At 41.8% G+C, this 121,084-nt stretch overlaps 1 protein-coding gene across 1 annotated transcript; it reads right to left on the bottom strand.

Annotated features, from left to right (window-relative positions):
* Positions 1-28,575: 28,575 nt before the first annotated feature.
* LOC126278515 (luciferin sulfotransferase-like) lies at positions 28,576-106,121 on the bottom strand. Its single transcript, XM_049978680.1, has 8 exons — positions 106,087-106,121; positions 95,100-95,278; positions 89,579-89,678; positions 83,005-83,146; positions 70,062-70,182; positions 48,882-48,976; positions 38,084-38,265; positions 28,576-28,946 (listed from the first exon to the last, which is right to left on the bottom strand). Exons 2-8 carry the CDS (start codon positions 95,269-95,271, stop codon positions 28,763-28,765), a joined length of 996 nt encoding a protein of 331 aa, XP_049834637.1. The 5' UTR covers positions 95,272-95,278; positions 106,087-106,121; the 3' UTR covers positions 28,576-28,762.
* Between the last annotated feature and the right edge of the window lie 14,963 nt (positions 106,122-121,084).

Raw genomic sequence — 121,084 nt, 5'->3', positions numbered from 1 at the left:
CGCAATTTGGGTGCATAGATCCTGATCAATCAGTACCCAGAACAACCAACTCTGGCCGTAATAACGGCCTTGATACGCCTGTTCACCGAGGGAGGTGGCGCAGTGGTTAGCACAATGGACTCGAATTCGTGAGGACGACGGTTCAATCCCGCCACCGGCCATCCTGATTTAGGTTTTCCGTGATTTCCCTAAATCGTTTCAGGCAAATGCCGGGATGGTTCCTTTGAAAGTGCACGGTCGATTTCCTTCCCAATACTTCCTAACCCGAGCTTGCGCTCCGTCTCTAATGACCTCGTTGTCGACAGGACGTTAAACACTAACCACCACCACCACCACGCCTGGGCATTGAGTCAAACAGAGCTTGGATGGCATGAACAGGTACAGCTGCCCATGCAGCTTCTACACGATACCACAGTTCATCAAGAGTAGTGACTGGCGTATTGTGACGCGCCAGTTGCTTGACCACCATTGACCAGAAGTTTTCAATTGGTGAGAGATCTGGAGAATGTGCTGGCCAGGGCAGCAGTCGAACATTTTCTGTACCCAGAAAGGCCCGTATAGGACCTGCAACATGCGGTCGTGCATTATCCTGCTGAAATGTAGGGTTTCACAGGGATAGAATGAAGGGTAGAGCCAAGGGTCGTAATATATCTGAAATGTAACATCCACTGTTCAAAGTGCCCTCAGTGCGAACAAGAGATGACCGAGACGTGTAACCAATGGCACCCCATACCATCACGCCGGGTGGTACGCCAGTATGGCGATGACGAATACACGCCTCCAATGTGCGTTCACCGCAATGTCGCCAAACACGGATGCGACCATCACGATGCTGTAAACAGAACCTAGATACATCCGAAAAATGACGTTTTGCCATTCGTGCACCCAGTTTCGTCGTTGAGAACACCATCGCAGCGCCAAGAGTAACCGCAGGCATGTTCTCCGAGCTGATACTCGACGCTGCTGTAAACGTCGTCGAACTGTTCGTGCAAATGGTTGTTGACTTGCAAACGTCCCCATCTATTGACTCAGGGATCGAGACGTGGCTGCACGATCCGTTAGAGCCATGCGGATAAGACGCCTGCCATGTAGACTGCTAGTGATACGAGGTCATTGGGATCCAGCATGGCGTTCCATATTACCCTCCTGAACCCACTGATTCCAAATTCTGCTAACAGTTATTCGATCTAGACCAACGCGAGTAGCAGTTTCGCGATACGATAAACCGCCATCGCTATAAGCTACAGTCCGACCTTTATCAAAGTCGGAAACGTGATGGTAAGCATTTCTCCTCCTTACACGAGGCATCACAACAACGTTTCACGAGGCGACGCCGGTCAACTGTTGTTTGTTTATGAGCAATCGGTTGGAAACTTTCCGCATGTAAGCACGTTGTAGGTGTCGCCACCGGAGCCAACCTTGTATGAATGCTCTGAAAAGCAAATAATTTGCATATCACAGCATCTTCTTCCTGTCTGTTAAATTTCGCACGTCGTCTTCGTGATGTAGCAATCTTAATGGCCAGTAGTGTATATAGTGTTGATTACCTGAGTGCCCACATTTCCTAGTTATGTATTAATAACAATCTTCTAGTTGTCCATATCCACCTCCCCTGACCCTATACATGTGCTCCTTCCCCCTCTGTCCATCTTCTCATCACGCTCTAAGTCCATCTCCTCCTCCTTCCTCTGTCTGTCCATCTCTTCCTCTTCCCTCTGTCTGTCCATGTCCTCCTCTTTCATTTCCCTGTCCATATCCTCCCATCTCTCTGTTCATCTCCTCTTTCCTTTCTGTCAATTTTCCCTTCCCCTCTCTCTGTTCATATCCTCCTAACCCCCGTTTGTGTCCATCTCCTCCTTCCCCCTCTGCAGTTATCCATCTCTTTCACCCCCCTTTTCTCTCCACGTTATCAATCCCACTCCAGTAGGAATTTGCTGGTTCTTACTCTTACAGCACTTCGTTTCGGATAGTAAAATGTGTACCCCTTTTGGCTGAAATCGACCCAGGTGTTTAGGAGGAAAACTATACACGTGGGTTAACCTGTGTACACACACGTTACGTGTACTTCATATACAGGGTCATTCAGGAAGATAGGCAAATATTTTAATACCTTATTCTACAAGTTAGCTAAAGGAAAAAGTTCATATAAACAAAGATCTGCAAATATTTAGTTAAGGTGTTACGTCTACTAAAAGATCTTGTTTGAAATTTAGCAAGTTCGCTAATATGAAACCATCGCAAAACCACACGTCGTTGAAGCAAAGCACGACTTCCATTTATTTTGTTGTTATTGATCTGGTGAATCTAATAAAACATGTCCCAGACGTGTATCTGGAGTAGTTTTCCAGAACATCCAAAGGAGCAAAGACATAATTTCGTAATTTTTTAAATTTATTAACTACTTGGCCCAATTTGTTTTTTTGGTTAAATTCCAAACAGTTGCACAAAGTTTTCAACAGAAGTTGTAGAGAATTTAATTTTGGAAAAATGATGGTAATAACGTTAACTGAAACTGTATGAACGTGTCAGATAATCTGCTTTTTTAAATTCTATAGCACATATGAATTCATGATAAACCGTAAAAAACAAACCTCGGTGTTAAGGAAGTTGCACTGTACGTACAGTTTTACAATTCATTCACAATAAATGTTCAAAAATGTCTCCAGCGAGTTCAATGCATTTAGCTTCACTTGTATGAACAAATTTTGTTGCCAGTTTCAGTTCCACAGTGTTGTTCTATATTTTGACAACTGTATTCATAATGCGAGCAAGTAATGCCTCACATACCTTTCATCAATCCCCATACACAAAAATCTATTGGTGTTAAATTGGGGGCCAAATTGGGCAAGGTAGTTAATAAGTTAAAAAATTTACGAAATTACGTTTTTGTTTCTCTGGATGTTCTGGAAAACCACTGCAGATACTCGTCTGGGGTATGCTTTATTAGATTGACCAAACCAATAAAAACAAAATAAATGGAAATCCTACTTTACTTTCACCTCGTACAGACTTACGATGGCTTCCTATTAGCGAAGTTGCTAAATTTCAGACAAAATATTTTATTAGCCTTATCCGTTACTAAACATTTGCAGACCAATGTTTAGATGAACTTGTTTCTTTAGTTTTACTTGTAGAAAAGCGTATTAAAATATTTGCATATCTCCGTGAATAACCCTGTATGTTAAACATACTTAACACATATTTGTACACAGATTTCACCTATGTCTCTAGCGAATTTCACCCAACAGTGTCGTTTTCACGCACCTCAATGTTTATGACGTAATATCTCCTGAATTATTTTTCGCACAATGACATAGTTTTCGGGAATATCGAGTGGCGTATGTGGATACTCTCTGTAAAATGTGTTGAGAATAGAGTTAGTACAAAGAAATAACAAAGCAGCAGCTTTTCGTACCTCTCAGTGTTTATGGCGTCATGTCTCCTGAACAATGCGTCGCACAATGATACAGTTTTGCAGGTACATTCAACGGTATATGTGACTACTGTCTGCAAAATTTGTTGCAAATAGAGACAGCAGTAAAGAAGTAATAAAACGTCATGCTTGATGCGGCAGTTTTACTGCGTGAAGGGCGAAAGTTTAGTAAGCGATAAACTTCCTTCCTTTCATTATTTTGCTTGTGTTTTCGTCACTAAGTTCTCTCACTCTCAAATACTGGATGGATATAGTCTGGCTATTAGCGCGGCGTGAGCTACACTTCTTTCTCACCCCTAACCAGGCCCCTGTGAGAGGTAAGGTAGTTCTTACCCCCCAGACAGCAAGTGATATGTGTACCAAGTTTGTCCGAGATCGATCCAATGGTTTAGAACGAGACGTAAAATATACATACATACTAACACTTCCATAATATGTATGTGACATCCATGACAATTGGATATTATTGTCTTGAGAGTGCTTCCAAAAAAGAGACGAGGTTTCTGACAGTGAAAACTATCTAGATTTTGCAATACCCGAACAGAGAAAAAAAAAGTGCACAAATAGGAAAATTAATTGACGAAACATTTTTCAACAAATAACCTTTTTTTTAACAGTCAGAGTCAACTCCAGCAAAGTAGAAAACAATACTTTCGTTTTTGACCTTATTTGGTGACTACAAGGAAATTGTACCAACTTTCCTTAACTATTTAATTCGTATTGACGGAGTACCTAAGGCCGACATATGCAAACAAGAAGATGCAACTCTCAACCGGTTTTGAGAAAATAACTTTGAAAATTTTAGGCTTTCTTATATGCTCTATAGAGTCGGAGAGAGACAGCGCTTAATTTCATTAGCGCTAGGTCTATGGATCGAATAGTATTGTCAGTACTACTTTCTTTTTTAACTGTCTGCACCAATATTCGGTGACATCCTTCGATATGCGTGGCACGCCGCGAAATTGTGAGTCGACCGAGAACAGTTTATGAATGCAAACAAAGTTTTCTTTGCAATAGACATAATGAAACAAATCATACACATGGAAAAAAATCGGCTTTAAGTACATGTGTTGTATGTCGCAATAATTTTTGTTTCTCATGTTTCTACGATCAGTATCATCCTGATCATTGCAGTACTTTGTAAGTTACGTATTATACTTGCCACACATGTACATACAATAATATAAATGAAGTGACTATACTTACATGACTGAAAGTTCTCGTGTATCTTTTTCTCATTTTCAAATCCCTTAAGAAAAATACATTCTCGTTTTTCAGTGTAAAGATTAGGAAAATAACAAATGAATCATTAAATATGGATAATCTTCACAGTCATAAAAAACCTGTTATTAGAATTATGTGGGGATAGAAGAAAGATACCGGCGGCGATATTCGATCAAGAGACCTCGATTTTAAGGAATTAAGTGCTAAAATTCTCCAACTTGATTTTCTGGTAAACGGTTGATAGTTGCGTCTTCCTGTTTGCATATATTGAGGTCCTATTCGTGCCCTACACACGCCGTCAATTTGAACCTAATTGGTGAGAGGAAGTTTCTACAGTCCATCTGTTAGAAAGAAAAAAATGGATAAGGTGAAAAGGCTCTATTATTGCATTATAAATATTAATGTATTTGTGTACGTATTTTCACTAGCCAATAAGTTTCGAAGTTTTGAGATATTTGGTGACACTTTTCCTCTTGTTCCACTTCTCAACATTTTACTATAGCCTACAGACCTCGCCAAACGTCGTTTATGAAGCTTACTTTGGCTACTAATCAACTTAATCATTGCTAGCTCCTTAATCCTGGTTTATATCCCGGTTATTGGTGTACGGATGATATCTCATAGCCTCAATTTCACCGTTTCGTATTGAGTTAATGGAAATTATTTAGCGTAGAGGATCAACCTAGTGCGAATACGCTATCACTTGACGGTGACGTCACCGGCTGTTCCACAGACCGCCTATAATCTCCCTCTTTCAGCAGTTTTGTTGTTCTTACTGTTGTTTTTGTTGTTGTCGTCGTCGCCTTGGTCCGACGGATTTGATGCAGTGCTCCATGCTAGTTCATCCTGTGCAAGTCCCTTCAACTCTGTACAACTACTTCAGCCTACACTCATTTGAACTCGCTTACTGCATTCAATCCTCGGTACCGCTGTAAAATTTTTACGCCTCACGCATTCCTTCGTTTACAAATTGAGAACTATAGGGATCGGCGGAAGTAATTAACTCTCAGTTTAGTGAGGATTAATTCGCTCACTTTATAAGTTGTACATCTACACCTATATGGTTACTGTGCAATTCACACTTAAGTGCCTGGCAGCGGGTTCATCGTACCATTTTCATACTACTTCTCTATCATTCCACTCTCGAATGGCGCTTGTGAAAAAGAAACTCCCAAATCTTTCCGTTCGAGCTCTGATTTCTCTTATTTTATTATGATTATCATTTCTCCCTGAGTAGGTGGGTGTCAACAAAATATTTTCACATTCGGAAGAGAAAGTTGGTGATTGAAATTTCGTAAATAGATCTCACAACAAAGAAAACCGCCTTAGTTTCAGTGACTGCCACTCCAACTCGCGTATCATATAAGTGACATTCTCACACCTATTGCGCGATAACACGAAACGAGCTGCCCATCTTTGCACTTTTTCGATGTCCTCCGTCAATCCCACCTGGTAAGGATCCCACACCCCGCAGCAATATTCTAGCAGAGGACGGACAAGTGTAATGTAGGCTGCCTCTTTAGTGGGTTTGTCCGTCCTCCAAGTGTTCTGCCAACAAAGAGCAGTCTTTGTTTCGCCCTCCTCACAATATTATCCATGTGGTCTTTCCATTTTAAGTTGCTCGTAATTGTAATTCCTAGGTATTTAGTCGAATGGACAGCCCTTAAATTTGTGCGACTTATCGTATACCCAAAATTTATCGGATTTCTTTTAGTACCCATGTGGATGACCTAGCACTTTTCTTTGTTTAGTGCCAAATGCAACTTTTCGCACCATACAGAAGTTCTCTCTAGATCATTTTGTAATTGGAACTGATCGCCTGATGATTTTACTAGACGGTAAATTACAGCGTCATCTGCAAACAATCTAAGGGGGCTACTCAGATTATCACCTCGGTCAAAAAAATGGCTCTGAGCACTATGGGACTTAACATCTATGGGCATCAGTCCCCTAGAACTTAGACCTACTTAAACCTAACTAACCTAAGGACAGCACACAACACCCAGTCATCACGAGGCAGAGAATATCCTTGACCCCGTCGGGAATCGAACCCGGGAACCCGGGAATGGGAAGCGAGAACGCTACCGCACGACCACGAGCTGCGGACTCACCTAGGTCATTTATGTAAATCAGGAACAGCAGAAGGCCTATGACAGTACCTTGCGGAACGCCAGATATCACTTCTATTCTACTCGATGGTTTACCGTCTGTCACTAAGAACTGTGACCTCTCTGAGAGGAAATCACGAATCCAGTCACACAACTGGATGCACGCAATTTGATTAATAGCCGCTTGTGAGGAACGGTATCAAAAACCTTCTGGAAATCTAGGAATATGGAACCGATTTGAGATCCTTTGTCGACAGCACTCATTACTTCATGGGAATAAAGAGCTAGCTGTATTTCACACCCTTGTAACAAGTGGTGCCACATGGACCATTATAAGATTCTGCCTACAACGTAAATTAGTTTTTGTTTTGCGTTTAGCCAAACATATAACACGCATTGCCACAAAATATTTGTGTATCAGCACATCCTTCTGCCGATGCCTTCAATCCCTTGCTGACTCGGGATGTGTTGTAACAACTCATTCCTTCTTTTATTATTTTAATCAGGTTGATCCACAAATACCATTTTTCCCCATTGATTGAGTCCTTTATCATTATTTTTGCGATGCACCCATGTAATGTTCAACATTGTTCCGTAGCATCACAATTCAAATGCCTCAAACCTCTTCTTTCAACACAAATTACTTAAACACTATAAGCACCTACATGGCGTAGCCTAGTTATTGACACTGTCAATGTTTTTGGTTATTTTTGCTTGTCACTTGACTTCCAGCCCTACTCATGCTCCAGTAGAAGAAATCTCATAGGCAGTATCTTTACAGAACTTGGCAATATTGTAAGCTATGTATTCGACACTGATATCAGTTTTCCATTGCATTTAGATGTCACTTATTTTGAACCCCCATCCACTCTGAAATAAGCCATGGTCTCCCATCCTAACCTAGAGTATCCACATGTGTATCAAATCTGGTAGAAATTGCAACAACATTCTCAGAGCAATGCTTTATGCTACAGACACTGTGGCCCAACAGTCGGCCATGATCATAGGCAGACGAGAACTTAAAGGCGCTCATTCACAGCCTGTCTAGACTACCGACCCCACTCTCCAACCACAGACATGAACTGTCCAACTGTGTGTGGAAACTGGCGACCGCTTGGTAAACCCTGCCTGGCTGTACTGATGGAGTGTGGGCTGCCAGGTAGGAGTTAGGCTTAGCAGATAGAGGCTCGCCAGTGGAACCGATGGTCCGAGACGACAGATCTGAGAGTTCATCACCCATACATAGTCGAGCAGGTCGGGGCTGACACCATCAATGAGCGGGTTAGCAGATCAATCTACCTCTGTATGTGGGCCTCAAGATGCCCATTCATAGTCAGTCAGGTTAGGTGTTTCGCTCGCAGACCCACTTGACAACCCATCCTACAGTGTGTGGGCACTGACCACAGCTTGGTGGACCATACCAACCTGCACTGACGGCGTGTAGCTGATGGACCCGGAACAAGGATACAAGCACGAGCCCATCGCCCACACACACTCAAGTGAGCTGGAGCAGACTTGCTCAGCAAGTGGGTGAGTGGACTGGTTCTTCTGTGAATGGGGGCCTTTGGATCACCCAAGAAATCAGACGTGGTGCAGGGAAACAAGCCCTACCTCTCTCTTCCAGGGCTGACAGTCTTGGTTTGTGTTCTGTGTTTCTCAGAATGCAGAACTAGCAACACCTGTAGGGGTCACCGGTCCCTTCTTGTTTTGTGAAAGTCATACTCGAATCCCCTGATGGACCGAATTAGTCTCTTCGCTCGTTTCAAAACAAGAAAATAAAAGAATGAGTACCTCGTAACATAAAACATTTGGTAATGGCTACATTACAATTCCTTTCTAAAGTTGGTGGTACCGTAAACGAAGTAATTCTGATCCGACCTCTACCGGTATCTTATACAAGCATAGTTAACAACGCACTGTCCCCTTCCCCATCTAAAACAGCCACACTGAAATCTTCAAATGATACAAGAAGCGATCAAAATGTTTCTGTTTGAGGGCGGTGCTGCAGCGTATATGCCACGTAGTGCGACTCAGATGCAGATAGATAAACAACGACATAGCAAGGGATTATTGTGACATTCGTGTCTTTCTGGCGTGAGTGCAGCAAATGCGGAAACGTGAACTATGGCGACGTTAATACCAAATGCGTCCAAACTCGACCAACATGCTGTTCTTTTCTTGAGTGCTAAAGGACAAACACCGTTAGACAATCATCGGAGAGTGAAGAATACATTTGGGGAAGCATGTCTGTCGAAAAGCATCATTCTGGAATGGTGCGTGACAATGGGTGCTGCTGCTTCATAGTAATGCACTTCCCCTATCGCAAACGGGGGCGCAGAAGTTACGTTGACTGAACTGGAAAACACTCGAGTACCCACCCTATAGTCCTGATTCCCCTATGAGAGTATCACACCTTTGGTTCCATAAAAAAAGGTCTTGAAATGTCGACGATTCCACTCGCATGATGATGTGCAGCTGGCAGTTACGGAAATATTCAGGCACCAGGCTCAAATGTTTTACCAAGTGAGTGTCTTCAACTCAGCGCGTCGGTGAGATGATTGCCCCAACGCTCGCGGAAATTTTATCTAGTTGGCATACCGATTCTGGCCTCTATGACCTTCGAACATAAATTTTTGATCGCCCTTATATACAAGAAGATGCACGAAGATATGCAAATATTTTAATACATTATTCTACAAGTAAAACTAAAGAAGCTTATTTGTAACTTGTATTGTGACCAGACCATTACTATAAGAGTCGAAGGAAATGATATGGAAGATGTACTTAAAAAATCTGGGTAAGTGCAAATAGGATCCGCACGTTGAGGATTCTGTAAAAACTTAATTATGTATATAAATAGTTCATTAATCGTAGGAATCGAGGAACTGGACAATTTTTGCTTTTTATCGATATCGATACTGGTCCTGGAAATTCCACGATTTACGAGAATGCTTCAATTTGAAGTGTTTAGTCGAAACTTTTTGTATAATCTCACTATGGATATTGTAATTTTTTGTTCGTTTTATTAATTTTAGAAACATATTAACATGCTGTGCTAACTGGCAGCTGTATATGGCTTGACTTCGTCTGCTGTCGTTCTTGTTGCAATTACTAGTAAGATTTGACAGAAGTCTCCGGATATCACGTTACAGTCCGTCATAGGAACACTGTTGTTACGCAGATGTCGATTTTTTCTGTGGAACGCTTCAATGGTATCTTAATGGAACACCTTAACCTCATCACAAGCAATGGAAGTGCAATCCTGCATCAATTACCATGATTACTTCGCTCTGAAACGTCACAGATGCTGCATGTGTCGTAGGCATACACTTTTAGCGCTGTAGTCCGGCGGCCGAGCGCGCATCACCGGTAAATCACAAAGCATTGTTTTTACAGGCGCAACGGACTTCATTTCATCGTAACTCAGCCAATTAGTTCGAAAAATTTCTAAATTGTTCACACAAGCCTTCCTCGAGAATTACTCAACCTGTTACTGAAAACTCATCACAAAGTGAGTAAGATTATTGGCAGGTTACGAATGCAGTGTAAGTTTGTAACAGCAAGAGAATATGTTTTATGAGCTATAATTACAGTTTAACAATTTTCGGAGTTTTCCCTTTACTTTTACCGTAAAATCTTGCTTCTCGTCAATTTTCGTATTTCTACGTCAATGGAAAGTACTGTGTACGTTTTCATGAATGATTTTGCGAGTATCAAAATATGTCACATAAATGGCAGTATCTTTTGATTGAAATTTACGCAGAAGGTTCTGTTCTTTTCACCGCCAAAGGACGGTATACCTCAGTATGAAGCATTAATCTCAACTTGATATGTCCATTTGGTCCTGAGAAATGACGGACAGACATAGTCTGATAACAAATGAAAAAAAGGTTTTCGTGTGATATAATTACAGTTGAACAGTATTAGTATTTTTATTTTACTTGTACTGTGAAACCTTGCTTATTGCCAAATTTCATTATTCTAGATTATTGGGAAGTAACCTACACGTTCTGATGAGTGAGTTTGCAAATACAAACATTTGACTTAATAGGTTGTATCTTTTGATTTAATTAACGGGGCAGGCATGCAGCAAAAACATATTTTTTCGTGTGATGTAATTTTAAATGAACAACTTTGGGATTTCCCCTTTACTTATACTGTGAAACCTATCTTCTTACCAAATTTCATGCGCTATGTCAACGGGAAGCACACTATAGGATTCGATGAGTGAGTTTGCAAGTCTCAAAGTATGATGTATTTTGATTGCACTGACTTAAAAGCTTATATTTTTTACACCGCCAAGGAAAACTACATCTTATTGTATGACACAAGTTTCAACTTTACACATTTACCCGTTCCCAAGAAAAAGGGGTTTTAGCAGTCGGACAAACAACGAAGCGATGCTACACTGAAGCGTAAGGGAAACTGGTATAGGCATGCGTATTCAAATACAGAGACATGTAAACAGCCAGAAAACGGCGCTGCAGTTGGCAACGCCTGCATCAGACAATAAGTGGCTGGCGCAGTTGTTAGATCGGCTACTACTGCTACAGTCGCAGGTTATCAAGATGTAAGTGAGTTTGAACGTGGTGTTATAGTCGGCGCACCGAGGTATCGCTGACGTGAGGATTTTCCCGTACTATCATTTCACGAGTGTACCGTGAATATCAGGAAACCGACATCGCTGCGGCCGGGAAAAGATCCTGCAAGAACGGGACCAACGACTACTGAACACAATCGTTCAACTTGACACAAGTACAAACCTTCCGCAAATTACTGTAGATTTCAATGCTAAGGAGCAAGTGTCAGCTTGTGAACCATTCAACGAAACATCATCGATATGGGCTTTCGGAGCCCAAGGCCCACTCATGTAACCTTGATGATTGCACGACACAAAGCCTTACATCTCGCCTGGGGCCGTCAACACCGACAATGGGTTGTTGATGACTGGAAACATGTTGCCTGGTCGGACGAGTCTCGTTTCAAGTAGTATCGAACGGATGGATGTGTACGGATATGAAGACAATCTCATGGATCCATGCACCCTGCATGTCAAAAGGAGTCTGTTAAAGCTGATGGAAGCTGTGTAATGGTATGGGGCTTCTGTAGTTGGAGCGATATGGGACCTCAGAAACGTCTAAATACGACTGTGACAAGTGAGACGTACGTAAGCATCCTGTCTGATCACCGGCATCCATTCATGTCCATTGTGAAATTCCATCAGGACAATTCGACACCCCACATGTTTAGAATTGCTACAGAGTGGCTCCAGGAACAACTGATGAGCTTAAATACTTCCGCTGGCCACCAGACTCCCCAGACATAAACATCATTGAGCCTATCAACGTGCTGTTCAGAAGAGTTCTCTACCCCCTCGTACTCTTACTGATTTATGGACAGCCCTGCAGAATTCACAAAGTCAATTCCCTCCATAACTACTTCAGACATTAGTCGAGTCCATGATACGTCGCGTTGCGGCACTTCTGCGTGCTCGCGGACCCTACTCGATATTTTGCAGGCCTACCAGTTTTTTTGGCTCTTCAGTGTATAATTATTCAGCATTTACCGACTGATGTGAGGAATCATGAAATGGAGTGAGTCTGGGTTATATAGTATCTCTGTGTTATTAAAACTGTACATCGAGCAAGCACCAAAGGAAAACATGGAGAAATCAGAGGCCGGCCGGAGAGGCCATGCGGTTCTAGGCGCTACAGTCTGGAGCCGAGAGACGGCTACGGTCGCAGGTTCGAATCCTGCCTCGGGCATGAATGTGAGTGATGTCCTTAGGTTAGTTAGGTTTAATTACTTCTAAGTTCTAGGCGACTGATGAGCTCAGAAGTTAAGTCGCATAGTGCTTAGAGCCATTTGAACCATTTTGAGAAATCAGAAAGGAAATTTAAGTTGAAGGAGAGGAAATAAAATCTTCGCAGTTTGCCAGTGACATTATAATTCTGTCACACACGGCAAAGGGGACTTGGAAGAGTAATTGAACGAAGTGGATAGTGTCCTGAAAAGATGTTACAAGATGAATATCAACAAAATTGAGAAAAGAGTAATGGAATGCAGTTGACCTGGTAATGAAGGAATTAGATCGGCAAATGAGACACAAAAATTTGTAGATCGTTTCTGCTCCTTGGATAGCGGCATAACAGATGATGGCTGCAGGATATAAAAATCAGTCAGGCGACAGCAAGAAAAGCACTTTTGAAAAAAAGAAGTCTGTTAATATCGAAGTTAAATTTACGTGTTAGGAAGTCTTTCGGTATTTCTGCGTCTGGAGTTTAGATTTGTACGAAAGTCGGACATGGATGATAAACAGTTAAGATAAGAAGAGAAAAAACGGCTTTGGAAGTGTGGTGCTAAGGAAGAGTGCTGAAGATTGAGAAGAGTGCTGAAGATTGAATGGGTATAACTAATGACAGTTAAGGAGGTACTAAATAGAAACTGCAGAAAAAATAAGTTTATGGGACACATCATGAGGCATCAAGCAATTGTCAGATTGGTAACGAAGGAGGTGTGAGATGAAAAAATTGTAGGAGGAGATCTTGACATGGACGCAGTAAGCTGGTACAAATGGATGTAGGTAGTCCCAAGTCGTGTAGAGATGAAGAGGTTTGCACAGGACAGCGTGGAAAGTTGCGTCAAAGCAGTATTCGGACTGAACTTGACAACAACAAGACGTTAATTTTTTTTTCTTTAAAGGACACTATAAAAACGATACCTACCTTGCAAAAAGCGAAACCAGTTCAGTGAAAACAAAGTATACGCTAGAAACCGTCATACATTTCTCACAATTGTTACTCCAGCGGTTTTCAGATGAGGATAAATAAATCTATAAATTTATCATTATTGGTCTAGGGCGTTTTAGATCTCGTTCACTCGTCTCCACATGAACTACTTGCATTGCCTGTTGTTGAATATAGAACAGATATGCAAGAATAAGAACGGGTGCAACTGTTCCTCACAGCAGTGAAAGCTAGTCACTAGGGTTATTTCACAGGCTTCTAATAAAGGACATGAACAAATTTAGAAGATTTGAAGTAAAGTCATCGATCCTTATCGGTTCGAAAACTAGTGTGCGTAAAGTCAGGAACCGATGATACTGGAATCTTTTGATATGTGTACATTATTTTTACATACTGTTTATAAAGCATTTTTATTTTTTGTTGTGGAATGGTGAAAATCCTTATTTTGAGGGCCACGAACTTTCGCTTATACAATCTATTGATTCATAAGCATTACAGCACGGTAGGTGGAACACTAAACGCAGACACTGCCGTGTTAACCCTAGAACACTAAAGGGAGGAAAATGTTACTTTGGTACTAAACCACTATAAATTTTACTATTCCAGTTTTATTAAAAGGAAATAATAATTTATAGATTGTGATTTGTTTAATTCAATTATTAGATCCTCAACAGTATGATACATACCAAATTGAGAGTAGAAAGTCCTGTTTTATACCCTACTGCAACCTTTAATTTTACGAGGGTTCACTAATCTATGTCTAAGAGAGTCTGTGTGAAACGAAAGCATTCTGTTCTCGTGTGAGATACCGCTGAAGTAAACTGAGTTCAACAACTCTGTGTACTGAAGCGAAGTCATGTCAGCAGAAACAGAAACTGGCTTCGTAACAAGCGCTTGGACTGTGTCAGTTCGTGACGAGTAACGTAGTGATACGATTGAGCAACAGCTGTTGTGACTAACTTACCTGTGCTCACCAGTCGTCACCGAACCTTCAAAAAAACCAGTGCTATCACGCCATATAGATAGTCACTTATATCAATCAGATGACCTTGGCTAGAGATGCGATAGCGCATCTGCAAAGATAGCATATTAAATGTATCAGTGGTTTTAACCACCAATTTGGTCTACATTGTCCTTGAAGTGCAAATTTATCGATTAAACACTTTTCTTGACCTTTTCTCCGCTTGAGTGTGTTCGCAGACAGTGTTGCTTACCCGTAGTTAGTTTCTTGCTTCACGGATCTTTTGAGTAGTAAATCATAACGGTGTGGAACGGATCATTTTATTTACACACCATATGGTATTGCGTAAGCACACTTGTGTTTCAGAGGAACGCTGGGGTAGTCACATCACATGAAAGCTGCTCGCAATTTTCATGGTTCTATTTGTTTATATTCGATGACTTTGTCTGACTTTTTACTTCGAAGGTCGTTTCTACGCTGCAAAATACGCTACCTTCTGGAGCGCTTTTGCGTAAGTTTCAGCTTTACATTTGAGCTTTCTTTATGACCAAGATTAAATCTGTCGTTCCAAGCGAGAGACGTTAATCCATGTTCAGGGATCAATACTGGTGTCTCACTAGCTTATTCGTTACTATCTCACTTATTTAATGTAAGGGACTAGAGGGTATTATAGACTACATGGCGTTCTATTTTCTTCTATTTTTGATGATTTGTGGTAGTGTGTTCCACATGGTCCGATGGATGACATATGTAGTTTTATTACATAAATTTTCGTCTTTAGTAATCCATAATGATGTAGAATTTTCTTCAGTTATTTTTCATCCAGACCCTCCCTCATAATTTATCACGTTTCCATGGGCATCCCCTTGTCTAAATTCGTAACTGAGGCAAGAAGACTTAACTGAATACGTACTACTCTCAGTGAAATCATTATTTAGGGAAAGGCACCATCAGTATATGATATAAATATACTTATAAATTTTGCATGCATATTTCCGCAAGTACTCGTATAAGGCCAGTCTGAGCTGCTGAGAACTTCGCGGCATGTGCTGATCTTGAATACATTGTGACTGACTTTTGTGATAAATGCTCGTATGTGCAACGTGAAGTATGTTATTAGGAGGATGCTTTATACTTTCAAATTGCATTAACAGGTTTGATTGTACTGGTCATAATCAAGTATTTCTTAAACATATGTTCACGATCGTCTATATTTATCGTTTCATTAAGAAAGTCTGATTCCAAATAGCTCATAAATAGAAGTTAGCTTGCATCACTATTCATTCTTAGATCAAAATTTTGTAAAGAAAGGGGAATATTTTTGGGGCATTATCTCCGAGGCCATACCAGTTACGAACTCAGATTAAGTTTAGAAAGGCAGAAGAAGGCTTACGTCTGGCGACTGTCTACGAGGATAAATTTATGGTCCTTCTGATTAGTTATTTGTGGCCATACTATTCAGTTTAATTCACGTTCTGTAATTAATTCGTGTTTATCTGATAATGAGAAAAAATATTTTGTATGACGTAATTACAAATTGACAATTTTCGTATTTTTCCCTTCAGTTGTACTGCGAAACCTAGCTTCCTGTCAATTTTTATGATTTCTCGTAAACAGGTGGTCCCACATAGGTTTTGATGAGTGAGTTTGCCAGTATCATAATATATGACTTAATGGCTGTGTCTTTGGCCTCATTGACTTACAAGCTTCAGTTTTTTTGCATCCACAGCAGATCGGACAGTAGACTTTAATATGTGACATGAATTTCAATGTGATATATCCACTAGTTTCTGACAAAAAGAGTTTTCAACATTCGGACAGACAGACAGTCGAACAGACAGCAAAGTGATCCTATACGGATTCCAAGCAATTGAGATACAGAACCCTAAAAGTAGTGAATACTAACTTTAAATTTCCTTTGGGTAATTACTGCGTTATTTCAATACCAGTATTGCGTTCCGTAGCTATTCTGTTGAGAAACTTTTCATATTTCTTTTTGTCTTGCTTTCATGAATTATAAATTAAGCATATGGATTTATTTCTGGTATGCTGTGTCCTGAATTATCAGTGGTCATGTCTTACATGTTTGAATTTTATGCCTAACTTAATTCACTTATTTTGTTGCTCTTGCACTTAATCATTTTCAGGCGACTTTGAGGTGTTTAGTTAATGTTTATTTGTGAGAATTCTGTATCTGTTTTAGTGTACAGGCATGATAGCAATAAATTTTAGAACAATTTTATAAATTTAGGCTCTCCTTATAATGTGGCTACAGTGAGATAAGCGTGTACTTATTCATTTCATGTTTTTAATAGTTGGATTTTTCAGAATTAGTAGTCTTACATGTTTTTTTGCTGCAGAGGGAACTCAGGAGTGGCACTGAGTTAATGGGCAGTCAAATGCAGGTAAGACATACTATAGATTTATGTTGAACTTACTTTGCAAGTTTACATAAACTTCAAAGTGTATACAGATGATTTTCCAAAGGAACAATGCTAGCATACTGAATATCGTGATGAATTTATTAAGATTTAGCATTAACAATGTTGTTTGAACATACAGAATCAAAATAGTGCATTTTGTTAGGCACATTGTTGTTTTTGACTCTTCTATTGATACTGTGTGATACTGAATACCCTTGTGGAGTGAATACTAGTTTAGTTTTGCACTGGAATGTTGTTTTGTTACCTATACTTGAAAAATGGTCTTTGAACTTGCTGTGAGGTATGTGAGGTAAGAATCCATACTGAATATTGGTGTCGATCTGAATTTTATTTTTTCTTTACTAGCAATTATGAATATTACTGTGAATCTAATGCATACCCTTATCTGGGGCCCCTGTATGAGAATTTCATTGGTAGTTAACTGAAACTGTGTCTGTACTATATAGATTATTCACGTGGATATGCAGTGTGTGTTACCAGCTGGTAAGCGGAGTACTTCTGATGAAGTTCACTTCTGAAACGCATGTACATTGTTGCAAAAAGTCGTAATGTAATTATAAGAGGACAGAGGAACCTTTAATTATCAGTTTCACAATTATGATTGGCAGTGGAGATAAACTGTGAAAGTTAGGAGTGTACGGAAAGTATTTCAACCCCTATTCCCATCCACCCTGCTTGTTGGTATTGAGTGAGAATCTTTTGTAGTGGAGTGTATATTTAATTTTGCACGACTTGAAACTGTTTAATCCATTGGAGTTTACTAGTTTTATCGTTTTTCCGCGCTTCATTTACTCACTGAAGGGCCTATTGGACTTTCAAAACTTTCGTGGTGTTGATGAGATGAGGTAATTCCGGATCTTTACTGTCAAGACTTGGCATGTATCCACTACTAGTGCTGATCATTTACTGTGTGTGTAATATACAGGTGTTCTGATAATTTGTTCTTCTATTGTTTTATGTATTTGAAGGAAAGTCTGATTTTTGAAGGTTTGTCTGTATTCAGTCTTGATCCCTAACATTTTAAGAACATTTTCGAGTAAGCTTACTGAGAAACAGTATTTGATATTGATGTTTTATTTTTCTGCATTTGTGGTGCTGTATAGAGATTTAGTTTGCACAGTTAAACATGATTTCTTTGTTATCAGTTGCGTGAGTCATGATTCTTCCATTTGTATGTGGTACAGTGAAGTGTTCTTAAAGCATTTTAATTGTTACTTTGTTTATGTGATCATTTGTTGGAAAATGGAAAGAACTTGGGCAAATTAAATAAAAAATAAGTGTAAATATTGGAAATAAGTCTGTATCTTTCGAATTCTGATTAGTCATCGAACCTAGTCACAGCTGTCAAGTATCCATGAGCTTCTCAAAAGATTTAAGACTCAACAAACAGACAAATCTAACCATGGTGAAGTCAGGTGCTGCTCTGCGGTTGTTAGAAGAGTGCTAATTAAACATAGCTTGTTCACGAATAAATTACAAAGGTGTAACAAAACTAATTCTTAAGCAACCATCCTTCCTCATTTACTAGCCGAACATTTTTTGTCTTGTAAATTGGAATAACTATTTGTTCAGGTTTGCAACTGAATTTTGTTTTCGTTTATAACAAAAATCTTTCACTAAGCGAATTCTAACCTAATTCCATGACTTGGACGTGTGACTGCGTTCGTAATTTCCTGTCAGTTTGGTCATAGTTCATAGTTCATAGTAATTTATGGGACATCTTCTTGTCTCTGGGCTCCTTACAGAGATGTTAGTTCCTTTGTTTCCAGAATGAGATTTTCACTCTGCAGCGGAGTGTGCGCTGATATGAAACTTCCTGGCAGATTAAAACTGTGTGCCCGACCGAGACTCGAACTCGGGACCTTTGCCTTTCGCGGGCAAGTGCTCTACCAACTGAGCTACCGAAGCACGACTCACGTCCGGTACTCACAGCTTTACTTCTACCAGTATCCGTCTCCTACCTTCCAAACTTTACAGAAGCTCTTCGGCGAACCTTGCAGAACTAGCACTCCTGAAAGAAAGGATACTGCGGAGACATGGCTTAGCCACAGCCTGGGGGATGTTTCCAGAATGAGATTTTCACTCTGCAGCGGAGTGTGCGCTGATATGAAACTTCCTGGCAGATTAAAACTGTGTGCCCGACCGAGACTCGAACTCGGGACCTTTGCCTTTCGCGGGCAAGTGCTCTACCAACTGAGCTACCGAAGCACGACTCACGTCCGGTACTCACAGCTTTACTTCTACCAGTATCCGTCTCCTACCTTCCAAACTTTACAGAAGCTCTTCGGCGAACCTTGCAGAACTAGCACTCCTGAAAGAAAGGATACTGCGGAGACATGGCTTAGCCACAGCCTGGGGGATGTTTCTAGAATGAGATTTTCACTCTGCAGCGGAGTGTGCGCTGATATGAAACTTCCTGGCAGATTAAAACTGTGTGCCCGACCGAGACTCGAACTCGGGACCTTTGCCTTTCGCGGGCAAGTGCTCTACCAACTGAGCTACCGAAGCACGACTCACGTCCGGTACTCACAGCTTTACTTCTACCAGTATCCGTCTCCTACCTTCCAAACTTTACAGAAGCTCTTCGGCGAACCTTGCAGAACTAGCACTCCTGAAAGAAAGGATACTGCGGAGACATGGCTTAGCCACAGCCTGGGGGATGTTTCCAGAATGAGATTTTCACTCTGCAGCGGAGTGTGCGCTGATATGAAACTTCCTGGCAGATTAAAACTGTGTGCCCGACCGAGACTCGAACTCGGGACCTTTGCCTTTCGCGGGCAAGTGCTCTACCAACTGAGCTACCGAAGCACGACTCACGTCCGGTACTCACAGCTTTACTTCTACCAGTATCCGTCTCCTACCTTCCAAACTTTACAGAAGCTCTTCGGCGAACCTTGCAGAACTAGCACTCCTGAAAGAAAGGATACTGCGGAGACATGGCTTAGCCACAGCCTGGGGGATGTTTCCAGAATGAGATTTTCACTCTGCAGCGGAGTGTGCGCTGATATGAAACTTCCTGGCAGATTAAAACTGTGTGCCCGACCGAGACTCGAACTCGGGACCTTTGCCTTTCGCGGGCAAGTGCTCTACCAACTGAGCTACCGAAGCACGACTCACGTCCGGTACTCACAGCTTTACTTCTACCAGTATCCGTCTCCTACCTTCCAAACTTTACAGAAGCTCTTCGGCGAACCTTGCAGAACTAGCACTCCTGAAAGAAAGGATACTGCGGAGACATGGCTTAGCCACAGCCTGGGGGATGTTTCCAGAATGAGATTTTCACTCTGCAGCGGAGTGTGCGCTGATATGAAACTTCCTGGCAGATTAAAACTGTGTGCCCGACCGAGACTCGAACTCGGGACCTTTGCCTTTCGCGGGCAAGTGCTCTACCAACTGAGCTACCGAAGCACGACTCACGTCCGGTACTCACAGCTTTACTTCTACCAGTATCCGTCTCCTACCTTCCAAACTTTACAGAAGCTCTTCGGCGAACCTTGCAGAACTAGCACTCCTGAAAGAAAGGATACTGCGGAGACATGGCTTAGCCACAGCCTGGGGGATGTTTCCAGAATGAGATTTTCACTCTGCAGCGGAGTGTGCGCTGATATGAAACTTCCTGGCAGATTAAAACTGTGTGCCCGACCGAGACTCGAACTCGGGACCTTTGCCTTTCGCGGGCAAGTGCTCTACCAACTGAGCTACCGAAGCACGACTCACGTCCGGTACTCACAGCTTTACTTCTACCAGTATCCGTCTCCTACCTTCCAAACTTTACAGAAGCTCTTCGGCGAACCTTGCAGAACTAGCACTCCTGAAAGAAAGGATACTGCGGAGACATGGCTTAGCCACAGCCTGGGGGATGTTTCCAGAATGAGATTTTCACTCTGCAGCGGAGTGTGCGCTGATATGAAACTTCCTGGCAGATTAAAACTGTGTGCCCGACCGAGACTCGAACTCGGGACCTTTGCCTTTCGCGGGCAAGTGCTCTACCAACTGAGCTACCGAAGCACGACTCACGTCCGGTACTCACAGCTTTACTTCTACCAGTATCCGTCTCCTACCTTCCAAACTTTACAGAAGCTCTTCGGCGAACCTTGCAGAACTAGCACTCCTGAAAGAAAGGATACTGCGGAGACATGGCTTAGCCACAGCCTGGGGGATGTTTCCAGAATGAGATTTTCACTCTGCAGCGGAGTGTGCGCTGATATGAAACTTCCTGGCAGATTAAAACTGTGTGCCCGACCGAGACTCGAACTCGGGACCTTTGCCTTTCGCGGGCAAGTGCTCTACCAACTGAGCTACCGAAGCACGACTCACGTCCGGTACTCACAGCTTTACTTCTACCAGTATCCGTCTCCTACCTTCCAAACTTTACAGAAGCTCTTCGGCGAACCTTGCAGAACTAGCACTCCTGAAAGAAAGGATACTGCGGAGACATGGCTTAGCCACAGCCTGGGGGATGTTTCCAGAATGAGATTTTCACTCTGCAGCGGAGTGTGCGCTGATATGAAACTTCCTGGCAGATTAAAACTGTGTGCCCGACCGAGACTCGAACTCGGGACCTTTGCCTTTCGCGGGCAAGTGCTCTACCAACTGAGCTACCGAAGCACGACTCACGTCCGGTACTCACAGCTTTACTTCTACCAGTATTCGTCTCCTACCTTCCAAACTTTACAGAAGCTCTTCGGCGAACCTTGCAGAACTAGCACTCCTGAAAGAAAGGATACTGCGGAGACATGGCTTAGCCACAGCCTGGGGGATGTTTCCAGAATGAGATTTTCACTCTGCAGCGGAGTGTGCGCTGATATGAAACTTCCTGGCAGATTAAAACTGTGTGCCCGACCGAGACTCGAACTCGGGACCTTTGCCTTTCGCGGGCAAGTGCTCTACCAACTGAGCTACCGAAGCACGACTCACGTCCGGTACTCACAGCTTTACTTCTACCAGTATCCGTCTCCTACCTTCCAAACTTTACAGAAGCTCTTCGGCGAACCTTGCAGAACTAGCACTCCTGAAAGAAAGGATACTGCGGAGACATGGCTTAGCCACAGCCTGGGGGATGTTTCCAGAATGAGATTTTCACTCTGCAGCGGAGTGTGCGCTGATATGAAACTTCCTGGCAGATTAAAACTGTGTGCCCGACCGAGACTCGAACTCGGGACCTTTGCCTTTCGCGGGCAAGTGCTCTACCAACTGAGCTACCGAAGCACGACTCACGTCCGGTACTCACAGCTTTACTTCTACCAGTATCCGTCTCCTACCTTCCAAACTTTACAGAAGCTCTTCGGCGAACCTTGCAGAACTAGCACTCCTGAAAGAAAGGATACTGCGGAGACATGGCTTAGCCACAGCCTGGGGGATGTTTCCAGAATGAGATTTTCACTCTGCAGCGGAGTGTGCGCTGATATGAAACTTCCTGGCAGATTAAAACTGTGTGCCCGACCGAGACTCGAACTCGGGACCTTTGCCTTTCTTTCAGGAGTGCTAGTTCTGCAAGGTTCGCCGAAGAGCTTCTGTAAAGTTTGGAAGGTAGGAGACGGATACTGGTAGAAGTAAAGCTGTGAGTACCGGACGTGAGTCGTGCTTCGGTAGCTCAGTTGGTAGAGCACTTGCCCGCGAAAGGCAAAGGTCCCGAGTTCGAGTCTCGGTCGGGCACACAGTTTTAATCTGCCAGGAAGTTTCAGTTCCTTTGTTGTTCTTAATCTACATAATCTGTGATTGAGTCGCCCTCTTAGCTTTGTTTTCAAGTGATAACGTCGTTTATTATTTAGTAATCATAAGATAAAAACCAATTTAAAATTTGCATCTCAAATGAAGGAATATAAAACATCTGTATCAAATATTCTTTCTCGAGATCCAATAATACGATAAAGAACCAAGAATGAATCCAGGAAAATGTCCAAAAATCATTTCCTACAAATAGGACAATAGTATAATAAATCATCAGAAGACTTATATTAAACACAAGTAGGAAATGATCAGTACTAGTAGACTAGAGAAATGCACTTTAAGTCTCAAAATCATAAATCCGAAAATACCTTATCGCATCGGCACCACAAAAGTTTTCAAAGACCAATATGCCATTCCATAAGTAAACAAATGGCATAAAATCAATAACACAATTAATTCCAATGAATTTCTCAAACTTCCTAGCGAATACTGCTTTTGTTTCCATTGTGCTGTATTACATTTTATTTAATATAATATTAACTGCACCTTGACACCCACCCACCCACACACACACACACACACACACACACACACACACATATATATATATATATATATATATATATATAGAGGGTGATTCAGAAATGCATGTAAATATTTTAAGGGTGTATTTGTGAGGTAAATATAAGACAAAAATGTTCTATAAATGTTTTTCCATAAACGTTTAATTCTAGAGTTATCCTTAAAATACGAAAGTCATGTCCGTATCAAAACGGCGTCAGTGCAAGCAGCAGGATGCCATATTCTGGTACGTAATACGTATCTCCCAATAGTTGATTCGAAACTGCATGAATAGTGTTTGTTTGTGTTTGCAATTGCTGTTTACTCCTACTGTACAGAAGATGGCGCTGATGTTGTTGGTAACGGAAACGTACTTCCTGTCGTTCATTCATCGTCGGAAGGCTACAGGTTCCGTGCACATGATGTACTCAAACAGTGAGTATGCTGATATGCACCTTGTGTATGGTGCAGCAGATGGAAACGCACTTGCAGCAAGACGAAGGTACAGTGAGCTGTTTCGAAGACGACGGTTACCAAGTCATCAGACGTTTGTATCTGTGGACAGACGTATGCGGGAGTATGGCATTCGTCCTGGGCCACATTCAGGTCGACCACTTGAGCATGCAGTGAACATCGAGGAACATGTTTTGGACCTGGTAGACCAAGATCCAGCCATCAGTACGAGACAAATTAGTGCAGCTGTACGACTTCCACAATCTACTGTATGGCGGCTGCTTCGGAGACAACAGTTGCATCCATTTCACCTGCACAAAGTGCACGAATTGACACCTGCAGACTATCCTCGCCGTCAGCAGTTCTGCCAGTGGTTACAAGAGCGTCATTTGAATGATCCAATGTTCATTCGGCGGATATTATTCACAGATGAGGCCATGTTTACTCGTGCGGGTGTAATCAATTCGCATAATATGCACCAGTGGGCTGTCGAGAATCCTGGCGCGAGAATTGTGCGTGGATATCAACATCAATTTTCCATAAACATTTGGTGTGGTATTGTGGGGAATGACTTACTCGGACCTCGTGTTCTACCTCCAAGGCTGACTGGGCACGCTTACCGCGAATTTTTGGAGGGGGAATTGCCTGGATTGTTACAGGATGTCCCTCTTGCAACACGAGCCACCTTGTGGTTTATGCACGATGGTGCTCCTGCCCATTACAGCCGCAACGTAAGGGCGTACCTCAATGATGCGTATCCACATCGATGGATAGGTCGCGGAGGACCAATTGCTTGGCCAGCCAGATCACCTGACCTGAACCCTTTAGACTTTTATTTATGGGGCCGACTAAAGACATTGGTGTATTCTTCTGCAGTACCGAACAGAGAAGTGCTACAACAAAGAATTGAAGGTGGTTGTGAAATTATTCGTGGAGTGTTGAACGGACTGTGTAATGTGCAGAGATCATTGCGGCGACGAGCACGGGTCTGTCTGCAAGTTCAGGGACAGCATTTTGAACATGCTTTGCATTAAGATTTGTGCAAATACAGTACAGTACAGTCTGTAAATTCTTCACGTATTTTCCTTAGTTATTTTGCATCGATTTAGTTCAATCAACAGGAACTAAAGTAATACAGTATTCGCGAGGAATTGTTTCAGTTTGTTACGTCACGTTTATTTACCAGTTTGCGTTTTTAGTCCAAATGCACTGTAATTAAACTGTGAACTCTGGGAAGTAAATACTTTACGTTGTATTGAATGTATTATCTTGTTTTGTTCATAACTCTGTAATAAGCCAAGTACAGCAAAAATTGTATAGGACATTTTTGTCTTATATTTACCTCACAAATACACCCTTAAAATATTTACATGCATTTTTGAATCACCCTGTATATATATATATATATGATTGCTGTAGTTTTATACTACGATATGAGAAATTAGGGGAAAATTATCTTCATAATAAAATAATAGAAATTGTAGCTCTTATTTATTTCATCTTTGGCAATGTTTGTTGAAGCGATAGTGAGCTCCACTATGGTTTGGCATCCACGTTAAACTGCAGTTACGCCTATAGCTTGCAGCATAAATCAGTTTGAAGGTCGGAAGTATGCATTGGCATACCACCCTCCAATAGCCCCACAACAAGCAAAGCACCACTCTGTTTGAACTACCTTCCGTTTAGATAGTAAGTACTATGCTTATTATCATCACTCCATATTCGACTATGCTAGCTCGTAGCCGCCTTTGGATCAAACTTAAACTTGTAAGCGTTCAGCCTTTTCATTCTATACAAGATGTAGCCTCTATTATTAAATATAACTATATATATTTAAGAAGAGTTCCCATGCATCTCTGTCTGCTGCTCGCTGCTGTCTTCTGACAGTTGCAGACTGTAACTTTCCTGAGTTCCCGATCCCAGCGATCAGGTGATATCCCTGGTGGTCTTCGTTTTCCTCTGGGACTTAACTATGAAACCGATGTTGTCCATTTCCAGCCTCTGTTCGTTAATATGTCCTGCCCACAGCCATTTTAGTCTTAACCCGGTCTATAATATCGTTTACTCTTGTTATTGCTCATATGTCTTCACTTTTCTGTCGATCTTTCTTAGTGAGACCTAAAATTGACCCTTTCATAGCTCTCTGAGCAGTTCTGAGTTTCCTTTTGAAAAATTCATATATTGTATGTGTGTATGTCCATATGCAGGATCTCTTCCTAAATTTCTTGGTCGATTTCAACCAAATTTAGCACAGAAACTGTAGGCCTCACGAGTATAATCAGTGTGGTGTATATAGCCTACTAGTTCTAATAGTAACAGGGGTGTGGGCGTAATACTGTTTTCTCCAGGCCCTGGTTTATAGATTGCCCTTTATGACAGGCATGTGTGGGAAGAGTATTGGCCCACTAAATCAACCCACTTTTTGGGGGAACTTACATACCAGGGGCTCGAATGAAAACATTTTTTCCCCATTAGCTGTTGATAAGTATCCTACCATAATTAAATTTTGGTATTCGCATTCATCGACTTCACCAACTCACAATCAAGCTTTCAGCTTTCTAACAAACCTGTATCTTGGGTTGATAAAAAAATATGTTAAAAATATGGAAGTGAAATAAATATCTCCACAATTCCATTCAGTGTCACATTATCCACTATGATGTCACACACCTGAGAATAATCACGTCCTGGGTCAAAGCCAGCATCCAACATGACCTCTTGGCCACAAACAATCCAGAGCTGATAGAGAGCATCATGACTGATACAGGGATTAGTGATCACGAGGTCATTGTAGCTAGGCTCAATACCATTTCTTCCAAATCCATCAGAAACAAACGCAAAATAATTTTATTTAAAAAAGCGGATAAAGTGCCACTAGAAGCCTTCCTAAAAGACAATTTCCATTCCTTCCGAACTGACTATGCGAATGTAGACGAGATGTGGCTCAAATTCAAAGATATAGTAGCAACAGCAATTGAGATATTCATACCTCATAAATTGGTAAGAGATGGAACGGATCCCCCGTGGTACACAAAAAAGGTCCGAACGCTGTTGCAGAGGCAACGGAAAAAGCATGCGAAGTTCAGAAGAACGCGAAATCCTGAAGATGGGCTAAAATTTACAGACGCGCGAAATTTGGCACGTACTTCGATGCGAGATGCCTTTAATAGGTTCCACAACGAAACATTGTCTCGAAATTTGGTAGAAAATCGGAAGAAATTCTGGTCGTATGTAAAGTACACAAGCGGCAAGACGCAGTCAATATCTTCGCTGCGCAGTGCCGATGGTACTGTTATCGACGACTGTGCCGCTAAAGCGGAGTTATTGAACGCAGTTTTCCGAAATTCCTTCACCAGGGAAGACGAATGGAATATTCCAGAATTCGAAACACGAACATCTGCTAGCATGAGTTTCTTAGAAGTAGATACCTTAGGGGTTGCGAAGCAACTCAAATCGCTTGATACGGGCAAGTCTTCAGGTCCAGATTGTATACCGATTAGGTTCCTTTCAGATTACGCTGATACTATAGCTCCCTACTTAGCACTCATATACAACCGCTCGCTCACCGATAGATCTGTACCTACAGATTGGAAAATTGCGCAGGTCGCACCAGTGTTCAAGAAGGGTAGTAGGAGTAATCCATTTAACTACAGACCTATATCATTGACGTCGGTTTGCAGTAGGGTTTTGGAGCATATACTGTATTCAAACATTATGAATCGCCTCGAAGAGAACGATCTATTGACACGTAATCAGCATGGCTTCAGAAAACATCGCTCTTGTGCAACGCAGCTAGCTCTTTATTCGCACGAAGTAATGGCCGCTATCGACAGGGGATCTCAAGTTGATTCCGTATTTCTAGATTTCCGGAAAGCTTTTGACACCGTTCCTCACAAGCGACTTCTAATCAAGCTGCGGAGCTATGGGGTATCGTCTCAGTTGTGCGACTGGATTTGTAATTTCCTGTCAGGAAGGTCGCAGTTCGTAGTAATAGACGGCAAATCATCGAGTAAAACTGAAGTGATATCAGGTGTTCCCCAGGGAAGCGTCCTGGGACCTCTACTGTTCCTGATCTATATAAATGACCTGGGTGACAATCTGAGCAGTTCTCTTAGACTGTTCGCAGATGATGCTGTAATTTACCGTCTAGTAAGGTCATCCGAAGACCAGTATCAGCTGCAAAGCGATTTAAAAAAGATTGCTGTATGGTGTGTCAGGTGGCAGTTGACGCTAAATAACGAAAAGTGTGAGATGATCCACATGAGTTCCAAAAGAACTCCGTTGGAATTCGATTACTCGATAAATAGTACAATTCTCAAGGCTGTCAATTCAACTAAATACCTGGGTGTTAAAATTACGAACAACTTCAGTTGGAAGGACAACATAGATAATATTGTCGGGAAGGCGAGCCAAAGGTTGCGTTTCATTGGCAGGGCACTTAGAAGATGCGACAAGTCCACTAAAGAGACAGCTTACACTACACTCGTTCGTCCTCTGTTAGAATATTGCTGCGCGGTGTGGGATCCTTACCAGGTGGGATTGACGGAGGACATCGAGAGGGTGCAAAGAAGGGCAGCTCGTTTTGTATTATCGCGTTATAGAGGAGAGAGTGTGGCAGATATGATACACGAGTTGGGATGGAAGTCATTACAGCATAGACGTTTTTCGTCGCGGCGAGAGCTTTTTACGAAATTTCAGTCACCAACTTTCTCTTCCGAATGCGAAAATATTTTGTTGAGCCCAATCTACATAGGTAGGAATGATCATCAAAATAAAATAAGAGAAATCAGAGCTCGAACAGAAAGGTTTAGGTGTTCGTTTTTCCCGCTCGCTGTTCGGGAGTGGAATAGTAGAGAGATAGTATGATTGTGGTTCGATGAACCCTCTGCCAAGCACTTAAATGTGAATTGCAGAGTAGTCATGTAGATGTAGATACGGGCTTGACCCACCCAGGAAAAGTACAGTTTCAGGCAGATATTGTGGAAAAATAATTTATTGTTTGGAAAGTAAATGCACCAACATGTTTCAAACACAATTTAGAACATTGTGTATGTTTGCTTTGTTGGAAGTCCTCGTGTTCACATTGCAGAATGCTTCTATCTTCTCGGATTCAGCGTCGATGCCGCCTATGCAGAGGTTGTGAGGACGCAGAAGACGGCCCCTCAGAAGTCTTCGTGTCCTCCAGACACGCCCACCTGGTAGCCCGTGCCCTGGATATGCTTCTGCGTCCACTGGTCGTACTTTTCTATCCAGCTATCCGGCATCTCCGTGCGCCAGCCACCAGCCTCGCCGCGCCGCATAAACTTAGTGGGGTCTGCGCCAGTTTTCTCCACCTCAGCTGGCTCTCTGTGAACAACCAGTACAGTGTGGTAAGACTCAAATATTCTTATGCTTAAGCATACACAGCACAGCACGTATATTACGGCATACAAAGTGCACTGTCAATGTGGGTGTTCATAAATTTACAATGCTTTAAGGTCGGAATTATGCATGTTGTAGAGGTTCCTTAAGTGGGTACTTTATGATAAGAAACGATCAGTTAGAGATAAACCGCCACCTTCCTCCCCCCTCATCTACCCTTCACAAACAATATTTAAAAAATCGAATTTCCATGTACAAAACATCTAAAAATGAGTTGTTTCATGTGGTACCGGTGGGGCAGTCGGAAGGTGGCGATGGCCACAGAGGTGCGCAAGAGAGAGAATGATAGATAAACTGATGAGACAACAGGGAATGGCATGCATTTAATATTCATCATGTGGACTTGCTGGTCTTGCATTTTCCTTGTTTCGAGTTAAAATTGTTGGACATAATATCCTCCTGTTTTGCAAAATATGTTTCAGCACCTCTGTGGCATCATCAGTGGGTTTCCTTTATTTTTTTCCTTTCTCAAAAGTTACAGAAAAATACTACACACATTTTTCGTAATTTTTCTTTGTAAGAAACATTCCTCATGTCAACAAAACACATGGTGAACACCATTATTATGTGTTCCAATCAAGTCGGCTTTCGCTTCTTCTCCTGAGATTCCGAATGCCCGTTGAAGTGCTCATGCCCTCTGGGTAAAAAAATTATTAATTATTGAAGTGAGTTCGGTGCCGAATTTCGCCTCTGTTTACTTTCTGTCTTCCTTTGTGTGTCTGCATACGTGTGTGTGTGGGGTCGGCGGGGTGTGGATGCTTTTTAGCTGTTTGTGTTGTTGTATCTGTAAAATCCCTATAATGTACTAAATAGCGTGCCTTTACAGAGTTTAATGTGTTCAGTGATAACCTGTATTAAAAAAAAATAAAAACAAGAAAACGAAATAATCAGAACATTTCGAGCTCTAAAAAGTAACAGCACCGTAGTACAGTGGGTGAGCTCCTAATAGCCCACAATCACCAACACCTACAATAGAAATAAATTTAAAAATACTAAAACCCACCCACAGGCTACACCAATAGAGTAAAACTTCCACATACAGAAGGAAATGCTAGAAGGAAAACAGGATATAAATGAGTACACTACACTGTGCAAAAACACCTTATTTAACACACTAAAGGAACTTTCCAGAAAAGACAAAATACACACACACAAGAAAGAAAGATAAAAACAAAATATGAATTTGGCCCCAAACTCACTTGAGAGCAAGTGAACGTCTACTAGATTGGGACACACAATAACTGAGTTGTGATGAAGTGGAAAGCTTTCGTTACAAACAAAAATTCAGTAAAATATTTGTAAATAAGTATTTGCGTGGGGTTCTCAATAACTCATGAGAATGCAAAAGAGAAAGGACATTCCCACAGCAAAATATAAGTAATAGCAAATACAGGCTGTAATATGTATAAGTGCAGATATTTATAAATGTACTACCTTAATATGAACACACATCAGTGTGATGGCTGTTTTCTTGTCTGTGTCGAACAGTCTTACCACAAACGTGTTACAAACTTTACGACCTGGTGTTTTCTGCATGCCCATAACTACACAATTAAGTGGACTATGCCTGTCAGTACAGACTAAACGTTTTGCGTCCAGGCTTCCACACATCAACACTTGATCTGCTGCTCAGAGGAAAATAAACATTAATGGCTCGCTGTTGCAAATGTACGTGGAAGTACTAACCGACCTAAAAACATACAACTTATAATAGTTGTAGATTATTAGTCTGCAAAGTACGTAAATACTGATGTAATATTGTTCAGTACACCATCAACAGTCACGAACAGAAGTATCTGCACTTATACCTGCTACACCCTCTGTGTGTGTAATACATCTCGATACAACAAAATTAGTTTAAACATGACTTAATGTTTTAACTTGCCAATAACATCGTTTGATTGCAGATGACATGCGGCTAGTACAGGAAAAAGAAAAAATAGTGCTGCATTATTGTATAGTAAAAACAAATAAGGTAATGGTAGAAAAAAAACAACAGCACCTTTAGATCTAATTTTGTGGCTTAGCTATTGCTTAAAATATGTTCACATTTCACAGATTAGAATTAAGAAAACCCGCTGGTTATGGTACAGAGGTGGTGAAACATGCATGGCTTATACGAAGAAACCATGTTTAGCATAATATACAAACCTTGCGCTGATATGAGAAAAGTCATGAGCTACCTCCTAATATCGTGTAGGACTTCTTTTTCCCACCGTAGTGCAGCAGCTCGATGTGGCATCAAATCGATAAGCCATTGAACTTCCTTTTGAGATAATGAGCTGTGCTGCCTCTATAGACGTCCATGATAGCGTAAGTGTTGTCGGTGGAGGATTTTGGCACAAACTGACATCCCAATTATGTACCATAATTGTTCGATCGGATTCATGTTGATCTAGGTGGCCAAATCACTCACTCAAGTTGTCCAGAATGTTCTCCGAACCAATCGCGATCAACTATGGCTTGGTGAGATAGTTCATTGTCATAAATTCAAATCCCATCACTGTTTCGGAACATGAAGTCCTTGAATGGCTCCAAATCGTCTCCAAGTAGCCAAACATAACCATTGCCAGTCAATTATCTGTTCATTTAGACCAAGGACCCAGTCCATTCCATGTAAACACAGCACACACCATTATGGACCCACCACCGACTTGCTCAGTGCCCTGTTGACAGCTTCGGTGCATGCTTTCGTGCTCTTACAAACCGCAGTCGTGACTCATCTCACAAGGACACAGTTATCCAGTCGTCTACTGTCCAACCGATACGGTCGCGAGTCCAGGAGAAACACTACAGACGATGTCATCTGTTGCTATACCCCATTAACCCCAAATTTCGCCACACTGCTCTAAATGATACGCTCCCCGCACGTCCCACGTTATTTTCTGCAGTTATTTCATGCAGTGTTGCTTGTCTCTTGGCAGTGAAAACTCTACGCGAACGCCGTTGCTCTCGGTCGTTAAATGAAAGCCGTCGGCCACTTCATTGTCCATGGTGAGCGATAATGCCTGAAATTTGGTTTTCTCGACACACACGTGACCCTGTGGATCTCGGAATATTGAATTCTGTACCGATTTCCGAAATGGAATTTCCCATGCGTGTAGGTCCAACTACCATTTCGCCTTCAAAATCTGTTAATTCCCTTCGTGCGACCCTAATCACGTGTGAAACTTTTTCACACGAATTACCGAAGTCTAAATGGCAGCTCCGCCATCGCTCTGCCCGTTTATACCTTGCGGTACGCGATGCTACGGCCATTTGTACGTGTGCATATCGCTATCCCATGGCTTTTCTCACCTAATTGTACATCCAGTAATTGGAGCTGGCAAAATTTAACAATTGGAAGAATCACGCTACAAAGGCAGAAGTGGACAACAGGCCAAAGGCAATGTTCATTTCAATGCACGCACAAGTCTACAGCATGCTGAAGATGATTCAATCATGACTCGGTCTGTAAATTAACAGTTGGTGGGCAGAATCTAGGTTGTTGTTTTTGTGATCTTCAGTCCAGAGACTGATTTGGCGCAGCTCAAGCCTGTTCATCTCCGAATAACTACTGCAACCTACATCCTTCAGAATCTGTTACGCGTATTAATCTCTTTGTCTCCCGCTACGATTTTTACAGATCGCAGAAGGAACATGCAGTTTCTTACATCCTATTATACGACCTTGTTGACACTCTCTGAGGTGTTGACAATGACATCTTTGCCGCCTTAAAGGCATTATTAACTAACATCAACTCACTGTGTCCAATCTCAAAATAAACTAACGCTCACGATGGCTCCAGCATGTACAGTATTTAAAGCAAACCTGATTTGCATCCTCATAGCGGCGCTCCTAGCGCCCCTATTATGCTTTTGTTGTGAAATTTGAATACACAGCATCTTTCAGATGCAGAAGCACATCTACAAACTTTCATTTATGTCGTCCAACTACTTCTTGCTCTTGTGATATTTTTTCCGGCAGTGTACATTGGGAACACCAGTCAAAAATTCAATAAATTATTTGTTAGATTAAATGTGAAAAATAGCGGGTGGTTATGATTAAACTTTCCCTATTCAACATGTTATAACACGGAAACAAATTACCATGAGAGGATCAAACTAGGTATCATTAATGTCAAATTCGTGGGAAGGGAAATTATGCAGAGTCAATTCAGTCGAAACACTTTTAATCTGCTGCTACGGTACGTCATGTGATTACATACGGGTACGATTATTGCTGCCAGTGGGGCTCAATATGGAGCAGGATTACATTTTTCACGGCAGGACGAATAATGTCCGTAGGCATGCTGACTACCTCTCGTGATATGCCGTGCTTCGGACCAGCACATGAGCCAATGTTCCCCTGGTAAACCTTGCCCCTCAAGTAGCCCCGCAACCAGAAATCACAGGGAGTAAGGTGATAGTGCCGACCAGGTATTGGAAGCGATCGGTGTGATAAGTGGATCATTTACAAATGTGTTTCGGAGATGCAGATGAACACATGTGCGGTTGGGCCCCATCTTGCATGAAAACTGTTGAGTTCCGTGTGTCTCTTTCCTGTAAACCGGGTATGACACGCTGGCGAAGCACATCGCAGTAGCACTGGCCGGTCACACTGCACATCTTTGGTCCCTGAGCACCAACCTATTCAAAAAATAATGTGCCAATGATGAACGTAGACGTGAAGCCACACCATACGGTGACACGTTCACCATACAGAGTAACCTCATGCACAGTGACAGAAAGGTGAAGATCACCGCACTCGGCTATTCTGTGTGCTCACCTCACTCGTCAGAGAAAAATTAACATTTTTTGTCCATAGGATAGTCGAGAGGCAGTCCTCGTTAACTTCAATCCTTGCGAGAAAGTGGAGAGCTAATTCAACACTTTCTTGTGCGTCCTGTAGTGCATGCTACTGGACGATATGGGTCTTGTACGGATATCATTTGAGAATCGTTCGACGCACCTCCTGTACAGTGGGCCACGGGATGTTCAACTGTCGTAACACAGCACGCACACTGCCTGACGACCGAAAATTGTGCACAACGTTGTTTGCCATAGCACCAGAGATCTCACCAACCATCTGTTTTTTTTTAGCGATTTCACCAACCACCTGCGGTGCAAACGGGCGTCGACCACTTCCCGGAACGACGCCCAGTTCTCCAGTTGATTCGAACTTCATCAAGCTCCGGGCATCAGGCGGAGAAACAGGACTCTTCCGTAATCCTTTCAGCAGGCGATTTCTCGAAGTGGGCCTGCGGCATTACTGCTTTTTGGTAATAGAGCTTCACCAGTAATGCCCTTCCCTTTTTGTCCAAGCTCATGTTGACACGTCAACAAGTCCACTGCGACTGGTCAGGTGTGCGAGACTATGAATCACGACGACTGATCACGGTACCTGGTAGCTATTGTTGGAACTGGACTGTGGCGGTGTGACGCATGGCAGTCATGCACCCCCATACCATGGACATTAAAGCTACCAAGTTTGGTACGCGTACAGTAATTAGTTTCAACATTATAACGTGTTAAATGCAAAGAGTTTAACCGGTTCTTAGTTTTGTCAAGCATAGAAATATGTGGAGACACAACTGGGCCAATGCAGGTGAAAAAACATGGGTTAGCATCATGCAGAAGACAGAACAGATGGCTATTTTTTGTTTCTCTGGTTGGCTGGACTTAAAGCTCACTTACGGGACACGCCATGAGAAACATTGTATAATTTACATTAATTGTGTTGATAAATCTTGATGGTGCTTTGTCTATGTGATTTTTTATAGAGTTTTAAGGGAGCTCATGTCATGGCAGAATTTTCCATGCATAAGTAATGGAGGATTTATAAATTATGAGTTTGAGCCTATTGTTTTATTATGGCGCCTTTTACAAAATTTTTATAGCTTCCATTTTGTACTTCCTAAGCAAGTTATAATCTCAATGGTGATTGGTTGATAGTGTTGTTTTTCTTGTAATGATAGCTTTAGATATAATAAAACTGAACTCATTCAGAAGAAAAGTATCAAGCTCACCTTCACCTAGCCTTTTCTGTAACAAAAAATAGCATAGTGCATTGCTACCAGAGCGCCATCTGTGTCAGCCTTTAATAGGGAATGCTCGCAGCTAGAAGGCTCAGTGTGGTGCAAACGTGTGAATCAAGCAGTCCACCATGCCACGGGGACGCACTGGGGCTTCCTAGAGTCAAATGAGTGAGTCTTAAAGGGGTCGGATTGTCGCCTGCCTAGTGATGGTATGTTCCTTTCAGAGAATTGTCACACAAGTTGGAAGTACTGTGTCAGTTGTACAACGATGCTGGTATGAGTGGCCAAGTGAACATTCTCACATACGTAGACGAGACACTGGACGACAATGCAGCACAGACGCCTGCCAGGATCGTCTCATTGTAAGGCAGCATGGGAGATCACACAGCTACCACAGCACAGATAAGAGGATTTGTGAGCCTAGATGTGTCAACACGAACTGTTGCGAACTCGTTATTAGCAGTGGGACTACAGGTATGCATACCTCTAGCCTGACTTCAACTCATGCCACAGTACTGACGTGCAGGGTTCGACTGATGCCGTCAGAGGATCACTTAGAAGATAGAACTGGCGCGCCGTGGTCTTCAACGATGAATGCACATTATGCCTGCACAAAGGTGATGGTCGTTTGAGCATACAACGTAGACCTGTTGAGCACTGTGGCATAAATTATACTCGTCCAAGACACTATGGCGCCACCCCAGAGCTACAACTCTCGTTCACCTTTGGTGTTTCTGGAGAGGACACTAATCAGCGCACGGTACATGCAGAATGTTACCCTTACTGCAACAGGAAGGCGATGTGTTGTTCCAACAGGATGATGCTCGCCTACTCACTGACCATGAAACTCAGTACTCTCAGCAACTTCTCTGTCCACCACAATCTCCAGACTTGTCTCCAGTCGAGAATCTGTGGGGTATGATGGGACAACAAGTGAATCATGGGACTCGTCAACCAACAACTGTTACAGAGCTACGTGAACAGGTCGAGCAGGCATGGAATAACATATCCCAAGACAATATTTGCCATTTGTACGATCAACTAGATGTCAGAGTGAGTGTCTGCATTGCCACCCAAGGAGGCTACACGACGTTGTGATATGGATGTGACGGTGTGGGCCAATAGCTGGTTCCTTACAACCGCTTGTGCTGCTGATCTGTAAATGTAATCATTTCACTGTTACAGCAATAACTCTTGAGTGAACTGGAGAAGTGTAAAATATTTCATTTAGTGGACCTTATTCGCTACGTTTCAGCATGGCATGGCTAAAGGGGGGAGGGGAGGGGGGGGGGGGAGCGCCCGGAGTCATAAAAGTGAGGCGCTAATACGTGGGGCACTGCAGCCAACTGAGGGATGTTTTGCTGGCCCCGTGGCCCATCGGGCCGACAGGAAGTTCAGGTGAGTGACGCCGACTCTAGCATTAAGACTGCACTAGCAGAACTGGAATCTGTACTCTCCTTTTTATACGTTATGAACCATCTCGCTCGCAGGTTAATAGAATTAGAGCCCGCATTGTTCATTATATTAGAAGTGCACAGGATTTGTGTAGCACGAGTCCGTCCAGCTTTGTGTGCAAATTAGTGTCTGAACAACTCGATGATTTACTGGTACGAACCCAGGAAATGTTAGCTCAGATGGAGGAGATTGCCAAAAGTGAATTAAGCACACCCCTGAGTCAACAGATCGGACAGCAGCCCCCCTAAACAAAATGCCTTCCACCTACACATTTTCCTATACTCAACAATTATATCACCCACTCTCACGCCCGCCGTTACAGAAAACACTCCAGACCGTTCCTAACCATCATTCTCCAGTTCCACACTCAGTGAGCTGATAGTCAAATATAATTACATACATCGCCGAAATCCGCCAGTAGCATCATCACTCACACCACTGTTGATCAAAAATGGCAGTTAGTCCTACTGTACCTAAGTCAAATCATTTTATTCTTGATTGTAAACATCTAAGAGGTGAAGCAGCCAAAGAGGGAGATTTTACGACTGTGTGGCTACTATGGCGGTAGTTTACAGGTATGGGGCACTTGACCCTGGGCATGCAGACAGATGCCAGTTTCAATAGCCATGGAACGTTGATCAAGTGCACAACGTGAGTTTGTTGTAAAGGTATACAACAAAAACTCTGATAATTTTGTTTGAGCTCAACGCATTTTCCGTAGAGAGTTTAATGTACCCCTACAGGTTTCTATGCCACTTGGCGATGCTATCAAACTTTGGATGAGAAATTTTGAAGCCACTAGCAGCACTAAAAAGAAGAGACCATAGTGTAAAAACAAGCTGGACACAAAAGCATACTGAGTGTGCGTGTGTACGTTTACAAAGAAATGTGGGACAATCAGCTAGATATCACCGTGTAGAACTTAATCTCAGCATTAGATCATACTGCTGCAGTGTCAACAGATTTGCATAGACTTCCATTTCCTGGTAGTCGTATCAACATAAATGACGTAATTCCATAGCCTCCCGTTTCAGCAGATTTGTTGACTCCATACTTCTTTTGGGGGGGTAGCCTCAAGTACGAAGTTTTCCAGGAAAACCGTCCAATAACCAGACGTAATTTGAAGGAATTATTACTCTAAGAAGTAAACAACATTCCGTTGGAGACGGTACACAACAACATGAGCCGATTCATCGTCAGACTCGGAAAATTCAAAAAATCATAACTTTCGAGTTAAGCTATTACTTTCCAATCATGTACACGAGATGCATGTCCAAAAATTGTTTAAATCTTTAGTTTGTTCGAACTTTTTTTTTTGTTTTTCCGTTTGACTGCTTCATACTATAGCTAAAAATTTAGTTACTGTTCGCTCAAGAGCAGTAATCCGCTGCAGTCTCATTCATATGACGGACAATGGAGAGGCGCTGCGGGCTTGGGAGGAGACAGGGAAGGACGAGAATACGAATTTTTCAACAAAGATTTTAAAAAGTTACTCTAGAATCGTACCACGAAACAGACTTTCAGTAATGCTCGACCAGAAGCTCACCAAGTTTGAGCCAGAGTTTTACAGGACCTACATGTAAATACATACTTTTTCGGTAATTCGCCGAGCCCGTTCCGCTGCCGGATGTTGGCAATGTACTCTTGCTGGTTGACAGCGGGGTTGTTCTTCATGCTGGAGAAGCTAAGATGCTCACAGAGTTGTTCCATCTGTTCGTCAGTCACATTCTTTCCCAAGAACTTCGCAGTTCTCCTGATCACCCTCGGAAGATCCTGGAAACGAAACGTACTACTGTCAGTAGAATTTTCAAAATATTCCAAGCAAATGTAGAACCCCATTAACATACACATAAGGGTTTTTAGTTCGTAACGTTAAACTATGAACGCAAACCTGGGAGATCACGAAGTAAGTTTCGAATCACCAACGACTGTGACATATCCCCCTATACTTCAGTTAAGTTGAGTAACGAAGATGACATGTATTGTTGTGGTACGTTGACTGTCTATAGGGTAATGCCCCCGTGTCATTTCCTAGCAGTTTCTGTTGTAGAACACATAATAGCAACGCCAAACAGTTTTAGATGTATAAGTTGTGTTTATTTATTAATAAGTCTTCAGAATGGAATATACATATGAAATTTCTAAAGTGACTAGCTTAATTACTGTGAACATTTTTATGAACTGGGAAAACAGAAACTAATATTTGATGAAAGTCTGGCAGCCGTGCTGGCATACAAAATTAGCATTTAGTTGTACTGTATTACGAATTGCTGCATTCATGGCTAACAGCAGTTACCACTGAAGCAGCCGACAGGATGACAAAATTTCAAAACGACAGACATGGAGGTATAACGTAAAAATTGGAGAACACAATCGGTGCTAGGTACTGTTCTCACCTTAGCAAAATCAGATGCTTCTTTAAAGAGAGTAAATTGTTGATGTACCACGGAAGATTACGTAAGTAACTTTTAAACAAATTATTGACCATCTTGTGTACCATAAAGCGTAGATCTCCATCTTACGAGCCAGGTAGGTCACCTAGAGCTGGTTTTATCTGCCTACCGGTTTAATCTCTATTTGTCCTGCACAGCGTGCTTAAATACGGGCCAGCCTGACGTCGTCTTCGCACTGGAATAGAAAGCGGCTGAGGACGTGGATCTGAACAAGTTTTGTTACCCTAAAAAATTGAATTTCACGTTCCAAAAGACATTCCGAAGCATGAAATACTAAATAAGACATGTCATATTTGTGCGTCCGGTACAGGAACGTCGCCAGTGAGATAAAAGTTCGCCTTTTGCACCACAGTCGGAACTTATCATACGCTATATTGGATTCCATGCACTGCTTGATTCGATCGAAATTCAAAATGCATTTTATTTATTTGTAAAGAACGCTTGACTGATTGTGAAATACATAATTCCTTTGTAAATATTGTGTATGATTGTGTGTAGAAACAAGCACACACACAAAAAACACACACACCACAATGTGCAGTAAATTTAACATTGCTATTGTAGTAAATAAATGATTGCTTTGGATTTATCTAAACGAGAGTTTGCACTATTTGCAGTAGAAGATTTTCCCCTCTCTTGTCACAACTCTCGTAGTTTACCTATTCTAGAAATTCTGCTAATAAACTGAGGCAGTGACGTTGTACAAATGATAATTGGGGTTTTAGCTTACTGAAAAGACAGAAAGATAAAATAATTTTTAAATTGTGTTGAAGTTAATGCAAACTTGTATCAAACTTTTCGTAACGGAAGCTTAAAATCTGATTTCATTTCTCACTGAATATGGAACTTTAATGTTTGGTCAGCTCTTTGAGCAGAGTGAAAGTGGGATTTCCAATAAACTGCACGATTTTCATAACCAAACGTATCGTGGAAAATCGGTAAATGGGCTTTCAAATTTACCAGCCTGAAGTTTAGTTTTGCATAAAATATATAACTGGTTGAAAGTAATTAAGGTAATTAAGAAAAACTTTGTTGCGATTTGAGACAAAATTGAAATATTTCATGAACAGCTCCTGCTAGCTATGGGAATGAAGTGTAAATACGTTCGTGTCTTCAAGGTCTACCTACTTTAGGCATAAAAAGTTACATTAGTACGATATTTAACTGTCATAAAGGCTTGTTCCGAAAAAAGCACTAAATTTAGCAAATTCTGACATCAGAAGACACATAAAATCAAATGAAGTGTCAGTAACATCATGCTTTCTGAACAAGACTTGAAAATTAAAAATTCAAAATTGTCAAATAATTTGTGAAATGATTTTTCTAAAAGTGAGAAATAAAATAGATTAAAGAAACATTTGACACGCTTCTGAATGATGCTCAAACTTATGTACAGCAAATGAGGTACATCCTGAGCTAAATTAATAATTCAGATAATTACACTCCGGGAAATGGAAAAAAGAACACATTGACACCGGTGTGTCAGACCCACCATACTTGCTCCGGACACTGCGAGGGGGCTGTACAAGCAATGATCACACGCACGGCACAGCGGTCACACCAGGTACCGCGGTGTTGGCCGTCGAATGGCGCTAGCTGCGCAGCATTTGTGCACCGCCGCCGTCAGTGTCAGCCAGTTTGCCGTGGCATACGGAGCTCCATCGCAGTCTTTAACACTGGTAGCATGCCGCGACAGCGTGGACGTGAACCGTATGTGCAGTTGACGGACTTCGAGCGAGGGCCTTTAGTGGGCATGCGGGAGGCCGGGTGGACGTACCGCCGAATTGCTCAACACGTGGGGCGTGAGGTTTCCACAGTACATCGATGTTGTCGCCAGTGGTCGGCGGAAGGTGCACGTGCCCGTCGACCTGGGACCGGACCGCAGCGACGCACGGATGCACGCCAAGACCGTAGGATCCTACGCAGTGCCGTAGGGGACCGCACCGCCACTTCCCAGCAAATTAGGGACACTGTTGCTCCTGGGGTATCGGCGAGAACCACTCGCAACCGTCTCCATGAAGCTGGGCTACGGTCCCGCACACCGTTAGGCCGTCTTCCGCTCACGCCCCAACATCGTGCAGCCCGCCTCCAGTGGTGTCGCGACAGGCGTGAATGGAGGGACGAATGGAGACGTGAAGTCTTCAGCGATGAGAGTCGCTTCTGCCTTGGTGCCAATGATGGTCGTATGCGTGTTTGGCGCCGTGCAGGTGAGCTCCACAATCAGGACTGCATACGACCGAGGCACACAGGGCCAACACCCGGCATCATGGTGTGGGGAGCGATCTCCTACACTGGCCGTACACCTCTGGTGATCGTCGAGGGGACACTGAATAGTGCACGGTACATCCAAACCGTCATCGAACCCATCGTTCTACCATTCCTAGACCGGCAAGGGAACTTGCTGTTCCAACAGGACAATGCACGTCCGCATGTATCCCGTGCCACCCAACGTGCTCTAGGAGGTGTAAGTCAACTACCCTGGCCAGCAAGATCTCCGGATCTGTCCCCCATTAAGCATGTTTGTGGACTGGATGAAGCGTCGTCTCACGCGGTCTGCACGTCCAGCACGAACGCTGGTCCAACTGGGGCGCCAGGTGGAAATGGCATGACAAGCAGTTCCACAGGACTACATCCAGCATCTCTACGATCGTCTCCATGGGAGAATAGCAGCCTGCATTGCTATGAAAGGTGGATATACACTGTACTAGTGCCGACATTGTGCATGCTCTGTTGCCTGTGTCTATGTGCCTGTGGTTCTGTCAGTGTGATCATGTGATGTATCTGACCCCAGGAATGTGTCAATAAAGTTTCCCCTTCCTGGGGCAATGAATTCACGGTGTTCTTATTTCAATTTCCAGGAGAGTAGATTAAATCTGTTTGAGATACTGTAGGCGAAGAGACAGAACAGCCTGTCTATGTGCAACACTGCATAACAATTAAACTAAGTGAAAATGTTGGTACTGATAATTCATAAGTTGTGGGTACTTTTAACAATCTCTTTCTAAACGTACCAGCAAAAATAGTATGAAATTGTTCAGTTTAAGAAACAACAGAATGTATTAAATGTGCCATTCTGCAAAATGTTAAGCAACTATAAGTATCACCGACATCCTTTACTGGTGTTAATTGAATCATAAAGTCTAAAAAATAAAGTCTCATATAATGCTGATGGAATTTGAAACAAAATTCTGAAAAAAATGTTCTAATTCATTATGTAATGTCACTAGTAACATAAACAAAGGTATCACTGGCGCAGGGAATATTTCCAGGCAGGATAAAATATGCAACTGTTAAACATCTATACTAGAAAGGTGACTAGAAAGATTTAAATATTTATCTTCCAATTTTCTTACTGATATATCTTTTCCTAAATATTGGAAAAAGTAATGTACTCCAGAGTAGTCGCATTTTTAAGTAGAAACATTTTATTTAGTGTAACACAGTTTGGATCCCACAAGAGTTATTTAACTGAGGACGATATTTAGACATTCACCCACAAAATATTGCAAGCCTTAAATAATAAATTATGGCCATTTGGAAATTTTTGTTATCTTTCCAAGGTGTTAGATTGTGTAGATTAAAATCTTAGAAAAACTTAAGTTTTATACAATTACTGTCTTTATGTGTAGCTGGTTAGAATCATACTTAACAAACAAAATGCGAAAAGTTCTATCTTTTATTTCCTTTCAAAACACGTAAGGTATGTATCGCACATACACGATCTTAAGCTTAATTTTTAGATAATCGTACTCCACACTTCTCGGTTATTTGCTGTTCTTTTACACCCCCAGACTCCCATACTGGTGATATCCATTGTTACCTCGTCGATCCACCTTCTTCTAAGTCTCCCTTTTCGACTAACTGAATGGATCATACCATTCATCATTTTCTTTGGAATTCTATCCTCTGCCATTCTCCCTACGTGTCTTAGCCATCGCATTCGCTGCGATTTCATAAATTTTACTATGTCCCTGCCTTGTATTAACTCTTATAATTCGGCATTGTAGGGTATTCTCCAGACTTCTTCCTCCCTTATTGTCCCATAGATTTTGCGCAGTATTTTCCGCTCGATGGTTCATAGTGCATTTTTATCGTGTTCTGTAAAAGTCAATATCTCTGAGCTGTATGTGATAACTGGGCGGACTAGGGAATTACATATTAGCAGATTAGATTTTCTTGTGACAAGACTATTTTTGAAAAGTTGCAGATTTGCAGAGTAAGCTCTGTTTCCTGCTTGTATTCTTTCCATTATAGCCTTTCCAATACTGTTATCATTTGTTATTAGGGCTCAAAAGTAGTTAAACGACGACACTCCATTGAAGCATTTCCCATTGATGTTTAGGTTTTTAGGAGTTCTTCTGGCCTCAGATTTTGACATTACCACATATTTTGTTTTGTTTTCATTTACTATGAGCCCAATTTTTAAGGCTTCTGTTTCCATTGCCCGGTATGTTTCTAGAAGTTTATTGGTATTTCTTCCTACTATAACAATGTCATCAGCATATGCACATATCGTGCTAGTTTTCATAAATATGGTGCCTCTTTTGTTGATTTTATTTACTGCCCTATGCAGGGCTATATTGAATAGGACAGTGGAGAGACTATCCCCTTGCTTCAAACCTTTATTAATGTCAAAGCTTTCACTTGTTCTGCTAAGAACCTTTACTTTTGCTCTTGTCTCTGTCATTGTCATTCTGATTAGTCTTATTAATTTAGCACATATACCAACTTCTTTCAGTACTCTGTATAGTTCTTGCCAATCTATGCTGTCAAAAGCTTGTTAGAAGTCGATGAATAGGAAATGCAGATCTATATCATATTCATAGAACTTTTCCATCATTTGTCTTATCACAAATATTTGATTAGTTGTTCCTCTGTCTGGTCGAAAGCCACACTGATATTCCCCTAGTATGCTTTCTGCACTCTTTTGTATCCTTTCGATTAATGTACTTGTGAAGATCTTATAAGCTGTACTTAGGAGTGTTATACCTCTGTAGTTTTCACATACTGTTCTGTCCCCTTTCTTATAAATGGGTAGTATTATTCCAATTTTCCAATGATATGGCATGATTTCTGTTTCCCATTTATCTGATATTAATGTGTGCAGTTCCTGTACTACAGCGTCGCCACCAGTTTTTATTAATTCAGCAATTATGCCGTCTTCCCCAGGGGCTAGATTGTTTTTTGACTTGTGCACAGCCTGGAAAACATCTTGTAGTGTTGGTTTTCTCGCCTCATTGGTTTCATTGTCTACTTCCAGCTCCACTCTTCCCTCCTGTGTGGCTGTCTCTTCATCTTCTAGGCTGGTGCTTAGTGTATCTTTGAAATACTCTGCCTATCTTCCCATTATCTGTTCTTCCTTCCTTATCATTTTCCCATCCTTACAGGAACAGGCCATTGTTTTTGGTTGGAACCTATTCTTCACTTTGCCTATGGCATGATAGAACTTTGGTATTTCACTCTGTTCCTTTAGTTCTTCTAGTTCTCGAAATTTCTTCTTATTCCACGCTCTTTTCTTTCTCTTGCAGCCTGTTAGCTCTTCTCCTTAATTCTCTCTATTGTTCCACATTATTTCTGGTTTCTCTCTGTAGCACTTTTGTTCTTGCCCTGTTCTTTCCCTCTATGGCTGACCTGCAATCTTCATCAAACCATTCCTGGGTTCTTCGTTCTTATGCCTATTATTTCTTCTGCTACATCCTTAATGGCTTTTTCAAACCTGTTCCACCTTTCATCTACTCCTACTGTGGTCTCTTCATTGCTCAACTTTCTGCTTAGTGTTACTTGGTACTTTTTTACTTCAACAGGGATGTTCAGATTGTCTGTATTCCATTTCATCATCTTTCCCATTCTGTTGCCGTTTGTTAGTGACAGTTTCTTTCTCAAGACTGATTTTATCAGAAAGTGGTCTAAATCAGAGTTTGGTCCTCTGCAGCTCTGTACACCGTAATTGACGTGAAGTTGCGTGCAAGCACTGAAATATAGTCAATCTGATTGACTACTCCATTGGCTGCAGACTTCCAAGTGCCCAGATGATCCTTTTGTGTGGAAAGCAGGTACTTTTAATAATCATATTATTGCTTGCTGCGAATTGGCATAGTAAGTCTCCATTCACGTTGTTTTCTTCATGTAATGAATATTTTCCAGAAACTCCATATGGATGCTCATTCCTCCCTATTTTGCATTAAAATTTCCTATTACTAGCATCAGGTCATATTTTGGTACTGCACAGCATACTTTTTCCAAGTCTTAAACAACTGTTCATTAATTATATCCACTTTTGCCTCTGTTGGTGCATGTGCATTAACTATTGATATATTCCTAAATTTACCTCTTTGAGTCTGCACATCCTTTCATTTATGGGTTCAAATTCTAGAATGCTTTCCCTAACTTCCCTATTTATTATAAACCCTGTTCCAAGTTGGCCTGTTCTTTCTTCTGGTCCACTATATACCAATGAGTACTCAGGTTTTCTATCTGCCCATTCCCCTGCCATCTTATTTCCCGTAGCCCTACGATATCATATTTGAATTTTAGAATTTCATTGGCTATTTCTTCACAACATGTATATTCACTTATGAAATTTGTTATTAATAATTGATCCCAATTCAAAAATGACAATGATGTGCATATCTACATCACTGTAAGAAAGGATGATATTAACTGTTCTGGATCAAATCTCATTTTGTCACAGAAAGTGGTGAATTATGCTGCCACAAAAATCTGTGGTCATTTACCAAATTGCATTAAAAGTCTGACAGCTAGACAACCAACGTTTAAAAGCAAATTTAAAGAATTTCTGAATAACAACTCCTACACAATAGATGAATTTTTAGATATGAAGTAGTATCTGTAAAAAATACAATTATTTTGTGTAAAGAAAACTTATGTTATAGTGACACATTCCACATCATTATGAAATGTCGTGTTCGTGATCTATGGAACAAGGATTAATGTATGTATGGATGTTAGCTACTTTTGCACTTAGCATAGTTGTTTATCTCAGAATGAAACAAAACAACCTCCTGACATGTTTTGCATATTTCCTCACAGTAATGTCTTATGGAATAATTTTCTCAGTTAGCTCCTCACTTGTAAAGAAAGTATTGATTGAACAAAAGCGAGCAGTAAGGATAATGTATGGTGTGCACCTGCAGTTGCCATGCAGGCATCTCTTCAAAGAGCTGGGCGCTTTAACTGCATCATCATAATATATATTTGCTAATGAAATTTGTCAATTTCTGAAGAATAGTGACATTCTCACCTACAACACCAGAGAAAAAAATGAGGTTTACTACGATTCTTAAAGCTGTCAGTCACTCAGAAAGGAATTCGGTGAGGAACAAGAAACATTTTTGGTCATTTACTTAATACTGTATTATGTCTGCTAAGTAGCAATGCAAGTTTTAATTAACCTAAAATCATTTCTCCCTGACAACTCCTTCTCTTCAATGGACCAGTTTCTCTTTAATAACTGGTAAATTGAAAAACAACTAGTTTTTATGTGCAATTGCATGAGGAATATTAAAAAATTAATATTCACACTAATCATGTACGGTATACATAATCTAAAAACGGACTCATTCCACATCACTTTGATAAAATAATCGTTCATGTGATCTGTGGAACATGGAAACACTTAACTAACAAACTAAATGTTTGTTTAATCTATTTTTTCTTACCTCCAGATAAAAATTTTTAAAAGCTTTTGAACAGTTTCTTTTCATAAGTCTTTTTTGCCTTGTACCACAATAATGGATAGTGACGTTTTGGTTGGTGTGTTCTACAGACGGAACAACATGGCTGTCACTTAAACACGACAGCAAAAGTACTTTTTATTACGGGTAACGTAGAAATTTTATGTGCATCGCTTCTCGGAGAGGATTTTGAGAGCCCGATACAGCTGATAATTGCCACTGGAGAGCCCCGCAGTCACAAATGGTCGAAATGGCTCTGAGCACTAAGGGACTTAAAATCTGAGGTCATAAGTCCCCTGGAACTTAGAACTACTTAATCCTAACTAGCCTAAGGACATTACACACATCCATGCCAGAGGCAGGATTCAAACTTGCGACCGTATCGATCGCTCGGTACCAGACTGAAGCGTCCAGAACAGCTCGGCTACAACGGCCGGCCAGTCGCAAATCACGACGAGGAGAAGGTTCCGTACGCTGTATCCGTTCGTTTCGGAGCATGCACCAACCACGTGAAAACCACATTTGGCATGCCTCACCATGAGAAATGAGGCTTTGGGTGACGGCTTTGTACAGTTTTAGGCGACTCCTTACACTCTCTCAAGCAAATGCAGTGCTGATGTCGCTTCTTCAGCCCAGAAACACAAAGCCCAAACACCGAGACAACGACAGAACATAAGTAATATTGCTCGATTATCAGACATGTAGCATACGCCACCTTTCTTCAGAGCTTTGATTAATTCGATGATATGATGAAACAAATAGTAATAAACAATCCAAAATGGGAAAATATTATGCGGCAGTCCCAAGAAAACAATAACAGAGAAGTGGGAGGTTTCTATGCGATTTGTGCATATTTAATATATGAATATGATATACGAGTGGCAGTTACGAAGTTTTTATCATAACTACGAAGAAATGAAGTTATGCAAAAAAATGTGATATCTGCAGATACATTTCTGGCGGACATTGAAAATCTCTAACCATAATGCAATAGCCACCACTAGAGGACGAAAAAAAAACGCGCAGCACATGCGTTGCATTAAGAAACAGGTTATTTGCACATGACAGATTAGCTTGAAGAATTGCTTCAACCCACTCTTCAGAGGGACGATCATAACAATGAAAACTTGGACTCCCTCTTACACTACACCAAAGACCAAAACTGGAAACATTTCTAGACCAGATGCCTGAAAGGTTGAAGCACTAAGTAATGGTTAATTACCAGATATCTGGCATTCAACAATGTACATAATACTTGCTGAAAACAAGAGCTGTTCTAATTTTTTATCGCTATTACTAAAATAAAAGGTCAATTTACGTTTTATCTCCATTGGAATAACCCAAGTCTAAAGAAAACACTCCCAAAGATAATACTACCAAAGACACTATTCTTCAGCAAAGGAAAAACATTTGCTTTCGGAAATTCTACGACACTGTAACTGTGTTAAGGGCATATTGCATACAGAACTTATGAGTACATACTAAAAACTAATGGCTCCAAATTTCGTGTTCTGTTCTCAACATCGTCTGAGGTATTACATGACATGTGTATTACTCGTTCAGCTTTCGCATTTCTCTGACGCAAGTTGCGACTCTCTACCACTAGAGGGTTCCGAATTATAGCATATAACTTGGCCGTGTGTAGCGTAGATATGTCAGTACGTGCTGTAAACGAGTTTCGAAGTGAAGAAAATGTGCTTCCAATTGAAATCCTTCTCCCTTTGTATGACAGACCACACATAAGCAAAGCGAAATCTATAACAGTCTTACTCCTTGGGTTCATGGTCATTGGTTGTCCACCATACCTTTGCTGCTTGGCCCCTATCCGAGTTTTATGTTTCCAAAACTTAGAAACACCTTCGAGGGCTTCATTTTTTGAGTGATAAAAGGGTGCAATCGGAAGTGAAATTGTGGCTCCACCAACTATGTGAAATATTCTACAATGATGGTATCAACAAACCGGAAAAATGTGTATGTCGGCAGGAAGCTTTAATTTCGTAGGCATTACTTTTCATCCCGTACTCGTACATGAGAAACCGATGGTGGCCGTCAGGTTCTAATTATTAATAGCATATGCCACTATGATTAAATGGTACATATCACATGGTAATTTTCGGTTTCCTGCCTAGCTGATAACTGTCAACCCCAGTGGAATTCACACCCCCTTGCAGAATTTAAATGATGGTGCGTGGAATGCGCCCATACGCTAAAATTTGTTATTTAAGGTACTCGTAGTGCTTACCTTCTTCATTTCTTCATATGTGTTGAACAGTACATTCGGCTCATTTCTCATCTTCCAGAAATCGAGTACATGGTCCCAGAACGGAGTGAAAGGTACTGTAAAACAAGAAGAGGCCAGTTAAAACATATAGTGAACGAGGCAAAATAGAGTCTGCCTGACAAAAAAAAGTGAAGCACCCAGAAAGGAAGAAGGAAATGAAATGAAACTTCGTGGATTGAGAATCTAGATGAAGTTATTTCAATAGTTCCAAAATCGAGTGATACTAATAAGAACTTAGCTGTATGAGCACACTTGTAAGTATGACACTACACCTCGTCTTTCAGGATGTATGTATTGATTCGGTTGTATTCTCTCCTGAAGCAAGCTGGCCCATAACTGTTTAAATAGTCCTTGATATCTTGTTTACTGTCACTAGGGGTTGCAGATGGTCCCATCCATGATCTATTGGGAACAGATATGAGGTATGGATCTTGCTAGCTACATCTACAGGAGTCCCTCAACAGCAGACAGACAGTCCATGGATGTTTGCACGACGCGTGGCCGTGAACGGTCTTGTTAAAACCAGTACTTGAGTCCCCACAATGCTTACGATGCACTGTTCTGCCGCTAGAGTTCATTAAACCACCATCAGCCGTTACCCGTAGTCATACCGAATGGCTTGCCACACTGTGACATCACTGTGTCTCTACAGAACACTGGGAGAATGGGACCTTTCCCCAGATACCCAGTACACTCGCTGATGATGATCATACAGGGTAGTCCAAAACCGCGATTCGCCACTGAACACAATGAGAAAACATTTATCAGCTGTCCATGCTTTCTGGTCAAGTCACCATCACAAACGAAGCCATTTGTGTTGTGATGTTAATAACAGCCTATGGATAGAATGGTAAGTCCCCAGTCCTGCTTCTGTTAGTCTCCAACTAATGGTGTGGGATGACACAGAATGTTGCAGAGAGTCCATTACTGGTTCTAAGATTGCAGATACAGAAGTCAACAGGATATATTGTGCTTGGTGCACAATGTGGCAATTGTCCATTGTGGCTGAGAGGTATGGCCAGTCACTGACGAGAATGTCTACCACCCTGTTTCCATACGTTTCTACATCACGCCACTGCCACATACAAATGCCCCACAAATCTGTATATTGCATGAATCGATCAGCTGGTCAAATGGAGACTCACAATTGTCAGGCCTTTCTCACACGAGTACGTGGCATGTACGCGTAACTGACATGGATCACTCAACATACGACACTGTTCACTCGCCTTCCATAACCTGCCAGGCCTGACGACAACGTTAAACTTTGCTGTGGCAGGTGGTCCGTCTATCACAGAGGATTGCAACTCTGATCATTTACATACCCACCATTAGTGGGGCAATGATATATCAGCTCACTCTGCATTATTGACAGATCTCACAAAGGTGATGGGTCAAGATTGCAGTGTTGCCAGAACTACCCAAAGTTTTGGGGCAACGATGTATCAGCTCACTCTGCATTGTTAACAGATCTCACAAAGGTGAGAGGTCAAGATTACAATGTTGCCAGATCTCCCCAAAGATTCAATGTCCTGAGGCAGTTCTCCTCTTTCAAGGTCACAGTTCTGTCCCTTTTTCTGAGACAGTAGTCCTCCTTAAGAGTCTTGGGTCAATGTTCTCTTTTTGACAAAGAGCTTGTTCTCTACTATCCATCCACTTGGTGTAGCACCTTATCACACATAAAAACGTATTAATTACAATCTTTTGTTACCCATCAGTCTTATGACTATTATTTATAACACAATTACAATCATTTATTACCGAAAAAAAGCCCGACCATTCAACTATCAGACCGACTTCTCCTATAGCTACAAATCAGGGCACTAGGCTTTAAGTTACATAGTTTTGGGTACTTAACAGTGTCACCCAACTACCCACTTCCTTCATTCAAAGACATACATATAGATCGTCATAAATAGGAGATTTCTTAGGATTTCTGGCAGGGCAGTGAATATGAAACATATTCTTGTAAAATAATTTAGTTTGCACACATATACATTTGCATACAGAAAACAACTCCTTCTTTATATTTTCTAGTGAATTTTTAATAACATCCACATTAATTATTAACTTATAATTTCAATCTGCATCTGACTCTTCTGTTTCTTTCTCCAGCCAGTAGTTTGATAAATACAGACAAGGCATATTCTCAATCCTAATGTATATCTAATTTTCTTATGTAAAATACCTCTTTTACAGCTTTATGAATCAGGCCCCCACAGCTTTATCAATCAGATCTGTTTCTCCCTGCATTTCCTCTAGCCGACGCCATTCAGGGTTTTTAATTTTGTCTCCTATATTCTACATAAAAGTATTGCTAAGGCATTCAGCATCTTCCTAGTTGTATGTCAACAATTCTTTCTGATGTGGATTCTTTCAGAATTACTGTATAGAATTTAATTCACAACTTTGGTACATAAGTACCAATTAAAAGTAGTTATCCTGATGTGACCAATCTCCATTGCTATTTACAGTAAATTCCCATGTCTTATATTCTCCTGTTGTAGCCAAATTTCTTCATACATTGTGTTTTAGCTAACCTTGTTTGTTTATCTACAATGGCTTTTTTCAGTTACTCCTTCTATTCTTTCGTTACAGCAGTTGTTTTGTCTATATACTCCAATTTTAGTTTTTTGACATTGATGTCCTCCAGTTCAAGTTTTGTTTTGTGTACACATAAATTACCTGTTGATAACAGGTAAATAATCAGTATTCTAAGCAGACAGAACATAGTTTATACCATTTTCCTGGTCTTCATTCTCTGAAAGGTTTATTTCTACAACAATCAGTTTTTGAGTATTCTTATTGCCCCACATACAAACTGCATGACACTGTTAAACATCACATGGCAATACTGTTTTTGGAGTTATTCAGTGTCTGAAGCCACATATAACAGATTGGCACATAGTCAGTGCAGAATATTGCAAATACTTTTCTATGATGTGTAATTCACCAATGAAAACACAAAAAACTTTCTCATTGACGTGTGTCTGGATACTTAAAAAATCACCAATATGGTTACCAATAGCTTTGTTCATTTAGGGGCTTGTTATCTGAACAGTATATTCCAACTGTTTTATCGTTGTCCTCAGTAACATCGCTGTTTCCTCGGTAGTGCCGCTGCACACAGAAATCGTGGCTTGATATTAGGTGGTCTCAATTTTTTAATATTATATTAAAGTAGGAGAAATTTATTTTTCACAATCCGTGGTATTGTTGTCCACAATATCTTTTCATATAGATTTTACTGAATTAGGACCGGTTCCAGCGCATTAAGTTATGATGCATGTCTGAAGATAAAGGGCTAATATGTCACTTAGACTTAAAGTACTCAATATTAAAGATATTCAGTACAGCCAACGTGTTGTGTGTATACAAGAAACTGGAACTGGAGGAAGTAACTTTTGATACCCAAACATACACAATGTGGTGTATTAGTATATCACTGCATAATGCAGCGTTCAAACACAACTGAACATCGGCACAACACCTTTTGGATTTAATTGTCAGGCAAGGTATACCAAGTTACTAATGTATGTAAAAAGTAACATGTACGTTCATGTGCTCAAATCTTCCCTATTTTGTTGTCTACATTATGTACAGTTATATAAACTAATACAATTTGATGATGTCAATAGTTACACAGTATACGTGTGAGCCATGATAACGATCTTGTTCCAAGGTTGCTGTTAAGTACTTTTGGTATCAGATTACACTTGACTTTGAAAGGGGGTATCATGTTACAGCTGAGGTAATTGGAGAAGTTTCATTCAAGGTCACCCAGTAGAGTCCCCTTCCCATACAAGTACCTGAGGCTATTGTAGGAGATGTTTTCAAGGTCATTACATTACCTGATACGAGCGGTCGCTGGGCACTTGTGTGGGCTCTATCCAAGGTCAGTAAGTAAACTAATACCCCATATACATATCATGAGCAATAAATTTGGCAGGAAAATAGTCATCCTCTTCCCTCCCACTGTCTCTCTCAGCCACTGGAACAGACTAAAATGGTGGCGGGCCTGTGATCTTCTTGTTGGAAACCATAGTCTGCCAGCTGAGGCATCATAACATATGCAGGAATCTTTGTAATGTCTGGGCTAACCCAATGTGTTGAATACACCAAAGTTGTGCAGTCACTGTTCTCCCTTAATGCCAGTATTCAAAGTACAGCCAGAAGCATCAGTGGTCATAACTTGCAATATACACTCAATGTGTACTGTCACCCTGCGTTTAGCGTCAAAGATCATAATCTCGTTCACTTTGACAATAAGCTGCCAGTAGAGCCCAACATATTCATCTTTTATACCAAAAGCAAATATGAAATATAAACATATTTAAATGGCATCCTCTGCTACAAATAATACACATTGGCAGTGATCAACCCAATCATTAGAGAACCATCAAAGCATAAAGATGTTGAGGCTTGTAGCAACACTACTTGCTGCAAGACAGTGTAAGTATCAGCGATGGTAATGATGATTAATAGGAATATATATAATTAACTAATCGTATTTACTTTGTTTCCTTGCAGGTGAGGTGAAGTCACTAAAGTAGCAACACCACCTGATGCAGAAATTATGATGCTTAGCGTTCGTTACAGTTTAAACAACAGCAGCAGCAGACATTTCAGTTGAGTATAATATTGGACCAGGAGTTGTATCCGGTAGTTCTATTCGAATAGTCACGATTTAGTGATGCCAAAGTTATATTAGCCACAGATGAAGGGTTTCAAATATGTAATGCGTCAGTGCAGATATTTGCTTTGGAAATGTTGACCCACTATAAGTGATACTGGAAGAATTAGAGTGTTTAACAAAAGACAGCTCTTACATCACAGAAGAAGACATTTAAGAATTTAATTAGCATCAAGTATGTAACACTGTAATGTCGACTACAGTGGCAAACCCATGCCCACCGATTCCACTAGACATTCTGGAGTAATCTGATTGACATAGATCGCCACAGTCTCTCTTTGAAACGTTGAGCCACTGTCAGGAAGTATTAAACATTTCTCACACATGGAAGATGAAAGCGTAGGAAGAAGAAGAAGGAGAAGAAGAAAGGAGAAGGATATACAACCACTGATTTCATCAGCCATCACAATATTAGCCAACCAGAAAAAGACATTCGGGGTCTGCTGGGATTAATTGTATATGTTGCAAAAACATACAGTTCAAGAAGCACAAATACACATTGGAGAAAAGGTGTTGACTCCCATTTTAGTGGGTCAGGACTATTAGAGTCCTAAAAAAGTCGAACCACAAAAAATATTTGCCAGATGAAATATCATAATCTGAAACCTTGTGTACGACTAAAGAGTATAGGTGAGACAACGCCCTAATGGGCAGTTAAAAGCATAATCAGTAGAAAATTACATTTTTATTATTAGACCAGCGTTAACTAGTGCCCTTAGAAAAACTGAAGAAATTGACATTCACCATGAAAATACTGAATGCATTACCTCTGAAGTGCACGTGATGGTGTGCTGAAAAGTAATGATCCAAAGCTTTTAGTCTTTCTTCTATGTTGACAGAGATATTCTTGTCATACGTATTACTCAGTCGACTTTCCCATTTCGCTGATGCAAGTTGCAGTCCTTAGGTGCAAGAGGACTGTGGCACACAGTGGTGTGTAACATAACTATTTCAGTGTGTGAGAAACTGAATGCACAAATTCGAAGTGTATCTCTACACATTGAGCACCCTCTCCTTCAGTTTGACAATGCGCCCACATAAATGTTGTCAGCTGTAACAATCGGACACTTTGAGTTCACTGTCATCGATCATCCTCTGTAAAGTTCTGACTTAGCCCCATCCAGTTTTCACATGTTTACAAAACTTGAACACCTTCGAGGACTTAACTTCAATAGTGATGAAACTGTGCAGGCAGAGGTGAGGTTGTGGCTCTGTCACCAGTGTCAAACATACTGAACCGACGGTATCACGAAACTTATCTCTTGTCGGGAAAAATGTGTTCAGTGCCTGGGGATCTACGTTGAGAAAGAAATATATAGATGCGAAGACAAGAGATACTGAATGTTAATAAAATTTATTTTATTAAAAAGCTCTAAGAGCTTCCACATGAAAAATCCAGATGACCTGAATGAAATCATAGAATGACTTACACTACACACATCAGTTGCTGAAGGGAAAACAGCTCAAACGAATGAATATTTCGAAGTTTCAAGAAAGGCTAAGATGAATTAGTGTCATGACAAACTAAAACCGACCATAGGCACGAATTCAACAAGAGGCATTTCAAGTCGGTAACGGAACAGTGCGGAATAAACTACTACTCAATGTTATCCCACATGAAAAGGAGTATTGCGTAACATCAGAACAGAACGATAAAAATGGTGTGTAGATGCAATTTAATCTTAGAGTTTCATACAAAAGGCTAGACATTCTGCCACAATTTATTGGGGAGTGTAACTGAACTAAGCGTCGTAAGACTAAAATGAGATCTATTGACGTTCATGATAAAGGGCTTCAATAAATGGTTCAAATGGCTCTGAGCACCATGGGACTTAACTTCTGAGGTCATCAGTCCCCTATAATTTAGAACTGCTTAAACCTAACTAACCTAAGGACATCACACACATCCATGCCCGAGGCAGGATTCGAACCTGCGACCGCAGGGGTCGCGCGGTTCCAGACTGTAGCGCCTAGAACCACTCAGTCACTCCGGCCGGCAAAGGGCTTCAAAATACGCTATACAATCACACAGTCGTATTAAGGTGGTGGACCCACACAAGAAGAAACTGAGTGTATGTGTTGTGGTGCGTATGTCGAAGAATACAACTGTGCTTGAGAAGGCTAACCAACCGAACTGATTATGAGAGATACATTTACATTTTCCAAAGTACAGTGAACAAACCCCAAGAACTTCATCTTAAAGGACAGTGTGGATCAAAAACATGGCCCACATTGAATCAGAATCTGTGGAACTGCCTACAAAGGATAAAAGATTCTTTAAGAACACCCACACCATGAGTAATGTCCCTTCGTGATATATACAGACTCTGAGCGCCCCCTAACTCCTGTGGTGCATTATGAGGATGGCCCCAATACCTCTCATACTACCTTCATTAAGTGGTACATACCATATGTAGCAACATGTCAAGATACATGCTTCTATGACTCCAACCTCAACAGATTCAAACAACAAATTCAAATCGTACATTGGGGATAGTCATTTGAGATCGCTGCTCTCAGAGTTCGAAAAACATAAAGCAGAAACTCCACATAGAGACCACAAAACATACAGCTTGAAATATCAGTTACCACATCACATGCCCATCTTATTCCATGATTTAAGTGGGTATGATACTCAGTTTCTTGTTGAGCACTAGGGTGATTGCGACTTGAATGATAATAATGCCAGTGTAATCTCTAACACCGTTGAAACATAAATTTTATTTTGCCAGCGGATCAGGCCAAAAAAAGAAAAAAATACTCTGTTTCCTGCATTCACTACATTTCATGCACTTGTCTCTTCAGGGACCTTGGTGAGACGATGGGTCAGGATATGCATATCACCATAGCTTCATATACTGATGGTGCAAAGTTTCAGCTTTTGACAAAGAAAGGGGTCTTTCCATATGAATACCTGGATGTGAAGGAGTGACTCCACAGAACCATGTTAGCTGTCATAACCACGTTCTGCAGTAAACTCACATATACTGCCATGACAAATGCTGACTATGGGCATACAGTGTACGTCTGACAGGAGTTCTGATTTTGGGAGATATGTTAAATTGAACATGACAGGTGATATACAGTTGTCACAAACTACGCCAGGGAAAATACTCTCTGAATCCTGCCTTGTGTTACACTGTACCAGGGCTCTAATGGGACACAGTGTTAACACCATGTGTCTGTATTAAAGTGTTGGCTGATGTTGACGTGTGTACACAAATATCCAAAGGCGAATAACCCGTGAATAAGCAATGAGGAGAACAGGTCATCAGACAATTTGAGTTACATCCTTTGCCTGCATGTAAACAATCTCTACAGGCACGCCATATAACAATCTCTGCCGTTTGGAGAGTTCCAGTGAATGTCCAAAACGGAAAGCGAAAAATTCGAGAAAAGATCTATGATGTGGATGCTGATTCTGGTGTGTAATATGTCTTCGGTGCAGAACTGGCATTTCCCACAAATCTTCATGATGGGCACAGTGACTTGCCACTGCGTCCAGAGCGCCTAGTTCCATGCAATCATTTCATTCTCAAGTTAATGACAATGTTGGGGAATAAGCAGAAACATATTCAACGCTACAGAAATCTCTAGCTATGTCTCAGTTTGGAGATGGAACTTACTATAATCACCCATTGCACTCTGATGTAAACAGCAAACAGAGGGCTCTCACAGCATGTGACTTTGAATGGCATTGGTGCCGCTCTGCATATTGTATGCCAAGTAGTATTGCACGACAGGTGAAAGGTGAGTTGTCGCGAGATGGCAACGATTTATCTTTGTGGATAGGATTGGAACCCTCTCATAGCCACACTTCATTTGCGAGTGACTTAGTGCACAGATATGTGTGTATTTGTAAACAGTGGTTGTTTGATAAACAGTGGTCGTGTGTATGGGGGGGTGGGGGTGGTAGCGGGTTTTTTCATCTACTGCGTCTAGTCTCTACTTTCGATATATTGTATGTAGAAATGCTCAGAAAGAAAGAAATAAAAACTTAACTTTGTAGAAAGTAGTTTATTGCAAAAATTTGCTTTGCAGTTTATTATAACTAAAGCAAGTATTAGTAATTTATGTAAATCATTACAAACTGAATTATTGTACATTATATTTCTAAATAAATTCATGAGAAATGTATTGAAATATTAATTTGTTATATCATTGGCATTATTTCCTAATCCTTTCACAATTGAGTACAACAGAAATAAAGAGAAAAAATTGTCAATCATAATCTGTTTACAACAAACCTGATCCTCACCATATGGTGTACAGGACTAGAATGAAGAGACCCAAGCGTGTGCTCTAGTTATAAAGGATGAGGGGATGGGGGTTCCTACAATTTTAATGTGTTCCCGTTGGCTGAGAAGAGATAGGTGGTGGTTGGTGTTTAACGTCGCGTCGACAACGAGGTCACTAGAGACGGAGCGCAAGCTCGGGTTAGGGAAGGATTGGGAAGGAAATCGGCCGTGCCCTTTCAAAGGAACCATCCCGGCATTTGCCTGAAACGATTTAAGGAAATCACGGAAAACCTAAATCAGGATGGCTGAAGACGGGATTGAACCGTCGTCCTCCCGAATGCGAGTCCAGTGTGCTAACCACAGCGCCACCGCGCTCGGTAAGAGATAGGAGGATGGGAAAGGATGCCCTTCGTTTTCCCGTCAATTGTATTGCCCAAGTTGCTTGGGTGGTTATGAGGTTCCATACTGACCTTAAATGTAAGCCACACAAGTGCCCAGCGAGCATGTGATCAGTATAGAGTTACCTTTTGACCTTGAATATACCTCACACTACTGCCTCAGAAGTGTGAGACGGAAAACGGTGTCCCTGGATGACTTGAATAAAATTCGCCCAGTGGCCTCAGCTCTAACATGATATTCCCTGTCAAGGCCCAGTGTAACCAACACGAGAAGCCGTTATCAGCGTCCTTGAGATAAGATCGTTTCTGCGACTCGTACATAGACTGCGTAATTACTGATGTGTTGTAACAGTGTGATTTCTGGTGTGATATATCATATCTACAACCACATCCACATACAGGGTGTTTCAAAAATGACCGGTATATTTGAAACGGCAATACAAACTAAACGAGCAGCGATAGAAATACACCGTTTGTTGCAATATGCTTGGGACAACAGTACATTTTCAGGCAGACAAACTTTCGAAATTACAGTAGTTACAATTGTCAACAACAGAAGGCGCTGCGGTCTGGGAAACTCTGTAGTACGATATTTTCCACATATCCACCATGCGTAGCAATAATATGGCGTAGTCTCTGAATGAAATTACCCGAAACCTTTGACAACGTGTCTGGCGGAATGGCTTCACATGCAGATGAGATGTACTGCTTCAGCTGTTCAATTGTTTCTGGATTCTGGCGGTACACCTGGTCTTTCAAGTGTCCCCACAGAAAGAAGTCACAGGGGTTCATGTCTGGCGAATAGGGAGGCCAATCCACGCCGCCTCCTGTATGTTTTGGATAGCCCAAAGCAATCACACGATCATCGAAATATTCATTCAGGAAATTAAAGACGTCGGCCGTGCGATGTGGCCGGGCACCATCTTGCATAAACCACGAGGTGTTCGCACTGTCGTCTAAGGCAGTTTGTACCGCCACAAATTCACGAAGAATGTCCAGATAGCGTGATGCAGTAATCGTTTCGGATCTGAAAAATGGGCCAATGATTCCTTTGGAAGAAATGGCGGCCCAGACCAGTACTTTTTGAGGATGCAGGGACGATGGGACTGCAACATGGGGCTTTTCGGTTCCCCATATGCGCCAGTTCTGTTTATTGACGAAGCTGTCCAGGTAGAAATAAGCTTCGTCAGTAAACCAAATGCTGCCCACATGCATATCGCCGTCATCAATCCTGTGCACTATATCGTTATCGAATGTCTCTCGTGCAGCAATGGTAGCGGCACTGAGGGGTTGCCGCGTTTGAATTTTGTGCGGATAGAGGTGTAAACTCTGGCGCATGAGACGATACGTGGACGTTGGCGTCATTTGGACCGCAGTTGCAACACGGCGAACGGAAACCCGAGGCCGCTGTTGGATCACCTGCTGCACTAGCTGCGCGTTGCCCTCTGTGGTTGCTGTACGCGGTCGTCCTACCTTTCCAGCACGTTCATCCGTCACGTTCCCAGTCCGTTGAAATTTTTCAAACAGATCCTTTGTTGTATCGCTTTTCGGTCCTTTGGTTACATTAAACCTCCGTTGAAAACTTCGTCTTGTTGCAACAACACTGAGTTCTAGGCGGTGGAATTCCAACACCAGAAAAATTCTCTGTTCTAAGGAATAAACCATGTTGTCCACAGCACACTTGCACGTTGTGAACAGCACACGCTTACAGAAGAAAGACGACGTACAGAATGGCGCACCCACAGACTGCATTGTCTTCTAAATCTTTCACATCACTTGCAGCGCCATCTGTTGTTGAAAATTGTAACTACTGTAATTTCGAAAGTTTGTCCGCCTGAAAATGTACTGTTGTCCCAAGCATATTGCAACAGACAGTGTATTTCTATCGCTGCTCGTTTAGTTTTTATTGCCGTTTCCAATATACCGGTCATTTTTGAAACACCCTGTACATACTCCACAATGTATCAAATGGTGCGTGGTGGAGGGTACCTTATACCACTGCTAGCCATTTCCTTTGACGCTCCACTCACAAATACGAGCAACAAGGAAAGACGACTGTCTATATGCCTCTGTATAAGGGTTTATTTCTCTTATCTTATATTCGTGGTCCATACGCAAAATGAATGTTGGCAGCAGTAGAATTGTTGTGCCATCAGCTTCAGATGTGGGGGCTGTAAGTTTTGTCAATAGAGCTCCAGGAAAAGGATTCTGTCTTTGTTCCAGGGATTCCCGTTTGATATCATGAAGCATCTCCGTAATACTCGCATGACAATCGAATCTGCCAATAACAAATATAGTAGCATGCTTCTGAATTGCTTATATGTCTTCCTTTAACTTGACCTGGTGAGGATCCCAAATACTCGAGCAACGTTCAAGATTGAATCACGCCAGTGTCTACTTCACAGATGAACCACATATTCCTAAAATTCCCCCAATAACCCGAAGTCGATCATTCGCCTTCCCTACTCGTCCTTATGTGATTGTTACATTTCATACCGCTTTGCAAATTACGCCTAGATATTTCACTGGCATGGCTTTGTCAAGCATCACACTACTAATGGCGTATTCGAGCGTTATAGGATTTTCTTTTGCTACTTATCTGAATCAACACGCATGTTTTGACATTCAGACCAAGCTTCCTTTCATTGCGCAAACTAGATATTTAGTTATACCTTCCAATCTCCTACAATCACTTAACGACGACACCTTCCCATACACTACAGCGACATCAGCAAACAGCTGCAGATTGCTGCTCACCGTGTTCATCACGTAATTCAAATGTAGAGAGAGCAAGTGCAGAGCTGCCACACTTCCCTCGGGCCCTCATGACGATACCCTTGTCTCAGACGAACACACGCCGTCGAAGTCAACGCACTGGGTTCTGTTACTTAAGAAGTCTCGGAGCCAGTCACAAATTTGAGAACCTATTCTGTATGATCGTAATTTCGTTAACGGTCTGCAGTATTCGAAAATTCTACAGCAAATCGATGTGAAGGAAATTGGTCTGTAATTAGGCAAATCTGTTCGTTTACCATTCTTATAAACAGGATTCAACTGCGCTTTTTTCGAGTCACTTGGGACTTCGCACTGGGCAAGAGATTTGCGATAAATGTAAACTAATTAAGGCGCGAGTGTCATAGAGCACTCTCTGTACAACCGAACTGAGAAGTCATCCGACTCATTTATTTTCATCAGCTTCAGTTGCTTCTCCACGCCAGGGATGCCTGTTACTATGTCCTCCAAACGGAAGTCACTGCAACTGTCAAACGACGGTATATTTGTACGATGATCCTGCGGGGATCTCTTAAACGCCAGATTTAAAATTTCAGCTTCCTTTTGCTGTCTTCTATTGCCACACCAGACTGGTCAACGAGTTTATAAGCCATAATCCGCTTAGTAATTTCACATAGAGTCAGAGTTTTCTTGGGTTCTTGTCAAAATCATTTGCTAAGGTTGAAGTTTTAAATGCCAACATATTAGGTCAGGCTTTACCGTGCCGCGCGGTATTAGCCGAGCGGTCCAACGCGCTGCAGTCATGGACTGTGCGGCTGGTCCCGGCGGAGGTTCGAAACCTCCCTCGGGCATGGGTGAGTGTGTTTGTCCTTAAGATAATATACATTAAGTAGTGTGTTATCTTAGGGATTGATCACCTTAGAAGTTAAGTCCCATAAGATTTCACACACATTTGAACATTTTGATGCTTTACCGTGACTTATTGACATTAAATAAAACAACAAGTTTACTTTTACCAGTCACTCTTTATTTATCTCCACGACGCGTCTGACAGGTTTAAACCTCCATCATAAGGTGGATTTAGATTTGTTAGTATGACATTTGTGTGTGTGTTGTTAACGATTTTTTGGAAGAACTTGTGGCACTGTCTAGTGGAGATGCAAAACACTAATTCAGAACATGGTTTTGGGTTTCTTTTGATAAGAAACTAAAGGTATATCTAACGGCAAGAATAAAATAAGTGAAATAGAGTTATTAATTACAGCCTATATCACTAACGTCGATTTGCAGCAGGGTTTTGGAACATGTACTGTATTCGAACATTATGATGTACCTCGAAGAAAACGATTTATTGACACAAAGTCAGCACGGTTTCAGTAAATATTGTTCTTGTGAAACACAACTAGCGCTTTATACCCATGAAGTAATAAGTGCTATCGACAGGGGATGTGAAATTAATTACATATTTTTAGATTTCCAGAGGGCTTTCGACACCGTTCCTCACAAGCGTCTTCTAACCAAACTGCGTGCCTACGGAATATCGCCTCAGTTGTGCGACTGGATTCGTGATTTCCTGTCAGAAAGGTCACAGTCCGTAGTAATACACCGGAAAGTCATCGAGTAAAACAGAAATAATATCCGGCGTTCCAAAAGAAAGTGGTACAGGCCCTCTATTTTTCCTGATCTATATTAACGACAATCTGAGTAGCGGTCTTAGATTGTTTGCAGATGATTCTGTCATATACAATCTTGTAAGGTCATCAGGTGACCAAAACGAATGGAAAAATTATTTAGATAAGATATCTGTAGGGTGCGAAAAGTGGCAATTGACCCTGAATAAAGAAAAGTGTGAAGTTATTCAGATGAGTACTAAATGAAATCCGCTAAATTTTAATTACGTGATTAGTCACACAAATCTGAATGCTGTAAATTCAACTAAATACTTAGGGATTACAATTACAAAAACCCTAAATTGGAACGAACAGATAGATAATGTTGTGCGTAGAGCCAACCAAAGACTGCGATCCATTGGCAGAACACTTAGAAGGTGCAACAGGTCTACTAAAGAGACAGCTTACACCACGCTTGTCCACCCTTTTCTGGAGTATTGCTGTGCGGTGTGAGATCCGCATCAGGTGGGGCTCAGAGATGACATCGAAAAGGTACAAAGAAGGGCAGTTCGTTCCGTGTCATCGCGAAATAGGGAAGATAGAACCACAGACATGATACGTGAATTGGCATGACAATTATTAAAACAAAGGCGTTTTTCGTTGCGATGGGATCTTCTCGTGAAATTTCAATCACCAGTTTTCTCCTCCGATTGCAAAAACATTCTGTTAGCACCCACCTACATAGGGAGAAATGATCATCACGATAAAATAAGAGAAATTTAAGTGCTCGTTTTCCCGCGTGCCGTTCGAGAGTGGAACGGTAGAGATACAGCTTGAACGTGGTGCATTGAACCCTCTGCCAGGCACTGTATTGTGAATAGCAGAGTAATCACGTAGATGTAGGAGTAGATGTAGAGTACCTACAGTACTGTAGACACTCTATTTTATTTATTTTAGTTTTACGTTTCAGCCAGCTTTCGGTTCCGAGACTAAGTTGAGCACGACAGCTTTTCTGGAGGGCAGAAAATTCTGGAACTTTATTTTGTGCACAGTTTGCTTTCGCTCTCTGCGTGTCGACCGGCGAGCGTTCATCGCAGACCACCAACTACCGTCTACCCTCAAACAAAACCTTGTGCAGTGGGCAAATACTCTTCTACCATAGACCTGCTTCCTTTGCGTAGTGCGCCATTGGCGGTCTTATAATTCTCCACGCCATAACACAGGTCCGGGTATCTGCAAACAGTACCATCACAGAATCGGCAGACTCTTTTGTTGAGACCCTCCACTTGGCTCCAAACCAAAAGACCTCGATTAACTCTGTGAACCGTTCTGCAGACTGCGAGCTCTGCTTGCAGCCAGCGCGTGAGGCCACCAGTCTTCACCACTTCCCGCGAGCCGCCCCGAAGCTGTAGATGGCCTCGGAACCCACGCGGGAGGCGTCATTGCTGCCGACATGAGCCTTGACTAGCAGATGACTGCATCTTGCACGCTCGATAACAGCAAGTAAGGCCTCCTCTACATTTCGTATGAGGCCCCCGACATATATACCGAATGCACACTGGATTTCTTTCCGGGACTAAGCTATTTCACAACCTTCAACGTCGCAGCGCGGCAGAAATTGTTGGTTAATATATTAAAAAACTAAAACCCCGCCTCGATTGCGAAAAAAGCACCTAGTGTTAAGTGTTAACCCAGGTTTCGGAGTAGATAACTACACCTTCTTCAGAACAACAATAAAACCCACAAGTGCCTAAGAAGATTTTCGTCAATGATTAAAAGAACACCATAGCTATACATTTATAAACAAAAAAGAAAAGGAAAACACAAACAGTACATATTTACAAAGTTGAAACCGCTACTCATCTTAATGGTGTACGCTCCACCTCACACCGGCCTATGTTCGATGGGCCATGATCCGCCATAAACTGGAGCTACAAACGGTCGCTCACTTACAAGCCTGACCCGCTACCTATGCACATGCGCAAGACAAGGGAGGTTACTTGAATGCGCATGCGCATACGAATATGAGAAAGTTTATCCATGGGTCGGGGCTAAGTAACCCATATATTTCCAACCGCTGATTGGCGAGCGCGGTTGGTCAGGCTGTTCATCTTCTTTCTTTTTATCGTCATTTTACTTTTACGATGAAGGTGATTCTAGCACGTTTTACCCCTATATCTTTATTACCACGACGTCTGTAGATTACGTCCCCTCAGTCCCCTCCCCCCCCCCCCCCCCCCAGTCTAACTAGTGGCTTTAGGTACAGTTTTAAAGAGTTCCTCCTGTTGTCATAGGTAGCTTCACATATAAGTTTCTTTACAAGCAACCGTGTGCGGTTATTTTTAGGTTTCATCTCCTATTTAGCTCGTCTCTTGTATTATCGATTTCATTTTTTGATATACGTTGATCCACGATTGGGAATGTATGGGCTATTTAGCCCCGACCCTTGGATAAACTTTCTCGTATTCGTATGCGCATGCGCATTCAAGTAACCTCCCTTGTGTTGCGCATGTGCATAGGTAGCGGGTCAGGCTTGTAAGTGAGCGACCGTTTGTAGCTCCAGTTTATGGCGGGTCATGGCCCATCGAACATGGGCCGGTGTGAAGTGGAGCGTACACCATTAAGTTAAGTAGTGGTTTTGTCCTTGTACATATGTACTGCTCGTGTTTTTCTTTTCTTTTTCGTTTATAAACGTATATCTATGGTGTTCTTTTAATCATTAACGAAGATCTTCTTAGGCACTTGTGGGTTTTATTGTTCTTCTGAAGAAGGTGTAGTTATTTACGCCTAAACCTGTGTTAACACTTAACACTAGGTACTTTTTTCGCAATCGAGGTGGGTTTTTAGTTTTTTAATATACTAAGCTATTTCGCAAGCTGAAGATGAACAGATAGAGAAAGTGTATGAGGATATTCAAAGGGTAATGCAGTATGTAAAGGGGGACAAAAATCTAATAGTCATGGGTGACTGGAATGCAGTTGTAGGGGAAGGAGTAGAAGAAAACGTTACAGGAGAATATGGGCTTCGTACAAGGAATGAAGAGGAGAAAGACTAATTGAGTTCTGCAACAAGTTTCAGCTAGTAATAGCGAAAGAATCACAAGAGGAGGAGGTATACTTGGAAAAGGCCGGGAGATACGGAAAGATTTCAATTAGATTACATCATGGTCAGACAGAGATTCCGAAATCAGATACTGGATTGTAAGACGTACCCAGGAGCAGATATAGACTCAGATCACAATATAGTAGTGATGAAGAGTAGGCTGAAGTTCAGGACATTAGTCAGGAAGAATCAATACACAAAGAAGTGGGATACGGAAGTTCTAAGGAATGACGAGATACGTTAGAAGTTCTCTAGCGCTATAGATACAGCAATAACGAATAGCGCAGTAGGCAACACAGTTGAAGAGGAATGGAGTCTCTAAAAAGGGCCATCACAGAAGTTGGGAAGGAAAACATAGGTACAAAGAAGGTAGCTGCGAAGTAACCATGGGTAACAGAAGTAATACTTGAGTTGATTGATGAAAGGAGGGAGTACAAACACGTTCCGGGAAAATCAGGAATACAGAAATACAAGTCGCTGAGGAATGAAATAAATAGAAAGTGCAGGGAAGCTAAGACGAAATGGCTGCAGGAAAAATGTGAAGACATCGAAAAAGATATGATTGTCGGAAGGACAGACTCAGAATACAGAAAGTCAAAACAACCTTTGGTGACATTAAAAGAAACGGTGGTAACATCAAGAGTGCAACGGGAATTCCACTGTTAAATGCAGAGGAGAGAGCAGATAGGTGGAAAGAATACATTGAAAGCCTCTATGAGGGTGAAGATTTGTCTGATGTGATAGAAGAAGAAACAGGAGTCGATTTAGAAGAGATAGAGGATACAGTATTAGAATCGGAATTTAAAAGAGCTTTGGAGGACTTACGGTCAAATAAGGCAGAAGGGATAGATAACATTCCATCAGAATTTCTAAAATCATTAGGGGAAGTGGCAACAAAACGACTGTTCACGTTGGTGTGTAGAATATATGAGTCTGGCGACATACCATCTGACTTTCGGAAAAGCATCATCCACACAATTCCGAAGACGGCAAGAGCTGACAAGTGCGAGAATTATCGCACAATCAACTTAACAGCTCATGCATCGAAGCTGCTTACAACAATAATATAGAGAAGAATGGAAAAGAAAATTGAGAATGGGCTAGGTGACGACCAGTTTGGCTTTAGGAAAAGTAAAGGCACGAGAGAGGCAATTCTGACATTACGGCTAATAATGGAAGCAAGGCTAAAGAAAAATCAAGACACCTTCATAGGATTTGTCGACCTGGAAAAAGCGTTCGACAATATAAAATGGTGCAAGCTGTTCGAGATTCTGAAAAAAGTAGGGGTAAGCTATAGGGGGAGAGACGGGTCATATACAATACGTACAACAACCAAGAGGGAATAATAAGAGTGGACGATCAAGAACGAAGTGATCATATTAAGAAGGGTGTAAGACAAGGCGGTAGACTTTCACCCCTACTATTCAATCTGTACATCGAGGAAGCAATTATGGAAATAAAAGAAAGGTTCTTGAGTGGAACTAAAACACAAGGTGAAAGGATATCAATGATACGATTCGCTGATGACATTGCTATCCTGAGTGAAAGTGAAGAAGAATTAAATGATCTGCTGAACGGAATGAACAGTCTAGTGAGTACACAGTATGGTTTGAGAGTAAATCGGAGAAAGACGATGGTAATGAGGAGTAGTAGAAATGAGAACAGCGAGAAACTTAACATCAGGATTGATGGTCATGAAGTCAATGAAGTTAAGGAATTCTGCTACCTAGGCAGTAAAATAACCAATGACGGACGGAGCAAGGAGGGCATCAAAAGCAGACTCGCTATGGCAAAAAAGGCATTTCTGGCAAAGAGAAGTCTACTAATATCAAATATCGGCCTTAATTTGAGGAAGAAATTTCTCAGGTTGTACGTCTGGAGTACAGCATTGTATGGTAGTGAAACATGGACTGTGGGAAAACCGGAACAGAAGAGAATCGAAGCATTTGAGATGTGGTGCTATAGACGAATGTTGAAAATTAGGTGGACTGATAAGGTAAGGAATTAGGAGGTTCTACGCAGAATCGGAGAGGAAAGGAATATGTGGAAAACACTGATAAGGGAAGGGACAGGATGATAGGACATCTAAGACATGAGGGAATGACTTCCATGGTACTAGAGGGAGCTGTAGAGGGCAAAAACTGTAGAGGAAGACAGAGATTGGAATACGTCAAGCAAATAACTGAGGACGTAGGTTGCAAGTGCTACTCTGAGATGAAGAGGTTAGCACAGGAAAGGAATTCGTGGCAGGCCGCATCAAACCAGTCAGTAGACTGATAAAAAAACAAAAAAAAAAAGCTATTTCCCAAACTTGTTCCTGATGCATCTAACATTGGAGCTCCCGATAACTAGCAAACACCTCCCCCTTGGGCCTGCTCGGATCCTGCTCATCTCGACTCACAGATAAAATGGATTAGGCCGGAGAGCCAGCCCACACATCGACTCTCCGCCACGAGCAACACGAACGTGTTAACATCCACCAATTTCCCTGCGGTGAGGGCAGATTCACCACGTCGGGTGCACTGCAAAGTACCTCGGCAGCAGAGTACGAGGAGAAACAAGGGGCACCTCAAGGGTCTGACGTGATACGCCACATTCTCCGCCACCAGTACACCCGAGGCAGCAGCCTGACGATGGCTGACCGTAGTAAAATGCATCTTTAACTGCTTGCGAATTGCTGCCAGCTGTGCCTGAGCCCACACAAAACCTATACATCCTGTCGCAACTAACTTAAGAACCAACTGTAAAATCACATGTTTCGCTAAGAGAGACTGAACGCCTTACTGGGCTTTCTAACCAACCATTCAAAAGATATCACAGCTATGCTACAGGCCGCGTGTAACTACTCTTTACTGTTACTAAAACGCAAAATTACATGTCCTAAATATAAAAACACTCACGGAATTTAATAATTAAACTATGTAAAAGCACAGGCGGCAGCTACAAACTAACTGATTATACAGGGTGTAGCAAGGGGAAGTACTTTAATATGTTGTATATTAAGGCGCACACACACCAGTATGTTGGTTGTTTTTCCTTTGTGTGGAAAAGTCTTTCCCCGATGTTTTCTGCACAGTTGTAAGTGCACCATTAAATGAACTGTATCTTTCTGTTTAGACCAACAGTTTGCCACTCATATCTCCACACTTCAAAACCTGACGTGCTGCCCCGGGGGAAAATAGACGTTAAAGTGCTTGGTTAGAGAGTTTCTCTAAGCACGCCCGACGTTACCTGAATGACACCATTCCAGGACGTTGGACTGGAAGAGCAGAAGGTGAACTTGATCGCCAGTGGCCTCCCACGTCTCCAGAACTCACACCTTGTGACTTATCTATGCCTGACACTCTTGATAGTCTGCGAAATTTCATTGTTGAAGCTGTGAATTCGATAACGAGAGACCAGCTGCGTCATGTGTGGCAGAAAATAAGCCACCGTTCTGATAATTGTCGTTTAACACATGGTGCTCACATTGAATGAATAAACATTTGAACTTTTCTCTTGCCAGGGACGTTGGAATTGTGTTTATATTTTTTGTAGTTTTGAAGCAATAAATTTTTCAAATCTGTTCCATATTTTCGAATAGCCCTGTGTAAACAATGAAATAGGTCAGTCCCGAATATATGAACTTTAGTGCTAGTCGTTACGTTGATAGCTCGAAATACCTTGTGTGACATTTAAATACGATAAGGTTTGAGGCTCAGTTCAGCTGTGTTTGAGAGTTAAAAATAGTCGTTATTGATGTTTAACAGAATGTCATATCCTTCGGAAAATGTGTGCTGTTGTTAGATATTATATCCTGGTCTTTCAGATTAAGACTAAAACACCGAAGTTAATTGCACCAAAATCGGTTTTTATGGTAGCGGTTTAGTGGGATGTACTGTAACGTTCTCCAGCGAAGTTGTGTTTTACAGCTTAAAGAGAATTTCCATAGAAATCATTTCTTAAAAAATATTTATAATGTGGTTGTGAATCGTCTATGTATTATGTAATAAAGTTGACGTTTTCTTCTGTCTACACTGTTTCCGTTGCTATTACATCTTTTAGTTTTTTTCCTTCTTCAGTGGATTGTCGAGATTCTTGGTTGACTTGAAAATGTAGTGGCTCAATTGTATTGTGTGAGGGTGTTGCTTAATGCTTTCAAATCTTTCAAGCTTTTTCATAGTCTCCACAACTGTAATTTGGATCTAATGTTATTAATTTTTAACAACTATGAACAGGGATAAATACAAGGAGAAAGAAATTAATTATTCCGAAGTAGTTTACACCAAGTCTTATTATGTCTTTCTCTTCGTATTCATCTGCAGTGTAACCAAAATTATGTTCTCTATAGTTCTTACTGATTTGTAACTGCAATGGCCTGTACTTACTTTGATCCGTCATGAACCAGTCCAAAAAGTGCTCGAAGCTGAATCTGAAGCCATAAACCAGTTTATAGTAGTGGTAATAAGAGAGTACCGCGTCTTTTGGATCTCTGGAGACGTAAATCACCTGCAGAAAACAGAAAACAAACGTAAGCAACTTTGCAGCAGGTGGCTTTCGATTGTTGTGCAGAAGGTTGCCTCCTCCTATTCTGGTTTTTCATGGTTTTATAGCGTGCTGAGTGTACTGTATTGCAGTGCTGAAAGGCGTCCAAGAACTTGATTGTTCCAGTTCATAAACGTCGGAGTGTTTTAATACTGTGTGCATATCGATTGACCAATATGTTGAGAAGCTTCATGTGGTAACATGCAACAGTACATTGAAGCAGATTCATCTTCTTCGGCCAGATCAATGCAATGGATGAATACAATACAGTACAGTGAAGCAGGACGACGCACAAGAGCTACGAAGAAACGGTGACACATAACTGTTATGTTAATACAAATGTGCTGAACAGAAGGGAGAGGAAAATTCGCTTAAGAATGGTTAAAAACTTTTTTCTGCACTGAATCATGGAACACATATTTTGCTCACGAATGATGACTCTTCTGGCAATCGAAGAAGAATTTACATGGTTACAATAAGTAAGGACCATGTGAAACCCAGATTATTCTGTTCGCTTACGAGATCCAGAAGAGAGTGTAAGTAGGCTGTTTAGGTTTTTTTATTGGTAACGTCACCGCCACGTAGCGCTCTGTATAAAAATCACTGGCTGTGCTGTGTGCAGTCTGTGGCTAGTTTGCATTGTTGTCTGCCATTGTAGTGTCGGGCAGCGGCAGCTGGATGCTAACAGCGCGTAGCGTTGCGCAATTAGAGGTGAGCCGCCAGCAGTGGTGGACGTGGGGAGAGAGATGGCGGAGTTTTGAAATTTGTAATAATTGGTGTCATGAACTGCTATATATATTATGACTAGTGAGGTAAATACATTGTTTGTTCTCTATTAAAATCTTTCATTTGCTAACTATGCCTATCAGTAGTTAGTGCCTTCAGTAGTTTGAATCTTTTATTTAACTGGCAGTAGTGGCGCTCACTGTATTGCAGTAGCTTGAGTAACGAAGATTTTTGTGAGGTAAGTGATTTGTGAAACGTAAAGGTTAATGTTAGTCAGGGCCATTCTTTCGTAGGGATTATTGGAAGTCAGATTGCGTTGCCCCAAAAATATTGTGTTTCAGTTTAAGCACAGTCTTGTATAATTTTTCTAAGGGGACGTTTCATATGTCGACCCTTAGCCAAGGATACCTCACTGGAATCTTCTGATTTTTTCCTTGTAGTTTGTGTAATTAGTGTAGCTTTTGTTTATTGCTAGCACGTAATCATAGAGAGAATTTCCTTTGTAGTTGCAGTCTTTCATTGTTGTACAGTAAAATAGTTGTGGCATGCATGTAGTTTTGCACGAAGTATTTCGCAGCTGCGCTTGCAATTAACTAGATATTATTTTCAGTGCTATGTTAATGTGTTCTCTTATTTTTGTTCTTCAAATTGTGTTTTTCTGTGTTGTCGTGTGAAAAATTGTGACAACAATGGCGTGTGAAAAACGTAACACTAGGCTCCAAAGTAAACTGAGAAATGACAGTGAAGACGGACGAAATCAGTGTGTTAGCGTCACCATGTAATGAATTCACTAACGTTCAAAGTAGTAATTTGGTAATAGCGCGTAGGGAAATGGAGCGGGCTGGAAATAATGGTGTAGGCAGTGAAACAATTAGTGAACAGGGAAGAATTATCGATCGATCGGTCGGCAACAGCTCGCCTCAGGATTCCGAAATGACAGGACACAATCTTGCAAATACTGTAGATTGAGATTTTGCGTCCTCACCGTTTTCTCAAATAAATCAAGACACATTTTCTGCTTTTCAAAATGCGAATATTGCCGGTTCAAATGCACTGCCAAAAAGCACTGAGGAACATGTTTCAGACACCAGTGCACTGTTATTACAGTTAATGCAACAAATGGGACAAAGGCTACAAAAGTTAGACACAACGCTTGAACAAAATCAGAAACAAATGGGACAAAATCTTCAAAAGTTAGGCACAATGGAACAAAATCTTCAAAAGTTAGACACAATGGAACAAAATCTTCAACAGGTGGACACAATGGAACGACACCAGAGACAAACACAGCAACAGTTAGACACAATGGAACAACACCAGAGACAAACACAGCAACAGTTAAACACAATGGAACAAAATCTTCGGAAGTTAGACAGCACACTTGAACAAACACGTGACGATTTAACTACTGAGTTACATAACATTGAATCGAAATGCCAAAAAATCTGTAATGACGTAAAAACACAAATTTGTGAGCATTTTCAACCTATTTTTCTGCGGCATGAAAATGCATTACAGAATCATGAAGCAGCCATAAAAGAACTGCAAACTATTGTTCGTGAAAATCACGACACCTTGCAAGCTAAAATGGACTCAGTTGCATCCACCGATTCGTTACGCAACTTGCAAGAACTCAGGAAAACTTAAAGGTCACAGTAGATTCGATTTCAACACAAATGGACACTCTGAAACTTGGTTCAGAAAAACACACTGAGAAAATGTGTTCACTATCGGAGAAAGTAGCCGAACTTTCGGATCAGTTCACTAACTTATCTACGAAGGTAGATGATGATCTGAATGACACAAAACCGGTAGTCTTTAATGACACAGAAGAGTGCGAACAAATTAGGAAATTCAAACAAAGTCTGAATCAGATGAGTACGCAACACCAAAGAGAAATCCGGGAAGTACAAGATCAGTTGACACAGGTAATACAAGAATTACGTATTTCAGAGGACACTCGCACTCCAATACGGGAAGAGGGACATAAAAATACGGAACTGCCACAAAATAACAACACAGGGCACTTTGGAGATTATGAAAGAAATTGGCAAAGTACACCGAATTTTGAGATGGAACCGCCGAAACGACGTAACAATGACCGATATGCGACCCGCCGACACGATGATTTTGACTATAAGCTGTTCATTACTACAAGTAAATTCAAAACATTTAAGAATTCTGGCAACGACATTCATCCACAAGCGAGGCTCCATCATTTCTCTCATTGTTTTCCTTCCAACTGGTCACTAGAGCACAGATTAGAATTTATGTGTGGCTACTTGGAGGATGAACCAGCTGTAAGAATGCGATCGGTCATTCACGATTGCCACAGTGAAGGAGAATTTTATCATGCCTTCCTCTCATCATATTGGTCTCAAGCTACACAAGACCGAGTAAAACATAGCATCATAACATTTCGAACAATCTGAATTTTCCAGTCTTGTCAAATATTTTGAAGACATGTTACATAAGAATCAGTTTCTTTCAAACCCATACAGCCCCTCAGAACTCATCCGCATTTGCTTAATCAAATTACCTGAACATTTACGACAGATTATTTTAGCAGGACGATGCAAAGACGACATTGAAGCTTTTCAGGGACTGTTACAAGAACTGGAAATTGACACTGACAATCGCGGAACGCGAAAACAGGAGCACAACAATTACAGGTCACACCTGTCACAATTCCGCGATGACAGAAATAATACACGACAAGGCTATTCGTACAACGTAAATTGTGACCAAAACAGACACCACCCGTATGACAACCGTTGGCAGAGTAGTAATTATTACAGGGAAAGATCACCTCTCCGCGGTAATGACTATCACAGAGACAATCAGAGAAACAGACAATATGGAAACCAAAATAATTATTGTCAAGGGAGACGGAATAACTTAAGACGCAACGGTCCAGCGCGCAGATACGATTCAGGGAGAAATTCTCCACCACGTGACCGTCAAGAAAGAAACTATGGAATCTACCGACATGACGACACACTATATGATCGTAACGACAGACCTGAATTGCAGCAGAACTGGTGGGATTCAAACAGAGCTGGGCCCACTCGGCAAGGTGAATTTGTAGAAGGTAGGTCTCCTAATCCCAATAACGGAGCGCGCCAACAAAGAGACAGACAATGACTCGCACCGCAGGCAGCCGCGTTCTCCGTCTGGCGCAGAGAAAAATAACATAGACGCTAACCTTGAGAAAAATTCCAGTATTCTTTACCGACGTATACAACATGATAATTGCATTCAAGTTGAAACTTTGAGTACTATGAAGAGTAAAGGATTGCACCACATTTCATACGTAAAACCGTTTATTGAAATATAATCTGCTTTTTAATATTTGTCTTTGCCATAAAACATTTCACTTCACATGTCTAATATGCTTTGTCACACTGAGAAACTGTTAACATGCAACAATGTTTTGAAGTTAACTATCCAGTCTAGAACGTAGGGAACATTTTTAAACCGAAATTACGAATGCATTGTTATAGTGAACAGACGACTCAGTGTTGTTATTTGTACATTCTTGCTTGTTAGTTGCACGATTACATAACGACTATAAGGCTTACATACTTAGGACATATACTGTTAATGAGATTTTAATGCAACATTTTGGTTTAGTTGAAAAGGCATTCTATATTTGAAATACTTTCTGTGAGATTAAAGATGACTTAGCATTTGGTTTCTCTAATAGCTACACAATTATATCACTACGCTACTAATGTGTGACACAATTTACATTACGCTTTTGCGGTGTATCTGTTTTATATCTGCACAGTTTTTCTGAATTATTCTGGAAAGGAAAACATGTTTTAGTAGTAACTTTTGTGGTATAGCTACAATGAGACAGCCTTTATCGTAGCACAGCAATATGTTACATTATAGTACTTTCTTGATCACGGTAAGGTACGTAATAACTACGATATCTATATGGAAAGCATTTCACCTTCGTTTATGATGAGGTAAGTACATTGACTTCAGCAAAACTTTGCTTACAGAGGACGATAACTACAACAGTTCCACAGAATTATCTTACAGCAAAACGCACATTTAGCACTATAGGGCACGCATTTGAGTGATTAATTTGCTATTTCAACCATTTATTTATCAATATTGTTGAATTATAAAGAAAGTTTTTGTGATACATTTCATTCCATTGCTGTAATCTGTAACACCTGAGGGTATAATTACATTAATCCTCAGGGGGGGTACACGCTTACTTTATGTACCATGTGTATGGCAAGCACAAGGAGCCCTAGCTAATATGGTATTTGCTTATACAACTTTACACATCGGTACCATATTTCTCTAACACATAAATTACACAGCTATCTGATCATTTTACTGAGAGAGACAAACATTTATTTTACTACATCAGTGACAGATGTTAACGTAATTACACCGTTGGATAACTTCACACTTACGAAGTTGTATTTTGTCTGTACTTTGTGAACTGTTTATATTTTTTCGGAACCATTGTTATACTATGAGAGGTTTGAATGATGTATTTGGTATGGGATCATGATTTTTAAAGTACGTTTGAGGCAGATGACACTTTTGACATGAGCAGAGAATTTTTTTAGGTTTTGAAATTATTAGAGGAAGCTACAACGTTTTTGAGAATTGACTGAGATGTTATGATATTATTACGACGACGATGAGTATTATGCTGTTGCGGTATGTTTATGATAAATAAACTGATGCTATTTGATTATGATACGTATCTGTTATGATGAAAAATTGGAGAAGTGTCTACGAATATGTGTATATGAAATAAAGGTAAGGAATTACGAGTAGTGGTTAGGGACTCTGGTTTGTGAAAAAGGATGTTGGAAACCGAGAATCGTACTTTAAGTGTTATGAAATGTGTGTATATGAGTGAATGTATCACTATGCTGGTGAAAAGTTTTCTACAGATTTCTAACGCAAATTTTCAGCCTGTGAAAATATTTTTATATGAGACTGTCACTGTAGCGGAAACTGCTGTCGTAAATTTTTCAGTAAGAAAGGTAAGTGACCACCTGCACGTAATGCGTCGTGGGCACCCAGCTGTGCGAAAACCACCTGACAAAGCCATTAGTGTGTGCCTGTCAGAGGCACAGATGGAGAAAAAAAAGGGAAGCCATTATCCTCGCTATTGGCATTCCTTTGTAGAAAGCATCGCAAATACGACACCCTCAAACTTGAAAACATGATTACACTGTAGAGTTCTTAATTTATGATATTTACTGAAATGAAATGATGAGAAACGTTTCATGTCTATTGTCTTGCTAGTTGAAAGATTGTTTACTGAACTATGAAACGCCATACGGCTAGCAAATGACGTTTCACGCCTTGCCTTGCCTATTTTGTTTAATATCTAGTTTATAGCTGCACTGCAGCATTGGTTACTATAAAATTTAATGGATGTACTAATATAAATATTTTATGCCTACAGATCCAGTAAATAATAACCTTATGATGCACTTAAAAAAACGAAGGAGCTCAAAAAGACATTTCCCTTGACAGGAATTGCAAAAATAATGTTTTTACGATTTGGTAACTTATCTGCTAGCGTATGTTCTCGTGATGCATCACTCTAGTGTTAAGATGTGACACAGGTATTAAACATTTTTACTGTAATATTTTTTCTGCTTCAGTTTTGTCATGTTTAGATATAAGTTATTGCATTTGCTGCTGCTTGCTTTCACAATTTCCATTTTTGTCATTGTTGTTTGTGTTAACTGTTTTGTGCTGCTGCATTGCGTCGTCCCTTAGTTTAGCATCTGAGCTCAGTAGCTTTAAGTTAGCTTAAGAAGGGGTAGACTACATAAGAAACTAACTATGACGAATTGGAAGAAAAGCATTGAGAAGCTATAAGAAAATGGTTTGGCCAAAAAAGCAGTGTGCAGTGGAGAAAAACTATTTTTGAAAGAGGATGTGAACAGAATACAGAAAGCATGTTTGGATAGGATTGTTTTGGAGGATACAAATGTTGAGATACGACGAAAGATCTACAGAATGAAGTTTTGGGTTGAACTGCAGTACCAAATGTTACCCTGAAAACAAACCCTGTCCTTTCCTTGTGTTATCCCACTGTGTGTTTGTGTACCCTTGTGTATTTATGTTCTTCCTGTCTTTATATGTTTATCTGATAAGACTTATGTTGCAGAATTTTTTCTAATACTAAGCTACATTCACTATGATGAGGAATACTGTTATCCTCAAATATAATTTGCATTAATAACATGTTATTTACTTCGTAAAGATGTTTACACATTATTTATTCTGTTTTGTTCTAATGCTCATGTGTGAAGTTGATGTTTCAAAAGTTATTCTGATCTTTTATGTATGTACTTATAATTTTCGTAACACTGATGTATTTGCTATTTCGATTCTTTTGAAAATCCTGTACTACTGCAAATGTTATCTGTATTGTTATGTTCTTTAAATATGTATTTTGTACCTTTGTTATTGTATTATTATGTTATAAAATTGTAATTGACACCAGTTCATCAAATGAAGTAACTTGTAAATTACATTTCACTGCACACGTTTCTGTTGGTCATAGTATATGGACAATATGTGAGAAGTAGGGACTGATAGTGTTTGCACATGTGTTAATAATTCAGTAAGGGACTGGATAACAGCATTGCTGGTTCTAAGGACATTTCAAAAACAATTTTTGTGAGTGCACAAGTGGTGGTTATGGACTTCCTATATTATCCGCAAGACCCTTCAATGGTGATTGTGCGCCTGCACAGTCAAACAGATGGCTACTGGCCATCTCTACAAGGACTACAGTGGGTCTACACCTTTGATGACCCACCAATACCATTATTTCTACAAGGTCTACAGTGGGTCTGCATCTCTGGTGGCCCACCAATACCGTAATCTCTACCAGGACTACAGTGGGTCTGCTCTGTGATGACCTACCTACCGATAGTCTTCAACGTCGACTGACTCTGTTGTGGCCCATTACCTGTCTGCATGTCAAGAGTCAGCACTGTCTTTCCGTTGGAAGGACAACACTACTTCTTCAAGACTACATGGAAATCCACTACTTCCATGTGCATTTTCTTTTACTACTCAGACTCTGAGAAAAACACTGCAATTTTACTTTGATGAATGATCAGGACTGTCTTTATGGACTGTGAGAAAATTTTAGCTTTTGACCAACATTGTATCGATAAGTGTGTGCATTTAATTTCTTTGTCATTGTAATTATGAAAAAATTTTTCAAATCTGTATTGGCCACTGCCCAAAACAATTTGTAAATTTTTTTTGTGGGGAGCATGGGGGCTATGTAAGTAGGCTGTTTAGGTTTTTTTATTGGTAACGCCACCGCCACGTAGCGCTCTGTATAAAAATCACTGGCTGTGCTGTGTGCAGTCTGTGGCTAGTTTGCATTGTTGTCTGCCATTGTAGTGTTGGGCAGCGGCAGCTGGATGCTAACAGCGCGTAGCGTTGCACAGTTGGAGGTGAGCCGCCAGCAGTGGTGGACGTGGGGAGAGAGATGGCGGAGTTTTGAAATTTGTAATAATTGGTGTCATGAACTGCTATATATATTATGACTAGTGAGGTAAATACATTGTTTGTTCTCTATTAAAATCTTTCATTTGCTAACTATGCCTATCAGTAGTTAGTGCCTTCAGTAGTTTGAATCTTTTATTTAGCTGGCAGTAGTGGCGCTCACTGTATTGCAGTAGCTTGAGTAACGAAGATTTTTGTGAGGTAAGTGATTTGTGAAACGTAAAGGTTAATGTTAGTCAGGGCCATTCTTTCGTAGGGATTTTTGGAAGTCAGATTGCGTTGCGCCAAAAATATTGTGTTTCAGTTTAAGCACAGTCTTGTATAATTTTTCTAAGGGGACGTTTCAAGAGTTAATGGTGATTCCCTGATTGATGGCGTCTTTCTTGACTACTAGAAAACTTTGGGCCGTTCCTCACCACATCCTAGTCAACATGTCACGTTCCTACAGAATATACGAAGAGATAAACGATTCCATGGAAGACATCCCAGGCAAAGGAACTCAACACGTCTTCCTTAAGAAGAATAATGGACACGAGTGAAGGCAGTACTAAGTACCTCAGGGTAGTGTTCTAGGGCTGCTACTGTGCATGGTTTTGGAGAAGCAAGGAAGAGTTTACTGTTGAACGTCCCGTCGATAACGAGGTCAACAGAGACGAAGCACAAGCTTGCATTAGGAAAGGAAGGAGAAGGGACTCGGCAATGCCCTTTCAAAGAAAGCATCCAGACATTTGTCTCCAGTGATTTAGGGAAATCATGGAAAACCTAAATCTGGGTCGATAGAAGCGCGTTTGAACCATAGTCTGAATGTTCACAGCTTACACTGGTGAGCAAAAACTATAGGACCACTTTCTTAATAGGGTGTTGGTCCATCTTTGGAACGCAGTACAGCACTGTTCTTGGGCTACATCAATTGTAGGTACATCTCTGTCGTACAGAAATGAATAGTTTATTTTCTCAAAATTAAAGGGAAACCCTTAATAATTCTTTATACAGCGTCATTAACAATTTCTGCTTTTGCTTTTTCTTTAATGGGAACTAAAATCGTCTGCAAAGAGAACCAGTTCTATTTCATGGAAAGAGGAATCAGGAAAACTACCACACGGGAATCTAGAGCTAGTTTTCAGAGCCTCAAACTCAGAAAATAAAGTAGTACGTGTTAATGGAACATCTCTGAATCATCTTTTGTCTTGATGATGACATTCTGCTGTTTCCATCTAGTAAAGACAATCATTAAGAACAAATGGGGTCTCCCAGATGTAATGGCAAAAATTCATTACTTTCAAGTGAAGACTTCATATGGACGTTTTCCCTGCTCCGAATGGATTCTGAGATAGAGTACGTCTAATGTACATTGTTATTTATGTTCTTTTTTTAGTCGGTATTTTGTCTGCCTCTGTAGCTGAGTGGTGAGCGCAGCTGCAATCAGGGGCACCAGCGTTCGAGTCCTGGTATTTTCAGACATTTTGTTGGTGAGAGAACCGCTATGGAGTGCAACAGCCTCGCGAGGCCAACTAAGGATGTACTCGATAGAGCAGTAGCGATTTCAAGGTCAAGAAACATGCCGCCATTAACAGAGGATGCCATGGCGGTCGGTCGGTATCCATTGTCCCGTCAAGGGCCAGAATGCGGAACTTTACTTGCCCTCCTTTATTATTCAATATATTGCCATGTTTACAGATGTACAATTGTTAGTAAATGTTACAACCTGCGTTTCACGAATTATCAATGGAAAGATACATATCTTTAACAGATTCACGTAAGCAATATCGTACGTGTCTCATTACAGGTGTCTTATAGTACACAATAAATTTTTGAATATATCACCGTCAACTACAATTCCATTGTGCTCAGTTGGGAGGGGACGTTGTGTTGCTTATTTCGTGTATACCTTTCGTTTGTACAACTCCAACTCCATAAAAAAAATGAGAAAAAAACGTAATGGAATACTGCGTGATTCATCGAAAAACGAATTTGGAAATTAATTTCCATTGTGGATTTTACTGCGACTATCGATGATTATTATGTGTCTGGTTCAGTCCATTCCGTATAAATGTTGCTTCACTAGTGAATAATACTAATGCAATCAAATAAGGTTTTCGTTTAACCAGTGACAAAGCTCAAGTCGAGTGGTACTGCCGCCAGCGTGAAGATTGTGGTTACACTGTACGTGAAATGGATAAAAGTTTCCCGTATGTTATGTTCGCGATACACGATTTCATGAGGCACTGATATGTGCAGAAAGTCACTGAGTGCCGTTAGTAGCAGCAAGAGCACCAACACCATATCAGAAGCCGTAAACGTAAAGCATATCTGCACTTAATCACTGTGCAGCTGTCTGTCGTTTCGTTTTAGCCAACGCATCTACAAACACAATTAACCAATGATTCTCTGTGTTACACTTTCAGTCCCTTAAGCTCCTTCACTCACAACACCCAGTGGTCGGGTTAGACTAAAACGTCGAAGAGGTTGTGTATGTAAGACGCACATGTACGCGCCACTGTCTCCAAGAAAAACGTACACTCATGTTCAGAAAAACAGAACGCCTTGAACTGCTAGATATAGGACTTACTTATTCACAGGACATGTACATTAATGTGTACTGCAGAAATGATTAACATTTGAGTTCACATCGGTTCAGCATGTGCCCCATTGCCTAGTAGGAAGAAGATCTGCAACGAGTTCAAAGAGTGATGGCATCGACATGTATCAGGTGCAAATGATACCCTGTGGTAAAGCCATCCATGCTGCATTCACATAGTTCCAAAGTGCATCTGTGCTAACATCATGTGACACGAAGAATTCACGTCTTCATGCACCTGGAAAATGGCGTAGGAGATGTTGAACAGAATGGGTATCAGGTTATCATTCACGTAGGTCACACTGGTCACAGTGCCCTGGACGCCAACAAATATGAATCGAGGTTGTACCCAATAGGACCACAGATGGAAAGGTCTCGAGTTAGCACTGTATGTCGTGTGCGAATGCAGTAACTGCGATGCGGCTCCCCTTGTCTGCAGCGAACAAAAATGCGACCATCATTTTAAACATACAGAATCTGTATTCGTCCAAAAACACTATCTGATGCCATTCCTGTCGCCAGTGATACCGTTCATTAAACTATTGTCATCTAGCGTATTTCTGCACATTCACCAGAGGTAGGTGAAGAAGTAGACGACGCGTAGGTAACCCATGCCATAATGAACTGCGACGGACTGTCACCCTGGACAGTGTACGATGTGTGACACTGTTTCACTAGAACCCAGGTGGACACATATCTGTCCTGCAGTTCCGTTAGGATGAGCTGTCGATCTTCTCCGGAGATGGTCTGGGTGGTTCGACTTGAGCCATTTCGCCTTGTTCTATGGCCTTCCATAAACCATTCTACACTGCCGAAACACTTTGTCCCACACGAGCAGCAATTACCCGGATGGATGCATTACATTCTCTCATGCACATATTGCGCCCTATTTCAAACTCTTCATGCATACGTCTGCGAGGCATCCTGCTCATCTGCTGAAGTCGGCTTATAGTGACAAAGAGAGCCGCAGGCACATTTTCCCGGAATGCGATGTTGCGCCGCTACGTCGATGTTGACCCTGAACCTGCATGCCAATATGGGTTAAATGCTAATCATTTCTGTAGAACATAGTAATACACACGTCCTGTGAATATGAACGTCCTATCTATAGTCATTCAAGGTGTTCCATTTTTTCTGACCGTGAGTGTATATTAAACGTGTTCAGTCACATAAGCCATTCGGAACAGGACATGGGTCTATAGGGAAGTTGTTGCTTCAAAAGAGCTGGCCTGGCATATCCCTGAATCCTGAGCATTTCTTCTGGGACACACTGTGTAACGGATAAAAGTGGATCATATATTGAACCCTGTGGGACTCCCTACATGATTTATCCTAGCCAATAAAAATCTCTCTCCTTCCAACAGCCGTGCGGATTGGCCACACGGTTTGAGGCGTCATGTCACAGACTGCGCGGCCCCTCCCGCCGGAGGTTCGAGTCCTCTCCCGGGCATGGGTGTGTGTGTTGCTCTTATAATAGGTTATTTCAAGTTAGTTTAAGTAGTCTGTATGTCTAGGGACCGATGACGTAAGTAGTTTGGTCCCTAAGAATTCACGAACATTTGAACATCTTTTCAACAATGTTTGATTAATTCAGCACAACTATTTGCATTAGATTTATTAAGTATGATTTAATTATTTGTTTGTCAAGTCATCAACTCCATAAAACTTGCGTTTTTCTAAGAGAGGAATACAACATACACAATCAAATGAATGCCCACGTGCCGAGTAATTGCAGTAGCACTCGTATTGTGGGACCAAAAGACATCTGTTTCCGTAACTGAACATTTATTTGGTATTTTAAGCCCCATCTTTAAGGAGATACACAGAAAAAGTAAATAATCAATGATTCACCGTATTTGACGCCACAGGATACATTAATGGACAGATCAAACAATTTCAACGGAGCAGCTGGTGTTTTGTGGATACTGTAAACAGAGTGATGTATGATAAGGGCTCACCTTGGGTTTCTTGGTCCAGACCTGGGTGGGAAGCAGCTCCTTGGGCAGGTGGCTCTTGATATAGCGCGGCGGAGTCAGGTTTGCTGCCTTCTGGACTGATTGCAGCTCACCATCTGCGACGTCGCCGCCGATGGTCATGTTCCTGCACACACACGTACACAACACTGTGAGCGATAGTTTCTTAAGTTAACTACCTCGTAGCTGAATGGAAAATACAGAAACAAAGGGTGTGAGTACTCTTTCTTACATGTAGCGAGGAGGGCAAAGTGAACTCGAAGTACAAAGACTTCCACTATCTCACCGACAAAATCTGAGGAACGACAGTTCGCGTTTTGAAGAAATGTGAAAACACGTGAGGCAAATACTGATCCTATGATTTATCTCAAAATAGATACTGAAGAAAGGTATATCTAGGTTTTTAGCATTTGCAGCTTTAGAGAAAGTTTTAATAAAGTTGCCTGGAACATAATACTTGAAATTCTGTGGATAGCAGGGATAAAATACACAAGTGGAAGGTCATATATTACAGTTAAAAAAAAACACTTTAGGTATAAGAGATGAAGCACATGGAAGGAGTTGATCAACGAGTGACAAGGGACTACTCTATCCTTGATGTTGTCCAGTACATTAAGCAACCAGTAAACGAAAGCTAGAAGAAATTTGGAAAGTGAAATTAAGTTCAGGAGGAGTAAACAAAAACTCAGACGTTTGCCGCTAACTTTCTAATTCTCTCACGGACGGCGAAGGACTTGGAAGACCAGTTGAGTAGAATGGATAGTACCTTGAAAAGAGATTATAAGATGAATATAAGGAAAAGTATATCAAGGCTAATGAAAAGTAAATCATGTGATGTAAAGCCAATTACTTTAAGGTATAAGACACGAAAAGAAGAAGGGTTTTATACTTTGGGTAGCAAAATAGGAAATAGAGACTATGTAAAATGTACATTGATAGTAACAAAAGAATTATTTCTGAAAAAGAGGGATTTGGTGGCATCTTACACTACTGGCCATTAAAATTGCTACACCACGACGATGACGTGCTACAGAATCTAAATTTAACCGACAGGAAGAAGATGCTGTGATACGCAAATGATTAGCTTTTCGGAGCACTCACACAAGGTTGGCACCGGTGGCGACACCTACAACATGTTGACATGAGAAAAGTTTCCAACCTATTTCTGATACACAAACAGCAGATGACCGGCGTTGTCTGGTGAAACGTCGTTGTGATGCCTCGTAAAAGGAGGAGAAATGCGTACCATCACGTTTCCGACTTCGATAAAGGTCGGATTGTAGCCTATCGCGATTGCGGTTTATCGTATCGCGACATTGCTGCTCGCGTTCGTCGAGATCCAATGACTGTTAGCAGAATATGGAATCGGTGGGTTCAGGAGGGTAATACGGAACGCCGTGCTGGATCCCAAAGGCCTCGTATCACTAGCAGTCGAGATGACAGGCATCTTATCCGCATGGCTGAAACGGATCGTGCAGCCACGTCTCGATCCCTGAGTCAACAGATGGGGACGTTTGCTAGACAACAACCATCTGCACTAACAGTTCGACGGCGTTTGCAGCAGCATGGACTATCAGCTCGGAGACCATGGCTGCGGTTACCCTTGATGCTGCATCACAGACAGGGGCGCCTGCGACGGTGTACTCAACGACGAACCTGGGTGCACGAATGTCAAAACGTCGTTGTTTCGGATGAATCCAGGTGCTGTTTTCAGCATCATGATGGTCGCATCCGTGTTTGGCGACATCGTGGTTGACGCACATTGGAAGCGTGTATTCGTCATTGCCATACTGGCGTATCACCCGGCATCATGGTATGGGGTGCCACTGGTTACATGTCTCGGTCACCTCTTGTTCTCATTGACGGCACTCTGAACAGTGGACATTACATTTCAGATGTGTTACGACCCGTGGCTCTACCCTTCATTCGATCCCTGCGAAATCCTACATTTCAGCAGGATAATGCACGACCGCATGTTTTAGGTCCTGTACGGGCCTTTCTGGATACAGAAAATGTTCGACTGCTGCCCTGGCCAGCACATTCTCCAGATCTCTCACCAATTGAAAACGTCTGGTCAATGGTGGCCGAGCAACTGGCTGGTCACAATATGCCAGTTGAAACGTCCCCTTAGAAAAATTATACAAGACTGGTCTATGTGAAACGTCCTCTTTGAACAATTATACACGACTGTGCTTAAACTGACACACAATAGTTTTTAGCGCAACGCAATCTGACTTTCAAAAATCCCTACGAAAGAATGGCCCTGACTAACATTAACCTATACGTTTCACAAATCACTTACCTCACAAAAATCTTCGTTACTCAAGCTACTGCAATACAGCGAGCACCACTACTGCCAGCTAAATAAAATATTCAAACTACTGAAGGCACTAACTACTGATAGGCATAGTTAGCAAATGAAAGATTTTAATACAGAACAGACAATGTATTTACATTAATAGTCATAATATATAAGTCAGTTCGTGACACCAATTCTTACAAATTTCAAAACTCCGCCATCTCTCTCCTCACGTCCACCACTGCTGGCGGCTCACCTCCAACTGCGCAACGCTACGCGCTGTTAGCATCCAGCTGCCGCTGCCCGACACTACAATGGCGAGTATTACAACAATGCCAACCAGCCACAGACTGCACACGGCACAGCCAGTGATTTTCATACAGAGCGCTACGTAGCGGCGGCGTTACCAATTAAAAAAACTAAACAGCCTACTTACACAGTCACTTCTCTTGATGAACTGTGGTATCGTGTTGAAGCTGCATGGGCAGCTATACTAGTACACGCCATCGAAGCTCTGTTTGACTCAATTCTCAGGCGTATAAAGGCTGTTATTACGGCCAGAGGTGGTTGTTCTGGGTACTGATTTCTCAGGATCTATGCACCCAAATTGCGTGAAAATGCAATCACATGACAGTTCTAGTATAATATATTTGTTCACTGAATACCCGTTTATCATCTGCATTTTTTCTTGGTGTAGCAATTTTAATGGCCAGTAGTGTATATACTGGGTGATTCAGCTGTCCCTGCCCATGAGTCATATGCAACCCACAACACCGTCAAAAACCACACATATGATATTCATAATCTCTCGCTCGCTATGTGCAAGCTATTAGTCCTGCAGAAAAAATGATCAGGACCTTTTGTAGGAAATTTACCATAGTCGTATTTTGTACAGGGATACGCTTTCGCTTTTGCCATGGTTTTCGAATTATTCAAGAAAGCTCGTTTGAAGGTCCCTTCTCTACGTTTCCTTGAATAGTTCGAAAACTATGGCCTCTAGCGAAAACATATACCAGTATTTTAACTACGTAAAAAATCCTACAAAATTTCCTGTTCGTATTTTCTGTAGGACTAATAGTTTAGGCACAGCGAGCGAGAATTTCGCATGTGGTTTTTGAAGGTCCTGCAGGTTACATAAAAGCTATCGATAGCGTCAGCTCTGTCATCCCATATACAGGGTTATTGTTTTAACCTGAGACGACTAAATATCTGGAGCACCACACATCATACGAAAAAATGCTCTAGGCGAAAAATCAAAATATTAAAGGGGACATCCGTGCTACAACTGGTCTCCTGACCACCTCCTAATCAACCCTTCTGCGTGGTTGGGGTGATCTTTGTATTTTGAAATTGGAACCCCTATTTTTACTGCATATTCAAATTCTACACCAAAAAATATGTACAGTTCCTAAGCAGCCCTCTTGCGTGGGTGGAGTGAGCTTTGTATTTTGAAATGGGAACCCCTATTTTTATTGCATACTCAGATTCTACACCAAAAAATATGTACAGTTTACTCAAACCATTGTTTTCCATTTATGGTAGTTGGCACTGCAATCGACAACTATCATGTGTGCCTCTTTTTGTAATTAAGAACCGACGCTTTTGGTTCTACGTGTCACTTTCGATGTAAATGTAAACCTTTGTGTTCTAGTAGTTGATATTTATATTGGGAATTTACCTTAGTGTTGTACATTCCACTGTGCAGCAGACTGTGTTCGGAAACTATGTTTAGTCTGATCCAGGAACAACTACATGGATGAATTAGTATTATGTTCCCACTGGAATCCTTGATTTCAGCCACTTCAGTTGCCTCTCACCACTGGGGTGATTAATTTCGACGAGTCTGCTTGCCTCTCACTAATGGGGTGCTTCATTTTGATGAGTCTCTTTCCCTCTCCCCATTGGGTTGCTTGGTTCTGGAGAGTATCTACGGCAGGTGCAATTGCCACAATTTTCCTTATTACAATGGTTTTGATTTGTATTCTGCCGGAAGCTAGTGCGGGAATCATGACGGTTGGATAGAAACACAGTGAAATGACTCGAAAAAAATGTTGCGAAGAACTGTTTTCAAGAGAAGACCTGGAATGAAATTCATAATGAACCGAATATTGGAATAAAATTTGATTTATTCCATGACAAATTTATATTATTATTGGAAAACAGCTTTCTGCCCAAGCTAATCAGGAAAGATATTAAGCAGCCATGTAAGAAACCGTGGAAAACTAGAAGCATTATCTTGTGAAAGGAAAACGGAAATTAATCTGTTGGAAAGAACGAGCAGAAATCCTGCCGTAGTAGCCGAAGGCAAACTCTACTCAAAATTACTATTAAACATTATTAAAAAGTCAAGGAACATACACGTTCTTTCCAAAATCAGTAATTCTGATAACAGACTTACATGGAATGTAGTGAAACGAGAGACAGGTCATCCAGCCACAGAATGAGATAAAATCACTATTGAACTGAATGGACGGGCTATAAACGACCAGTCACAAGTAGTATGTATATTTAATGGTCATTTCTTAAATGTAGCACAAAGCAGAGGGACAAGTAGACCAAACGAAAAATCATAGCAGAGTGTCGAAAGAAACGACTCTCATAGAATTATGTCATGTGAATATAACATCAAATTCTTCCTCTGAAATTAAGGAGAATATATATTCTGTGAAAAACGAGAGCTCATCTGGATTTGTGAGTGTTTCCACTACAGTTCTAAAGACTTGTTCTTGTCTTATCTGAAACATGAAGTGCATCATTGACTCAAGGTATTTCTCCAGAGAGACTGAAATATGCTGTTGTTAAACATCTCTTTAAGAAAGACGATAGGAGAGATGTCAATGACTGTCTACCTGTTTCACTACTGACATCATTTTCCAAAATATTTGGAGAAGGTGACGTATTCTAGAATACTATGTCACTTGACCAACAATAATATCCGCAGTAAATTACAATATGGTTTTCAGAACTGTTGCTCTATTGAGAATGTCATTCTCATGTTCACTCTCCAAATTTTACAAACATAAACTGAGGTTTTTTGGAATTGATGGTATAATCAACCACTGGATGATATCTCACCACAAGAATATATATGTACCTATATGGTATACAAAATTTCCTAAAAAACTTAGTTCAGCCACATTTTTACATTGAATCATTGCAAATATCAGGGAGAGTCAATGAGTAATTTGACATTCTTTGCGTATTTTCATCTGGTGACGTCGTATGGAATGTGCTCTGGGATAATTCATATTTAAGAAAGAAAATCTTCATTGCTCAAAAACGTACTGTAAGTATAATATGTGGTGTCACCCACGATCGTGTTGTATGCATCTGACTAAGGAGTTGGGTACTTTCATTGCTGTTTCACAGTATACTTATTCCTTCATGAAGTTTGTTGTTATAACCCATTTCAGTTCAAAAGGAACAATGATGCATATAATTACAACACCAGAAGAAAAAATGACATTCATCACATCACATTATGGGTATCTTTAATACGGAAATGGGTGCACAGTGCTGCAGTCTAAATTTTTGATCACTTACCCAGTGATATAAAATGTCTAAGAGACAAAAAAGTAAAGTTTGAGAATAAACTGAAAAAATTTCTCCTTGGCGATTCACTCGATGCCATAGAAGAATTTCTATTACTGTAATGTATAAAACATGGTGGGTAGGAATTAATCAAGTCTGCATGTCTTCTTTCATGTCAATGATAAGCATGTAGGTGTATATACAAAATAATTTGTGATGCGAATTTAAAGTGACTCATTCCACATCATTACGATTTATCGTGCGAGGTATCTGTGGAACTTGAAACTAAGTCACTACGTATCAAAGTATTTTAAAGTTACAGGATGGTACCAGATCATAATTTTAATCTTGCATGGGCGTGTGTAAAGTATGCGATACAGAATAAATACAGTGCGCTACAGAGAGTGTTTGTTATTACCATGGTAGTTTAAACTGTAATTTAGCCTCATTCCAATCAAACCATCTGTTCTTGTATTTTCTCATACATCCATGTTGCGGAGATACGTAACAGACACCAAACAGTAACTGGTAGCAGTCTTGTGTAGTGGTTTCACAAGAACACCCCTCATGGTTTGGTCTTAACGAGAAGTTACCACTATGATGTAAGGTGTCCATATACAACAGTTCATATATTGCGAATGGCATCCCTTGCACAAAGAATTAATGGGTGTATTATGTTTTCCCTTGTGGAGACGTGATTTATAAGTGGACGTCTTACAACGTACTTACTGAATTTGAGGAAATCTGTCATCAAGGTTGATCTTCTTCGCCGTCTCGAAATCGCAGTCGTGCCCAAGGAGCCACACCATTTCTTGTGTCCATGTCGTGCCTGTAACAATATTTACCACCCGGTTCAGTTGCAGCAGCAGACACTTAGAAATTTCTATGACTGTCACCCCATGTTTAACAGCAAACAACGAATTTTTCTTGTGCAGACGGTACCAAAATTTCACGTGGCTAGCGGAGAAAGCTACAAGAGCTGTTCCTTACCCCATCCAAATGGCTGAAGCTGTTCAACAGGACTGCGTGCTCGTCAGTTGGGCATGGTTGTACCCTTGAATAAATGTTACAAACAATGTTCACCTCTAAACTCAGCAAAATTACTACCCGCAGAGTCAACATAGAGGGCGTACAGACAGGCCTCCTGAGCGCCATCTGATCGCCGTTGACCTTTACAAATGAATTAGCATGACTACAAACTCTCAGTATGCCCGTGTTACTTCTGAACACAGTCCGTGAGGGTGTTTCCTCCTTCAGTGCAGATCATAAAACTACGAAACAATCACTAGAAGCAGTTACATCCGTTAAATATTTGAGTGTATGAGTACAGAACGACAGCAAGGAAACTAAACATAATGAAAGCAGATATCAGTCTGGGACTCACTGGAAGAATCCTTAGGAAGAGTTAGACGGGAGGTGAGAAGACTTGGATTTCATGGTCGAGCGGCTGCTCATAAGCCGCACATCACGCCGGTAAATGCCAAACGACGCCTCGCTTGGAGTAAGGGGCGTAAACATTGGACGACTGAACAGCGCAAAATCGTTGTGTGGACTGACTAATCACGATACACAGTGTGGCGATCCGATGATAAGGGGTGGGTAAATACAATGCCCTGTGAACGTCATCTATCAGCATGTGTAGTGAAAACAGCAAAATTTGAAGGCTGTGGCGTTATGGTGTGGTCGTGTTTTTGATGGAGAGGCTTTCACCCCTTGTTTTGCGTGGCGCTATCACAGCACAGGCCTACATTCTTTCAACACGATCGAGCACTTGTTGAAAAGGCACCGCCTGTGGCGGAGTGGTTACACGACAGAACAACATGGACTGTCCTGCACGGAGTCCTGACCTGAATCCTACAGAACACCTTTGGGATGTTTTGGAAAGCCGATTTCGAGCCAGGCCTCACCGACCGACATCGATTCCTCTCCTCAGTGCAGCACTCCGTGAAGAATGGACTGCTATTCCCCACTAAACCTTGCAGTGCCTGATTGAACGTATGCCGGCGAGAGTGGAAGCTGTCATCAAGGCTAAGGGTGGACCAACACCATACTGAATTTGACCACTACCGATGGGGTGCGCCACGAACTTGTAGGTCGTATTCAAGCAGGTGTCCGCATACTTTGGAACACATAGTATACTACGACGCCCTACGTATCGCTGATAAACGGATCGCGAAGACGAGATTTGAATAATTACAGCACTCACAGAATCATTCATTTAGTTATTCTTCCCGTGCTCCATACGTGAAGAGAAGAGGAAGCAGTACTAATAACCAGTACATACTACGGTCGCAGGTTCGAATCCTGGCTCAGCATGGATGTGTGTGATATCCTTAGGTTAATTAGGTTTAAGTAGTTCTAAGTCTAGGGACTGATGACCTCAGATGTTAAACCCCATAGTGCTTAGAGCCATCTGAACCATTTAGCTAGTACGATAGGACGTATCGACTTATCCTCTGCGAAGCACTTCGCAGTGGTTTGCGAAACATCGACATAGAGGTAGATGTAGAGGGAGAATGCCTTAGGCTTTTCGTTAGCCGCCGCTGTTGAGACTTGCTCCCTTGGCCTTAATGAAAATCGCTCTTAACGAGGCCGAGCCACAGAGACTTCCTTGTACTCGCGTGTGACGAGCGTCTGTCGTCGCCAGCGGCCGGGTGGCGACGCCACGCCGTCGCTGCACACGCTGACCCACTTACCGAAGCCGCGCGGATCACGTCAAAGCGAGCCGCTTCCTCTGCGCTCAGAGCCCCGACGCGCTCTCATTGCGGTCGTTAAATGTCACCGCGCAAGAAGCTCATCTGTTAGAAATGAGAGCACCAGCGGCTTGTTACGTCGTGCTAAACATACAAAGGGTATTACTATTTCCAAAAATATAAAAAGCTTTCCTCATATTCTGCGAGTAGAATTTATTTAACCACAGATCGGTTTTCGGATTATTCGGTCATCATGAACAGAGATAAAATTACGTATGACTTACAGAGATATAGGTGACAGTGTTTACAAAGAAAAGTATGGCATAGTTAGTTGTCTGTTCCATCAGTCATTTTCACGATATTCCCGTCCACCACCTGGCACACATATTAATAACAGACGTTCATCTACGAAATAAAAGGAGTTGTCAGGGAGAAACGTTTTCAATTTGTTTTGAAATTTTGCTTTTCTTCCTATCAGATATTTTAAATCACTGATTTAGTGCTGAAAAAAGTTTGTTGCAGCGTTATGCACCCCTTTCTGCAATGAAAACAACCTTAGTTTGGCGTAAAGAATTTCATTTTTCCTTCAGGTATAGTAATTCTCCAAGCCACTTCCTCTTTTGGACTGCTCTTGATTATTTACAACGAACTTCATGAGGTAACAAGTACATTGGTGGCAAGTTCCTATGGGACCAAACTGCTGAGGTCATCGGTCCCTAGGCTTACACACTAGTTAATCTAAACTTTAACTTACGCTACGGACAACACACACACGCACTCTCTCTCTCTCTCTCTCTCTCTCTCTCTCTCTCTCTCTCTCTCTCACACACACACACACACACACACACACACACACATGCCCGAGGGAGGACTCGAACCGCCGACGGTTGGAGTCGCGTGAACCGTGGCAAGGCCCCCGTAGACCGCTCGGCGGTAATAAGTCTAATGTGAAGCAGTAGTCAAACATCCAATTCCTTAAACGGATTTCTATATGATGCTCATTGGTGAGAACCGCAAATTAGTCTTACAGCAGGTTTCTGAGTAATGAAGATTTCCCCCTTTGGAGATGAGTTACTTGAGAATATTTTTATATACGAAATTATTGAATAACATGACTGCAGCCATCAAGTTTGTTGTTAGTTTGTTATTATCTTTCAAATGAAAATATGTTTAAGATTTTCTTTGATGAGGACCATCTGAGCTGCAATCTATGGAAGCTACGTTGGCATATGTCTCTTTCCTTCTATTGCCGATAAACCTTTTTCATACGTCTTGCGCAGTGTCTCTAGTATGTCCGTCGATGGCGTCATATCGCACTTTTCAGTTCTGAGGGCACAATGTACACGTAAAGACCCGTAGAACAATATAGTGTCTCTCGCCAATGTGAAATGCGCGATGTGTTCGATTTCTCCGTGATTAGGGTTTCCGCCTGATTTCCATGCACCCACAGAACGTAACTGTCATGGGTGACAGCAAAGTGCCGGCCGGTGTGGCCGAGCGGTTCTAGGCGCTTCAGTCTGGACCGGCGCGACCGCTACTGTCGCAGCTTCGAATTCTGCCTCGGGATTGGATGTGTGTAATGTCCTTAGGTTAGTTAGGTTTAAGTAGTTCTAAGTTCTAGGAGACTTATGACCTGAGATGTTAAGTCCCATTTTGACAGCAAAGTGCGGCACCGATGCAGAAATTTTTTAGCAGGGCGTACAGAAATTCATGATGCAGGCAGTGCGATTTTCATCTCTTTGCCCACATTAACCGCTGGATATGAGAACAGCATTTTGACACAGACAACAAGCTGGCTAACAGAGTAGAGAAATGTCCGAAAGCATTCTATGAAGAGGTTGTTGTAAGGTTGGTACCACGGAGCGACAAATATCTACATCGGTGCGGCGGCCATATATACACTCCTGGAAATTGAAATAAGAACACCGTGAATTCATTGTCCCAGGAAGGGGATACTTTATTGACACATTCCTGGGGTCAGATACATCACATGATCACACTGACAGAACCACAGGCACATAAACACAGGCAACAGAGCATGCACAATGTCGGCACTAGTACAGTGTATATCCACCTTTCGCAGCAATGCAGGCTGCTATTCTCCCATGGAGACGATCGTAGAGATGCTGGATGTAGTCCTGTGGAACGGCTTGCCATGCCATTTCCACCTGGCACCTCAGTTGGACCAGCTGCTGGACGTGCACACCGCGTGAGACGACGCTTCATCCAGTCCCAAACATGCTCAATAGGGGACAGATCCGGAGATCTTGCTGGCCAGGGTAGTTGACTTACACCTTCTAGAGCACGTTGGGTGGCACGGGATACATGCGGACGTGCATTGTCCTGTTGGAACAGCAAGTTCCCTTGCCGGTCTAGGAATGGTAGAACGATGGGTTCGATGACGGTTTGGATGTACCGTGCACAATTCAGTGTCCCCTCGACGATCACCAGAGGTGTACGGCCAGTGTAGGAGATCGCTCCCCACACCATGATGCCGGGTGTTGGCCCAGTGTGCCTTGGTCGTATGCAGTCCGGATTGTGGCGCTCACCTGCACGGCGCCAAACACGCATACGACCATCATTGGCACCAAGGCAGAAGCGACTCTCATCGCTGAAGACGACACATCTCCATTCGTCCCTCCGTTCACGCCTGTCGCGACACCACTGGAGGCGGGCTGCACGATGTTGGGGCTTGAGGGGAAGACGGCCTAACGGTGTGCGGGACCGTAGCCCAGCTTCATGGAGACGGTTGGGAATGGTCCTCGCCGATACCCCAGGAGCAACAGTGTCCCTAATTTGCTGGGAAGTGGCGGTGCGGTCCCCTATGGCACTGCGTAGGATCCTACGGTCTTGGCGTGCATCCGTGCGTCGCTGCGGTCCGGTCCCAGGTCGACGGGCACGTGCACCTTCCGCCGACCACTGGCGACAACATCGATGTACTGTGGAGACCCCACGCCCCACGTGTTGAGCAATTCGGCGGTACGTCCACCCGGCCTCCCGCATGCCCACTATATGCCCTCGCTCAAAGTCCGTCAACTGCACATACGGTTCACGTCCACGCTGTCGCGGCATGCTACCAGTGTTAAAGACTGCGATGGAGCTCCGTATGCCACGGCAAACTGGCTGACACTGACGGCGGCGGTGCACAAATGCTGCGCAGCTAGCGCCATTTTACGGCCAACACCGCGGTTCCTGGTGTGTCCGCTGTGCCGTGCGTGTGATCATTGCTTGTACAGCCCTCTCGCAGTGTCCGGAGCAAGTATGGGGGGTCTGACACACCGGTGTCAATGTGTTCTTTTTTCCATTTCCAGGAGTGTAGAAGTAACTGGCTGTAGCTGAATGTTCAAAATAAAAGGTTTTTGATTTTCACTGTAGTTTCCATTGCACGAGTGATCGGAGTTTGGAAAAAGTAGCCCTCATGTGTACTGTGTATTTTTGTTTTATGACGTGTCTTGTGGAGCCGTCAGCGAACTTCGACTGCACATTTCACTCGTGTTTAACCAAATGCTCGGTCACATGGCGAGATCAGTAAATGTATTGAGTGATGGATTACTCACCACACTTGGGAAAGGAGACGACCCACACGTCGTCGGAGCGCACCTCGAAGTCTGAGACGCATGTCCAGTTGCGGCGGTAGTGGTCTGTGACGATGCAGCGCGAAGGGTCGGCCCTCCACAGGACCACCTTCCCGTTCAGTTCTCTCACTGGCTCGAAGTGCATCGCGCCCATGTGCCGTCTGAAAAATAAATTGACTCTGAAGACGTTTTCAGAAGTACACTGGCGGTACAGTAGTGGCGTCAGCGTTATGGCCGATTCACACTTGACGAAACAGGACTGAATTGAACGGAACGTCAAAACATCACACAATGCATTTCAAATGGTGGCATTCACACACACCGGAACGGGGTGGGTAAGGCTTCTCGGAAAGATATTTTTGACGTTGACCTTGCTTTGAGTGACGTTGTCGTCATCTGCCAGCATCGGAAGTTAACCTAATTTCTTCACGCTCACTCGTGCTATAGTACTGTATTTCGTGCTTCTGCTTATTTCAGTGTTTATTACATTATATTTGTTTTCGTGCCTGCCAGTATAGCATGACATGTAGCGCACTAGCTTACCAGAGATCTAGTTCACGCGGCGTTTTAACTATCGTGGCTTGTACGCCATAAGCCTGACCGAGGTTTCTTTAACCCACACTCATTTAGGAAGCTGCTGACAAGGGAACCGTAGAACATCCCCTCATCGACTTGATTCGTACTGATAGGATGTGTAGTGCACGACTACGACTTCAACGCAATATGCAAACGGGAAGGTACAACTGTCAACCGTTTTCGAGAAAATCGAATTGATAATTTTAAAAGTCTTCATCACTTTGAATGGTAGATATTACTTAAGAATATGCACCCGAGCGAGAAAGTACTTAGCTTCGTAAGCGTGAGGTCTCGGGATCGAATCTCGCCGACGGTATTTCCTTCTTATTTACTCTCACGTAATTGTAACAACTATTTCAATATGACTAAATTATCACTACCTAATGAATCATTTATTATTTTCATAATCTTAGCCCTGAAAATCGGATTGTTCTTTAAAATTTTGGAAGTACTTCCCAACCCATCGTGAGCCCGTTTTCACCGTATCCATACGTGTGGGAAAAACAATTTCTTTTGCTTCTAAGTTCGCGGGGAGTACAAACTTATCCGTGTTTGTGCGGCGCAATTCTCTTCACCTGCAAGTCTGCTAATGTGAAGTACTGACGTTATTCATCCAAAACGTACACTGTTGCCGCAGTCTTGCGACGCTTATTTTCACAGGCAGGTGTAGAACATTATTAAAACAACTACAGAACTGCGAGCACATCATCGAACAGAATAGAGAGAGTGCTTGTACAGAAGTTTGCATACAAATCCAGTCAGTCGCAACTCATCAGTTGTCTGCACTTATATTCGGCGATATCTTTCAATATGCACGGTATGCAGCGACATTCTGTCGATAACGAAGAACAGTTTATGAATCTAAACCCAGTTTGTTTTGTAATAGATACAGAGAAAACGATTCACATTCCAAAATTCTGCGTTCACTACGCGTGCTCTATGCAGCAATTACTACTCTGTTCCGTGCTTCTATGATCATGAACATCCTCATTCGTGCAGCACTCCTTATTATAACTATTTGTCACTGATGTAGTTACAACTAAATAAATCAAATGGCTGTACTCACTTGACTGAAGGTTCACGTGTACCCTCTTTTATTTCCAATCTCATTACGTGAAAATTTTCTCCTTTCTTCAGGATAAAGACTATGAAAATAATAAATGAATCATTAAATATCGATAATTTCCTGAATCAAAATGAATCTGTTGTTACAATTACTCGGGAATGAAGGTGCCGACAGTGAGATTCTACACAGAGGCCTCGTCGTATAAAAATAAGCGCTTACCCACTCGGTTACGGACACCTTGAATGCTAGCGACCACACAAAGTCTACAAGCACGTCTGAAATTTTCAAACTCAATTTTCTCGAGAATGACGAGAGTTGCGTCTTTCTGTTTACATATATTGAAGTCCTGCTCGTGTCCTACACGTTCCCTCAATATGAACTCGGTGAGCGGAAGTTTGAACGGTCACCTTGTGAGCTGGCCCACACTTCCCGCCTCACACAATACGGTACGAAAACAGTCAAAATTCCATCACACGGAGAACAGTTACAGAGTTCACAAACAAGCGATGCACACGACTTCCCTCCCTTAGGTAATTAACGACTGCGGCTTCAGAAAGTCAACTAAAATAATTTTTTGACAACACGTGAGTTCAATGGAGCCCGTTCTGGACAGGATAAACGAGAACGAAAAGAAAAAGAACTGCTTTGTTTTCGAGACATAGTCAAGTGTTCCGTCACGACTTTGACATTTTTTCCGCGAGTGTTCTTCCACAAGAGACGTCTCGTACCTACGTAAAAGCGAAAGATGATTTACGTTTTGCAATACCTTTACACATAAAAAACTTATATCGTGCATAAATAAGAACACAGATTGGTGAAATAATTTATTAGCAGTAAAAGAGTATCCATTGAAGGAGAAATACATTTTTGGACGTTATTTGATGCTTAGAAAGAAAAAGCACGACGGATGAAGTAAGAAAGCTCTGTTTACTGCCTTATAAGCATAGTCTGACTTGTATGTGTGTATATAAGAACACTCAGATTTTCTGAAATGTTTGGCCGACGCTTTTCCTATTTTTACACTTTCTAGCAGCTTACCACAGAGACTTTATCAAGAGCCAGTTACGAAATATGATGTGGTTATTAAGAAACTTTATCAGAGCTAGTTTCCTTATACTGGTACTAAATTTCAACTTTTTATATCACAGATATTATAAACAGCCTCAACTTTCAGCCTTCGGTACTGGGCTAACGGAGCGGACGTGCTCTTGACGTTCTGGATTTTTGCCACCTGTCCCGTTTTCATTTCACTGCCCCTTATAGAAACCACCTCCTTCGCATGCACGACGCGTCTCATAGTGACGGCACGAATGTCCTAAGCCATCTATATTTTTTCGTTGAATAGGCCGTATGTACCAAAAATTACCGAACTATCAGTTTAATAAGCCACGGCTGCAAAATACTAACGCGAATTCTTTACAGACGAATGGAAAAACTGGTAGATGCAGACCTCGGGGAGGATCAGTTTGGATTCCGTCGAAATGTTGGAACACGTGAGGCAATACTGACCTTACGACTTATCTTAGAAGAAAGATTAAGAAAAGGCAAACCTACGTTTCTAGCATTTGTAGACTTAGAGAAAGCTTTTGACAATGTTGACTGGAATACTCTTTTTCAAATTCTAAAGGTGGCAGGGGTAAAATACAGGGAGCGAAAGGCTATTTATAATTTGTACAGAAACCAGATGGCAGTTATAAGAGTCGAGGGGCATGAAAGGGAAGCAGTGGTTGGGAAAGGAGTGAGACAGGGTTGTAGCCTCTCCCCGATGTTATTCAATCTGTATATTGAACAAGCAGTAAAGGAAACAAAAGAAAAATTTGGAGTAGGTATTAAAATTCATGGAGACGAAGTAAAAACTTTGAGGTTCGCCGATGACATTGTAATTCTGTCAGAGACGGCAAAGGACTTGGAAGAGCAGTTGAACGGAATGGACAGTGTCTTGAAAGGAGGATATAAGATGAACATTAACAAAAGCAAAACGAGGATAATGGAATGTAGTCAAATTAAATCGGGTGATGCTGAGGGAATTAGATTAGGAAATGAGACACTTAAAGTAGTAAAAGAGTTTTGCTATTTAGGAAGTAAAATAACTGATGATGGTCGAAGTAGAGAGGATATAAAATGTAAACTGGCAATGGCAAGGAAAGCGTTTCTGAAGAAGAGAAATTTGTTAACATCGAATATAGATTTATGTATCAGGAAGTCGTTTCTGAAAGTATTTGTTTGGAGTGTAGCCATCTATGGAAGTGAAACATGGACGATAACTAGTTTGGACAAGAAGAGAATAGAAGCTTTCGAAATGTGGTGCTACAGAAGAATACTGAAGATAAGGTGGATAGATCACGTAACTAATGAGGAGGTATTGAATAGGATTGGGGAGAAGAGAAGTTTGTGGCACAACTTGACTATAAGAAGGGATCGGTTGGTAGGATATATTTTGAGGCATCAAGGGATCACAAATTTAGCATTGGAGGGCAGCGTGGAGGGTAAAAATCGTAGAGGGAGACCGAGAGATGAGAACACTAAGCAGATTCAGAAGGATGTAGGTCGCAGTAGGTACTGGGAGATGAAGCAGCTTGCACAGGATAGAGTAGCATGGAGAGCTGCATCAAACCAGTCTCAGGACTGAAGACAACAACAACAACCAACATTGAATGAAATTGCACCAAACGTTCAAGAGTAATACATTATAGCCACATGCCAGAATGTGGCATTCGGTAACGCCGACTGTTACACGAGCATAGATAGGGACTGCCCACCCCACTCGGACCCCGTCATGGCAAGATTAGTCAATATAACAAAAGAGAACTGTGAGCAACATACAACACAAAGCAAAGCGGAGTACACCAAGCATTTTGTGACAGCTGCCGCGCGATTGTTTGCTGATGTTGGCACTGCTGTGAACGAGGTATTCAGGTCCCACTTCTACCGCTATGTAAAGCCGCCGTAGTTTAAAAAACCCCACCCCCTCCCCCTCCATCAAAGACCGCCTCATTAAAATGTGCCTTTCTATCGCCTCATCTCCTCCTAGTGGTTAAATGTCGTTGGGAGTGGCATCAATCAGCGTAGTAGCATCGAAAACCACTCGTATGTAGTCGATACTAACGCCACTCGTATCAGATTATTTTTATATGTAACACGCTTCACAACCCGCAAGGATACCAGGTGTGCCTTGTTACAAAAACTATAAACCCTTACATTGAATACTTTTTTCTCCACGTTAGTCACTAAATGATTAAAAGATTAGGAAATGAGACACTTAAAGTAGTAAAGGAGTTTTGCTATTCGGGGAGCAAAATAACTGATGATGGTCGACGTAGAGAAGATATAAAATGTAGACTGACAATGGCAAGGAAAGCGTTTCTAAAGAAGAGAAATTTTTTAACATCGAGTATAGATTTAAGTGTCAGGAAGTCGTTACTGAAAGTATTTGTATGGAGTGTAGCCATGTATGGAAGTGAAACATGGACGATAAATAGTTTGGACTGGAAGAGAATAGAAGCTTTCGAAATGTGGTGCTACAGAAGAATGATGAAGATTAGATGGGTAGATCACATAACTAACGAGGAGGTATTGAATAGGATTGGGGAGAAGTTTGTGGCACAACTTGACCAGAAGAAGGGATCGGTTGGCAGGACATGTTCTGAGGCACCAGGGGATCACCAATTTAGTATTTGAGGGCAGCGTGGAGGGTAAAAATCGTAGAGGGAGACCAAGAGGTGAATACACTATGGAGATTCAAAAGGATGTAGGTTGCAGTAGGTACTGGGAGATGAAGAAACTTGCACAGGATAGGGTAGCATGGAGAGTTGCATCAAACCAATCTCAGGACTGAAGACAACAACAACAACATGTCACTAAATTTTAAAGATATTATAAGATCGATGCTAACTGTGCAAAAAAGCATTTCCAGATCAACAAACTCAAAATTTTTCACAATTTTGTCTCGTTTTTCACGAGAGGGTAAATGATTTTGTGCTGTGTGGTTTTCAGTATGAAGACTGGTTTGATGGAGCTCTCCACATTAGTCCGTACTGTGTAAGCCTCTTCATCACTGTGTAACTACTATAACCCACGTCCATTTCAACCCACTTAGTGTAATCAAGCCTTGATCCCCCATTACAGTTTTTACTCCCGACACATCCTGACATTACCAATTTGAAATGTGGTCCAACTAAAAGATTCATATTTCTTTACGTACTACATGAAAATGTAATAAAAATGGGGTTCCTATTTTTTTAAAAAACGCAGTTGATATGCGTTTGACCTATGGCAGCGCCATCAAGCGGGCCAACCATAGCGCCATCTGGTTTCCCCCTTCAAGCTAGACAAGTTTCGTTCTTTTTAGTTTCTTCGTTTGTCGCTTATTTCGTGAGATATTTGGCCCGGTGACTATCAATGAACCATCCTGTATATACTCTTGATGGCTAATAATGATTCCTTCAGTACAGATGCACACGATGTCGAAACTCTTGTGGGAATTAGGTGAAGTTGCGAGCAGTGAGGGTAATGGATTGTGCGCACTACATGTGTAGTGTACGACAAGTTGAGAATCTGGATTGGATGGACAGTGTGCTCAGATAGCCTAAGCGGTAAAGGCAGCCACAAGCTCAAAGAGTGAAGTCCGATTTTGAGTCCCAGTCTGGCACAAATTTAAATTTGTCAGTATGGCAATTATTTAAATGCCCGATTGCGACTGAGGTCTGACTTCCTATTACGTCATGTATGTACAGGATGCATCACCTAAAACTTAGACCAACGAAATGGGAAGTGCTATTGATGTGAGGTTTTCACAGAACGGATTGGTAGACAGGAGTTCGTGTTGTTAGCTAATAAGCAGGATGTAATAATACTTCTAAAGTTTATTTTTTGTGTAAAAACACACTTTTAAAAGGAACAATGCCTATTGACTGTAATGCCTACTAATGCCTACTAATAGCAAGATAAATTGCGACATCATTTACCTGTAGTGAACACTATCCATTATCCTCACTACTCGCTGCTTCACCTAATTCCCACTAGAGTTTGGACGTAGTGTGCATCTGCTCTGACCCTGTCATTATTAATAGCTATGAAGCGTATATATATATATATATATATATATATATATATATATATATATATATATATGTGTGTGTGTGTGTGTGTGTGTGTGTGTGTGTGATTCGGGCATTCGGACATGTCCAAAAGAACCCGCACACGCGCATGCGCACCGCTAGCATAAAATCCGGTTTCGAGTCTTAGTCACTTGTCCCAACTGGTATTGCCGAATGTATTTGGAGTGCAGCCATGTGGAGAAGTGGAATTTGAACGATAAGCAGTGCAGGCAAGAAGAGAATGGGAGCTTCTGTATGTCAGTGGTGTTTGTCGCAAGATTTTAGTGCGAGTCGTTTCCAAGATACAGCATTTAGAAAAGTTCCCACACCGACACGTGTACAATACCTGTGGTAGCACACACGTGAGTTCAACTCAAGTGCATACAGTAGTTATGTGTATTCTGACCAGTAACGAGACAATTGACTGTCGTAGGTTGTGTTCAAAAGGACCACCGGCAGCAGCAATACACGCTTCCAGTCTGGCACGGAACGAATGCTGCACACGTGCTAACATTTCAGCAGAGATGTCCGAGCAGGCTGCAGTAACACGTCGTTGCATGTCATCGGGTTCAGTTTGTATGTGTTTTTAGACAGCGTCTTTCAGTTTTCCCCATAGAAAAAAAGTCGACAATGTTAAATTTTGTGCGTCCAATCCAACGATTTGGAAACAATTCGTGCACTATGGGCTGGACAGCCATCATGTTGGTACTAGTCTGCAGATGAACGTCTTTTAGCATATGTGGAAGATAGTTTGTTAGGAGGTCGCGATACTTGTGTGCGTTCAGTGTTCCGTCTATGAAACACGGGACAATGAGCTTATGGTTCACAATCCCACACCACATGTTTACGTTCCATGGACACTGACGCTCAACCTGACGAAGCCAATGGAGATAGTCAACAGACCAATGGCGCATGTTTCGGTGGTCACGATTGGTAATTTCGGATTCATCACTAAACAATACACATGATGCATCTGGAGCATCCTGTCTTAATACACATAATCGTTTCCATACAGCTCTTGATGGAAAGAGAAGTGATAGGGATGGAACATTTGCCGTTGGACAAGGCGCAGGACACTCTTGACACATGCCACTTCGTCATGTGGATGCTAACGTGCCGATAAATCTTTACAGTAGTAAGAAGATTAATTTCCTACCCTTCTACCACCACTTCTTTCCGTCTGTTACGTTGTGTAGGCGTTACACCGACATTTTCACGTAACTGGTTGAAGACGGTGGGAAATAAGTGTCTAGAATTGCCGAGGTGGTTGAAGTCTATTAGGATATCTAGCCGCATATACCGTACAAGATTCTTACATTCTTCATACACCACCAGCAAGTCGGCTTTTTCTGCATTGCTAAATCTCCTCGTCCACTCACGACTTACCGCTTGGACTGTCACACATTAAATGACTAGCAAGTTGCAGTGCACTCAAGGAACACATAAGCACACTGAAAGCAAAGATAACATCGTACTTAACAACTACGAAGGTTGAATGGCACAAACAAGTGTCGCTGTGGAAACTTTTCAAACTACGATATCTTGTAAACGACTCGCACTATCACCGTGCAACAAATACCAGTGACATTGTAATCTAGTCAGCTTTTAGTTTCTTAATGCTAACAGACACAGTTCCATTTAAAGAGAAGTGAACATTTCCACAAAAATACACTTTCAAAGTATTATTACAATCTGTTTATTAGCCAACAACACGAGCCCCTGACCACCAATCCATTCTGCAAACGCCGTACAGCAATTGTACTTTACATTTCTGCAGTACTTTCGGCAAAAGTTTTAAGTGATTCAACCCGTATGCGGCCACTGAAGGGTCGTGTGGTAGCGTTCTCGCTTCCCACGCCCGGGTTCCCGGGTTCGATTCCCGGCGGGCTGGGTGTTGTGTGATGTCCTTAGGTTAGTTAGGTTCAAGTAGTTCTAAGTTCTAGGGGACAGATGACCATTGATGTTAGGTCCCATAGTGCTCAGAGCCGTTTGAACCGTTTTTTCTTTTGTTTTTTTTTTTTGGCCACTGAAGTAAAAACAGACATGTCGGAAAGAACAGAACCCCACATATATACATTCTGCTATAGACAGTCTAGTAGATTTTATGCCCTCTCCATGTCGACCGTGGTTAGTTATTTTGCTGCCCAAAGGGCAGAATGAGCCTAACTTTCGTGTCTCATTTCCTCATTTAATTCTTCAGCATCATCTGATTTAATTCGACTACATTTATTACCCTTGTTTTATTTTTGTTCAAGTTCATCTTAAAGCTCCTTTCCAAAACACAATTCACGTTCCAAGTCTTTGACAGAATTGCACTGTAATCAGCAAGTTTTTGTTTCTTCACCCTGAACATTAATTTCCTTTCCAAAGTTCTCCATAGTTCCCTTTATCGCTTGCTGAATGTACAGACTGAATAACATTTAGAGCAGTATACAACCTTGTCTTTCTTCATTCTCTACCACTGCTTCCTTTTCATGTCTTTCTTCTCTTATAAAAGTACCATAGTTGTTGTGCATTATGCAAATAATCTTTCGCTCCCTGTATTTTATCGCATAAGCTCAGAAATGTAACAATGGCGATATATGGGGTTTCAACGCTCCTTAAATTTTCGCCACGGGAATCACTTGCTTTGCCTACAATGACACTTTTGTCTGATGTAAAATAGAAATACAGGATTCCGAGAAACGAACCAGATGAATTTGAAAGTTCCGCAGTAACAATTCTTGAGTCCTTTCTCTTCGAAAACTTAACTCTGTAAAATTCGCTTTCCATCTGCGAACATTATTTTTACATGTTCGTCGTAAAACAAATCTTCTTTTATTATGAAATTATGAAGTACGATGTTTTGCGAAGTCCACTTCCCACTCTCGTCATTTGTTCCTAATGTCTTGGACTTTATGATATCCAATGCACTTTCGTTCTTGCAGTCTACCCGTTCATAAGCGTTACAGCGTGATAGATGGAACACTAACTGCAGAAACTGGGGGGATTAGGGGAATATGTACGCTGCAAACACTTAGTTCCCATGATCGATATCACCTAAGTAAAGTGAGTTCAACAGCTGTTTGTATTTAAACGACAGTGTGTTAAATGAAACTAGAATATGGACTTCGTAATAAGGATAGGCGACATTGGCAAATCCTCGACACTTATTTCGATTTCATCATCGATGTATGAACGTCGATGGCCAAAAATAATAGACGCTGATACATCATCGTCACTGATATCGATTTCACCATTGATGTATAAATTTCGATATCCAGAAATATTCTTTTCTAAAATTGCGATGTTTTTAACATGTGTGCTAAAAGATGAATTTATAAAATGACATAAAAAGCAACACACAAATACATCTAATATATTTATTAACCAATAAAATAGCAATATTTAATATTACATATCCTACAATGCTTTGTCTACAGACTGTAAAAACATCATTTTTGAGAGACGTTTCCCCTCCAGATTACTACGTTGTTGACAGACTGATCATCAGTCTTTGAGAAACTAACAATGTATCTCTGCAGCTCAAATACTTAAGTGCAACTTTATCTAGCTTTTTTAGCGTTGGATAGGAGGAACCGAAGATGTAACTCCATACTACTAATGGAAATAGTTTAAGCTTAAGAAGGCTATCTTTCTGATGGTAAGTCCATTTCTATTCCGGTTTGCAAGTTACTATTTCTTCTGTTATTTTATAATGTTCATACCATAAATAAAATCTGGTTCCTCTGTTTTCTGTAACGTATCAAGTGTTTACAGGACTACTTGACACCGCTAAAGGTTGAACTAAATAAACAATGCAATGTATTAGTCCACGCTTAAACACAAAAATAGTCACTGTTCCTACCTCAGTTCATTCAAATCTCTCTCTCTCTCTCTCTCTCTCTCTCTCTCTCTCTCTCTCTCTCTCAATCTTCCGCTCCAAAAACCCCTTCCCACCCCTGCCCTCCCCCCTCCTGACGACCACCTTTGCTAAGTAGTAAATGTGTCGTTACGAGATACGTTCAGAAAAGTATTGGTTTAAATGACAAAACAATTATTTCCAGTGGTAACAGGTAGACTGGTTTCTTGCTATCATCGAAGTCGATATTTTGTCTTTAACATCTATATTACGATCTTCCGCAGAGTCTTCAGTATCGATATCCTAACATCAGTGTATAAACTCCGAACATTGGTGTTTTGAGTGTATCAATCATTGAACAGTCTTGCTTCGCGATAAGCGCTAGCTTACCTCCGTACGCCTGTCGTCACCGATGCCGCGAGGAAAGCAATTTCTATCACGCCGTGCGGCTAACTACTTATATCAATCGGATGTCCTTGACAAGAGATACGATAGCGCCTCTACATCGATAGCATCTTACATGTGGCGTCGAGTTTACCCAGCACTTCTCTCCACATTTCCTTTGCAGAATAAATGTATCGTCTACTCTCTTTGTTGGAATTTTTCTCCTCTTGAATCGGTTCGCAGACTATGAAGTTTTGTACAGGGAAGTAGCGTAATTAGAAAATGTTTGTTCAATGTCAAAGGCTTACAGATGTCCAACGAATGGTGTAAAGACCGACAAATTGCCATTAACACACTTAAATGCAATGGAATAAGCATAAATATTCGAAATGGCCTGATATCGTTTGAACAACGTTCAGTCATTGGACTCGGCTACAGCCGTCAAATATCCGTGAACCTCTGGAAAGATTTAAGGCGGAACTACTAAACAAATCTCGGCGTAGCAAGATCAGGTGTTACTCTGAGTACTGTCCTGTGTATCCTACCGAAGTGTAGCTGGCTCACGTAAAAGTTACAAAATTCTAATTAAAGTAACTCTTGAGTATGTTCTTAGTATTTGCAAAACATTCTTCGTTGATTGCTAGTTCAACGTGGTTTACCTTCTACGTACGAATAACTGTTCGTTCGGCTTTTGCAGACGGATATTATTTTAGTTTTGAATCAAACGTGTTTCACCCAGCGACTTCTAACTAAATTCCTTGCCTATGTATTATCCTCTCAGTTGTGTGACTGAATTGGTGATATCCTGTCAGAAAGGTGACAGTTCGTGGTAACTGATAGAATATTATCTAGTGAAACCGAAGTGAAATCTGGGGCTCCCCAAGAAAGTGTTGTATGTCTTCTGGTGTTATCAAACTTCGTAAACGATTTAGGAGATAATCTGTTTACAGATGATTCTACAGTTTACTATCTAGTTAAGTCATCAAAAGATCAAAAAGAATTGTAAATTGACATAGATAAGATATCTGCATGGTGTGAAAAGTGACATTTGATCCCAAAAAATAAAGAAGTTGAGGTTCTCCCAAAAAAATTCCATTGTATTTCTGTTACGTGACATACAACATAGATTTAAAGGTTGCAGATTAAAGTAAATACCTAAGGGGTATGAATAACTTTAGCCGGAACTTTCACGTAGGAAATTATGTGGGGAAGACGTAACGGAGGCTAAATTTTATTGGCAGAATACTTAGAAGTAGCCACAAATATACTAAGGAGACTGCTTAAGGTATGCTTGGTCTTCTAGTTCTCGTGTACTGCTGCGAGGTATCGGATCCTTACGAAATAAAATTGACAGAAAATATGAAAAAGTTTAAAGAAAGCCAGCTCGTCTTATATTATTGCCAAATAGGGGAGAGAGTGTCACGGATATAATAAGCGAACTATGGCGGCAATCACTAAATCAGAAATCGCTTTTCTTGTGAAATATTTTTGTGAAATGTCATTCACGGACTCTCTGTTCTGAATGTGAAAATATTTTGCTGACTCACACCTACATACGGAGAACTCAGAGTTCGCTTGGAAATGTATACATTTTTCTCACGTGCTATTAGAGAGTGGCGTGTTGTTCGAGAGTGGAACCATCGAAAAAAGTCTGAAAGTGGTTCAATAAACTCGCTGCCAAACTCTTAATTTTGAGTTACGGAATAATCATGTAGATGTAGATCTAATCTACAGTGGCTTATAATGGCAAGGAAGTTTGACAAGAGTGGCGTCAAAGCTTCTTCGGATTGTGCTCCGTAGTCTGATTCGTCAAGCAACGCATTAGCCATTCATGTAAAGCGGATGCACGAACTGTGCTGAACATTACTGTCAAAAGTTAACTGATATTCGTAAATTCACGGTTTGGACCCCCTGCGGCTTCGGTGACGATACATACACATTGCACTGATGTCTGATAGTTGCATAAGTTATTATGACTCCAGACACAACTCGAAAACACGCTGTTCTGAAACTTGGGCGATGTGTAGATCCTAAACTATGGATTTCCGGATACGAGCTCTCTGTTTAAGAGACCTCACATAACATACCAAGTCTTGTAAAAGTGCCTTTGATACACAGAGGATATTTCAACCCTCATTGCAGTAGATGATGCATTATCTAATGAGCAATATCCGAACGTCTATTAGTGGGGCCAACTCGATTTAGGTTCTCCGTTATTTCCCTACATCGTTTCAGGAAGATGCTTCCTCTGAAAGGGCACTGCCGACTTCCCTCCCTACCCCTCCCTAATAGGATGGGACCCATGATCTCGCTGTTTTGTCCCCTCCCCCGAATCAAGCCCCTTCAAGGCTTGAAAACTACTGGGGACACTTTCAGTGAGGTCTTTGAATGTCTGTGACGGAGTGGCAGCCAATACTTCCTCGAGAACCGACCCTGGACAAGGTAGGAATGTTGGACATTGGGGTCTGGAGAGAAGTCCACGTTCTACCTTGTGCCGAAGGTCTTCCACGTTTTGCAGGTATGGTATTGTCCGCAGACTTTTGCCTCAAAGATGCTGCTCTATGACGGGGTGTATTCTGTTCTACGCAGTACACAATACTTTGAACTGTGTTTATATCCCTCCGCATTGAGCGTTTCCATAACCAGAATAAGGAGGACACACAGTAACTACTATAAAGGCCTGTGCAGTTATCACCTAATTTGTATCCCATCTAACGTATTCAAAGTAAATTCTAATAAATTACAGTTGACTTTTTGGTCTCGTGTGCGAAAACGTTTTGTGGCTGAGAACTCGCGACCACGCTACATATAATTGTCCGTGCGCGGAACACGTTTCGCTTCAGTTTCTCCGCAACACTTGCCTTTCATTGATAGTCATACTCTACGCTACACTAATATTACCAGAAACTGAACCATATTCCTGGTTCTACCGTATTGTTCAGCACCTTTCTTTGCGAGAGCGTACTGGGAACAATGAGTGAACTTAGGACTTCTGTTGAGAAATTTAGCGTTTCGTCTTGGTTCATCATTACATCAACGATCAAAAATATCCGGACCCCTGTTAGTAGTAGTAGTAGTAGTAGTAGTAGTAGGTATTCTACCTTACGGCAGGTCTTGTCATGCGTTAAGCCTCTTCCACTTTTGTTTGTCCATAGACAGTCATTGCAACTAACTTATCATAAGCTTTAAAATGCTCCAATTTCTGGTAATCCTAGAGTATGACTATCAATGAAGTACAAGGGAAAATATTTCAATGTTGCGGAACCGCTACGATCGCAAGTTCGAATCCTGTCTCGGGCATGGATGTGTGTGATGTCCTTAGGTTAGTTAGGTTAAATTAGTTCTAAGTTCTAAGCGACTGATGACCTCAGAAGTTAAGTCATAGTGCTCAGAGCCATTTGAACCAGTTTTGAACCAAATCAGCGCTCGCGCGGAAAAATTTAAGTGATCGTTTTACCCGCGCGCCGTTCGAGATTGGAACGGTAGACAGATAGCTTAAAAAGGTGGTTCACTGAACCCTCTGCAAGGCACTTTATTGCAAATAGCAGAGTAATGTAGATGGAGAGATGTAAGCGAACCGTGTTTCGCGCACGGACCACTCTAAGTGGTGTGGTCGCGTGTGGGACAGCCACAAAACTAATTCGTGTTTGCACATTAATATGGGTCTGTCCATTCTTCGTCTATATAACGGCTTGAACTCTGTTGGGTAATGTCATTGTTCACAAACCATTGCCTCTCGGATGCTGTTTTTGTTGTATGATTACTTACAGAACTTCTTTGAGAATCAGAAGCTTATGTCAACGAATCAGCATGGTTTTAGAAAGCATCGCTCGTGCGAAACTCAGTTTGCCCTTTCTCACATGATATAACTCGAAATACAGATGAAGGGTAACAGGCAGATTCCATATTTCTAGATGTCCGAAAAGTATTTTCACGGTGCCCCAGTCCAGGCTATTCAGGAAGGTACGAGCGTATGGAATAAGTTCTCGGATACATGAGTGGCTCCAAGACTGTACAGAAAATTGGAATAGAGATCAACATTAACGTCATTTGCGCCTTTTTTATTGTTCATGAAGACCACACATTGCATGCTGTACCACCATACAGCGAGACCTTCAGAGGTGGTGGTTCTGATTGTGTACACTCCGGTACCTCTAATTCCCAGCTGTACCTCCTATTGCTTTGATGCATGCTTGTATTAGTCGTGGCATACTGTCCACAAGTGCATCAAGGCACTGTTGGTCCAGATTGTCCTACTCCTCAACGGCGATTGGGCGTAGATCCCTCAGAGTGGTTGGTGGGTCACGTCGTCCATAAACAACCTTTTTCAATCAATCCCAAGCATGTTCGATTGAGTTCATGTCTGGAGAACATGCTGGCCACTCGAGTCAAGCGATGTCGTTATCCTGAAAGTAGTCATTTACAAGAGGTGCACTATGGGGGAGTGAATTGTCGTCTGCGAAGATGAATGCGTCGCCAATATGCTGCCGATATGGTTGCACTATCGGTCGAAGGATGACATTCGCGTATTGTCCAGCCGTTACGGCGCCTTCCACAACCACCAGCGACGTATGTCGGCCCCACATAATGCCACCCCAAAACTGCAGGGAACCTCCACTTTGCGCACTCGCTGAACACTAAGGCGTTCGGCCTGACCGGATTGGCTCCAAACACGTCTGGTTGATGGCATATACGACATTCAGTGGTGAACAGAACGTGACGCTAATCCCGAGCGGTCCATTCGGCATGTTATTATGTCCGTCTGTGCCGCCATGCCTGGTGTCCTGGTTGCAAAGATGGCCTTCGCCTTGGACGTCGGGTGTGAAGTTTCGCATCATGATGCCCATTGCTCATACCTTGAGTCGTAACACGACGTCCTGTGGCTGCAAAAATGGCTCTAAGCACTATGGAACTTAACATCGGGAGGTCATCAGTCCCCTAGGCTTAGAACTACTTAAACCTAACCAACCCTTCGGACATCACACACATCCATGCCCGAGGTAGGATTCTAACCTGCGACCGTAGCAGAAGCAGGATTCCTGACTGAAGCGCGTAGAACCGCTCTGCCACAGCGGCCGGCCCTGTGGCTGCACAAAAAGCATTATTCAACATGGTGTCGTTGCTGTCGGGGTTCCTCCTAGCCATAATCCGTAGGTAGCGGTCATCCACTACAGTATTAGCCCTTGGGCGGCCTGAGCGAGGTTTGTCATCGACAGTTCCCGTCTCTCTGTATCTCCTCCATGTCCGAACAACATCACTTTGGTTCACTCCGAGACGCCTGGACACTTTTATTCTTGAGAGCCCTTCCTGGCACAAAGTAACAATGCGGACACGATCAAACCGCGGTACTCACCGTCCGGGTATCGTTGAACTACAGACAACACGAGTCGTGCACCTCCTTCCTGGTGGAATGACTGGAACTGATCGGCTGTCGTACCCCCTCCGTCCAATAGGCGCTGCTCGTGCGTGGTTGTTTACATCTTTGGGTGGGTTTAGTGATATCTCTGAACAGTCAAAGCGACTGTGTCTGTGATACAATATCCACAGTCAACGTATATCTTCAGGAGTTCTGGGAACTGGGGTGATGCAAACCTTTTTTTGATGTGTGTAGGATCAGTATGTTGTCGTCGACGGCGAGTGTACGTCAGAGACAAGGGTATCAGCAGGAATGCCCCAGAGAAGCGTGGTAGGACAGCTTTTGTTCTCTATATACATAAATGAATTGGCGCACAGAGAGATCTGCAATCTGCGGTTGTTTGCTTATGATGCTGTGGTGTAGAGCAAGGTGTCGTAGTTGAGTGACCGTAGGAAGATATAACACCACGTAGACAAAATTTCCAGTTGGTGTGAACGGCAGCTAGCCCTAAACGTGGAAAAATGTAAATCAATGCGGATGAGTAGGAAGAACAAACCTGAAATATGAGGATACAGTATTAGTAGTGTCCTGCTTGACAAGGGGCAAGTCGTTTAAACATGAGATGTAACGTTGCAAAGCGACTTGAGATGGAAAGAGCATATGAGAACTGTTGCAGGGAAGGTGAACTGTTTATTGCGAGAACTTTAGGAATGAGTGGTTCACCTGTAAAAGGACGCTGGTGCAAACCTATTCTTGAGTATTGCTCGGGTGTCTGGATCCGTACCATGTCCCACTGAAAGAAGACATCGCAATTCAGAGGAGGGCCTCTGGATTTGTTCGAACAGTACGTGTTTCGGAGATACTTCGGGAACTCAAATAGGAATCCCTAGAGAGAAGGCGATGTTCTTTTCGAAAAACACTATTGAGAAAATTTCGGGAGCCAGCATTTGAAGCTGACTGCACACGACTCTACTGCCGCTAACACACATTGCCCGCAAGGACCACGAAGATAAGATACTAGAAATTAGGCATCATACGGTGGCATATAGACAGTCTTCTTCCCTCGCTCTATTTGAAACTGGAACAGGAAAGGAAATGACTAGAGGTGGTACAGGATACCCTCCGCCACGCATCGTACAGTGATTTGCTGAGTATATGTGTAGCTGTAGATGTTCATGTAGATTGTCATCCTAATACAGTCATGACCTACAAACTGTCTCTCTATTGTACACCTTATATAATGCTGTAAATTGTGTTCGTATCCAATCGCATTCAGCGTTTTCGTAAGCACAATAAGAAGACCACACCCCATACACACACAAAAAAGCGTAACACGACCTCCTCCTTATTTCATTGATGTCTTTACACATGATGGCACGTAACGGCTTCCAGCCATTCGCCTGATCCAAACTCCTTCATCGGTCTGCCGCAGGATATGGTGCCATTCATGCCACCAAATGACTTATTCCCAGCCACCCACAGCCCAGTCACTCTTCATACTTCCTCAAGCTCCACTTAGCAACGCCCATTACCAGACCAATCCAAATTGTAATATAATACTTGAACTAAACACGTCCTACAGACCTTATCTTCATCATGCATAATTCGAGTACTATTTTGTTTTTCTTTTATCACAGAACCTCACCAATTCCCTGAAAAACTATGGTGTGACTTCTAGCGAACTGCTCGCATTAGTCTACCTGCAACAGCTTGCCTACCTATTGCGGGGTAAGTAATCAGAACGACTCGGTGAAACTATAATGATTATTATCACTGCACCTCCTGCCGCCATTCTACGTTTCATTCCATTTAAAAGTATTCATTCTGGGAGAACCACATCCGTCACTATCAATACGTAGTATGCAACCATCTTGTGAAACTCAAATCGCTCTGTTCGTTCGTGAATTCTTCAGGGCAGTAAACTGTAGCGTCCAAGTTAATCCAGCGTTCCTTTACTTGTGGAAAGTATTCGATTGCTTGTCGCATAAGAGTTTACCGACAAAAGGACCAGTTTAGTGGCTGTATTAAGGATTTACTAGAAGGTAATACACAACACGTCATTCTTAAGAGGGCGACATCGTCACATTAAAGAGTTATTTCGAAGGTAACTCAACGGAAAGGTATGCAAGCCGTTATTGTTTTCGATGTATATAAGGAGCAGTCAAATGAAAACGAGACAGGTGGGAAAAAGGAAGTAAACTGTTCATTTGTTTCAAAGACAATAGGCATAACCGTTCATATATTTAGCTCACTGTGAGACAAGTTTGTCAACGCCTTCATGAATAAATATTTGCTATCGCCTATGGATCCATTATTGTACTCAGGTGTGCACCCGTTTGTCCGAAGCAAATTGACGGCAACTTATATAAATATGGAAATCGCATGGTGGAAGATGGGGACTGTATAGAGTATGTGTAAGGGCTTCGCAGCGAAACTTACTTCCGTGTAGCCTAAACAATAGGAATGCTAACTCCGGAAAAGTCAGGATGACCTATTTATTTGACTGCGAGAGTCCACTACTCACTGACTTTCTGGAACATGGCTCAGTGGTACATGGAGACTTTGAAAAAATTGAAAGGCGCCATCAATTCCAAACACCATAAAATGATGACGCACCGCATCATTTGGTTGCAGGATAATGCCCGCCCACATGTTTCCGAGCTTCTTTCGGCTAGTTTGAAGATATTTCCCCAACACTCAGTCTCACATCTATTGACAGAAGGACGATGACTACAAGGTTCTACTCGAACTGGCGGCCTTCACAAGAAAATCGTGCTACACCTGCATCCATAGTCCAACATTCTTCCCAAAAATCGCCCACTTTGTCTTGTTTTTTTGCAGCGGCAGCACAGGTCAGCTGCTAATTCCTTCTCATTTCAAGAAAGTTTGTTTCTGAAATGGCCGATATGTCGCTTCAATTGTCAAAAATGGCACTCAAATTTATTCTGCGTATAGCTGTAATAATTATAGTCTCCATATTATTTGTGCTCAAAGTCGATTTCGCTTCTAATTACAGTCAAATACATGTCAAAGTTCAGTACGCTGAATTCATTTAACTTGTAATTCGTCAGGGTCCCTGGATATCTCACCAATGCTTCCCACCAAAGTTATTTCTGTGGTGGTGCGCATCTGTTACTTGCATTGTTCCTTGGATCTAGAGACTGTATTTCTATAGTTTGAATCGGAGATCTGAATCATTCTGGCTCACACAATTCTTGTCAAAAATGATACGCATTATTCCTATGGAAATTGTCTCAGTCCTGTAGAAATTGTCTCAGTTTCCTTGGTTCTGATCGCGACTTGAAGTCAGCTCCTCCGACCGGCTAGTGTGGCCGAGCGATTCTAGGCGCTTCAGTCTGGAAACGCGCGACCGCTACGGCATTTATGTGTGTGATGTCCTTAGGTTAGTTAGGTTTAAGTGGTTCTGGGTTATAGGGGACTGATGACCTCAGATGTTAAGTCCCATAATGCTCAGAGCCATTTGAATCAGCTCCACCGTGTGAGTGAAATATATTGTTGCAACCGCCATTTCAGAATGGCTTGTTACAGTTCCTGTGATCTATACCAAGCTGTCTCATTTTCCCGTATAAACTCTAACTCAACCTCTTAAAAGCTTCTATCTCATACTTACACCATCGTGCAAGAACCTAACTGTAGTTTAGGGACAATTCGATACAACCGAATCGAATTATCTCAGTGGGACTGAATGGCACATCCAGAAATTGGTTCTTCCTTAGCACTCATTCGAAAAATTTTGCAAGACTATTGAAACCTGAACCTTCAAAAATGGTTCAAATGGCTCTGAGCACTATGGGACTCAACTGCTATGGTCATTAGTCCACTAGAACTGAGAACTACTTAAACCTAACTAACCTAAGGACATCACACACATCCATGCCCGAGGCAGGATTCGAACCTGCGACCGTAGCAGTCGCACGGTTCCGGACTGCGCGCCTAGAACCGCGAGACCACCACGGCCGGCTGAACCTTCAAAATTTATCAACATGCTATCATGCTCTACCCTATCTTGTGCTGTGCATGACCAGTAATTTCCAACAACGCTCCCTTGAACTGCTTGTGTGATTGGCATTCTTGTGCCACAGGTCCCATTCACATAGCAGATTCACCTCCAAGGTATTCACACACGAATTCCAATCAGTGGCCAGGAGGCCAAGTAAGGGGCAAAGAATAATCAAACTGCACTATTCAGGTGTGCAGGTGTAGTGTGTTTCTGTTGTCTCCTAACTATCAAATTTTCTTCAAATAAGAAAATTTTGCAATCGAAAGTTTCAGTTTCATGTAAATCATGTGGCTGCCCATAGGAGAGTAACGACTTTCTCGTTGCGCGTGATGAGCCGAAGACTGCTCATAATCCTGGTTTGCCTCTGTACTCGCACATCCCAGTCCATGTACTGACATTTCCCTATCTGAAGCTCCATCACGGCTGTCGTTTCAACTTAAGCAAACTTTTCTTTGAAGTTTTCGTTATCATACCGGGTGATCAAGAAGTCAGTATAAATTTGACGTCTCTAGGGATGCTGAAAGACAACATCCAACGCCAATGCCTCAGCATAACTCCGGACATGCTTTACAGTGCTGTTCACAACATTATTCCTCGACTACAGCTATTGTTGAGGAATGATGGTGGACATATTGAGCATTTGCTGTAAAGAAGATCATCTTTGCTTTGTCTTACTTTGTTATGCTAATTATTGCTATTTTGATCAGATGCAGCGCCATCTGTTGGACAGTTTTTGAAGTTTTGTATTTTTTTAGTTCTAATAAAACCCCATGTCATTTCAAGCATGTGTGTCAATTTGTACGTCTCTAACTATATTATTACGTGATTTATTCAGTTTTCAGATTTATACTGGCGTTTTGATCCCCCGGTAGATCACTGCGTGAGTGTCCTTGAACTGCTTTTCATTTATCACCTCCTGATTTTTTGAAATTACTTCCTCCGTTTCCACAGCAGGAACAGGTTGCATACTTTCAGTGTTCTCTCTCATCTTAAGGACTTATCATTCGACTGTTTCTCGGTTACGAAGAGGAGCATCTCGACTGCTTCCACCAGCTTATGCTCAACTCCATATGGAATCTTGCTGACTTTTTCCTCCACTGCATTTAAAACTCTCCTCACTGGAACCACATGCAAACACTAAGAAAAAAGTTGGTTTACTTATGAAAATTACATTCGTCAACTACGAGAAATGCAACAACTGTTGAAACAATTTGTACATAAAAAAATTGAAAAATTTATGCACCATGTACATGGCCACCCAAATTAATGCGACCACCACCTATGTTCGACGTCAACATGCAGTAACCATTCCCACACGGCACGTGGCAGCAGTAGCAGGGGAGGGTATATAAATAGCACGGGTTGTAATGTGGGAATCGAGCAATTTATCTGACGTCGAAAAGGGGATCATCATTGGCTTTCAGACCAAGAGTGGAAGCATTTCCGACAAATCTATGATTGTAAACCGTTTGCGTGCCACCGATTTTAAAGTATACTGTGCACGGCAAAATGGCTCTTCCGAAGCCAGCGCCAAGCAACTATGGTGCATCGCGAGCCATAGATGACAGCAGTGACGTGCTCCTCAAAACTTACAGCGTATGGGCCTCCACAGGAGGCGCCTGGTCCATACAGTCATGATTGCTGATGACTGCCGTTCACTGGCTATGGAAGCCGGAAGCTGCACGCCAGTACTGCAATTGGACACACACTGAACAACGACAGGTGGCCTTTCCAGATAAATCACGTTTTATGCTCCACCAGACAGATGGCTGTTGGCGTGTATGGCGTGAAACACGTAGGAGAAAGCATTATCATCTGGAGAACGTTTTTGTGGCATTCTTTTTGTGGCATTCCCTGCATAATGTTGTCATTCTAGAAGACACAGTGGATCTACACAAGCAACAGTTGTTACGCACAAATGTGAAGTGTAATTGGACTCCCACCTGCGATAAACGTGCCCTGGTTAGACGTGCCTTCTGGCCTACACACCATCAAGACCTTCAATTGTAGTAGCCGATGCTTATGATTATTTCTTGAGCTCGATGTTATTTCACGAAGTAGATGATGTGGAAATCGCGTTCATATCCAAGACGTTGACACGGACTCAACACAACTACAACCAAACAGAAAATGAGACTCTGACTATTGTGTTTGCCCTAGAGAAATTCTAAAATTATGTATACAGCCGACATCTCATGTTATTGATTGACCATGAACCTCTTTTACCATTATTCAAGACAGACTCCAACATTTTGATAAACTCAGCGCTTCGCCTCCAGAGACGGGCACTGGTTTCATCTAGCTACTCATACAGTAACTTATATCTCTCTACAACTCAACATACCAACGCCGGCATTCTCTCCACGTTACTACTGGGATGGACGCACAGTTCAGTTCAGAACCAGAAATCTGTTGCCACATGAACGCAGAAGGGGAAGAAGCTGCAGCCACCCTCCCCTTGGACATAAAGGTAATCGTCCATCACTCCTCAGAGGACTCGGTCATTCGACAACTCCTCCATCTAGTGCACCTTGGGTGGTTGACGGATCGGAAAAAGTTGGTTCACCTGAAATCCCAAGCATTTTGTCACATGCGCCACGAATTCTCCACCCTCAACAGCGTCCTTTTGTTGCAAGGAGAAAATGGTCGCACTGACATAGCGACCCGATGCGCCTTGAGGCACCATATCTTGTACCTCCTACATCAAGGCCACTGGGAAATTTTGCTCACGAAGGGGCTGGTCCACCAACGTGTGTATTGACGAGGTACCTATGAGATATTGCGAACTTGGTGGCAGCATGTGAAACCTGCTAAAGCAAACAGGCAATACCCGTTCGTATATACTTTCCACAGCCGAATGCTTCAGCACCCTGATTGAAATTACATTTTCACTTGGCAGGCTCCTCCCTTGGCTATTCTTGGTTTATTATGGTTGATACAGGAACCGGATTCACCTACATTTCACGGGTTCTTTAATGTTCTCGATACAGACTATACAGGCTTTGGAATCAATCTTCTCTATAGAAGGACTCCCAGAAACCATAGTTGTCCACAACAGGCCTCGTTTCACATCTTCCGAATTTACCTTTTTTTGTTCTTCCAACGGCATCACTGTACGCATACAGCACCTTTTCATCCCTCATCCACTGGATTAATGGGATGCTTTGTCCATACATTCAGGTCACAGTAGCAAAGGTATACCACCATCATGCCTTAGCCGAAGACCTCAGTCTGTTTTTGGCGTTGGTATTCTCGAAAAATCGCGTCTGTTGGCCCCTAGCAGTAGTATCTCGTTTATTGGGACAGGCCTTGGTGGAAGTACTATTACATGACAACTCCATTTGCCTCAAGATTGTGAACCAAATCCACCTACTGAAAACAGCGTAGCCTCCTAGCAGTGGATTATCACCATTTTTGTTCCAGAATCGATCGTTCCCCACCATGGAACCTTGAACGATAAAACACAACCTCCATGGCCACAGGGTCTACGCCTTCTGCCCCCTGATGAGGTCTGCCTATCCCTGGTTCCAACTCTGATGAACGTCGACCTAAGCCTGCTGCGGTCACCAGTTACAAAGATGGCCAACGAAGAAACACTAGGCTCCTCAGACAATGAGATGTGCTGCTCCCTTTTTTCCTATGAGAGAGGAGAGGGGTGTTGTGTACGGGCTGTATAATCTACAGATCGGCAAAGGTATATCAAGTGGTCTAACCTCAAAGACGCTACCTCAGCAGATGACAGAAGTCAACCATGCATGCTTCCTCGGCCTGTGGGCGACATTTCAAGCGCCGCTAGAGGTCACTGGCCGTGTGGGCCTGTTTGCCTCCGCGGACCAGGTGATCACAAATAGTCCCTCTAATATTTCTACCTGGAGTCTTAGGAAGGCGCAAAGCCGTTCCGAGTCATCAACGTCGAGCTCTGAGCCAGGCGCTGACTCACCTGCAGTTTCACACTTAGTGCCTCGACTGGAACCTTTGCAACGTACGACGCTGTGGCGGGCGCTGCCGACTGACGAAGCCACCAGGCCAGGCTTCACCATCGCCGGGACTCAGCCTCTGTATCGGATACTTCCAGGAACTGTATCGGAGACGAGCTTCTCTAATTTTGCTTTACTTTCGAGTGAACATTAACATTGACCGTTCATCATTGCAGACTTCAGCTAAACTTGGTTATTTATAAATTCATTGTTAATCCTGTCACAAACTTGTCTTGACCAATTTTTCTCCAAAGGTGGAGTATTTTGGTTTATGTGTTTTTCATACAATATTTTTCAATATAACTTATATATTGTTTATCTGGTTTTTGTTCTCAGTGTGGCTCAACTGGCGCAAGACTTAGCACCATGCATCACACATGAAAGGAAAACGAAAGGTGAGATACCACAGTAGTACAGAAACATTCTCTGTTACGCACTGAAAGCCGACTTTAGCAGTATAGATGTAGAGCTTCAACCAAAGCAGTAACTTTCATCACATTGCTAGCAGGTTGTAACGTTGTACAAAGGAGAAAACGGCAGTATTGGAGCTCGGCACTGATGGAGTTTTTACATCATCCAGGATTTTACAACGGCTAACACAACTTTTGTTTGTAGTAGTCGCAGGAGCGATGGCAATAGGATATGTAGTAAATCCTCACTAACTCGAATTTCGCTGTAATTCGGTATGGACTTTTTAACGCGAAATACAACACCATGTTACTGTGACAAGCTCATTTATTTATCTGCTTCACAGGTGGCCGTTACTAACATGAATTACCACAAACATGTAAAAGAGACAAAGCGCAATTCGCTTGCTGAAAAAATGTAGCAAATGCCCTTAGCACTATGGCACTTAACATCTGAGTCCCCTAGGCTTAGAACTACTTAAACCTAACTAAACTAAGGACATCACACACATCTATGCCCGAGGCAGGATTCGAACCTGCGACCGTAGCAGTCGCACGGTTCCGGACTGAAGCGCCTAGATCCGCTTGGTCACAGTGGCCAGCTTGCTTCCTGAAGCTCACACGACCAGTTATGTCACATTTCATCTCTGTAACAGCTTAAAAGTTTATTAAAGTATCGTACAGGACGATACTGTAACTAGTATTATGCTACTAGTAAATATACACTGAAGCGCCAAAGAAACTGGTATAGGCATACGTATTCACACACAGAGATTTTTAAACAGGCAGAATACGGCGCTGCGGTCGGCAACGCCTATATAACACAAGTGTCTGACACAGTTGTTAGATCGGTTAGTACTACTAAAATGGCAGGTTATGAAGATTTAAGTGAGTTTGATGGTGGTATTATAGTGACGCACGAGCGATGGGACAAACATCTCCGAGGTAGCGATGAGATGGGAATTTCCCGTACGACCATATCACAAGGCTACCGTGAATCTCAGGAATATGGTAAAACACCAGATCTCCGACAACGCTGCGGCCAGAAAAAGATCCTGCCAGAACGGTACCAAATACAACTGAAGAGAATCGTTTAACGTGACAGAAGTGCAACATCCCCACGAACTGCTGCAGATATCAGTGCTGAGCCTTCAACATATGTCAGTGTGCGAACCGTTTAGCGAAACATCATTGATATGGGCTTTCGGAGCCAAAGTCCCGCTCATGTACCCTTGATGACTGC

The sequence above is a fragment of the Schistocerca gregaria genome, chromosome 6, assembly GCF_023897955.1.
Source record: "Schistocerca gregaria isolate iqSchGreg1 chromosome 6, iqSchGreg1.2, whole genome shotgun sequence".
Classification (NCBI taxonomy): Eukaryota; Metazoa; Arthropoda; class Insecta; order Orthoptera; family Acrididae; genus Schistocerca; species Schistocerca gregaria.
The sequence above is the reverse complement of the archived record's forward strand: the minus strand, read 5'-3'. Positions and strand labels throughout refer to the sequence as shown.

What these genes read in the sequence shown, in the direction of transcription:
- LOC126278515 (XM_049978680.1), bottom strand. Translation starts at nt 95,271, where the DNA reads ATGGGCGCGATGCACTTCGAGCCAGTGAGAGAACTGAACGGGAAGGTG. An exon ending in CGTCTCCTTTCCCAAGTGTG is followed by an intron (nt 89,679 to 95,099) that starts GTGAGTAATCCA and finishes ATATTGTTACAG; the next exon opens with GCACGACATGGACACAAGAA. An exon ending in CTCGGCGAATTACCGAAAAA is followed by an intron (nt 28,947 to 38,083) that starts GTATGTATTTAC and finishes GGTTGTTCACAG; the next exon opens with AGAGCCAGCTGAGGTGGAGA.